The sequence below is a fragment of the Polypterus senegalus genome, chromosome 4 (assembly GCF_016835505.1).
Source record: "Polypterus senegalus isolate Bchr_013 chromosome 4, ASM1683550v1, whole genome shotgun sequence".
NCBI lineage: Eukaryota > Metazoa > Chordata > Cladistia > Polypteriformes > Polypteridae > Polypterus > Polypterus senegalus.
In genome coordinates, this window is record NC_053157.1 from 153,718,104 (window position 1) to 153,862,282 (window position 144,179).

The following is a 144,179-nucleotide window of genomic DNA, read 5'->3' on the forward strand; positions in this document are numbered from 1 at the left end:
CTAAATCATTGCTATTGCAAAGCTGTATTTTTCCCATAGCCAAAAAAGTAACAACACTTTTGTTTTGGCTGAAAGTGCATGGCTTCTTCACATAGTTGGTGCAATCACATGATGTACAAGGTTTGTTATGATTATTATTCCATCTCAAATTGGTATCATTGTTGCCCAGCATTCCCAAAACATTCCAACTTTCCTGGAATGTGTGTACCATTCTCTGCCTGAACTCCATCTTCTTGCAGCTTCTGGCAAGTTAGGACAGCTCACAAGCTCTCCTAAATCCCTGTGAAATTAGGAGTAGTTTCCTAAATCAGGAAAATTGATAATGTGTAATAACAAACAGACAAAGCATAAAGGTTTGGGGTTTCTAGCCTTGTATACTGTAGCAAAATATGGTCAATCATTTCCAAAAAACTGAAAGACTTAGAAGGATGGGAAGACGGACAATTTATGGGGTCGGAACGGAAATTAAACAGTGGGATGTTGGGAAAACCATGGTGCTGGATGGGTGGCAGACATCATCAAACGGGGACCAGAGGGAAGAAAGGAACCTGGAAGTGTTGCGACTCTTTGGATCATCCGGGCGGTATTACGACGGTGGCTCCTCGTTCTTTCTGAGAAAATAAGAAGAGAAAGGTTAGTGCGCTGCCGTTGTCCCCGTTGTTTGCGGTGCATGTTGGGTCCTTAAACTGCTCCCCAAGCGCTTGTGCGTGACACATGCTATAACTCCTACTCCTAAGATTAGGACCAAATTGGCATTACTCTGAGATCCAGCAAGTTAGACATTGAACTCTGAGGGTAATATCAACTACTGCTCCAGTCCTTCTCTGTTTTGGCCTATATGGCTCTAACTATAGTTTGATGGAGTGTCTGACCCTCACAGGATACACTTTTTTTCTGAGACATTTTTAAAATTTAGTTTTTTTGTTTCGGCTTGATGTGCCACTGTAACATCCATACTGACAACTTCATCTGTGAAGGTAAGGACCAAAACTAATCAGATTTATTTTAGGAAGGGATGCCAGACCTGATTACTAACCAAAGCATTTCATGTTTTCGACCCAAATTAATTCTTCAATTTAATTTCTAGGTTGTTGAGTTTGGGGCAGTAACTTCTTCACACCTGAAGATTAAATGTATAATTCCATTTCACACATTCCACTGTGAAGGCAATCATAGCGAAGTGGAAGACAACTGGAAGTATAGTGAACCAGCCTAGGTCAGGCTCTCCTGTTAAAATAACAAAGAAAATGTCAAGAAAACTAGTCAGAGAAGTAAGATCAATTCCTAAGGTGACTCTCAGTGACCTGCAAAGCTCAGTATCTGCAGCTGGAGTGGATGTGCTCAAGACTACAATATCAAAGGTTTTGCATAGAGAGGGGCTATATGACAGAGTTGCCAGAAAAAAAAGCACTACTAAAAAAAATGTCATCTGAAAGATCAATTAAAATTCGCTAACAGACATCTTGACAATAGTCTTGCATTCTGGAGTAATGTACTTTGGTCTGATGAGACCAGAATTGAACTTTTTGGCCACAACAAAGGCGTTTGTCTGGTGGATGGAAGGGACTGCAAATGATCTGCCAAATACCATACCTACCATTAAGCATTAGGGGGGGGGTATTTTGGGGTAACATCATGCTTTGGGGCTGCTTCTCTAGGGCAGGCACTGAGGCCTCATATTGAAGGAAGAATGGATAGTAAGAAGTATATCCACATTTTGGAACGTCATTCATGAAACTGGGACTCGGACAACGATACCACTTTCAACAGGACAATGACCCGAAACATTGTGCAAAGTAACAAAAGCATGGTTTGACAAAAAGAAGATCCAGGTTTTGCAGTGGCCTAGCCAGAGTCCGGATCTGAATCCGATTGAAAATTTGTGGCATGATCTCAAAATTGCACTTCACAAACGAAAGCCTTCAAACTTTGTCCAGTCGTAGAGGTTCTGCAAGGAAGAATGGGAAAAATTGCCTCTATCCAGAGGTGCTAAGCTTGTAGATGGCTATCCAAAGCAATTGCAAGCAGTTATTGCTGCAAAAGGTGCTGCTACCAAGTATTGACTGTGTGTCATGTGAAGGGGTCAATTACTTTAGTTTAGTTCACCAAGCTCTAAATGTTTCAAAATATGTACACAGGGAAATAAAAGTTCACTGTGATACTCTGCATTTGTGATTTTTATAGGTTGTAATGATGTAAGATGGAAATATGGTGGCTTTTCAGAGGGGGTCGAATACTTTTTCAATCCACTGTACAACATTAAAAACCAAACAAACAGATATAAATGCATTCCTGGTTATGAAGCCACTTGTTTATTTGCATTTTGTCTGGTTTAAGCTTTTTTTTTGTTTAAGATTGTGTTTTCTGCATGTGTCCTTTAGTTTTGGTTGTTGTAGTGTACTACAGTATTAGTTTGTTAGCATGTCCAAATTATCTTTGGGAATTTACCTCTCACCAATCATGTACAGATGAAACAAACAGCCAATCGCTGTACAATTGCTTCTCTAATGATGGTACAAAGTAGAACTTACATTCTTGATTTATTTTCCTTCTTAGAGTCTTTCTTTAATGTCTGTTTGTAATGTAATCTTTTTGTTCTTGGGTGAATTTAGGGAAAAAAAACCTGCGCATTCAATTATAAAAAGATGTAATTCTTGAGCTATAAGTATTTTTTAAGCTAGTGAATTCCCATACTGTAGCACAGTTCACGAAATTAGCTAACACAATTCAAGGGAGTATGATAAGCATTCATAAAAAGTATACTGCCTCTCAGTGGCTGTTTTACTTTTTCACTGAAAGACCATAATTTTCAATATTTCAATTCTCAATTGAATTCTTTACTTCAATATCATAATTGTACTATAGCAGCTATCTTTGAAGTTCTATCTCATATTTTCCTTGGGACATATTCAGTTTGAAGGATTTGCATGATAGATGGAATATTTTTTTTAATTTTATTGATTTTATTAAACTCAAATAACATTCCATACACATAACTCAAGTTTACAAAAAAACAAAAAGGTTTGAATCAAATCAACCCCCACCCCTGAGAAAGACACCTAGGCCAGCAGTATAAAACTTTATATTAGTAAAAATAAGTGAATAGATACATTAATAAATGAATAAAGATAAGTGGAGTAAAAGAGGGGAGAGAACCTGCTTCCTCAATTTAAATGCTTATTCTAAAATGTCATTGATTAGATCCTTCCAGGTTTTGAAAAAGTTTTGTACAGATCCTCTGTGTGAATTTGATTTTTTCCAGATTTCAAATAATATATAATATCAGTAACCCACTGACTTAAAAGAGGTGAGTTAGGATTCTTCCAATTGAGCAAGATAAGTCTACTTGACAGTAGTGTAGTAAAGGCAATTACAGTTTGATTGTCCTTTTCCACTTTAAGGCCATCTGGGGGTACACCAAACACCGCTGTTAGTGGATTAGGAGAGATTATGACACCAAGGCTGTCTAAAAGGTATTTAAAGATTTTGGTCCAAAATGATGTTAATTTGGTGCAGGTCCAGAACATGTGCCCCAGTGAGGCCGGATGTTGATTATAGCGTTCACAGGTTGGATTTTTGCCCTGGAAACATATTGGACAATTTTAAACAAGAGAGATGCGCTTGATATATAATTTTGAGTTGAATAATTCTATGCTTTGTGCATATGGAGCTTGACTGAATTCTGTGCATTGCTTATTTCCACTCTTTTTCTGAAATGTTGAGTAAAAGATCCTTTTCCCACTGTTCTTTCAGATGTTTAAAAGGGAGGGACTGTAAAATATTTTTATATATTGCATGGGATACTGTCTGAGTCCTCGAGACTGAGCAATATTTTTTCAAGCACAGATGTAGGTGGGAGGTAAGGAAAATTGGGCAGGTTCTGTTTAACAAACTTTTGAATTTAAAGGTAGTGAAAGAAATGTGTTGCTGGAAAGTTAAATTTGGAGTGTAATTGTTCGTAGGATGCAAAGACATTGTCTATGTACAGATCTCTAAGTGATTTAATCCCAAATGTTTTTCAGGCATTAAAAACGGCATGTTTGAGAGGGTGGAAAAAGGTGGTTCTTGTTCAGAGGTGCCACAAATAAAAGCTTCTCTATCTTAAAAGACTTCCTACATTGGTTCCATATTGTGATTGAGTGAGGCACAATTGGGTTGCTAGTATATTGGTGATAACTTGTATTTATTGGGGTGCAAAGCAAGGAATATAAAGAAATACTGCAGGATTTTATTTCTATAGCGGACCAAGCCTGTGTATGTTCATCTATGTGTGTCCATGTCCATGTTTTTATAGTTTGTATGTTTGCTGCCCAGTAATAAAATTGAAAGTTAGGTAGAGCCATGCCACCTTCCGCCTTAGGTCTTTGTAGGGTCACCCTTTGAATATGTGGATGTTTTGAATTCCAAATAAATTAGGTTATGGTTGAATCTAATTTCTTGAAAAAATAATCTATTGATGTATACTGAAATGTTTTGAAATAAAAAGAGAAGCTTAGGAAGGATATTCATCTTAACAACGTTAATTCTTCCAGCTAAAGTCAGATGAAGGGTTGACCATCTATGCAAGTCTTGCTTAATTTTTTCCATACATACGGCAAAATTTTGTTGGTACTTAAACTGATCTGCGATGATAAAAGGGAAGGTGTCCAATCTAATATTGTATGCTTGAGAATTCACTGGGAAGAGCACACTTTTATTTAAATTGATTATGAGACTAGAAATCTTTTGAAATACAGTTAGTGCTGTTAGGACTTCAGGCACAATATTTTGTGGGTCTGATATATACAGTACCATATCATCTGCATATAGAGAAATTTTCTGTTCCAGTCCTTCTCTGATAATCCCCTTTATCTCAATAGCATTTTGACAATGAATTGCCAGTGGCTCAATGGCGATTGCAAAAAGCAGTGGTGACAAGGGGTATCCTTGTCTGGTACCACACTCTAGTTTAAAGTAGTCTGAATTAATGTTGTTAATACAAACTTGAGTTTCTGAATTTGTATACAGTAGTTTGATCCATGCACAAATGTTCGGGCCAAACCCAAATTTCTGTAATTTAGTGAAAAGGTAGTTCCATTCTACCATGTCAAATGCTTTTTCTGCATTCAACAATAATGTGGGTGAATATATTACATTAAACAAGCGTTGAAGATTTGAACTAAGTGTCTGCCTTTAACAAATCTGGTTTGGTCTTGTGATATTACCGAAGGAAGCACTTTCTCCATCCTTCTAGCTAGGACTTTGGAGAGTATCTTAATATCATTATTCAGAAGTGAAATTCATCTGTACGATGCACATTTTAATAAGTCATTGTTTTGCTCAGGAAAGCTGGTAATTAATGCTTGGCGAAAAGTTTGAGGTAGAATTTTATTTTCTCTAGCTGCTGTGAATTTTGCTAAAAGATGGAGAGCTAGCTGAGTTGAGAATTTCTTATAAAATTCGGAAGAGTAGCCAACAGGGCCTGCTGCTTTCCTACTCTGCAGTGAATTTATAGCATCTAGTAATTCTGATAGTGCCAGAGGTTTATCCAATTCCTTTGCACTAAGAGTATCTATTTGTGGTATCTCTAATGCGTCCAGAAATGCATTAGATTGTGTCTTGTATTCTTTAATCTCAGTAGAATATGAGGATTTATAGTAGTCTCTAAATGTGTGCATTATATTTTTATGGTCAATGATTTTTGTCTTCATTTGTGTTGGTGATTTGTGGAGCTAAGATCTTATTAGCTTTCTCTCCATGTTCATAATAATGATGTCTTGATTTAAGTATGAGTTGTTCAGTTTCTTTATTTGTGAAGAGGTTGAGCTTTGAATGCAGAGCCTGCCTTTTCCTATGAAGCATCTCAGTTGGACACTTGGCATTGTTCTTGACCTATTCTATTATTCTAGTAATTTCATTGATTAGCTCTGATATGTTCTTGATTTCCAATTTATTTCTGTGGGAAAGATATGAGATAATCTGTCCTTTTATGAAAGCCTTCAGGGTTTCCCAGAGTGTTCCTGCAGAAACCTCTGAGGATGTATTTCTCTCTAAAAAAATTGATTTGCTTGGATATAAATTCTGTATAGTTCTCATCTGCTAATAAAAGTGGATTAAAACGCCATCTGCGAGATGAGTATGTGGGGTATATTGATTTTAGCTCCAGAATCAAAGGGGCATGGTCAGAAATAACAATAACATTGTACTTACAAGATTCAATTGTAGGCAAGAAGTTGTTATCTACAAAGAAATAATCAATTTTTGAGTAGCAATCACACACTGGTGAGTAGAAGGAATATGCTCTTGAGTTTGGGTTTAGAAATCTCCAGGGGTCTGATAAGTTGTGGTCAGTTACAAACTGTGTAATTATCTTTGCAGTGTTAGATGTCATCACCCCTGTGGCAGGAGTTATTGCAATGAATCCTATTGTTACGTTGGCATTTATAATTATAAGGATTAAAAAGATTTATTAGAAATAGCTTGCTCTCTTTCTCTCTCCCCCTAGTCTCCCCACACCCTCCCATTTTGCCTCCCCACTTGAGACTGGACCCCACTTCCCAAAGTCACAGTCCTCTAACATACCTAGTGGCAGAACACATACAAAACAAAACAAGCCCCCCCAGCAGCAGTGTATGAGGAATAAAGTTGAGATATCTATTACCAATACAGTCTCATTACCGTAAGCCTAAAATATAATCCTCAACAATCTTGAGATAGTAAAATAGTAAACCCAGGAAATGGTGTTGAAATGTGGCCCTGGATAAGCATAGTAAACCCTAATACAATAATAACAATAACAAAAAACCAAGGGTATGATGTTAAATAGTCTCCTTTAGAAGAGAAAAAAAAAAGAATTATTAATTTAATTTCATCTACACATACATACATATACGCATATAACTGTAATTAAGGCATGAACAAAAAGTGGCCGAGAAGGGAAAAGGATGCATAATTACAGTACCAGTATCACTTCAAGTGGATCAAACAGCCGGTAAGACAACTTTGCCATGACATGACAGGATGCAACTCACGATTGTATTTAAAAAAAGTGTCAGGATCAGTTTTCTTAACTCTTTTTCTGCTTCCTTCGTAGTGGTAAAGATGTAATGCTTGTCTTGAATATCCACTTTCAGTTTGGCAGGGTACAAGAGGCTGTATCTGATCTCGGCTTTCCATAAGCGCTGTTTAATAATGTAAAAAGGTACTAGTTTAGCAACTGTTGAGGGTGAGAAATCCGTGAAAATGAGAATGTGATTTATTCAAATATAATCTCTTGTTTCTGTCTGAGAAGTGACATCACATGTAGTTTAAATTGGAATTTTTCAAAGTGCACGATAAGACTCCTAGGTTTAGAAGTATTTGATCCCCATATGCGATAAGTTGCTGCTATTTCGGTGTCTGATTTACAGTCCTCTCCAATTATTTTGTAGAATAGCTCAGCTACGAATTTTACTGGGTTTGGACTCACACAATTCTCTGGGAGACCTTCGATTCTAATATTATTCTTTCTGCATCCATCTTCCAGTGCAGTCTGTCTCTGAGTTTTTTGCTTTCCCGTCAGCGGTAGATTCCAGATGTTCAGCTGTTTCAATTCGAGTTGTGAATGTTTGCTTAACGTCCTCTAACTAATCACCAAGTGCTTTCAGTTTTTTCTCAAACTTAGATGCATTTTCCTGAATTTATTCCTCATTTTTTTCTAGCATACCTTTAAAGGCTGCCTCAAAGTGATTATTTACACGTACCTCCAGGTCTTTAATATCCTGCCGCAGCTTCTTGTTTGTCTTGAGCATATAATTTATTTCTTTCTTTATATCTTCCTTGAGCAATGGCCATTGCACTGATCATTACCTTCAGTTTGGACAGATTGTTTTGGCCTTCGTGCTCCACAGGTGAAGTGACAAGCCCTGTTACAGCTGATGCTCCCGGCTCGCAAGGAATAGATGAAAATGCAGAAAGCAAGGCCATTTCCAGTTTCAATGGATCTTCTGGAATCGACGAGCCATCGTGACCTGCATCACTTGCATATTCGTTCCCACTTTTGCTCTCAACTGGAGATGATGCAGTGGCCCAGGGTGTCAGCAGATTAATGCTTTCATCTGTCTGTTCCAGGTCAGTCTCTGTAAGGCCATATCTTGAGGTTGGACTTGGACTTGATGCCTGTCTAGGCTTGAGTGTAGCTTTGGATTTCTTTTCCGTTTCTTTCAGAGTCCCTTTCTTCCTCATGTTTATATATGCTTGCATATACTATAATAGAACTTCCTCAAGTTGGGTAAATACGGGATACCTCAGGATGATAAAAATAAGAGAAAAATTAACACCGCTGCTAACGGAGTTCCGCTTCAGACGTCCATTTGGACGAGACCAAATTCAGATGGAATAATTTGAGTCTTTGCCCAAACAGGTACATATTATAGATAGGGCTTTAGCATGTGACAATAGGTTGTTTCTTGAGTTAAAGGTCTTACAAACACTTAGATTTGTAACTAAAGGGAAATTTTTTTTATGGTAAACTAAGCTTTAACTGTTTGACATATTTCGGTATATTACTCATATACATTTTCATATTAAATCACATATAGTATCTGTATAAACTTTTATTTGAGGATTCATCCTCAAAAATTATTCAGTATGATTGCTTGATACCATTATGCCTGGTGTCAGCACTAGCAAACACCCAAATATCTGTGCAACTCACACATCTAACTAATAATTAAAGATGTATAGGTTGTTTGATGTTAGGAATATTCTCTGTAAGTTTAGTGCATGTTTCTTTTGTTTGTTATTATTATCCTTTATTAGGTTAAAGTCAATGCATGTGTAATTATTATGAGTTGTATCATTTTGTACTTTGCAAAACCACTTGTTTGCAATCAAATGATTTGCGTTGCTATGTGTCATGTCATCATCTTTCCAGTTTATAAGACAGTGTTGAGGCAGCTATATATATTACTTTTGGTAAATTTCTCTTTAAATCAAATCTCATATACTAGTGATTTCTTGAAATTAAGCTGTTTTCATGGGTACTAAACTTCTGGCATTCTTTTTAACTTTGTTTTTAATTAGTAGTTTTTCAGGTTTTCATAGTTAGTTTCTCTGATTTCCACCTGGTTTTCTGATTTCTGTCTGCCCTTTGTGTCCCTTAACAAAGTCTTTTGCTCCTGTTTTTTTTCAACCTTTAAGTTCTCCCATAATATAGAGTATGCTAGATGAAAACTTTTAATATCATCTCTGAACATAGCATTCTGTTTGACAAAAGCCCAATGGACTTTTGATGTTATTAACAAATCTCTCCATTTCAAGCTACTTAATAATAATTCACATGAATAAATCACAGAAATAACCACAACTAGAAAAAACAACTGAAATATATTTTAAATGTTGTAAACCTCCTTGGATAAAGGCATCAGACAAATAATAAGTAATAATAAACCACATAATTAAACACAACTAGTCCAGTTTAATATTGTCAATTAACATAACCTGTATGTCCTTGAGATGAAGGTGAAAACTAAAGAACTGAGAGAAAAGTTTCAAAAAATTAAAAGGACAATGTGCAAATTAAACATTGACAGTTCACACTTACAGGTTTGAACTCAAGACTTTTAACCCTGAAGCTAATAGTAAGAAAGATAACACCATGTCTCACTCATTGAGTACATTCTGTTATCTAGTTTTGGTAACACCCAAGTCTCTCATTTCATATTAAGCTTTTTAAATAAAGAACCATGAAAAATGTACTTATCTCAGAATATCTGGTGCTATAAATTTTTAGAATGCAATTCATTTTAAATGAAATTGCCTAGTATCTATTTAAAAAGGAAAACAAAAAGCAATGTTTAGAGCTGAATGACTGAAATCTAACCATGTAGTATTTGGTTCAAAGCAGGAGCAAGCCCTGGATGAGGTGCCAGCCCATCAGTGGGTACGTTTACACACACCAACACAAGGCTAGAGTTCAATTTATGTTCATCAGTTCGACTGAAAAGCACATCTTTAATGAATGGGGGAGAAATCCACTAAAACAACAACAAGGCTGAAATCCAGGATCCATGTCCTGCACCTATGACTCACCAGCTTAACTTATTTCATCACTCATTTTGATTCTCTCTTTATTTCAAATAAAATGTAACACTTGGAATGTGGCACCCAAAAAAGCATAGAAAAAGCTTTAAAAGCAAACATAAAGACAATGTTATAGGAGTAATTGCCTCAAAGATGAATGAGCATTCATATTGATTAAGGCAAGTTCAATAACAGAAATATTGCAGTGGCAACATCCCGGAAAGCAAGTAATTCTGTGCCAGTACTGGCAGATATAGTTAAACCAAGATGATATAGTTTTGAGTCTACTACAACATTGCGTTGCCCTTGGCCAATGTTTATGTAACCTCAGAGAGCTGGTCTTTTTCTGATCTGAGAAGTCTGCATCAAAAATAATTTATTGGAAGATGAATTTATCTATAGAAATGTGTCTGCAGTACTGCTAGGTCTAAGAAGATAGATATATTTTACTAAAAACCCACTTTTCCATATTTGGTGTTTTTAATTTTGTTTATGCAATGCAGTTTAATGATAAAAATAAAACTTTGGAGAGAGCACACACCCAAAAACACTTCTGCAACTCCTTCCTTTAGGGTTCTGCTATCATCATCTACAGATCAATTGATTTTAACATTAGAACATTAGAACTTTAGAACATTAGAAGTTGTCTGAAGATGATAGTTTCAAACTGTCACAGAATGCAATATAAAATGTAGAACACACTGCACATGCCTTTAAAGGATTAGTTCTTTAGTGTTAATTCAGAGATCAAGACAAGTACAAAAGAACTAGTTCATTCTTTCATTGCACATCACTAGACAAGAGACTCACAGTACATACACTAAGCTAGTTCATTGAAATAATGAGTTTATGTACTAAACAACGCTACATTTATAAAGGTAAAATTATAATATGAACAATACAACTTTGTTAGCCGATGTTTTAACTGCAACATACGCTAACAGCATACTATGGGCACTTTGTCACACACAACTTATGCCATTGTATATATGTAGGCTAGCCTAATCCAAAACTGAAATCAATTTTACTTAGTCATAAAAGATATAAGCACTTATATGTTAAGTTTCTTTTGACATCTAGGCAATAAAAATATTTTCTTATTTGATTATTATTATGTGTGAATTGTTTATTTGGTTGCTTGCTTTTTATATTGTTTAGTGTTGTTGTTACACTGTTATGATACTATTATAAATTTGAAACTAGAATATAGCTGCTTGTTGTTTTTGAAGTGAATGAATCAGTGATTCAAAGATTTTAATCACTTTGGTGAACTGAACAAAATGAATCGAAACACTAAAAAGAATAATTTGCAAGTCACTAATTAGAATAATCTAGACGAGAACAGACATCACGTCTAGTTTACTGAAGTCCAACTGACTACCACACTACTTAGCAGCTAATTCTATGTGTCTATGGTTCCCCGTGTAAAGAAAAACTTCCTAATTATTGTGAGAAATTTACCCGAAACAAGTTTACAACTGTGTCCCCATGTTCTTGATGAACTCATTTTGTCGTACCAGTCATGATACACTGTACTAAGTCCCTTCATAAGAATGCATTTTTAAATTTGGCAGTACATAATTCAAGATAAGACCTAGGTAAAACATTATAGATCATCTAAAATGACTTAGGTGATTACAATCCAAACTGAAAGACTTGCTTTTACTAAAAATGTCAAGAAAAGGAATTTTTTGGCTTAGTAAAGTGGAACGCAAATGGGTGACCACAAAACACAATGGGGGAACACTGCCACGATTGCAGAAAGTGTGCTGGAAAGCACCAGTGACACCAAAAGGGGTATGTAGACTAGATCAGTGGATAAGGCTTGTCTTGTGTCACTCACAATTTGAGATACAGTATATTCTATGAATGAAATATACAAGAGTGAATGAATAATTGGGATGCATTGTGAAACCCAGTATATGTTTGCTTTAAAATAGGATAAATGATTAGTTCAGACTGAAGTAAGAAGAGTTTTATGAGAGGACTTACACACCAAACAAAGAAATGCCAGAGAAGGAGTTTGACTGTGAGGGGAAAGAAGTCAGAGGGAAATGTAAAGGATGCAAAGGAAATTTAGACTGTAAGTACACACCATTACTTTTAAGAGCAAACTGATCCTGGTGATAGAAGAAAAACAAGGTGGAAGAAAGACTGAAGTGTTCAAGCAATTCTTAAAACATGCATAACAAGAGTCATTAAAAATATTAATAAAAATTCAATGTTAGGACATTGGAGGGCACGTACTATGGTGTCACCCAGTCAAAATAAAATAATTATTTAATAAGAATGATTAATTGTGTCACCTCGTGATGAAATCAAATAATTTATCAGTTAAGCACCAGGGGCCTCATGCATAATGCTGTGCATAGAATTCGCACTATAACATGATGTAAGCACAAAAGCTGAAATGTACTTACGCACAAAAAAATCCAGATGCATAAATATATATGATATGTTGGCTATCTGTATAATTTTTTTTATTAAGAATCTTCTCAGTTCTTATGTGTTTATGTGTTTCTGTTTCATTTACCCTTTGGTTTTGTTTGTCTGATATGTTGGGTTTTTATTGTACAACACTTTGGTCAGCCTTGATGTTGTTTTTAAAGTGCTTTATAAATAAATAAATAAAATAAATAAATAAATTTGCCAACTTCCACGTTCTTCCACTACATAAATCCTGGTCAGCGTGAAAAGTAATGCACTTGCACGCACCTACTGTCCCGCCCCGTCTCCTCCCAGAATGCCTCTTTGAATATGCAAATAAATATAAATAGCTCTTAAGATCAGCCTTCTGTGAAAAGACAATGGCAAAAGTACGATGGAAAATAGAAGAATTTCAGCGACTACCAAGTGGAGGCAAGGAAAAACTTACTATTTGTTGGTTTAAACAGTGGTATAAACAACAAAAGGAAGTTGATAGAGTGACATAGTGTGTCGGAGAAACTCGAAAGCTCAAGTTCACAAAGTTGCACAGTGCCCAAAATAAAAAAGAGGTTGTCACATATCAAAATTGGAGTGAAAAGGTGAAGCATATCCCACCGTCTGAGTGTCATATGAAAGCTTATTAGGGTACAGAGAAAAAAAAAAAAGCACAAAGTGGGGAAAAGGCACGAAATGTCAACTTTAATCTCAAAATTTACACTTTAATATCGTAGTTTATTTTGTCATTAAAGTAGAACATCATAAAGTTCATCTTAAAATCATTTAATTTACTAGTTTCTCAAAATAAAGTAGCATGCTAAATGCTTTTTTTTGTATTTGATCTTCTATGTGTGTGAATCACTACGTGCTTCCGGGCTTTCTCTTCCTCCAACAGGACACAGAATCCATTACATTCATAATATTACAGCTCTCTGAATAATTAAAATACTGAGAAGTATACGTGATATCATTTTCATGATGATAGGAGTTGAAGCATGTTATTAAACATGGGAACACAGTGGCGCATTGATTCATGTCTCACGCAAGATGCTTGCTGCGCCATGCATGACCTTCAATGAAATACTTCATCACAGAAGTACTGTCTCTTTCAAATGTACTAACCCCCAATTCCTGTCCTTACTTTTCTTTCTTCAAATACCCAATCGCAACACAATCAGCTCTGTAATAGACGTTAAGCCATCTGTAAACATAGAACACCAATTCTTCAAAACATTTAAGGAACATTGAAATATCTCCATAATGTTTAATTATTCTGTCCATCTATCCTTCCAGTTTCGCGCCAGCCACAGCGAGAATACAACGCAAGGCAGGAACAATCCATGAACGAAAAGCTCCTGGCTAGCGCTGCGGCACCGTGTATTTAAAGTTAAAGTTTTATCTGTATAATATAATAAACATATTTTGCTGCATTTCATCATAAAAATGATATCGTCATCATATGTAAATACGCGCTTTATAAAGTGGTTGTTCAATATTATAATTGTATAACAAGTTTACAGTGAGGTGACTGTACTTATAAGTACAGACAGCTCTACAAGGAACACTTGACAGACTGATGGAGTGTATTTAGAGTTGTGATGAAACTGTTCCTGAACCGCGAGGTCAGTACAGGAAAGCGTTTGTCGGATGAGAGCAGTTCAAATAGCAAATTGCTGAGGCAGCGTATGCATGATGCTGTATACTGATAATTCTCTTTCCGATCAGCTGCTGTACAGCTGTGATTCACAATCAGATACAGTGATATAAATACTCTGAGTGGTGCAGTGAGAGTAACATGGAAAAAGATGATCCGATGTGGCAACCCATAACGTGAGCAGCTGAAAGAAGAAGAAGAAGATGCAGTGAGAGTAACAATGCTAAAGTAGTTATGGTATTTGGAATAGTTTGACCATTACATTGTTATAGGTTAATTACAATCAGATGCATTAAACTAATAAGCAATATGCGGTTAATTTCAGTGTATTTATAAAGCCGCGTCAGGGATGTGGACCTGAAAAAGAAAGATAAACCACACAGGAACAGTAGCACTGCTTTGACGCAGCATGCCGCCAGTCTGCTAAAACCGAGTGCAGAACTTGCATACGACAGAGTATGAGCTACCGTGGAAATGTGCGTGGCTTTACGCAAAGTTTAGGTATTATACATCGCAATTTGAACATGGAAACATTCTTACACAACATTTCTGTACGTACACACCGTTTATACATCAGGCCCCAGGTCTGAAATGCATGTACAGTAATCCCTCCTCGATCACGGGGGTTGCGTTCCAGAACCCCCCGCGATAGGTGAAAATCCGCGAAGTAGAAACCATATGTTTGTATGATTATTTTTATATATTTTAAGCCCTTAGAAACTCTCCCACACTGTTTATAAATATTCTCCGCACAGTTATACAGTAAACCCTTGTTTATCGCGGTTAATCCGCTCCAGACAGTGTCACACACGTGTGCATGGGAAGCAGCTGAAGGGCTTAGGAAATACTGTTTATACATCTGCCCGGGGGGGCGGGGTGCACTGACGCTCTTTCTGAGTTCTCTGCAGGTCTTACCGGGAAATCCCACCAGGAGCCGCCATTTCCAGGAAGGACACATCACTTCCGGTTCCGGCCCCAAGAATGAGGTCACTTCGGTTCCGGCCCCAAGGATGATGTCACTTCCAGTTCCGGCCCAGAGGACGACATCATTTCCGCCCTCTGTGCTATAAAGCTCACTGCCTTTGCTTAGGCAGGCAGTTCTGTTTTGGACTCTGTTGTGTAAACAACTGTTAACAATGCCTCAAAGACTTTTGCAGCCGGGAAACCGTAATAAACGGGTGGCTGCCCCAAACCTTTCCACGTCTCTGGTCTCCACTTATTACAGTGGCGTAGTCGGCAGGATGGTGTCCCGATGAACCGGGACACGAACTATCACGGAACCAGGTGGGTGAGTACCGGGCCGAGTTTCGGGCGGGAGTGCCAGAGGGTCAGGAAGGACGCTGTGCAGGCTCTGCTCCATGAGCATAACCGGTGGGGACCACCCATCTCGTGGAGAACGTAGGGGACCCACAGGCGTGGGCTGGCTTCTGGGGAACACACACGAGTGGCTCAGTATGCTCTCCTTGGCAGGAAAGCCGAGCTGCCCATCGGGACCAAGGTCCCAGTTAACGATGGGTTGTCCCCAGGCCGGCAGGTGAAGGAAATCATAAACTGGGAGTTTAACCCAAGCAAAGGGCTGTCAGAGCAGGCTATGGCTCTCTGGCAACAGGTGGGTGAGTGGCTACGCCATTCGAGTTAACCCCCTTACAAATAGTGCAGCAAGTGGCCTGTTTTCTGCTGCTAAAAAGACTACCCCAGGAATTTGCCCAGCCGGCCTGGGGCGAATTCCATTCTATGGACGAGCTGCTGCAGCTCTTGCAAACCCAGAGGCCGGCTGTGAAACCTGGGAGGGCAGAACAGCCGCTCTGTGGACTACCGGGAGCTATGTCCCACTAAAGCAGTCCCTTCCACGCATTCCAGAGCTTGTTCGAAGTCGCCGGGCCGTCTGGCTTGCGACCTGTCGGGAACAAGGCGGACCGTAGGGGACAATGGCGGGTTGTTTGTGTGCCCTTAGCAATCCCCTGGCGGATAAACATACGGGGGAGCTTCTTATTAATGGACATAAGATAACAGCGCTGTTCGATTCCGGCAGTAACGTGTCTGTCGTTGCTCGCCGGTTTATTCTACCGCAACAGTGGATTAAAAGAAGACCAGTCTAAAATGTATACACGGAGATATCCGCACATACAATACCGCCCGGTGTTACGTATGTCTCGGAGGAACCCTTCGACAGCTTACCGTGGCGGTGCATCCGGATCCTCCGTTTCCCGTAATCCTCGGGCGAGACTGGTCTGATAGTAACGGCGGTAGTTTAGAAAGCATTCCCGAAAAACTTATGGCCTCGTTATAGATGACAACGATTCATCTCAAGTTGCTTCCACACCGTGTAATCAGCCGACAGGGAGTGGGGCGGTAGGCCAAGAGAGTGACGAAGACACTCCCGGACCGTCGCGGGCTACTACGTCATCCACTAGCGCCCGCAGCGAGGAGGAATCTCCGCCCCTTGAGGTCAGACCGACCCTCTCTCTGAGTTGCACTTTCAGTTTAGAGCAACACCGGCTTCTTTCAAGAGAGAACAGTGGAATGACGACTCTCTGAAACACATAAAGAATGCAGTGGTTCTCGTTAACGCCAACGCACGCATTTGCCCATGCCACAGGGACCTCACTTTGTCATTGATAATGATTTGTTGTATCGGGTCGCTGAACATGAGGGGAAGGTCCGGAAGTTGTTGCTAATCCCGCGGACCTACCGGCGGCAGGTTTGCGAAGTTAGCACACTCCCACCTTCTTGGAGGCCATCTCGGCTCCGATAAAACATTAGAGCGAATTAAGCTCCGTTTTTTCTGGCCGGGGATTAATGAGGAGGTTCGCGCTTTTGCATTTCCTGTCCGGAATGTCAACTGCGGCAAATTCCTAGGAGGGACCGTGCTCCTCTGGTTCCCCTTCCCCTTATTGACGTTCCTTTGATAGGATTGGGGTTGACATAGTAGGACCCTAGAACCCTCAGCCGAGGATATAAATATATACTCGTCCTCGTGGATTATGCTACCCGATTCCCTGAAGCCGTTCCGTTGCTCGGCTACCACAAAAATATTGCACGGAACTAGTAGGAGTCTTTTCGCGGGTAGGCATTCCTAGAGAAGTCCTGACGGACCAAGGAACGCCTTTTACCTCGGAAACGTTCAAGGAGACTGCCAAGTTACTGAAAATAAAGCATTTAAAGACCTCGGTGTATCATCCTCAAACCGATGGCCTAGTGGAGAGATTTAATCAAACTCTCAAGCAAATGCTACGTAAGGTAGTCAGCAAGGATGGGAGGGATTGGGACCAACTCCTCCCCCTTGTCCTCTTTGCATATCGGAAGTTCCTCAAGCCTCTACGGGTTCTCTCCATTTGAATTACTATACGGAAGACAACCCGGGGTTTATTGGATATTTTAAAAGAGGGCTGGGAAGGGAGGCACAGCCCTCCACTAATATTTTGGAATATATCGCCCAATTGCGCGATAGATTTGATGCAATAAGACCGATTCTAAAAAGTCATATAGAGGAGGCGCAATCAGCCCAGGCCCCGCTTTATGACCGTGGCACGACTCTCCGGGAGTTCCAACCGGGGGATCGCGTCATGGTGTTGGTACCAACTTCTCACTCTAAACTGCTCGCCATTGGCTAGGCCCCTCTGAAATTAAGGAAAGGAAGGGATTGGTTGACTATTTGGTGAAACAGCCCAATCGCCGACCAGCTGAGCGAATATATCATGTAAACCTGCTGAAACCGTGGAAGGAGAGGGTCCCGATCCCTCCTCCGGACAGCCCTGCTCTCTCTTGCTGAAGTAAGTTCCCTTAATTTCGGAGCAGCTATCCCCAGGCAGAAACAAGAGCTCGAAGCAGCTATCCGCTCTGTCCCAGAGGTGGTAAGTGAAAAACCCGGTCGGACCTCTCTGATTGCGCACATATTGACTGACCGGGGTGATCGTCCGTGGCGACCCTACAGACTCCGGAGGCAAAGAAAGTAGAAGTGGAACTGGAAATCAAGCGAATGCTGGCACTAGGAGTAATCGAGGAAAGTAGTAGTCCCTGGTCCAGTCCCATCGTCTTGATTGCTAAGCCTGACGGCAGTTGGAGGTTTTGCAATGACTTCCGTCGGCTTAACCAAGTTTCCAGATTGATGCTTATCCCATGCCTCGCGTGGATGACCTCCTCGAGACTGGGACCAGCCAAATTCTTGACTACACTTGACATGACAAAGGGGTACTGGCAGGTTCCTTTAACGGAGTCCGAAGGAAAAACCGTTTAGCACTCCTAGCGGACACTGGCAGTATCGTGTCCTTCCATTCGGGTACACGGGCGCTGCGACTTTTCAGCGTCTGGTGGACAAAGTGCTCCGGCCCCATAACTCGTTCTGTGCTGCCTATCTGGATGGCGTTGTCATCTATTCCAGCACCTGGAAGGAACACATACAGCAGGTCACAGCAGTATTACGGACACTGGGAGAGGCGGGCTCGAATCAACCCCAAGAAATGTTTCTTTGGATTGAGGAAGCCAAATATTTGGGCTACCTAGTGGGCGGGGTACTGTGAGGCCACAGTGTTCCAAGTTGCAAGCCATAATGGCCTGGCCCGTCCATAAACCAAGCGGCAAGTCCAATCCTTTCTCGGTTTGGCGGGTACTACCGCCGGTTTGTGCCTCGCTTCTCCGAGAGCGCGCCTTGACCGATTTGACAAAGAAAAGAGCTCCTAATACGGTGGTATGGTCTGATAAAGCGGGGCTGCATTCAGTGACTTAAAAAGGGCTCTGACTTCAGCACCTATCTTGATCTCCCCTAACTTCTCTCTCCCTTTATCCTCCAGGCGGACGCCGGACACAGGCTTGGGTGCCGTGTTGAGCCAAAGCGTCGACGGTGTTGAACACCCGTTATGTACCTGAGCGGAAACTGTTGGACAGGGAGACCAGGTACGCGGCGGTGGAGAAAGAGGCTCTGGCGATCAAATGGGCGGTAACTCAGCTGCGGTACTACCTCTTGGGTCGCGTGTTCACTCTGGTGACGGATCATGCACCTCTGAAGTGGATGGCCCTTCACAGGGAGTCGAATCCACGGGTCACGAGGTGGTTTCTTGACCTGCAGCAGTACAAGTATACGCTCGTTCATCGACAGGGGTCTCTTCATGCCAACGCCGATGCCCTCTCCCGGGCCACGACCTCTCGGTGCAGGTCGCCCGACCCGGGGTCTGGGCTGAGGGGAGTCTTGTCACACACGCGTGTGCATGGGAAGCAGCTGAAGGGCTTAGGAAATACTGTTTATACATCTGCCCAGGGGGGGGCGGGTGCACTGACGCTCATTCTGAGTTCTCTGCAGGTCTTACCCGGGAAATCCCACCAGGAGCCGCCATTTCCAGGAAGGACACATCACTTCGGTTCCGCCCCAAGAATGAGGTCACTTCTTCGGCCCCAAGAATGAGGTCACTTCCGGTTCCGGCCCCAAGGATGATGTCACTTCCAGTTCCGGCCCAGAGGACGACATCATTTCCGCCCTCTGTGCTATAAAGCTCACTGCCTTTGCTTAGGCAGGCAGTTCTGTTTTGGACTCTGTTGTGTAAACAACTGTTAACAATGCCTCAAAGACTTTTGCAGCCGGGAAACCGTAATAAACGGGTGGCTGCCCCAAACCTTTCCACGTCTCTGGTCTCCACTTATTACAACAGATAAATGAATTTCCACGAAGTAGGATTCTTTATTTATAAATCTAATAGAAAACCTGTTTACGACCTTCTAAATACGTTTTTTAACATTATTAGAGCCCTCTAGACATGAAATAACACCCTTTAGTCAAAAGTTTAAACTGTGCTCCATGACAAGACAGAGATGACAGTTCTTTCTCACAATTAAAAGAATGCAAACATATCTTCCTCTTCAAAGTGCGCGTAATGTCAGAGAGAGTAAAGTAAACAATGAAAAATCAATAGGGCTGTTGCGCTTTTAAGTATGCAGGCACCGCGATAAAGCAGCGGCAATGAAGGGATCAATGCGAAGGTAGCCTTTCAGCATTTTTTACAGGAGCATCCGTATCTTCTAAGCAAACAGCCTCTGTTCAAAAAGCCCCTCTGCTCACATCTCCTCCGTCAAGCGCAGAGAACGTCAGAGAGAGAGAGAGAGAGCGCGAGATTAAAGCAAACAATCAAAAAATCAATAAGTGTGCTTTTGGACGCACCTCGATAAAGCGGCATTTCTTAGAGGAGCGTCCGTATCCACTAGACAAACAGCTTCTGTGCAAGCAGCCCCTCTGCTCACACCCCCTCCGTCAGGCGCAGAGAATGTCAGAGAGGGTGAGATAGAGGCAGAGACAAGCAAACAATCGAGCACCGCGCAGGAGGCATATCTTATAGCATTGAGGAGTTTTAGTTAATATGTAATACGTGCTCTGATTGGGTAGCTTCTAAGCCATCCGCCAATAGCGTCCCTTGTATGAAATCAACTGGGCAAACAAACTGAGGAAGCATGTACCATAAATTAAAAGACCCATTGTCCGCAGAAATCCGAATCAGCGAAAAATCCGCAATATACATTTACATATGCTTACATATAAAATCCGCGATAGAGCAAAACCGCGAAAGTCAAAGCGCGATACAGCAAGGGATCACTGTAATTGTTGTGCCAAGGTGGAGTCAACAAGATTTTTCAGGATGAGTATAGAAATGAATATTGTAGACTCAAGAGGCAAAAAAGATGGCTATGGGAATACGCCAGGATAACAGTGGATGAATAAGAATAGCCTAGTGATAACAGATGCTAGTGGTGTCTTTGAAACAAATAAGAGAGGTGTGCATACAAAATCTTTTTTTCTGACTCTTGGGTACATTAACATTGTCGGTCTGGTGCCCAGAACTTATTATTCAAGACTGTTGCTTTCTCTTAGCTACACGAAAGTCAAGAAGGCATTCAATTCAGGCAGACAGGGATGGTGTAGGATGTGGATGTAGGGTCTGACCCTTGTTTATATTATTTAATAGTTGTTTTTTTTGTAAAATTAAAGAAGTAGAGTAAAAACAGCACTTATGCATGCATGCAGGTTTTTCCCATTTTTTTCTGATAAAAATCTCCAATTTACATAACAAAGTTATGCTTCCAAATTGGCCACGAATCCCCTGTTCTTTGGAAAAGTTGCTATAAAAGCTTTTATAATCCATACAATTTATTGTTAATGTGTGAGATGTAATTAAATTACTGTCTAGACTCTATTAATGCATTAACTATATTCAGATACAAAGCGTGAGATTCATTAAAATTTTATGGAGATTGTTAAGAGCATAGAATCATTTGCATGTCTTGTCTTTTTCTATCATGTGTCAAACATATTAAATATTTTCAATCATTACTTTCAACTACACTACTTCATACAGTCGATCCTCAACCAACCCCCTGCAGATACCAAAATCCTTGGATGTTCAAGTCCCTTTTATAAATTGGCGGGGTACAGCATTTGCATATAACTTATGCAAACCTCCTATATACTTTAAATCTATTAATTTAAATTTAGGAGTTAGTAGATATACTGTCACCCTGCCCAGGATTGGTTCCTGCCTTGTGCCCTGAGTTGGCTGGGATTGGCTCCAGCAGACCCCCATGACCCTGTATTCGGATTCAGCGGGTTAGAAAATAGATGGATGGATAGATATACTGTACTGTTTAGGGACTAATGACTTTGACTATGACAAGCAACATGCCCATTTTCAAAAGATCTAGGATTTTTATTTTCTCTTAAAGAAATGGTACATTATGCTCCTTCTTAGCCATTGAGGGATTGCTTTGAACACTGAATTGCTTTTTAGGAGCCATTTTTTTTCACAAATGCAACATCAAGGTCATCATAGCAGCTTAGAGTTTGGATTGCAAACTGGACTGCTTTTGTGTGAAGTAATGTGGGGCATCACTTGCCGCTGTGTGTTTTCTTATCTATAATAATGACTTTTTCTATTGAAACTTTAGTACTTCATTTACAGTGTACTGCTACAGGCAGTCAGTGTGTGTGTCCAAGTCTTTCTTAGCCTGCACAGCTTTCTGTACACGTATGCATATGGATAGCCTTACCTAAGTTTAAAGCTGGTGCCCTGACCAGGTGTCTGTGGGCTAATGGATGAAATCACTATGACTGGCTTGGGGTGGAGCAACGGTTTAAGAAAGCCCCATTTAGATTAAAATTTTTGATTAGTGATTGCTTAGTCTTCTTTGTTTGGGTGTCTGTGTTTTTCAGAATATGTGTTTTGTTTATAAGCTGGAATACTGTGGGAAGTGTAAAAATGGAAACCATTTTCCACCTTGGATACTGGTATCGCTCAGAAGGAGAAGTAAGATAGGATTCTTTAGACTTTCCTTAGCATTCTTGTGATTATATAGAGTAAAAAACTACATATGCTATTCCTGTGTCCTCACTAAGTTTTAATCAGCAAAATTCGCTAAAGGGTTTTTTGCAGAGCATATGCTATGTTCAGTGGTGACCTTGTTTGCTGAACAATTTCCTGGAGATTCACCATATGGCTGGCTTAGACAAACTATTTTCCTCATCTCATAATGATTTGCAAGTCCAACGTGACCTCACAGAGCTGTAGCAGCTAGTGTTAGATGGGATTGTCCAATGTGAATCATGCTGATCCTGGTAGCGGGCTAAAAATTACTGAAAAGCTTGTGAGTATATTCAAACACAAAACACACATGCAGAAAGAAATTATATCTCTCTCTCTTAGGTCTCCTCCAAAATTCTCATTCCAAAAATGTCACTGGACATGATGTTACTTTGAGAACATGATTTCTTGTCAGAACATTTACTAATAAATAAAAAAAAGATTTAAAAGAATTAGAAGTTACATTTGGTTAGGAAGTTCCTTATTAAAACATTCTCTTGGCTACAATTCTTATTATGACCCACAAAAAACATTTGCTCAATTGAACAACCTCTGCTAGTTTTAAGTTTTCTCTTTCTTGTTGGCACATTCGACCATTGACATTCAAAAAGAAAAATGAACAATATGCTCTGTCTTTGACAGTTGTTCTCATTGCTGTCAGAAATATGTGGTTGAAATAGTTTTCTTGTCAAATTTTTAATAAAACAAGTTTTCTTTCCTTTGTTAGTTGAAGCAGCTTAAGTAGATTGACACAGGAAGAATTATAAGCTTATACTATTGGTTAAAATCTCTATTGGTAGTGGTGTTTTTCTGACTTTAGGCATGGTCTGATCTCAGTCTCTACCATTCAATTGATAATTAGCAATTTTAAAAAATTGTTTTTTTTTGGTCTGCTAAATCCTGAGAATTATAAGGACAAGACAGTGACTAGAGTACTAAATAAAATCCAGACAAAAGGTACAAGAGTTACTCTTAAGATTATGAGGTCATGCCTTTAAAAAAAGCCTTGAAGAAGTTGAATATTTTCTTCTTAAACAAAGACTAATGAGTGATATGACTAAAGTTTTTATAATTGTAAAATTGTAAAAGTAAGAAGTAAGGAAGTTCTTCAACAACAAAACAAGGGCACAGCTGAAAGAGGGTTAAAGTGAATTTCACACAAATAGCTGAAAGTATTTCTTCACAAAGAGTATAATTGCTGATGTACTATTAGGTTCCTGCCTTGCACCTAAAGCTGTCAGGATTGGCTCAGGCTCCATGTGATTCTGAATTTGAACAATTTGATTAGGAAGTCAATGGATGTCTAGTGAGGAATGAACTAGCATTCTTAAGGGCATAGAGCTTATGATTTCACCTGTTGGAAGTATTCAGGCCTGGCTTTGCCACTGCTTCCTGGGTACAGGCCCATTGATTGTTTTTTGTTTGTTTTCTTTATTTGTGATGGATTTTATTGTCCATGAAGTCTTTCGTATACTGTATTTCTCAGCAGAGCTTTCCATCCTAATGCAGCAGCAGATTTCATTTGCTGAACTCCTAGCTTATTATTATAATTGTCATTGGTCTGAAATTCTGCCATTGGAGTTCTTAAGTTAGTTATCAATTATCAGAAAAGTTCAACAATTGCATATGTTATCAAAATACTTCTGATATATGACATTAATCACAATTTAATATTCAAATTCCCTAATTTGCTCAGTTGCTAGTCATGTAGAAAATCACATTAGAGCTGTATTTTTCAATACTTGCTCTTTCACTTACAAAACTATTACAGTTAACTATTTAATTTCACAGTAGTTACTTGAACTTTTGCACTAAGATGAAAACGTGCAATATCTGAATTACCATATCAATCTGTTCCTCTTGGCTGACTCTTTTGTACAGTATACCTTGTTTTAAAATTCAAAAGTTAATTTTCCCCTTTATAGTTAAGCATCCATTGAAGCCATGTAACTTTTTTTAAACTCTCTTTGTTTGCTTTGTCGATTTTCTTATTAATGAATTGTGAGCCATACACTCAGTTATTTGCTTTAACCATTCATGTCTATGGACATGTATTGTCTGTTACTTAACTACTGATAACATAACACATTTATTTAATTGATTTAGAAATTTCTGATCACAAACTGATTTATTTTTTGTCTGTCCATTTAATTATTATTATGGAATGAATGACTTCTTTTCATACTATTAAGTAAAACAGTGCTAATATTTTACAACATGTTTCGTAAGCATTCTCAGACCGTCATTGTAAAATTATGTAGAGTTAACCATTCTCAAATGCCTGATTCAGAAAATGTATTTAATTATTAATTCTATTAATTTACCCATCATATATGTTAAACTTACTAAAGAGTCTATAATTATTAGGTTTAGCCAAATCAACTTTTTTATTGAATGGGACATTTAGTAGCTTTCACTCTTTATAAATGAATCCAATAAACATGGGTTTCTGAAAAATACACAATGATGTTTTCATATGTTGTAGGAAACCGGCCTCAGCATGCACAGATAGACAGACTCACAAGCTCCAAAACACACTTTTTAATTTCTTCTCTGCACAGTACAGTGCACCAATCACCACAACACATAGCTCAGTCCTTTACTTTGTTCCTTCACTCTTCTTATTCTTCTGCCACCTCCTCTCCTCTCCTCGCCAGCTCCGGCTCTCTGAATGGAGTGAGGTGGCCCCTTTTATAATGTACCCGGATGTGCTTCCTGCAGCATTTCCTGGTGCTCCGGGTGTACTTGTTTCCTAGTCCAGCAGCACTTCCTGTCCATGTCTGCGGGACTATCTGGGCACCACCTAACCTCCAATCCCGTGGCCCCCATGCAAACCAGGGCGGCTGTCCTCTCGTGTCCCGGGGGAGGTATTGTCCCTCTCCTGGTCCTTCCACTTTCCAGGCATCTCGGGTGCATAAACTCAGTTGAGGCTTGTAGGGTGAAGCGGCCCCTGCCATGAGGGCTGATTTTCTCCACAGTGGGGTGCCAGCATGCTGTCATGAAAGTTTTGTTCTGCAACCAAAAAAACAGGAAAAAGGCGCGGAGACATTGTGCCGACGCCACCTCCAGGCGTCCTCCATATTACCTTATGGACAACGTCTCCACCCATGACCAATACCGTGGCACTCGTAACACGGGCATCCCCCAGTCTGTGTCCATGCCCTTGGGGCGTGAAAACAGGACAGGTATTTCTGCCCTGCTATTTCCTCAGCTAAGTTTGGCGCTTCTCTCTGCTCCTGCAGAGAGTGGCCCTTTAACATACGTGAGCACACGGGTTTATGTTTCCCCAATGTTTGTAGACCCGGTCTTCCTCTTCCGGGTCTTCCTCTTTTTCTGGGGTGTCCCGATGGTCTGGGTCTCCTTATGGGAGAAAAAGAGACCCGCGCCATCTATGCCTCTGTAGAGCTGCTTGAGACTGCCGTCGGCTCTTGGGGTGGGGCACTCTGACAACCGGCATTTACCAGCCAGCGTCCTGTATGCGCCTCTGCTATTTCCAAACCCACTGCATGATCAGTCATCACCGCAGCATCCACTGTAGGAGTTAAAACTACTTGTCAACTGGAACCGGCTGATACTGGTGCCCCTTCACTCGACACTCCTCTTTCATTTACGGTACAGGTGTCACTTACCTGTACCGCCACATCAGTCTGGCTGGAGAATCCAGTGCTGCACTGCCGCAGCCACTCCTGTACATCCTTCAGGGGCATGTCCACCTTTTCCTCCAATCTCTCGATCATCTCTTGGAGGACAAATAATACCTGCAAAAGCGACTGCATGGGCTGAAGGACATCCTGTTTACCTAGAGGCGCAATCAAACTTAATGAATCAGCCAGCGGTGGACTCGTAATTCGTTTGTCCTTACCTGCCTGCTGTGAGCCGCAGAGCCCCTGCGCAAGCTCAGTTGGGTTGTCTTCTAGCTCGGAATGGACGTTTGTTGGCCCCGCCTGTGACCAATCATCGGTGGGGTTGCAACACACACCGTCCAATCCCTCTCCTGCTTTGGGGAGGGTTAACCAGTCCTCCAACCTCCCCTCCTCCTTCAGATCACCAGCATTGGGGAGATATTCTAGGCACCCATCCTCCTGTTGCTATCTTCCTCATCACCGGTCTCCTCCACCCCCATCTCATTGTTGCGCCACTAATTGGTGTGCATTGGCCAAAGATGTGAATCCGGGTAGTCCCCTTCTAAAAAGTACGAATAGGGGACAGCTAGGTAATCTCCCCAGGGCCGACTGCCACTGGGTGACAGACTTATCTCTGTGATCCCATCCCCCGGAGTGTACTCCCTCTGGGTGGCCTCTTTAGCAGCTATGCTGACCCGGGCATCCTTTATGACGGTGCAAACCTGTGAATCAGCTGCTTTCAGTACCTTTCTGGCCTTCTTCCTCCTCATCGGGTTGAATACGGTCTTGCTGTGAGCTAACGGCGGCATTTAAGGTGAGCCACTGACTGTTGCACGTGTGCATGTGCCGCGATGTAGTGGCGCGTGCGTGCCTGGTTCTGTCGCGTCGGGCCGTCGACAAAATTATTTATACTGGGTCCTCTGCCAATCAATGGCCAGGCAGGATGCCATTGTGGGAAACCGGTCTCGACGCGCACAGATACACAGACACACAGACTCACAAGTTCCAAAACACACGTTTAATTTCTTCTCTGCACAGTACAGTGCACCATTCATCACAATACTCAGCTCAGTCCTTTACTTTGTTTCTGCTCTCTTCTTATTCTTCAGCTGCCTCCTCTCCTCTCCTTGCAAGCTCCATGCTCTACCTCTTGCTCTCTGAATGGTGTGGTGGAAGTGCTGCATGGGCACATGGAAGCACTCAGAGTGTTCTTGTTTCCTTGTCTAGCATCTTTTCCTGTTATGGCGGAAGTGCTGCAGGACTATCCTGGCGCTGGCCACAGGCCTCAACAGGGTTCAGCTTCTGAGCTCCAATCCTGTGGCCCCCATGCAAACCAGGGTGGATGCCCTCTCGTGTCCTGGGGGAGGCATTGTCCCACTCCCAGTCCTTCCACTTTTCAGGCATCCTGGCTGCGTAGGCTCCCCCAGCCATCCGGCACAATGTTTAATTACTAATTTCCTTAACCACCATAGAATATTGGTTATGTTGTGGCAGTAATTTATTTACATTTGGAGTTTTTAATCTTAATACCATCCTCTCTAACTGCTATCTCCAAATCACTGAATACCTTCTTAATAGACCCTGTGTGTACATGGAGCTTATCATCTTCTTCACATATGATAACTTCAATAAAAACATTAATTTAAAGCATTTGTTATTTCATTTTCAATTTTCACTGTTGCTAATCAACATCACCTCCTTGACCAGTCTAATACTATTAAAATATTGAAAGAACAACTTCAGGTCAGCTTTTAAAAATATTCTTCTTTACCTGCATGTTAAAAATTCCTTGTGTTTTTTTGACCATTGCCCTCAAGACTTAATAAGCCTTGTAGTTAGTGCTGGAATTAATTGTCTTGTCTGTGTTATACAACTGGTTTTGTACTTTATTTCTTACCTCCATATTTATCCACACCAGGGTTCTATTTAATTTACTCATGTTTCTAAACTGAAGATTCTTGTCCTACTCCACTGCCGCCTGATCATGAGCACACTTAAAAGTTTGTCCCACTTTGTCTCTTCCAGACTTCCTGACATTGGCTTGGTGTTTACCTTGTATATGTGCTCCATTTAAGTGATCCTAAAGGTTTTACTTTTACGAGATTCTGTCCTGAACTGACATGTCCCCATTAAAATGTAAATGGTGGCTACCCTGATGTTTTCAGTTTTGCTTGTATTAATTTATACCACACTCATTCCAAGCACAAGAACTTAACCATTTTTTTTCTTCTGCTGTAATATCCTATTTATATGCATCTCTGTAACTCTAATTCATTTGCTTTATTTTAAATACTTCTTACATAAAAGGCAATCCATTGTTTTGCCAATTTTATTTTGGCTTATTCCTTGTATTGGAGTAATTTCTCAGTTACTGTTTATGAATATAACATTTTTTCTCCTTACATGATCTCATAAACCTGTGGTTCTCAAACTCAGTTGTGGGAACCCCCTGCAACTATAGGTTTTTTTATTAAGAACACTTCTGTTTTTAATTGGACTCCTGCCTATTTAATCAAGTTGTTATTTCCCAGTTTATATATTTTGGCTTCAATGTAAAAAATAGCAAAAATAAATTTGGTCAATTTTTATTAGAATGTATCAAGCATTTGTGCACTTTATATTGCATGAACATAATTTAGTTTTACTAATTTACTAATGAGCATATTAATGGGTCTGACACTAAACTACTTGCAACTGTTCAACATTCAGTGTTGTTTGCCTGGATGCTTGGTCTACACAAAAAAAATAGGAAACCAAAAAACAGAGTGAATTATTTTAAACTATAGACAAAATTCAAATATTTCTAAATGTCTTATAAAAGCAACAAAAAAAAAAAATGGCTGAGTTTTTCTGAATGCAGAAAACAAGAGAGATTTAAAACAGCAGCTAATTAAATAAAATCAGTTTCAAGTGAAATGTATTTTTAATTGTGAAAGAGGTTGAAACAAAAGCCTGCACCCACAGGGATTGAGTTTGAGAAGCACTGTTTAAAGCCTTTCCTCTCCTAAATGCCTACCCTCCCAGTTTAAATGGTCCTCCACAAACCTGTTCATAAACCTTAAAAAACACCAATGCCCCTCCACTTCAAATGTAATCCATCTGATCTCTTCTGTTCCAAAAGGCACCCCAATGTCCCAAACATCTATACTTCTAAATCCTAAGGCAACACCCAAGCCATACATTAAACCCTTTGATCTCCTGAAGCTTACATGGAATGACCACCCTTTTAATTTTGCATGTAGCTCTTTTAATCATGTCAATATTCCACAATATGCCATTGTGCAGTCTTTTCCCTTTAAATGCTTATATCCATTGGGACACATTTTCATTTTGTATGTCGCAAGCTTATCATCTTTATTTTCCTCTTCAACACTGTGTGTCTCTCTGACTTAACAGGCACAGTGTCATTGAGTGATCTCAGATTCTTCTCTTGTATACAGAGCTGCTTGATGAAGTAATCGTTTTGGAAAGGAACTGGTAAACAACTTCAAAGCTGCATCAGCTGAAATTTAGACAATTGTTACTTGCAGTGAGGCTATTTTTATCATTACCACCTTGTTATATACCATAACATGTTAACTAAAAAGGTCTCAACCATTTATAGTTTATTCTTTTAGAAACCAGTACACACCATTTTATTTTAAGCTTCAAGCTTGAACAATCTACAGTATTAACCCTGACACAGTATAAGCAGATGCTATTTTCATTTATCTCATTAGCCTTTCAGTCGTCTATTTGCATACATTCCATTAGCTCACAGAGTGCTTTTCCCACTAGAAAACACTTACTCATCCTGAATATGTATGTTAAGTTTTTAAATTTTTTCCTATAAGATCTGTAAGATTTTCCTTTAAGATCTATAAGATTTGTATTCTGTTCTGTTCACTTAAATGCTGCATTTTATCTAAGTAATCCTATATTCCAGTATTAATAGAAAGTAAATATTACAAATCTTATTTAACAAACTGTAAGAAGTGCTACTTTTCTCCCCAGTACAACTTCATATTTTTGTTTTTCTTTTCAATGTAGTTTAGGTTTACTTTTAGCTATTATTTACAGATTGTTTTGTTTTAAACACTAGTTATCTGTTCTAGGTTGATGTTTTACTTTTACTTTAACTTAATCATATGCTTATTAAATGATCATTTGTCAACTAGATATTCTGTATTTTTATTTTGCAGCTGTGTGGAGGCAGAAGCACTGTGCAATAAGGTGGAAAATGAGTGAGAAACAGAGAGAGCTCAGCTGGTGTTTCTAAGAAGCACTCCACTCACAGATTTCAGAAGCACTATCTGCTCAGCCAAAGACAAGAGCCTACTTTAGCACATGCTGCTAAGAAACTGCTTATGAGAATCACTGTGGGTTTATGGCTGGCCGCTGACAGTTACTACAGGGCAAATCAGTGAACTGTGATGGCTCATGGTTGGAGTCCACAGCAATACAATATGTTTGTTGTTTCAAAGGCACTATATCAATGAAATTTATTTTTATAATAAATCTATTTTCATCATTTAGCATCACTATTATTATTATTAATTTTGATATTTGTAAATAATATAGTGGCGGCACGGTGGTGCAGTGGTAGTGCTGCTGCCTCGCAGTTAGGAGACCTGGGTTCGCTTCCCATGTTCTCCCTGTGTCTGCGTGGGTTTGCTCCGGTTTCCTCCCACAATCCGAAGACATGCAGGTTAGGTGGATTGGCGATTCTAAATTGGCCCTAGTGTGTGCTTGGTGTGTGGGTGTGTTTGTGTGTGTCCTGTGGTGGGTTGGCACCCTGCCCAGGATTGGTTCCTGCCTTGTGCCCTTTGTTGGCTGGGATTGGCTCCAGCAGACCCCTGTGACCCTGTATTCGGATTCAGCGGGTTAGAAAATGGATGGATGGAAATAATATAGTATCATTTAGCCTTGCCTGTTTCCTACATTATAAAATACCAGTAACAGCACATTGCACGATAACATGCAGTGAATACACTTGACTTGAGCATTCATAGTTTTCTTTCTCTGTATGTTTTGCATTTGTTTGCTCAGAGGTTGATGTGCTTGCTGCTTCCTGAGCAGCTCTTCTTTTCTCCACCCTAGCGGTCTGCTTCTTCTCTTCTTTCGTGGGCACCTTTTTGTGATAAAACTGATTATGTTAATGTTTGTGTTGCAATTGCTTAGTACGTTTTCCTTAATTTTTCACTTAAGCTTGCACTTAAGTCTTCAATCTGCCTGAAGAATGATTTAAGATATGAAGAGGTAGGGGAAGTGACAGCGAAGGTGGTAGGGATGAAAACGATGCACGTATGCATGCGCCGCATGGCTGCCCTGCTGCGTGCTGCCGAGAGTTGATTCTACAATAAAATAAAATAAAAATAAAAAGATGAATAACCTTGAAGGGTCAATCATCACCCTGAAAGTGGATAGTAGACGTCACGTAGTATATGTGTACCAAATTTCAGGTCAACAGGTCAAACGGTTTGCGAGCTAAAGGTGATTTCAAATCCTGGACAGACAAACGAACAGCAAGTGTAGCATATTATATAAGAAGATAACACAATGTGGAAGAATCAGTACTAAAAAATCTTGTGATGATATTAATTCATTTCTATAAATATTTGCCAAAGTTACACAGTATTTATAGTGCAGAAGACTAAAGCAGTGATGAATGCAAACAAGTGACTTGTTTCACATGGAGTTCTGACTAAAAGAACTGTGGGGTCTTTCACTGAATGTAAAAGAGTTAATCTATTTAAAAAAATTTAGAGCACTATTTTCTCTCCCCTTTCATTTCAACCTCTATCTACTTTCTTAGGCATAAAGATGTTTTTATACAATGATTCTCAATATAGACTCCACTAATTAAGCTATATGATGTATAAATGTACTGACTTGTCGTCTTGCCAAACTTCAGCTTCCTGTTAGAAGTGCCTAATCTTTTTCCTTAAACTGTTAGTGAAATGGTAAAAAATGAGATTTAGCCTTGGTATAATTCTTTAGGACTGCCATTTTCTTTTGACCTTCAGGCAGCAGCTATAATACTATCATGTAAAAATAAAATGGCTTATCCAAATATGTGCAGCCCAATGGTACAAAGGTGCATAGTGCTGCCTCAAAGTTGTAGGGATCAGAGCTTATTCCTTCCCTCTTTTTCATATTTTTTTTCTTTCTGTTGTGACAGCAGGGGTCGCTGTTGCCCCGTGAAACCCACAGACAACACGTCCAGACACCAGGTAAAATAAAGAAATGAATTTAATATTTCTTCAATTGTGTACAAAGCACCTCCACAATACTCAATAATAAATCAATAATAATAATAATAATAATAAACACAATAATCAATAACAATAAATCCTCCTCTCCACCCAGCAGTTCCGTCACACTTCCTCCAAACTCCGGCTCAGTCTGCTGGGTTTCCCACAGTCCTTTTTATAGTCCTTGACCTGGAAGTGCTTCTGTCCCTCAGTCCATGTGATTTCATAGCACTTCCGGGTCAGATGAAAACTTCTTCTTTTCTTCAGCCCAGAAGTACTTTAGTTCTTCCATCCCCGTGACTTGTAAGTACTTCCGGGCTATAATAGAAACAATGTTCATGTCTCGCTGCAGCGTCCCCTGGCGGTCCCCACGGTATCCAGCAGGGTTGTGAAGCCGAACTCCATGGTCCATGATGCCCTGCTGGAATTTGGGGCACCTCCATGTTGCAGAGAGGACTCCATCTAGTGGCGTGGTGGTATTGGCCGGGATAAACTGCCGGTCATATATCACACTGTATATACTCTGATTTTCTCCACATCATAAAGATATACTGTATAACTTTGAGTGACTGGTAAGAGACCTGATATTGCATCCAGGGTGGGTTTCTACCTTGATTCTAATAGCCAAAATCGACCCCATCAAAGTGTGCCCCTTTATAGGAAAAGTGTGGTTCATAAAATGTTTGGATTGGTGTATAAAGAGGCAACCAACCCCTGACAGGGAGCAATAGCAAGAAAGATAAGAAATAAAGCTGATTTAATCACTATATTCGTATAATAATAATCCCCCTAAAAGGATGTGTTTGTGTGGCTGTGCGTTCACCTGGTTTCTATGTCTCTGTCATTCCAAAGGATGGTATATCACAAACATTTTTAGTAATAAAATGCATTATATTTGTCGTTTCAATAGGCAGTGCATCACAAACATTAACACTACCTTTACAAATGCCAAACTAAATGGCATATAATAGAGATATACACAATGCATGTGAATACTGAGGTCTACCTTGATTACTTAGATTTCAGCCCATCTTACACAGGTAGCACAGCTAGTTTTAAATAAAATTCAATACCTAAAAGTCAGATGAAAAGGAATACTGGCATCATTACTTCTTACTGGCATGTGTTCAATATTTTTCATTCTTCTGATACACTGACTCATCAGATTCCATCTGTCAATTTGTTAAATTTAATAAGATACTTCTGAATAGCAGAGCTTCTTCCAAATAACAACACATCAAAAGGAAAAAATAAAAAAATCTATATAGTGAACCCATCCTTTCATCCTTGCATTTATTTTCTAAATCTGCCTTTGTCCTTTTCGGAGTTTCAAAGTCGCTTCACAGTTTATTACACTTAGCTCTATTTCTAGTGGAGAAAGTGGCTTCAGGGTCACACAGCTAAATGTTAGCACGTATTGTAAATCAGATAAAAAAAATAAATATTCACCTCCTACATGCCAGGAGATGTTGGCCAGGATGCCAGATTTCATACCCTGTTTTTTGAGATAGTGCTACAGAAGTGGCTACCTCAAGGACACCAAAGAAGAAAATAAGTGTAGCAGGAGGCGAGTCAAACATTTAACTTGCATTTGACAGAAAAGGCAACCTAAGTGATAAAGATTGTACAATTCTATCCAATAAACAAGATGGCATGGGCAGATTAAAAAAGATAGGCCCGGCAGTGTGGACCCTCCTCTCCAGTCTATGGGGGAGAGGTGAATTGTAAAACTGCATACTGGAATGGAAGAGGAAAGGTCAAATGATAAATTAAGATATATAGGGACAAAAGCACAGAGAGACATAGACAGTCGGTGAATGAGAGTAATTTATGGCAATATAAGGAGCTAGAAACTGAAAGACAACAGAACAACCTAGAAAGGTAATCCAAATGGTGCTATAGATAGGATGGTGTAGGAGGACGGAGTAGAACTTTTCTGGTAAAAGCGTGACTTCAACTCTAACTTAAGGACTTTTACAAGGACGCTTTATTCCTTTTCTATATTAAAACAGTCCATTTTGTTACAAGAAAAGTGTAGTTTGTTTGTGAATGCTTTTGGAAATGGCTGATAATTCTGATGATTACTTTAAGTGAAACATGTCAACATTTTTGCGGCATTGTAAATCTAGAGTTTAAGGAATGTTGCTATTTAGGATGTTACTTGATAAGAAATAGAAACTGGTTTAAATCAAATATATAAGCAGAATCTGGTGCTAATTTATACACGCATGCTGCACTGTTTCGAAGTTATGCAAGCATGCTGCGCTCTAGCTTCCTTGCTTCTCATGTCAGAAGCTAATTTTAGAAACAGGATTTTAATTTTATGAGACCATATAAATGCAAATTTGCTTTAAAGTCATGACAATACCTAAGTACAGCTTTATATGATCAGACCAATAAGCTGATCAGAGAGAGGAGGGGGGAAGTCAAGTCAAAAATGCTTTAAGCAAGATAAATGCTACCTGGACATAGCACATATATTGAATAAATTGTTGCTCTTCTTTACCAACAGAACCACAGAAAGATCCAGGTTGTACAGTGTGAATTTTTCACCCTCTATATGCTTTCTTACAGAGTTCCTTCCTCATCTAAGAAAATAGGGTGATGGAGGAGGTCTCAAGAGTAGGCAACATCGACAGTCATACCTAGGTGAAGTCTAAAGGATCTACTGAACAGAAAGCAGTAGATCATTGTGAACTGTATATCCCTAAAGGCTTGTAAGTGTAAGAACAGGCAAACAAAAGTATGACAGCAATTAGAGATCCTAGTGTAGTTCCACATTAAAATGAATCTGTGCAGTTAGAAGAAGGTATAAGTTTTGAAGAGAGGTATCCTCAAAAGCCTTTTGACAATAAAACAGATGGCCATGGGATTGGTCATTGATGTGACTATGCCTTCCACATACTGTCCAGGCATAGGGATGTGGCTCTTGCAAATCATACTGTTAGTCCCCCAATATCTTCAGGACTGCATGCAGGTGTGGTAAAGATGCTGCATATCTACCTCACAGACATAAACTGTAAGGGAATGTCACAGCTAAAAACCATAACAAATACACAGACTTGAAAAATGAGCCAGTAAACTAGGAACAACTGGTAATTCTTAGTTTTCTTTGCTTTCTCTGTCGTTTATATATTTTGAATTATTCCAGAGTTCATCTCTGCCTTGTGTTTTGGAAGAAACCAACATTTCTATACAACTTGGACTCAATGCCAAACAGAATATAACATGAAAAGAATGTCTTGAAATTACTTACATTACTTTGAAATTCAGAATCTTCATAGCCTTACAATTCACCCTCTGCTGGCTTCAAATGGCACCCACCCAGCTTCACTGCTAATCTATAATAATTATACAGCAGTCATATGATGTTGAATTCTACAAGGTTGTCACAGATTAAAGTTTACAATGGATAGCCTGCATATCACAGCATTGTGAAGCCAACCTCGGTTGACCTACAGGAACTTTGAATAGTCAGCTGTAATACTTTAGCTTGACCAGTCAGGAAAGTCACTTCAAAAGGGTGGATTCAGTTAGTGTTAAAAGTGTGATTCACTAAAAATAGAAATACAGTAATTAATTACACCCTACAAATGTATAACAAACAGAAACAAAAGGAAGCAAGAAAGGAACTAAACTATTCCTATGGGAAAACATCAAGAAACTAAGTAACAGGCTAAAATAAGTTACCAGAATACCAAACCCAAAAGATCAAAATAACAAAGTTAGAGATCAGAATGAAGGACAAAATCCCAGCAGAAACAAATTGGTGTGTATGCCAGACAGGCTTGGTGTACAAATTTTTTATAATGAGACCAAAAAAAAAAAGGATCCCCAGAAAATAAAAAACAGTCAAAAGCATTAGATAACAGGCTGTGGTCCAAAACACAAAAAGAACTAACCAAAAATTTAAAAGAAAACAAACTGACAAAAATAAAGCCAGGGACAAGACCCCACCAAAATTCTGACAGTTTTGTTTATGAGGTTATTCCTAAAAGAGAGGCCATTATAAAGCAGTAATCAGAAACTAGATATATCCACAGATTAAAATAGTAAGCAAGAAACTAATAGTCAAAATGTAAAAAGGCAGTAAACAGGTAAAGATATCCAAATTGTCACCATGGTAATAATTTCAAAAAGAAAACAAGAAAAAAATCAAAACTGCAAAACTAATAAAAAACAGTTTACAGCTAAGGGTTTCACAAAAGCTATTTTGGAACACTGCAGAAGTACAGCAGAAAGACAGTGCTTTCTTTTTGGTACTTCACCCCTTTATGTGATTTCTGTCTAATTAGTGTTGCCTAGTCACATAACCTGGCAAGAATTGTCACATCAAGCAGCGCATAATGGAAGGAATCGCAGATTGGAGTCCATGCCTCTACTTTACTCCATATATTTGTGTGCTAATAGTAGGAAATTCATAGCAAACGTAAGTATGGCAGTGTCACCTGTCATTGACTAAAGTTCTGCCCAAAGATTGTACTTACTGCCTGGATAAGGTTTGGCTCTTATCACCTTGAAAATGTAGGTTCAGAAAAAGAATGACCTACGCATACAAAGGCAAATTTAGGGTTGCCAGTTAAACTAACATGAATGTGGGATATCAAAGTAAAGCATTGTAATTGAAGAACACCTATGCAGAAACAGGGGAAACGTGTAAACTCAACACATTTTTTGATTGAGCTAGGAACTGAGCCCATGTCTCTAAATGTATTTTATTAATTCTGTTCATTTAAAAATGTTCCTTTCAAATAATAATATATTGTTACTACTACTACTACTAAAAATCACTACTGCCTAGCTTAAAAAGTACCATGACAGCTTGTCCTTAAAGTTTTAAATTGCAGAAAACTAGAACATTAATAGTTTCATAATTAACCATAACAATTGCAGAGTTATAATAAATGTTACTTTTTCTTTTTTGTAATGCATTATTCAATGGCTTAAAGGATTTTAGATGAAACACCTGCTTGATATTGAATTGGAGACATTTATTTTTAATGCTAACAATTTGAAAGAAAAATTCATGGCAACAATATAAATGAAACATTTATTGCAAGGTTATTTAACACCCACTTCCATTCCAAGCAACATTTCTCAGGCAGCATTATATACCGCACAAAGAAAAATTATTCATTATTTTTCCATTACCGTGTGTAAAAATTACATTTATTTTGATAAGCCAGACAGAAGACAAAGTAATGTAGAGTACTATTTACATTTTTCACACTGTTGTGCATATTCAGAATAGTTAACTTTGTATGGATTAAAATCAGAAATGAGGGAAATATTTTCATATTAATCATAATGATAGCAAGATGAATAACAAAGAAGAAAAGTCATCATTACCAAACTAAAAAAAAATCCCTAATTAGTTTTTTCATCACCTTTAAACTGAGCACTTAACATGTTGCGTTTGTTTTTCAATTTATGTCCTGTGGCAGTTTTTCTTTGGTACCTCAAGAAAGGTGTTTGTGTGCATGCATGCATGTGTGTGTGTGTGTGTGTGTGTGTGTGTTTGGGAGACTTCAAACAGTACAATAATCTGTCTTCGACTCCAGATGTAAAGGCATCCCTTCATGATTTTATCTTTTCTCTGTCGATTCCCTTAAAATTCATGGTAACACTTTATAGTAACTTTCAGTTTTTTCATTAATAACCTTCTACAAAATGTTTACATCTGATAAATTTTGGAGTAGGTATTGCAAAAGATATGCAACTAATAAGTCCATGATTTGTAAACATATAAAAAATATTTTATGATGAATTACTAATGAAAGTGTTAACCACTACAGTATTATTCAATGGCATCTATAACTGTTTGAATATACATGAACTAATATTTTGTTAATGTTTTTAATGACTTACTAATGCAAGTCATTATACAGTTTTACAAAATGCCTTAATATATTTCCATTTAATTCCAATGCTGCTATTTAGAGTTTTGACCAGTGCCAGACAACATAACTATTAATTTTTTGCCTGGTTTGACTACCAAAATCAACACTTTGATTAATGCTAATTTTTACTGCAATACTCTCTGAAATGCCCATTTAGCTACTTCAGATTTAATCGGCTGTACATGCAATATTACTGAGAGCTATGAAGAAAGCAAAAGATTGCTTAGCAAAGCAAAGAAATAAGTTGTGTTGCATTAATGAATTTTGCATTTGCCCCAAAATGATGAATTGCATAATTTTACTGATGAAATTTCACTTTGTATGATGTCGTGCACATAATATCACAGCAGCATAAGGAGGCTAGAACACAAAAGGGCAGCATCCATAAGCAAAATGGCGCCTAGAAAATAATTGGTAAAATAAAGTACAAAGACAGAAATAAAAATAAAATCATGAAACACGCAGTCTGCAGATATTACTTAAAGAAGAGAACTTCAGCAGTTACACTCTTGTGCCAGAGACAGTAACACTTTACGTAGGAAGTTGCAGAGGGTACAGGAAAGAGCCTAACAATGAGATTAGAAAGGCAACATCACATACAGCAAACCATGGACAAGAGAGCATGAAGCAAAAACCAAGAGTGCATTCCAACACCAGAATAGTCCTCCACTAGATCCCTAAGCAACAACATGCAAATCCTCACAGTATTGGACAGAAAAATCATTTATCTGTGCCAAGATAAGTTAAAACTCTAAATAGCCAGTTAACAGCCAGACTCTTCTGTGTTATATGTTTGTCTGTCTCATCTGTCCTGCATCCTGTCTTCTATGTCAATGTATATGTAGTTATTTTTTTATAATTCTTGTGTTTATTAATAAATTGTATTTTTCTGTTTCTCACAATGAGTGTACTTCAGTCACCTTTATACAAGTCTAATGGCTGAACACCCCTCCTACAGAGAAATGTCAGGAAAATAAAGTGGGAGCCTTACTAAAATAATTACAGTGATCCCTCCTCGATCGTGGGGGTTGCGTTCCAGAACCCCCCGCAAAAGGTGAAAATCCGCAAAGTAAAAATCATATGTTTATATTGTTATTTTTATATAGTCACGCTTGGGTCACATATTTGCACAGAAACACAGGAGGTTGTAGAGACAGGGACTTTAAAACTCTGCAAACATTTGTCTCTTTTTCAAAATTTTAAACTGTGCTCCATGACAAGACAGAGATGACAGTTCCGTCTCACAATTAAAAGAATGCAAACATATCTTCCTCTTCAAAGGAGTGTGTGTCAGGAGCAGAGAATATCAGAGAGAGAGTGAGAGAGACAGCGAGAGAAAAGCAAAAAATCAAAAATCAATAGGTGCTGTTCGGACTTTTAAGTATGCGAAGCACCGCAACAAAGCAGCTGCAAGAAAAGGAGCAATGTAAAGGTAGTCTTTCAGCATTTTTCAGAGGAGCGTCCATATCCTCTAGGCCAGTGTGCGAACAGCCCCTCTGCTCACACCCCCTCTGTCAGGAGCAGAGAATGTCAGAGAGAGAAAAGCAAACAATCAAAAATCAATACGTGCTGTTTGGGCTTTTAAGTATGCGAAGCACCTCACGGAAAGCATATCGTATATCATTGAGGAGTTTTATTTTATACGTAATACGTGCTGTGATAGGGTAGCTTCTCAGCCATCCGTCAATAGAGTCCCTTGTATGAAATCAACTAGGCAAACCAACTGAGGAAGCATGTATCCTACATTAAAAGACCCATTGTCTGCAGACATTCACAAACCAGTGAAAAGTCCGTGATATATATTTAGATATGCTTACATATAAAATCCGTGATGGAGTGAAGCTGCGAAAGTCGAAGCACGATATAGTGGGGGATCATTGTATTTGAATTGCTGGAACTGCCAAAGGAAAAAAACGATAATTAAGTGATTGATTAACATCAGTCAATCAATTTTATTCTGACATCATACATAAATTCCTACATTTATCTATTGAAAGCGATTTTTCAAGGTAACTATAACAGTTCAAAAAGACCCAAAAACTAGAAAATAAAACAAGCAACTACATTTGCCTGGGTTTAAGAAAGAGATTTATTGCTAATGGAAGCTGGATTGCTGATAGCAGTTTTGCATAAAAGGGCTTTGGAATCTTTGTGTTGAAATGAGTGAAACAGGGAAAGTCAATATTATTGTTCTGTTTGCAAAGTGTTTTAAAAATGTGAAACATGCTGGTATAGCATGGGAGGAACAGAAAGGTTTGGAAAACTAGAGGCATGAATCTGCATGCATATTACTAAAAGTAGCTGCTTTCAAGTTCACCTATCAGAAACTCACAAAAATTTGAAGCTTCACGCAGCATAAATATACAAGCAAAAACCTTCTGTTTATTAGAAGAGATTATTAGAACAATCTAGACGAGAACAGGCCATTCAGCCCAACAAAGCTCGCCAGTCCTATCCACTTGTTTCCTCCAAGAAAACATCAAGTCGAGTTTTGAAAGTCCCTAACGTCTTACTGTCTACCACACTACTTGGTAGCTTATTCCAAGTGTCTATCGTTCCTTGTGTAAAGAAAAACTTCCTAATATTTGTGCGAAATTTACCCTTAACAAGTTTCCAACTCATTTTAAAATATAAGTCTCGATCCACTGTACTAATTCCCTTCATAATTTTAAACACTTCAATCATGTCACCTCTTAATCTTCTTTTGCTTAAACTGTAAAGGCTCAGCTCTTTTAATCTTTCCTCATAATTCAACCCCTGTAGACCTGGAATCAGCCTAGTCGCTCTTCTCTGGACCTTTTCTAGTGCTGCTATGTCCTTTTTGTAGCCTGGAGACCAAAACTGCACACAGTACTCAAGATGAGGCCTCACCAGTGCATTATAAAGGTTGAGCATAACCTCCTTGGACTTGTACTCCACAGATCGTGCTATATAACCTAACATTCTGTTAGCCTTCTTAATGGCTTCTGAACACTGTTTGGAAGTTGATAGCTTGGAGTCCACTATGACTCCTAAATCCTTCTCATAAGGTGTACTCTCGATTTTCCGACCGCCCATTGTGTATTCAAACCTAATATTTTTACTTCCTATGTGTAATACTTTACATTTACTGACATTAAATTTCATTTGCCACAAATCTGCCCAAGCCTGTATGCTATCCAAGTCCTTCTGTAATGATATAACGGATTCCAAATTATCTGCTAATCCACCTATCTTGGTATCATCTGCAAACTTAACCAGCTTGTTACTTATATTCCTATCTAAATCATTTATATATATTAAAAATAGCAGCGGCCCTAGCACTGACCCCTGTGGAACACCACTCTTAACATCGCCAGTTCTGATGAGGTTCCTCGCACCATCACCCTCTGCTTCCTGTGTTTCAGCCAATTCTGCACCCATCTAAAAACATCACCCTGAACTCCCACTTCTTTTAACTTGATGCCCAACCTCTCATGTGGCACCTTATCAAATGCTTTCTGAAAGTCCAGATAAATAATATCATAAGCTCCACTTTGATCGTATCCTTTTGTTGCCTCCTCATAGAATTCCAACATGTTAGTAAAACACGACCTCCCTCTTCTGAACCCATGCTGACTGTTCAGAATAACTCCTGTCCTTGCCATGTGTTGCTCAATCTTATCCTTAATAATTCCTTCCATTAATTTTCCTGTGATGCTTGTTAAGCTTACTGGCCTATAGTTGCTTGGATCTGCCCTGTCACCCTTTTTATATAATGGGATGATATTTGCCATTTTCCAGTCCTTTGGAATCTCTCCAGTGCACAGTGACTTCCTAAAAATATGTGTCAAGGGTTTATATATGTACTCACTAGCCTCCTTAAGAACACGAGGATAAATATTATCTGGTCCTGGTGATTTGTTTGATTTCATCTTATTTAATCTGAGCAGCACTTCTCCCTCTACAATTTCCAAATCCCTCAGTACCTCCTTAGTAGTTGCGTTTACCTCTGGGAGGTTATCCACTTGCTCACTTGTAAACACCTCAGAAAAATGTAAGTTTAGGGCATCTGCTATTTCATTGTCTGTATCTTTTAATTCCCTTTACTATTCCTGATGAACTTGACCTCCTCCTTAACTGTTCTTTTACTACTAAAATACTGAAAGAATCTCTTGGGGTCTTCTTTCACCTTATCTGCTATATTCCTCTCCAACTGTCTTTTAGCCTCTCTGATATCCTTCTTTATGGTTGCCCTCATGTTTTCATATGCGCAAAGATTCTCTTTGCAGTCATTAGTCTTATATGCCTTATACAGCAGTTTTTTTCCTTTGCAACTTCTTTTTAAATCTTTATTAATCCATCGTGGAGTTTTTTTAGTTTCCTATTACTTCCAAATTTAGGTATGTATCTGTCCTGCATTACATGTAAAACATTTTAAACCTGTTCCACTGCTCCTCGACTGTCTCCACATTTAAAAGCTTATCCCAGTCTATCCTACTTAGACTTTGTCGCATCTGCTCAAAATTAGCCCTACCAAAGTTCAACTTAACAATTTTAGTCTTTGCATCTGTACTCTTACAAAATACTGAGAATTGTATTACATTATGGTCACTTGACCCTAGTGGTTCAATCACCTCTACACCCTCAATTCTATCCTGATTATTACAGAATACTAAATCCAGACAGGCTTCACCCCTTGTTGGTGCTTTAACATGCTGTTTTAAAAACAGTCGCTGATTACTTCTAAAAACTCCTGCTCTTGTGCTCCTCCATCTGTAAGGTTATCCCAGTTAATATTTGGATAATTAAAGTCCCCATGACTATAATATCCCCTGTAAACTTGCCTTTTGATATTACTAAAAGATGTGTGTTGAAATTACTGTCTGAATTGGGTGGTCTATAACACACTCCTAAAATAAGACCTTTTCCCTAATATTTTCCAGGCGAAGCCACATGTCCTCACTAAGATGGGGCTCATCATCCAACTGAAGATGACTTACATTTAAACCCTGTTTGGCATAAACAGCAACCCCACCTCCTTTTCTGTTCTGTCTATCCTTCCTAAAAATGTGTATCCCTCTATGTTACACTCATCCCCATCTTTGTTATACTATGTTCTATAGATAGAACATTTTAAACACAAAACTGTAATCTGTCAGTCAGGAGCATGGTATAATTAAACATAATCTAGTCTACCTGCAAAACAAGTTAGCAGTTACGATTAACGAAAAGTCATAGTTAGAAAAAGAAAATAAAAAATTACAGGAAAATCTTAAAATGATAAGAGCTAAATTATCCACTGCGGAGGATGAAACATTAAGAATTTTCAGTGATGTTAGCCAAAGTAATCCAAAAGCAACTGAGTAAAATCTACATTTTAAAGGGCAGTCAGCCCTAAAGTCACCCAATTTTAAATCACACACGATAAAGAGACTTTGCTTGAAAGATGTGCTGAAAAAATTGAAAATGTATAAGATTGGGGAGTAATATCCTGTTTCTCCTTTGAAAGCTGTATTTTAAAAGCTTTATTTCCATTCTTTATTTGAAAAGAAAGCTTTCTTTCAAATCATAATGCTGCTCAACACCTTGTTACAGATAAAAATGGAGATAATGATTATGAATGTTATATTACAGCCCAGGGCCACGGACAAAGCGGAAATGTGCTTACGCACAACAAAATCCAGATGCATAAATCTGTGCGAACATCAACTTCCACGTTCTTCCGCTACATAAATCCTGGTCAGCGTGAAAAGTAACGCACGGCATGCACCTGCTGCCCCACCCCAACTCCTCCCAGAATTATGCCTCTTTGAATATGCAAATTAACATAAATACCCCTCAAGCTCAGCGTTCTGTGAAAAGGCAATGGCAAAAGCACGGGGAAATAGAAGAATTTCAGCGAATACCAAGTGGAGGAAAGGAAAACGTACTATTTCTTGGTTTAAACAGTGGTATAAATAAAAAAAGGAAGTTGATCAAGTGACATAGAGTGTCTGAGAAACTTGAAAGCCCAAGTTCACAAAGTCGCACAGTGCCCTAAATAAGTCGGCATGAAAAGGTGAGTTGTAGCCCACCATCTGAGTGTCATACGAAAGCTTATTAGGATACAGAGATAAAAAAAATAGGCACACAGTGGGAAAAAAGCATTAAATGTCAACTTTAATTTTGAAATTTTCAATTTAATCACGCAGTTTATTTTTTCATTAAAGTAGAACATCATAAAATTCATCTTTAAATCGTTTAAAATGTACTAGTTTCTCAAATCCCATAGTAACTAAAGTAGCATGTTAAATGCTTTGTTTTGTATTTGATCTTCTATGTGCTCTGTGTTTGAATCCGTACTTGCATCTTAAACGGACTTTCTCTTCCTCCGACAGGACACAGAATCCATTACATTTGTGATATTACAGCTCTCTGAATAATTAAAATACTGAGATGTATGCTTGATATCATTTTCATGATATTAGGAGTTAAAGCATGTTATTAAACATGGGAATATAGTGGCGCAGTGATTGTGCACGACCGTCGATGAAATAATTTATTACAGCAATACTGTCTCTTTCAAACATACTAACCCCTAATTCCTGTCCTTACTTTTCTTTCTCCAAATACCCAATCACCACACAATCAGCTCAGCAATAGACATTAAGCCATCTGTAAGCTTAGAACGCAGATTCTTCAAAACGTTTAAGGAACATTGAAATATCTTCGTAGTACATGTTTAATTATTCTATCCATCTGTCTCTCCAGTGTTGCACCAGTCCCAGTAAGAATACAGAGCGAGGCAGGAACAATCCATGAACGGAGAACCAGCTCCTCGCTAGCACTACAGCACTGTGTCCTCACATGTTTAATTATTAACAATATAGATTATTTAAATGAAGTTAAAGTTTTATCTGTATAATATAATAAACATATTTTGCTGCATTTCAACTTGAAAATGATATTGTCATCATATGTAAGAATGCACTTTATAAAGTGGCTCAGGTTGTGCAATGTTATAACTGTAGTGCAAGTTTACAGTGAGGTAATCGTACTTATAAGTACAAACAGTTCTACTAGGAGTACTTGATGGACTGATTGAGCGTGTTTATAGTTCTTGGGATGAAACTGTTTCTGAAAACGCAATGTTCATACAGGAAAGGCTCTGAATTTTTTGCCGTATGAGAGCAGTTCAAAAGACAGCATGGCTGAGGCAGCGCGTGCTTGATGCTGTATACCGATAATTCTCTTTCAGATGAGCTGCTGTACAGCTGTGATTCCCCAGTCAGATACAATGATATAAATACTCCGAGTGGTGCAGTGAGCGTAATATGGAAAAAGATGATCTGATGTGGCAACCCCTAATGGGAGCAGCTGAAAGAAGAAGAAGAAGGTGCAGTGAGTGTAACAATGCTAAAGCAGCTATTGTATTTAGAATAGTTTGACCATTCTGTGGATCATTATATTGTCACAGGTTAATTACAATCAGATGCATTAAACTAATAAACAATATGCGGTTAATTTCAGTGTATTTATAAAGCTGCATCAGGGATCTAAAAAAGAAAGAGAAACCACACTGGAACAGTATCACTGCTTTGACGTTGGGTGCCACCAGTCTGCAAAACCGAGCGCAGAACGTGTATGAGCTACCGTGGAAATGTGCGTGGCTTTACGCTAAGTTTAGGTTTTATACATCGCGATTTGAACGTGGAAATGTTTGTATGCAACTATTTTGTGCATACTTACCGTTTATACATCAGGCCCCTGGTCTTTTCCCTAAATTGTATTTTTGTTGTGTTTTTCTGTTTTTGTTTAATATGTATTATGTTATTCTTTTTAGTTTCATTTATAATTCTGCAATTATGTATTCTCCCTCTAAATGTTCATTTAGTCCTTGTTCATTGTGGGTGTTCAGGAGATGGGGCCTCCTTGACATCAATGCTACTGACTTCTTCCTCTGGCTATAAATGGCTGTGAACAGGAGTTATCCAATAATGATTCATTGAGTTTGGTTGGAGTTTTGTTTCATAAATGTTGTTTTCCTCTTGAATATTCCGTTTTTTTTAACTGTTTTGCTCTGTTTATTAGATACCTCTCCTAGATTGTGTATTGGAACTTATTTGGTGTCGACTGCATTTCAGGCATCTTCATTTTTTTACTTCTTTTGAGCACTTTCTTGTATGTTCCTATTTTGCTAAACAAAACTTTCATTTATAAAGATTCTTTATTGTTTTTCGTTCTACAAACTATGGGTTTGTGGTAATCTCCTCTCTTGTAAAAAATATTTGGGCCTTTCTCTATATTTTAAACTGATAAGACAGTTTTCCTCCATTTTGAGCCTAGCCAGACTAAAGGGTGCCAGTAGTTTCTGTGGTAAGCTAGTCTGTAGTGGGTCTGGTTTGGACTGGCCAGTGAAGGTCATGGCCTGCTTTATGGTCATTTTTAGAAGACTTAATAACACCTTTTTTTGAAATTTGTTTTTCGATGACTATTCAATCATTCAACCACTAATCATGGTTTTGTAACCTCTTAACTCTTAATTTTAAACTTTTTCTACACATAATAATAATTCATGATAATTCTTTACATTTATATAGCGCTTTTCTCACTACTCAAAGCGCTCTCCACACAGAGAGGACCTGGGAAGCCGTCCCACAGTCTCCTTACTGCAAAGCAGCAGCGCAATCACTGTGCCACCTGTGTACTTTGTTGTTGCTTTTTCTTTAAAATTATTTTATTATTATTCTGCCAACACTATTTTTTAACAGTGTCTGCATAAAAGATGGTACGGCACAGCTATTGACATCTATATATAATAACTCTTTCTTATAAATTCTGTATCTTATCTTATTAGTATTAGTGAAACCTAAAAAACACCCCTAAGACTTTAGTGCTGGGTCATTTAAAATTTTTGACCATTTTTGTGGTATGTTTTGGGGATCGACAAACATTTTTCTACCGTCTTTGTATTCTGATGTCTGCCTGTTTATTGACTATGCCTACTCCTTTTGTCTTTTCATTGTTTAGTTGTTACCTACCATTAGTTCTATCTTAACTATGACTGTTTCTTTGCTGTCATACTTCTTTTTCTTTAAATTTTAAAGGACTGATAGGCTATTTTTCAAAAATGTATTCATTTGTGCTTTGTTGGATGGTTAGTATTTAATCCTGTGTTTGAATTTGACCCGTTTGTTGACTGTGTGGGATTTGCGCATTCTTCCTGAATATGCCTTTGTTTCTCTCCAGGTATTTCAGTTTCCTCTTCACATCCTAAGTGGTGCACATCAGGTTAAATGAAGATTTTAAACTGATCCTGTCATGATGTGTGCATAAGGAGATCAAAATGAACAATTGACACAACATCTGGGGTTAGTTTCTTCTATGTGCTTGATGATTTTAGGATATGCTCTAGCTGTCCATGTCCCTCAATTGGTTTAATCTGGTCTGAGTATGTATGTATACATGCTGTCCTTTGTTAGGCCTCTTGTGAAGGTTCTTTTAGTGAACTGGCCTAACTAAGTGCAATTTGTTTTTGCTTATTTGTTTGTTTTTGGTCTACTTGACACTGAAAACCTAGACAAGCATCTGGCGCAGGTCAGGAAATATCCCTGGAGATTGTTCATCACAGGACAAGCACAGTCACACAGACAAGGGCAGTTTAGACTTGCTAATTCATTACTTGCCTTGAGCATGGGAAACATGCTATATAAGTAAAATGTACTGTATTATTACCTGCATTGCTTTGGACTGTGGGAGGAAACCAGAGCACATGAGTTCATCTTTAGGTAGGATGCAAACCTGTTAGGACATAAGGACTTTCAGAGTGCTGTAAAACTAAATAAAGAGTGATTCAAGAGATTATAAAATAAATATATTTAATCGGTTAAGCATGCATTATGCAATGTATTGTAGGCCGACAGTATATGCATTGTAATTATATGCAATTTTTACTCTGCCACTGAAACATAGGAAGCAGATTTATTTGAGAAGGGAAAGTTTTTTTCCCATTACAGGTCTCTTCATTTCAAAGAGGACAGTTTCAGGTTTAAAGCCAAGCTATTGGTTATTGTCCCCAATCAGCATCTTATTCCTTAGTTTAGTATAGATTCAGATTTTGCCACCATATTTCTAATGATAAATAATGATAAAGACTATACTTTCTTAGAAGGTTGGCGTCCTTCAACATCTGCAATAAGATGCTGCAGATGTTCTACCAGACGGTTGGGGCAAGTGCCCCCTTCTACGCGGTGGTGTGCTGGGGAGGCAGCATAAAGATGGAGAAGAAGAGGGCCGCCTCACGCCTGGACAAACTTGTTAAGAAGGCAGGCTCTATTGTAGGAGAAAAGTTGGACAGTTTAACATCTTTAGCAGAGCGACGGGCATTAAGCAAACTCCTGTCAATCATGAAGAATCCACTGCATCCACTGAACAGTGTCATCTCCAGGCAGAGGAGTAGCTTCAGCAACAGACTGCTGTCACTGTCCTGCTCCACTGACAGACTAAAGAGATCGTTCCTCTCCCACACTATGCGACTCTTCAATTCCACCTGGGGGAGTAAATGCTAACATTACTCAAAATTATTGTTCTGCTTTTAAATGCATTTTTATTACTATTTAATTTAATATTGTTTTTTGTTTCAGTATACTGCTGCTGAATTATGTGAATTTCCCCTTGGTATAATAAAGTATCTATCTATCTATCTATCTATGAAAATAAATGTTAAGGATAGAACCATTAAGGGAATTAAGTCTCTCACATATAGTTAAACAGGTTAAATAGCTGTAACTTCTAAACTTCACATTTAAAGCATTTCTTGCAAGTTGTAATTATGTTGTTAAACAATAAGTAGCTTGCAAAGCCCAAGGATGAGGGTAACAAATAACTAATGAAAGTTAGGACATAGCTGGAGCAATAAAGGATAAATACCGGTAAACAACTAGTTTTTAAAATATTTCTCTCTCTCTCTCATTTGTCTAAAATCATAAGTGATCAGACCACATTTTTGTTAATGTAACGTAATGATGTCCTAATTGTGAACTCCCTGTGTCCAGAGATTCAGTTCATCTTGTTGCACGATTTCTGCATAATTCAACTTGTTTATTTTTAATAAATTCTTTTCAAAGTTACAGCAACTCAGACTAAAATTTAAGCCCTCTTCATCTCCCATCCATCCATTATCCAACCCACTATATCCTAACTACAGGGTCACGGGGGTCTGCTGGAGCCAATCCCAGCCAACACAGGGCACAAGGCAAGAAACAAATCCCAGGCAGGGCACCAGCCCACCACAGCCTCTGAATGAGAAATTCAATTGTTCATATGCATAACATTTAAATAAAAAAATGTTGAGGAAATCAGAGAAGAAATGTTCAGTAATAGACATGAAACAATGTGCATACAAGCATGTGTATAACATATATTTTAGTTGTGAGAATCCTACATAACAAATTTCAACTCCAAACTAAATAAACCAGTGCCATGCTAGCTCTTTGCACATTTCAAACAGTCTTCCTATTTGTTTTCCCTCCACAGCTGACAGATCCAAAACTGATCTGCCAAACCCTTTTAAGATACTTTCTAATGACTACTATTTCCATAACCACCTGCTCAGTCATACAAAAATAATAAAATAATAAAGAAATCATTCATGTGCCCTAAAACCACACTGCACTACTGAGAAAAAGTAAACAGATGAGGAGAGTGTCTCTCCTCCTGTTTGGCAGCCATAGGCATCCTTAATAAACTTAAAAGTAGCCAGGAGGTTACTGTGAAAAATACTGTACAGTCAGCTAATTTTAATGAATACTGCTTATTATGTCTGAATTTCCTGGAAATAATTTTATTTTTGGCAAATATTTAAAATAAGGGTAAACCAAAGAAGGTGATATGTACAATGCTAAGTATTAAAATATATTAATTCTCTTGATTAATAATGTATGAATCAAATTAAAAAAGTTGTGTGTAATCTATTTTACCAGGTGATCAGGGCAGATCAGCAGTATTAACTAGGACAATAAAAAATAAGTACACATTAACAAAAAAAATAGCAATAGTGAACATACTGTACAACCAATCAAAGGATTTAGTATAACCCCACTGTTGCTTTCTCTTTATTGTACAGCACATTTACAAAACAATAGTGAAATAGGGCAGAAACAATATACAGTATAGTGTTAATTGTATGTGGATGGTAAAGCTAGTATTTACAGTACAGATAAGGATGAGACTATATTTACCATTAATTATAGAGAACCATCTAACCATTTATCTTCTAAACCCACTTTATCCTGAACAGGGTCTCAGTAAAACTGGAGCCCATTAAAGCAAGCAAAGATAAATACTGAAACATTTAATCCTATAGGAAAAATGCGGCTAGGTTTTGGTGGGACACTGGCTTGGTGGAAGGACCTACAGGTAAGACAGGATCTGATGAACATTCTGGCCCTCCACTCTTGCTCCTATAGACTCAGTAATGATCCTTCCACTGTTTCACCTACAGAAACCTTGTTACGACTTTTACTTCCTCTATAGTCAAGTTTGATCATCTTCTCGGCACTCAGCCTGTGGCTAAAAGCGACTGAATCGGGGCTGATTCAAGGATTTCAATAAACTGTCCAATCGGTAGTAGCAATAAGCAGTGTGTACAAAAGGCAGGGACTAAATCAGTGCAAGTTTATGACCCATATGTGGAAAACAATCTTATGTTTCAATCTTCATTATGAATGGGCTTCAACCGCTTACCCACACCTCTCGGCAGTGGGTAGATACAAGCTGATCAATTCAATGTAGTGTGTGCGCAGCCATGGACATTTTAGGTCATCACAAACCTGTTATTCCTCAATCTCACGTGCTGCATATGCGTAATAAGCCTCTTGGAATTTGTTTCTGCTACTCATGGCCACTAATACAACTCTCTGATGTCCACACCTGCACCATGCCATGAGTCACAAGCAAGGACCTTATCTGTGAATAGATGGGATTAGATAGCAATTGTCACAAAATGGGTTACACTAATAGCTGATATGTGAATCCATGAGGACATACTGTATAGCGAGGATTTAGGGAAATTGTAAAGAACCAAATATTTATGTAAATGTTACATATTGCAAAACAAGGAAAAAATGATGATTTTTTAATTTAAAAATAAGGCACCTCTGAGAGATAAAAAGCGGAGGATTTCTCTCTGATAGTTCTTAGCCCCAGTCATATGATTTAGCATTACATTTATATATGCGGGGGGCTGGTGCCCTGCTTGGGGTTTGTTTCCTGCCTTGCACCCTGTGTTGGCTGGGATTGGCTCCAGCAGACCTCCGTGACCTTGTAGTTAGGATATAGCGGTGTTGGATAATGGATGGATGGATTACATTTATATCACTGGTACATCTATGCATGGAAACATTTTTAAATCATACTTTGCAGATTCTTATTTTTATTTTCTTTAGCCATCCTTTTTCTAGTAATCATATGTAGTTGAAGAAAGAGTAATAATATTTTTGTACATGAAAATTAAGATTTATTAGTGAAGAGATAACATAGGAACAGTCAGAAGGTGGGTGGTGCTCAGGAAACTAAGAATACTAACAACAAAACTAATTGTCAAAAATCCAAAATTTGAGGCAGAGGTCAGTGACAAATTTCAAGATGCTGGTTCCTAACCAGAAGATGCCTCCATTCATTGGACAATGGCACACTGCCAATTTATATAACGTTATAAATAAAATATGGTCATAATCATAACATTAGTGGTAAAATGTTACACTAGAGGGTCAAAAACTAATTATGACAACAGTATTATTTTGCAACCAAATTAAGAAAAAATTATATTTAATATTTTAATTACAAGATTTCTTTATTTTTGCGTAGGTTAACGCTGCTTCTCGTGTTCAAGTTTTCTTCATTAAAATTCACATTTCTGCTTTTACGTTCTCTTGTACATCTATTGTCAGCTTTGACGAATGAATTCTCAAATCAAGAATAAGACTCAGTAACTTCTAGCATTCATATCTATCCATCCATCCATTATCCAACCCGCTATATCCTAACTACAGGGTCATGGGGATCTGCTGGAGCCAATCACAGCCAACACAGGGCGCAAGACAGGAAACAAACCCCTGGGCAGGGCCCCAGCCCACCACAGGGCACACACACACACCCACACACTAGGGACAATTTAGAATAGCCAATGCACCTAACCTGCATGTCTTTGGACTGTGGGAGTGCAGTATCCAACGGCAAAAGTAAAAAAACAAGCTAGAGTCACATGCGACATAGCAGTAAAGTAGTTATGTTACTTACATTGAGAGTTTGCCAACGGCTTATATTTATCTTCCTTTTTACTGTTATTTTTGTATTAACACTTTTCAATGTATTTTCTTTTTGTACATAATTTTTGTTTATATTGCTTTATTTAGCAAGTGCTTAATTTTTATGTATTATGCACATGGCCTTTTAAGATACATTCCTGTATTTCAGACTGGTAAGTGAATTACTCTGAAAATCATTGGGGTTTGCGGTCTAATGGTCTATAATGTGATTATTGTTTCGTTATTTCCTTTTTTTGCTTCATTTTATTGGATTTTGCCTTTGGTATACAGTTTGGAGGGGTTTTTTTTCTTTAGACTACCTATGTAGGCAATCCTTTTTATCCTTATTTTTCCTTTGATATTTTTGTTCTTCTTTTGATTAAAGAAATTCCTTATTACTTGGCCTTGTCCTTTAAGACAGTGATTTTTATAGTTTTCTCTGCCTTGAAATCGTTTTCGTAGATTTTTATAGAAACAGTCAAACAGTCTAAATGAAAAAATACACATGGACCAAAAAGCTAAATATCAAAAAATTCTAAAACAATTTTAAAAATAACCTCCAGAATGACTTCTGCAAAGGTAATTAAAAAAAAAAATTCTTAACTGAGGAATCAACCAAGATCCCCCAGTTTGTGTCCCGAGCCCTTCCATGGCGTGATGCTGCATAATATGAATAGCATAGCAAGAGGCACAGATAAGAGTGTTCAAGTGTAAATTATATACAAGGAGAAGGACTCAGGGAAGATCCACACCCAATCACATATATAACTGAAGGACTAGGGGCAGTGCCCCACCTCATACTTGATGATGATATTGCTTTAGCAGTCAACAGCTATAGAAGCTTCTCAACACAAAGGAATGTTTTTTTGCTGCCCAGACCTGTTGAACACATGCGTACATAACTTGTGCATCTGGGTATCAAAGAATTGGTCCATTAGAAAAATGATATGGCCACCTAGAGTCCAACCCATTTTTTTTTCTGTATGTTTTTTTAAAAGGGAAAAGATCCTAGGATACAGTGGGGAAAGGATCTTTCAGAAAAGGAGTAGAAGGCAGCCTTGCATAGAATGCACTCTAGCTCTACATCCACAAAACATTCACTCACCCAACTTAAAATCTTTAATTAATCACATTTATCTTGTTTAAAATTGTCTAAAATGTATCCTGGGAAATATTCAACATATCAATATTGTAATATAGCTCCAGCTTCACTGGGCTACATGTTTTGACAGGCACCAAATTAACGTAATACTGGATAAAAATCTTTGGATGTCTATCAGACAGCCTTGGTATTGCAACCACTCCTAACCCATTGACAGCCATGTTTGGTGTTCTCCCAGAAGCCTTAAAGTGGAGAAGGACAAATTGATTGTATTTGCCTTTACAACACTATTAGCACATAAGCGTAACTTGCTCAACTGGAAGAATCCCAGCCCAGCTGTTATAAGCCAGGGAGGAACTGATGTTCTCTATACTATTTGAAATTGGAAAACATCTTAATTCTCACTTAGAGGATCTGTTCAGAACTTTTGTAAAATATGGCAGGATCTAATCAACAATATTTAGAATAAGCATTTATATCAGGGAAGAGGACATTCTCTCCTCTTTGTTGTGCATTTTATTTTTTAATTTTTTGTCCATGCTCCTTTCTTTCTCTAAGGTAGGAGTCAAATTCAATTTGTTTAAGTTCAACTTGACTCTTCAAATAAAATTAAGAAAAAAAGAGAGTAAGTAACTATACGTGCAATAATGCTTTACCAGCATATCAAATGCACAGGTATGAATAACCACTTCACTGATGCATTGAAAGCATTATGAACATCAAAAGAAGCCTTTGTTAAGGTCTTGTTACATAACACTAAATAAGTAACAGATGCTTTTTGCAGTAGCTAAACTAAAGTGTTACCAACATTTCTAATCACTTACCTGAACAAAGAGACAGCTGAACACATTAACACAGTGCTAACTCATTCACTGTGTGGAACAACAAATGCTAGAATTGATTCCAGTATGCCCAAGAATATAATTGCACAGCAAGCGTACTTGTGTAATATACTGAAACCCATAATTTCCACGGTGCAAAAAAGAACAGTTGCAAGCAGTGATAAAAAAAAAAGAAACAGCACTTCAAAAAAGAGGAGTTAAATCAATTTACAGATATAAGAAATCAAGAAGCTTTGTTTTCAAGGGCTCATGCAAGCCCCCAAGGACCTGTGTAGGCAGCAGAATGACATCTTCCACATGCCCAGAACACACTCAGTTAACAACAGTGCATGTGGTTTGGTGTGTAGTGTTATACATCCCATCAGCCACAGTTTTATATGAGGAGTACACTACAAAGATAAACTGAATGCAAGACATCCGCACCTGCTGGAAACTGTATGCAGTTGCGTGCATGGCACAACAATAATCTGGTCACTGCCTGCATAGATTTGGACATCACAGCCATGCTGAAGCCTTGTGCATCAATAATGTTCAGTATGAATCCACCGATGGTGTAGAAAAATTCCACTGTGTTTCTCTTTCAAATTTGTCCTGCCACAGATCAACCAGGGTCATTATTTCACTCTTGGGCATCCTGGATTCCTCTATTAATTGTTGATTACTGAGACAGTCCAAGGTTTTCATGTCCACCCGCAAAACAGCATTTAGACCAGCAACTTGGCTTCTTAGACAGCATTGTGTCACTGTATCAATCCAAGATGCACAATTCTCTGGATAGCTGCAATTAATGTTGTTACTGATGCTAAGAGGCGATTCACCCGTTGACTTTAAGGGATGTGACTGATTACATAGCAAGTTTGATTGGTAAACTCATTATGGACTCAAATTGTCTACAGGTATAGTATTAAAGCAACAAAGAGCCCCTTTAATGCTAATTTATAGCATACATTATAATTTAATATTTATATCAGAACATCCATCCATTTTCCAACCTGCTGAATCCAAACACAGGGGTCTGCTGGAGCCAATCCCAGCCAACAAGGCAGGAACCAATCCCAGGCAGGGCACCAACCCACCGCAGGATACACACACCAAGCACAATTTAGAATCGCCAATCCAACTAACCTGCATGTCTTTGGACTGTGGGAGGAAACCAGAGTACCCAGAGGAATCCAACACAGACACAGGGAGAACATGCAAACTCCCCACAGGGAGGACCCAGGAAGTGAACCCAGGTCTCCTAACTGCGAGGCAGCAGCACTACCACTGTGCCACCCTATCAGAACATTGACCTATTATTATTATTATTATCATTATTATTATGTTGTTGTTCAAAAAAAAGAAGCACTTTGTTTTTGTAATCTACTGAGGTCGACCTCTGTCTCTCTGTGACAGAATCACAGGTGAAAGCCCAAATGAAGAACGATGTTGAAAATAATGAGTGAGTCGATTCACTAATTAATTTCTGAACGAGTACCTTAGTTAATAAGGGTTTTGGGAAATGATCTTAAATACAAGATAATGAAGTACTTAGCATATACAAGGCTTTTGGGAAACACCAACCCCCAGTTTGACCAAAGAATGTTGCATTTTCTGCATATATGTATAGATTCGGAAATTACTATACATTTACTGTAAACTATATACAATATTTAACAAATAGCTTCCAAAACATCTGAAAGGCTTCACCAAAGTGTATGATCAGGTAGTGGACCATATACTGTACATCATGTAATATGTGTGTGTTCAGGTTAAATTTGAAATGCTCAGTTTGAATGCGAAGTAAATCCTTTTTTTTGCTTTCTAGACGGAAAGGGTATTTTCATTAGTGACAAAGAGAAACAGACACTATTTAGGCACACAAATGATAAATTTGTGAGTAACTGTCTTAAGCAATTTTGTTTGCTGCACTGTGAGGAAGAAATATTGCAGTACTTCATTTTTGTAAGAAAGCAAAGCAAAAGCAACTGGGAAATCCTTGAGCTGATCATTTCATATGCTTTCAGTCTTCTTTTTCTTTTGTTTTTCTGACTAACGTTAGCTGTTATGGATTAATGTAACACATACTGTAGTGCTTCATCTGCAATATCAGCTTTCCTGTGTGATTTATGTTTATAATGCTTGAATGAATTATTCAAATAAAGCTGTAAAGCACAATACAAAATTACCTAGAGAGGAAGAATTAGATTACTAATTTATAACTAAATCGACTCCATGGCTACACTAAGAGTAATGATGAAATACAAGACTGATTAAATTAGGTACATTTAAAGCAAAAATTGAAACTGCAAATATTAACAGTGGAATTGTGTACAGAAATACCATGGAATCTCATGGTACATGTGAAAATGATATGCCTTTCACATCTAATATTTATTTACCTTCTTTATTTCCCAGGAATCATTTATGCAACTAACTCTCAGAAGTCTTGCTTAGTTGACCATAACTGACATGCATTTTCAGATTTTTTTTAACTCTGACAGCTGCTCACCAAATGTTCATTTAGAGTGATTGACCTTTACTATCATATTTGACGGTAAAGCATACTTGTGGTTTTAAATATCGGGACATTGCTAGCAAACAGAGAATGATAAGACAGTGAGATACTGTATTTTTATTCTCTGATGACATTCCTAGCCCATTAAAGGAACTTGTTTTGGCCATTGATGCCAAAACAAAGCAATAAAAAGGAAATTACTAAAAAGGAAATTACTGCAATAATATAAGCAAAGTTATAAAAAAGTTAATAAAAATGAATAAACTGAATCAATTAATAATAAGAAAATAATCACAGTTAAATGTCATGTTTTTTGAAAACAAAGGTTAAAGGGTATCAGAATAAATGAAAATATCAAAATCTAAGACAAAAAATTCAGTAAAACGCCCAAGGTTTAATCATTCTTAACATTCATGTTCACTAATATTATGGTATAGTATTTCCATGGGAAATGGGCAAGAAAAATGACCAGCCGGCTAGTCTCGAATTTAGCCCTTTAGTAGAACTGAGGCATTTGAGATGCTTGCAGTAAGATATCGCAAATGGAAGAATTAGAATAGAGCGTGTATTTATAGTTGATTTCGATTTCCAAGAGCTATCCTCTTGGAGCTGGGTGCTGGACTTGTGCCAGGTTTTTCAGACTTTTAGGAATTGTGCTCTACCTGCTCCATTGCAAGTTCTGTCCACCTTTGAGTTTTTAGCCACAGGAGCTTTTCCACATGAACTTGCTGACCAATTGGGTATTTCACAAACATCACTGAGAAGTATCATGCTAGCTGTATAGAATGGTGTTATACTCTTGTAATCCAGATATATATTTCCTTAAACTGTGGTTGAACTGGGAAACATCAAAGTGTAATTCACACCAACGTCTGGTTTTCCAGATGTGATTGAAGTGGTCAACTGCACACACATTGTTATTGCAATAACGCTGGACAAGTTACATCAGCCAGGGATGAATTACCAAAAGAATGAGCTGGCATTACTTCATCTACAGCTGGACAGCCTGAAAAAACAGCAGTTCTGCACTGTTGCAGATGCTTTTTCCAACTAGAGCGGCAAAAGGCAAGTAGTCCTTTTAAGGATAGTGAGTCACATCAAGGCGCCATGTAAAGAGCAGAGAATCTGTCTGTTGTGGCACTCACCGTCAACCCTGCGCTATAAAGGCACCTTCAGAGAATGAATTTGCTTATGAAAATAAAAAGCATTTCCATTCTATTAATGTGCTGCTCTATAGTCCACAGAAAGTGTGTCAAATTGTGTAAGCATGTAGCTTGCTGCATAATGTGGCACACAATCGTGGCTTGCCTGTACCAGAAGTATGATGAACCAGACCCTGACCCACCAAATGATCAGCCAAATCACACAGCATTACAACTTTGCTTGAATGTAATTAGCAGAATGCAAAAACAGGTAATCAGATGCAGCATTTATTTTTTAACTAATTCATTTAATTTGTAATCAATATCACATAGTACAGTGCTTATATTCCTTAGATCATTGACAACATCCCTTACAGTGTCCAATCTTACATTATGTGACTCCAGAGAGAACAACGTCCATCATCACATAGCTAGATGGTCACTCAGAGGTTTCCAAGGCAGAGGTGTGTGTGCAGGTGGCAAGTCCTCTGAACAGGGGTCAGTTTTTGTAATATTGTCTGAAATAGAATAAACAGACACTGGGCTGCGACTCCCCTTTTCATGTCGACTTTCATTTCTGACCACTTGCTTTTTTTATTTTGGGCACTGTATGATTTTCTGAACATGAACTTTCAAGTGTCTCTGCCATGCTGTATCTCTCCATCAACCCTTTTGTTGCTTATACCACTGGTTAGCTAGCTAATAGTCAGTTGGAGCACTAATAAGCTTGGCCTAGGGCATACAATAACCTAGCACCGGTACTGTCTGTGGGACTACACATGAAACAACAGCAGAAACAGAGAACTAATTTCCAATGTTGACAGAAATGGTTCTGTGTTTAATGTAGGAGACAAACCAGTCCAGTGCTGTACCCCGGATGCCAACCCAACTTTCGAGCCCGTCAAAGAGTAAATTATGATTTACCACATCAAAGCAAGAAGTTAAATCCAGTAGAATCAAAATGGCACAATCAGTAGAAATGCTACAGCTCTGTTATGTCATGTTGCCCTCGCATCTTTGGAAAACAATGTTCACCTAAGCTGACTACTGGCAAATTTCGAGGAAAATAATCGGTGAACACAGCATATTTGCTGTGTAAAATGCTTTGGTGAAATTCACTGATCAACACTACTATTTACATTACCAGAGTTAGCATTATACATTCCCAGTTGGATTTCTGTCAAATAGCTATTTTAGTGAAATTTTCCTAACCAACCTAATTTCCAAGAATGTAGTAGTAATGGAATTTTCAGCAGCTCCAGAATCTGCAAAGGCCACTTTATTCACAAAAATGTCACTAAGATCTGTGATGGTGCAGGTTGGCTCAATGTTCCCTGCTTTATTTGTGGGCCTATTGAACCCACAATCGACATGAGCCAGGCAAATGAGAAAACATATATCCAGCCAAGGGGTAGGTGAAAAGTGTTAACATGCTTTTATTTAAAACCACCAAAAACCCATGTTCAAATTAAAGAGCAGTTCTTTATCCATAATAAATAAATAATCCAATGAAAGTCACAGTGATAGTGGAGGTTAAAATTCCCAAATAAATATATCCATAAAAACGAGGTTAAAACATTTCTAAACATTTCAGTACTTGATGCATCCCTTTAAAACTGATGCCCCCTCATAAAACTTCATACTTCATAAAACTGCTCAGCTGGATTGGCCCTCTTCACCCCCTGAGCGTTGGCACTGCACTTCTCTAGGCGCTCTTCTCCCAGCTGCCGGCCTCCTCCCAGTCTCACTACCATTCCTGCCTTTCTTTTCCCTGGACTTAACCTCAATCTTTGCCTTTTTCCTCTCCATTTGTTTTCTCCCTTCTGCCATGCAGGCTCCTTTCATCTTACCCTGCCAAACTGGGTGCAGGTTTGGTGCATCTCTACCTTCATGGCACAATTGAGTCAACTGAATGATTGTTGCATTTGCATATGTGTGCAGGTGATTAGTCGGGCACCCCAACCATCTCCGGAGCAGAGAACTTGCACACACCTGCACCCGATTCCAAGCCTGCATGCTTATTTAAAATCCGCTCTACGCCATGGACCACCTATCACAAGATCATGTGACAATTGCCAAAAGAAGTAGGAAGGCTAATTCTAGCAATTCGTTTTTGTTTGCTCATTTGAGACAGGCTATAAGTCACTGGTCAACATTCACACAATAGAAGTATAACGCATCCTCTAAACATCTGTTATACTCAACAAAATTTAACTTCTTTTGAGGTGAAGACAAATTATTTGTCTTCCCCCCTTTTTAATTCTGAACCTCTCTGTGTAAAAGCAATAATATTATAAAAAATATACAATCTTTGGTATTTGGTACACTGTATTAATCCCCTGGGGAGCGCAGGGTCAGCTAGTTTACAGTGCCCCTGGAGAAATTTTCAGGTTAAAGGCATCCGAAATTAAGTGATTATATTATTTCTTTAGATTTATCTGTTCTGTCTGCATTTTGTCCAACAGAGTCTCATATCAGGACCTGATTTTAAAATGTTCAAGATTCTCTTAGGAAAAAGGCAATAGGTGTTTTTTTTAAGTAAAGGACCAGCAGATGGATGAAGCACAATCTTTGTCTGAGGAAAGCAGAGATCAAATTAAAGCCAAAAGCTGCTTAATTTCAATACACAAACAAAAACACAAAGCTGAAATTAAACACAAAATATTTAAACCTTATAGAAATACTAGCCCCACAATGCAATATGTTTTAGTCACAAATCTAGAATTCTTTCTGTACTGCACATTTTATTGTATTGACAGTATGATCATGTTGCACTTTTCATATAACCTTCCTAAATAAGAATTCCAGGATATTTGTTTCAAATGGAAGAAGGAGCTTTGAACTTGGATGCTGAACTCTTTTCTTGACCTCTATCTGTTGGGTGTTCAGCAATACTCCCACTAAGCTTGGCTAAGTCTAACAGCAGAGGTCACTCTGACTCTTTTCACAAACACAAGGGCATGCTGAATAAAATTTAATACATGTAGGTTGTTGATAGGAAATATATTTCTGTCTGTATTTTAAATCTGAGGGCAACTCTGTTAGGCACATTCTTTTTTTCAGAACAAACTAGCACTGTATGTAATATCTTTGCTATTAATTATAAAAGCAAACTTTTTACAAAATGTATTTGTCAATCCCGCTGAATGCTGTGTGGGTAGAGCATTTAGGGCATCTCCTATGCCTTTAATATGTCCAGAAAAAACTGTGCTTCATTTCCGTAGCTAAGCGCTGCTCAAATAAAAGCTTTGTACAAGGAGCAGTTATTGTTTTGGCTAATCGGTTGATCATCCTCTATAATATCCGCTTCACTGAGCATCAGCAAGAGAAATTTGTCTCTTCGTCTTTAGTTATTTTTATGCACAAAAGAAGCATTGTGCTTTTTATTTTTAGGCAATTCTCACCTTTTACGTAAATAGAGAGTTTTTTCTGACAATGCTGTTATGTTAAGCCTCAGTTGCATAGAAGCATCTTATGTTCGCAGTGTCTGCTAGGTTAGTTTTCTGCTTCTTTTCTGTTTTACTTGATGTAGACAAGCATCTACAAAATGGCATGTGTACGTTCTGAATCTTATAATATGTTTTGCAATATTTTTTGCCAGTGACTTGATATTCAAACTTATCATTTCAAACTTGCCCCATAGATCTTTATTATGAAGATAAACTTTTAAAAAGCTGCTTTACACTTGAATAGGACAAGTAAATCAAACAGTCTGCTGCCAGCCTATAACTTACACTACATTAACTTGCTGTATGTGTGTAATTATATATAGCTCAATGTTTTTGGACACTACTAGGGATGAGCTAAATTGATTAAACTCACAATAACATAAGGCAACTAGAATATGTTTCACAAAACAGTACTCTTCTACTAATTAAAAAATACAAAATGATTAAAATATTTATTAAAAAGGCAATATGGACATACTTTTATCCTGAAAAATTGTCAAAAAATGTCAATTTAAAAGATAAGTGGAAAAGAATACAATGCAATAAAAATGGAAACAAATCAGTGACAACCTGGCTTCACTGCTTAAGCAGTTTAAAGTCATCAGTGTCTAGAACTCAGCAAGATTCATGAGATTGAAAAACATAAGCACTGAAGCATTTTTTTGCCATAACAGACATAAACCCATTTTATTTTAACATCAGATTAAAGTGTTAGATGAGGTTACAGTGTGCCAAACAGGAAATCAGCTTCTGGGTATGAACCCCGAAAGGGTTATCCTATGATGCTGATTTTGTGGACTGTAATAAGTTTAGGCAGGGAGGAAATCAGTAGTATAATGTGACAAAAATTAAATAAAGAATTAATGCATAGTAAGAATAAATTAAAGTAATTATCTTGGACTGGATGTTTAGCACCAAAGGATGTGTCACTTGTAGACCCAAGAAAAATAGACAGTGGAAATTAAAACGTTGGAAGAGCAGGACCAAGACATATAAATTGTGAGAAAGTGATCTTCAGAAAACTTGGGGACACTCATGGGCATATCTGAAAATCCAGGACTGACATGCATTTATCAGGTTTGAGGCAGGACTCTAGCAACAGCATTTTGAACATGTTTGAATCTTTTAACATTTTATTTAGAAAAACAATTAAAAAGAGAATAACAGTAATGTCACAAGGAGGTAATGAAAGTATGATAATGAGAAAGTACTTAATAATTTCATACAAAGACAATGTTTCACAGTTAAAATTAAATCCTGATAACAGTTGAGATTTGACATTTGAATCTCGGGTCTATCTCATTTATGAATTTAAAGCTGATTGCAGTAGCTAAAGGATTATATTGACAGGGTTTATAAATCATGGAGAAGGTACCAAGCTGTTTTCTAACATTTCATGGAGGCCTTTGACAGGAATTACTACATGAAACTGAAACAAGTGTAGCACTTGCATAAGATTAGCCTGACTTGCTTTGTGGAGTAATCTTTACCTTCACAGGTGATAAGAGATAGTTTTTTCAGTTGTCAGACATCAAGTGATAAGCCTTTAGCCTGAGCTTCTTCAAGCTGAACAGGAGTGCAGTGTATGCTGGGTGAACTGGAATGTGGAGGAGTGTTTTGCATAGTAAGGCTATTTATGAGCTTTGAGTCCCAGTGAACTAATCTTAAATTGGGTGTGGAATGGGTTCCCTGCTTATGAGCTTGAGTGATAATGATACTTGGCAACATATTCTTCATTTTGTTTTTGAGCATACTTTCAATGTGTTTTGAGAAACTGTACAATGTCAGCTAGCAAATATGAGAACCTGTTAATAAATAGCCAGGGTGTCTTCTTGTACATGTTCATTGGGCAAGAAACTTGGGTTTCGAGGATTTGCTTTGTTTTTAAAAATGCTGCCGCTTTTAAGAGTCTCATCTCTTCCTTGGAAAGAAATCTTTCTCTTTGTTTCTGATGGTGAAGACATAATCTACAACTAAGAAGAGGAGCTACCTAGGATCATTTACCAGTGTCTTCCTGTTGCTCATGGGATTGCATGAAACTTTAACACGTCCAAGCTGTATTATTCTATTTATCACGTTCTTCTTGTTGTTATTGGTTTTGATGCTGATAAATATGTTTTGTGAGTGAAAGCTTAAAGATAGTCTCTCTGTCTGACTGCAACCAGCAGGCTGGGAAGTTTAGATTGTCCATTCCTTGTCTCACTGTTCTCCCTTAAGGGCCAAAATGTACACTTTTGTGAAGTGTTCAATTGGTGGTAAACTGGGACAAAGTAAAAGAGTGAAAGTAAAGACAGCCCCAGTCAGCGAGCAGCCTGGCATAGACATCCTGAGGGTGAAACACACAAGGTGCGGGCACGAACAGTGAGACAAGAAACAGGTAACAGTTATGTAATTTGCCTTGATGTTTTGTCTTTTCATCCATCTAGAAAAGTACTTAAGTGGTTACTTGATACCTTTCTTGTTAGGTGCATGTCATAGGTGATCTGATAACATGATAAAATATTAGGGGTATTATCAGCATGGATATTTAACCTATGGTCCTGATGGTGAATGAAGTAGCCCAATGATAGCTTGTTTAAATTGTAAGGGTGCTGTCTAATTTGAGGCTATGGATCTGCACTGGCAATTGGAAGGTTGCCGGTTCGAATCCTGTGAATGCCAATAGGGACTCTGCTCTGTTAGGCCCTTGAGCAAGGCCCTTAACCTGCAATTGCTGAGCGCTTTGAGTAGTGAGAAAAGTGTTATATAAATGCAAAGAATTATTATTATTAATAATTATTTAGGACCTTAAAGAAAAACTGCATTAGACAAAGAGGTATGGGCACATTCAGAAGAAGAATACTTCTTCATAATGTTTCAGGTAAATAAATAAATACATGGTTTAGAGTAAAAATCTAAAAAAGAAGCTAAGGATATATTGACTTGTTTTTTATCTTATCATTCATATTTCTGAAGTGGCTTGGATTACTTAAGTGGCTAATATTAAAACGGGGAGTGCTTTATGGAATGTTTTCCATCATATGCTAATGAATGTTATGATGTCTGTTTTTGCTATCATTTATGCTGTTTACTGAACATTGAATACTTTGGCTTAATTCCTGCTCTCATTTTACTATTTACAATATTGATGGATTGCTGGATAGCTCATTGCTAGTTAAAATACTGTAAGAGTGTGCTTCACATTCAAACTCAGTTTTGAAGTCTTTTCTAATTCTCACATAAGTAAAAAAAATTTTGTTCAATGATTTCCTGTGTTCCTGACCTTTCATCTAAATGTGTGTGTACCTAGTAAAGATTTCTAAACATTGGCTGTTACTTCACTTCCCATTTGCTTTGTTATTACATTGTTAGCATGCCTATTTTATACTTCTTCTTTGTCTGGTTCCTTTCCTCACCATATACCACAGATATCTGAGTGTTGACTAGGGTCTGATGAGCAACTAAAGTGTATGACAGATACATGTAACATAAGAACACTCTTTTTGGTGAATTTTGAAAGCCTAATTATAGGTTTTGAGGTTTATAATATCATTACTAGGCTCACCCGCCTTTTAAGGCGACCGACTTTAAAGTTGACCACTTCTTAAGGCAATTTAATATGTAGATCAATTTGATATTTTATACAAACTCATTAATTTGGTTATATTGCATTTGAGCTGTATTACTGTAATAGTTTTTAATAATTGTTATTTTTGTGATGAAATTTAAACTTTTTTCTATATTGAGGTCGCCTTTTGAACCCCTGATATTTACTACGCGGTGAGGCATTTGTACTCCATCAACATTAATTATTTCCAGAGACATAATTTTGTCTATTTTTCCAGTGCATCTTGCACAAAAGCAAGGGAATGATGGGAGCACCAGAACTCTGCTCACATCATGTCTCTTCGTACCGCAAGCTGCAAGTAGTAAGTCTGTGATAAGCGGATTACCGCTACGCTTTCCACTCACGGGACGGAAGGACAATCCCGACCGCTTTTATATAGTAAGAAAGAAGAAGAAGATATCGCACAGTCTGGAGTAGAAAATCATCTTTTACCTGGAAAAACGAAACTACAAATCCCATCGTGCATTGCAAAATGGACGGGCGTGTGAAACTCCGCGCCTGCGTAGCACTCACGGGACGGAAGGACAATCCTGACCTCTTTTATATAGAAGGATTGTCATGTGTACAGAGAACAGTGAAATCATTACTTGCATGTTCTAATAAAAAAGCAACATATAGCCAATCTTTAGCACCATGCTTAATTAGTAGAACTATCACACCTAAAAAATCCGTCTTCCTAATCTGAGAAATTTCAGAGCATAGTTTGCACCAATATCTACCAATAAGAGACATATTAAATTTCATTCACGTTATATTGCAGCTTTAAGGAAAAGAAATCTGATGTACAAGCATTGGGTTCTAGAAGGGAAAAGTAACAGTAATACTATTCCTTGTTTGGTCATGTGCAGTGCAATGAACAGATGACTACCGTCCCTTCTGCTATCTAATTTTTCAGACAAACAAAGATACTGAACATGTAAGTTTTTAAAACAAACATAATGGCAGTTATTAGATATGTGGGTATGAGTGCCTTACTCTGAACAAACAACTCTGCTGAACACGCACACAGAACAGAGTTGTGGGTTTATCAAGAAAGGACCACTAAGCAAAAAACATTCCTGAAGGAGAAAATAACCAATAATCAAAAAGGCCAAGAGAAGCTAGCACAGCTTGAGTGTAGTAATGGATTGGGTATATATCATATAAGAATAAAATACTGTACAACATTGGTGCTAAAAGAGATGCTAGAATTTCCTGTTAGGAAAGAAACAAGACATTTTAGTTGCATTAGGCTAAGTAACATACTGTAAATGTTGCACCCTTGAGGATTAAAAATACATTAGCCGATCTGATGAATACTAGTCATTGCTACTTGTTCCTGATGAGAGGTCCAGGGTATGGTGACAACCATGTCATGCAAAGAATCCATTCTAGTTGGAAGTGACAGAGTAATGTGATATCTTCTACTGTTGAATTCCTCTCTGTACTTGTAATATTTCTATTGCACTATTGTATTGAGGATTACTTGGTTTTCTGTTCTGTGTATTGTATTGTATTTGCCCCCATTTTTTGACACCCACTTTGTACCCAACCTACCTGGAAAGGAGCCTCTCTTTGAACTACCTTTCCCAAGGTTTCTTTCATTTTTTTCCCTACAAGGATTTTTTTGGGAGTTTTTCCTTGTCTTCTTAGAGAGTCAAGGCTAAGGTGCTCTCAAAAGGCAGGGCCTGTTAAAGCCCATTGCAGCACTCCTTTTGTGATTTTGGGCTATACAAAAATAAATTGCATTGTATTGTAATGGGGTGATCTTTGTTGCTCACTTGAGTTCTTTTTTGGTCATGATATGTATGACTGCCTCTTGGATTAAGGGCCAAACTGAAAATTGAAGGAGATTTTACAAAAGATTTCATGTTAGAACAAAATGATGGATTTTACGGTCTGGTGTTGATTTAGATTTTTTTTAATAACGTTGAGTTTAGTGTCACCATGTGAATTTTGTTTATGAGTCACTGTTTCCCCAGTCCAAGCCTCTTTTTCTGTCAATCCATCTGATAATCTCCTTAAAATTCATCCATTGAGGGTTTTATGCTAAGTTAATGGTGATCATCATTGTAACGACCAGGGCCGGATTAAGACGAAATTGGGCTTGATGCTGCAGCGCAAAAAAGGCCTATTTTTTCTCGGCATTGGTGCATGTGCATTTGACACTCACCGTACATGCGCACTAAGAACGATCAAGGAGCCTTAACTGCTTGCGATGCTGGGCCTTGGGCCGGCTTTTAGTTTTTGCCTTTACAGATAACCATTTAAATAGCCATCGATTTTTACTGTACAACTAACTTTCAAGGTGAAAAATTTACTATGTGACACTTACCAAACAATAATAAAGTGGCAAGAATCCCCGATATTGCAAAAAAGGAAGCTAAATTACTAAGTAAACTGTTTAACATAAAATTGGTAGCATTAACTTGAAATCTTTGGTTAACAATAAACACAACAACGTTATAGTTACATCACAGCGCAAAGAACAATAGTAACTGTATAATAGGTAACGCTGTGTCTAGGCGTCCGAAAGCCGGACTCCAAATTTCATTCTAAGAATTATTTTTTGGTTAATATAGCAAAGGAAAACTGTTCAGCCTCTGGAAAATTCTCGTCTGTTTTCATCTGGGCGTTTTTCAGGAATGGGCCTAATGCTGCAGCATAAATAGCACCCACCTTAATCCGGCCCTGGTAACGACCTGCACCTCACTGTACTTTAATAATAAACAGCTTTATGTCAAGAGAGCTTAGAAAAAGCAGTAATGATAAACTTCACTGGCATGGCTCAAAATAAAATGATGAACAGCACAAACTTATTTAAATCCTTTAACTGGGTTCAAGAATGGCTTGAGAGCACTGCTTTTCTATCTCGCTTGGTTATTCAGCCTTTAGCTGATTTGTTGTTATTGCAGCACAAAGTGTATCCTAAATTAATGGCAAAACTTTATGACAGTAGACACTTCAGCTGCACATTCTGCATAAAATGCATATACTGTACATACAGTATGTTATGGATATTTTACCAATCAAATCACAAACTTCTAATTATGGAAAATTCAACACAGTCAAAGCATTATTGGAATATTTAGAAAGTGGCATATAGGATGGAAATGACACCATCCGCAGATTATATTTTAGATTTCAACAAGAGAGAGGGCCTCAATAAGGACCCTTAAGATCCAAAACAATGTCACGTAGAGCAGAAGTAGTAATACATGATGTGTTCATTTTTAAAGCAAAAACACACCAGAAGGGATAAACAGATTGGCGCACCAAGCACAACAGGAATAAAAACACAGATTGCAGACTGCCATTATGAATCTTCCTATACAGATGTTGAATTCCACCCTAGTGTTATGGCACAACCACTGATCCTACTTCCAGGTGGTGAACTGGTACTTCCTTTCTCATCTCCCATCTCTCATTTTCATGGGCCTGGCCTCATCCTCCAATTAGTGAGACTTTATCCAACACTTTTTGTGGTACTCAACTGGCCCTCTGCTGTAAAGAAGCTTTAAAGTGCCTCTCTAGGACATTTTCCAGAGACAGGAACGACTTTAGTTTTCCTGTGACACCAGGCTAATACTTCCTGTAAAATTTTGTGTTGTCTCGGAACCCCTCAGCCATCAGTGATCTAGAAAGGACTTGTTCTGTTAGACAGATGTCGTGAAAAATTCTTTAAAGAAATAACATTATGCTCCTCTTGCAAATGGTTAGGTGAGTACTAGTGTGTTGTTAGCCAAATCTGAATTCGCCCTTGAGTAGACTACATCGACCCAGCTTCCCCGGGAAGTGACCATGTGCTTTTACCTATTGGACCGAAGGTCTAGCAACTTACTGACAAGTCTCTTTGGCCATTTTTGCTCTCTAAGAAGAATGTTTCCTCTCAGCCTGCTACTTTTTCAAACTCCATCCTGTTCATTTTCAATTGTGGTGTCTATCACTTGACACTGTGAATTTTGGGGGCTTTCTACACTGGAATGCTGAATTCACGTTTTCTTGCAAGTGGTGGTCTTTCTGCTTTCTAATGGTTTGAATCAAGACCCCCCTCGGTTTTTTGCCCCTTGGCCTAGTGCTCTTGCTGCTGGTAACCCAATGCTATTTGAGCAACTCTTTGTAACATATAGTTTTAATTACATCATTTAGCACCCACTTTAAGACCCAAACACCATATTTAAGACAATATTTGAACAGTCACATGTACATTTTAGTTAAAGCATTTATTTTTGATTTGTTTCATCTGTTAATTTTAAATCCCTAGTGAACAGTTAAAACTTTATGTTCACTGTAATAAAAATTTGAGAGCAGTACAGTGGCATATTAAAACTGCTTCTTCTCATTGTCACTAATTGTCACTTGCAGAGAAAGGCATTTACACAAGGGGTTTGCAATGCAATTAGTTTGAAAGTAATTGGTTACACATAAAGGTACATCACACTGAGGGCAATAATTAAAATTAGTCCCAGTGATCATAGTAAAATTGGCAAGAATGTACTAAACAAATATGTGCAAATAAGCTGTTAAAATATGTGACCAAAGTTATGTACTGTATCAAATTAAAGTCATGTAAAGGAAAAAGTCTAGTTTTACAGATTTGTTTAATTTAATCATGGCTAGGAAACATTGAATATTAAAACATGGATTAGACATTTTTATAAAGGGAATAAGAAATTATTATAATATTTTCCAATGTCCTTAACATTGTATAAGAAAAAGTGTTCATTTGTGGTTAATTCATATTTCATGTTTCGTATCATTTTGTGTTGAAGTTTATCTACTTGTTTCACATGTTTATTTACTGCTGAATCTTGGCATATTTTAACTCGCCATCACCTTTCATTTTCAGTTCTGTGTAGAAAGTGTGCTTAAATAGGATGAAACCGGAAAACTGTGGAAGACTGGAAAAAAGAAGCAATAAATGGTAGAAATTCAAACAGCTATATGTGACAAACAAATATTTTTTTATTATTTTTCTTAATGATATTCCAGAGTTTCTGGAATTACCACCAAATCTTTATTCTCCATTCTCCAAGATCTAATATCTTCAGCCTCCCTCTGGGTCTCATCCCCTCCACTTCCATGTTAGTACACCTGGTGCCTGTCTAAATTTAGTATATTTTTAAAAAGACAGAATTTGGGTTTGGAGGTGATTGAACCACTAAGGTCAAGTGACCATAATGTAATACAATTGTCAGTATTTTGGAAGAGCAGCAAAAGCAAAGACCAAAACTGTTAAGTTTAACTTTGGTAGAGAAAATTTTGACCATATGCAGCAAAGTCTAAAAAGGAGAATGGATCAGCAAAAGCTAGTTGTATAGACATTCAAAAGACAGTGATACAGGTTTAAAAACATTTTACATTTAATGCAGGACAGGTATATACCTAAATTTGGAATTAGTAGAAAATTACAAAAACTCTGCAGTCTGTTAATAAAGAGTTGAAAAAGAAGCTGCAAAGGCAAAAAAATCTGTATAAAGTGTATAAGACTAATGACTCCCATGATATGAGGCTAAAAAACGTTAGTGAGAAATATAGTAGATAAGACGAAAGGTGACCTTAACAGATTCTTTCAGTATGTTAGTAGTAAAAGAACAGTTAAGTGGGAGATGAAGTGCAGCAGAAAATAGAAAAGGGGAATTTTAAAAAAAGACAGTGAAATAACAGAAGCTATAAACGTGCAATTTTCTTAGGTCTTCTTGTGTGAATAAGCTGATAACCTCCCTGTGGTAACATGGGCTACTAAGGAGGTATCGAGTAATTTGGAAATTATAGAGCGAGAAGTACTGCTTAGATTAAATAGGCTCAAATCAAACAAATTACCAGGAGCAGATACTATTTACCCTTGAATGCTTAAGGAGGTTAGTGAGTACATATACAAACCCGTGACAAATATTTTTAGGAAGTCACAGCAAGAGTGTTGTATGTAGATGGGTGCAAAATTGGCTCCCAGGAAGCAATGGGTGATGTTTACAGTGGTGTATCACAGGGATCAGTACTAGGGCACCTGTTATCTTTTATGTATATAAATGATGTGGATACAAATATAAATAACAAGCTGGTTAAGTTTGCAAATGATATCAAGCTAGGCTTACTGGTAGATAATCTAGCATTTGTTGAATCGTTACAGAGGGACTTGAATAGCATAAAGGCTTGGGCAGATTTGCTGCTAATGAAATTTATTGTAAGTAAATGTAAAGTATTACACATAGGAAATAAAAATGTGAGGGTTGAATACACAATGGGAGGTCTGAAAATTGAATGTACACTTTATGAGAAGAATTTAGGATTCGTTATGGGCGTGTCACTTTCAACTTCAAGACAGTTTTCAGAAGCTATTAAGAAGGTTAACTGAATGTTATGTTATATAGCACAATGTGTAGAGTACAAGTCAAAGGTGTTTATGCTGAAGCTTTATAATGCATTTGTTAGACTTCATTTGGAGTACTGTGTACAGTTTTGCTTTCTAGGTTACAAAAAAGACACTAGTCCAGAGAAGAACAATTAAGCTGATTCCAGGACTGCAGGGGATGAATTATGAGGTTAGATTAAAACAGCTAAGCCTTCACAATTTAAGTGAAATGAGTTCGAGAGGAGATATGACTGAAGTGTTTAAAATTATGACGGGAATTAGCACATTGGCTCAAGACTGTTACTTTAATATGAGTTCAGCAAGAACACTGGGGCACAGTTCGAAACTTGTTAAGGGTAAATGTTGCACATAAATTAGGAAGTTTTTCTTCACACAGAGAACAATGAACATGTGGAATAAGTTACCAAGTACAGTAATCCCTCGCTATATTGCGCTTCGACTTTCGCGGCTTCACTCTATCGCGGATTTTAATTGTAAGCACATCTAAATATATATCACGGATTTTTCGCTGGTTCGCGGATTTCTGCGGACAATGGGTCTTTTAATTTTTGCTACACGCTTCCTCAGTTTGTTTGCCCAGTTGATTTCATACAAGGGACGCTATTGGCGGATGGCTTAGAAGCTACCCAATCAGAGCATGTATTACATATTAACTAAAACTCCTCAATGCTACAAGATATGCATCCCGCGCGGAGCTTGATTGTTTGCTTGTCTCTGCCTCTATCTCACCCTCTCTGACATTCTCTGCACCTGACGGAGGGGCTGTGAGCAGAGGGGCTGTTTGCACAGAAGCTGTTTGCCTAGTGGATACTGACGCACCTCTGAGAAATGCCGCTTTATCACGGTGCTTCCAAAAGCAAACTTATTGATTTTTTGATGGTTTGCTTTAATCTCGCTCTCTCTCTCTGACGTTCTCTGCGCCTGACGGAGGAGATGTGAGCAGAGGGGCTGTTTGCTTAGAAGATACTGACGCTCCTCTAAAAAATGCCGTGACAAACTTAAAAGCACACGTATTGATTTTTTGATTGTTTGCTTTTCTTTGCGAGCGCTCTCTCTCTCTCTCTCTGACATTCTCTGCTCCTGACGCGCTCCTTTATGACGGCGCTCCTTTGAAGATAAGATATGTTTGCTTTCTTTTAATTGTGAGAAAGAACTGTCATCTCTGTCTTGTCATGGAGCACAGTTTAAACATTTGACTAAAGGGTGTTATTTCATGTCTAGAGGGCTCTAATAATGTTAACAATGTGGGAGAGTTTATAAGGGCTTAAAATATCTAAAAATAACTACACAAACATATGGTTTCTACTTCGCGGATTTTCATCTATCGCGGGGGTTCTGGAACGCAACCCCCGCGATCGAGGAGGGATTACTGTAGTGTGGTAGACAGTAGAACCTTAGGGACCTTTAAAACTAGACCTAAAAACTACACTTTTCTTCTTACCACCTCCATCAGCATCACAGAAAACAACAGACTTAGAACAGAAACCTAGTGTGAGCCCTCTTGCACCTCAAAACTCTCACTAACCCCATCTACTCTCCTGACCATTGTACATGCTTCCTCAAACACTAACATCAACAACAACATTTATTTATATAGCATATGTTCATACAAATAATGTAGCTCACAGTGCTTTACATGATGAAGAAAGAGAAAAAAAGACAAAGTAAGAATTAAAATAAAAGAACACTAATTAACATAGAATAAAAGTAATGTCCGATGACTAGGGAGGACAGAGAAAACAAAAAAACTCCAGACTGGGGAGAAAAAATAAAATCTGCAGGGGTTCCAGGCTATGAGACCGCCTGCCTCCCTCTAGGCATTCTACCTAACATAAATAATCAGTCCTCATTGTATTCAGGGTTCTCATGGAAGGACTTGATGATGACAGTCATGTGGACTTCTGGCCCTTAATCCATCAATGTAGGGACATCACGGTGCTTTGATTAGGTGGCCTCACCACTACTTTTAAGTTTAGCTCTTGGAATTCTAAGCAGTCACACATTTGAAGATCTAAGGTTACGATTTGGAATGTAAGGTGTCAGACATTCCGAAATATAAGATGGAGTGAGATTATTTAAGGCTTTGTAAACCATAAGCAGTATTTTAAAGTCAATTCTGAATGACATAGGTAACCAGTGTAGTAACATCAAAACTGGAGAAATGTGCTCGGATTTTCTTTTCCTAGTTAGGATTCTAGCAGCTGCATTCTGAACTAATTGCAATCGATTGATGTCTTTTTTGGGTAGTACTGAGAGGAGTGCATTACAGTAATCTAGTCGACTGAAAAGAAAAGTGTGAACTAATTTCTCAGCATCTTTCAATGATATAAGAGGTTTAACTTTTGCTATATTTCTTAAGTAAAAAAATGCTGTCCTAGTGGTCTGATTAATATGCTATTTAAAATTCATGTCAGAGTCAATCGTTATCCCTAAATTCTTTACCTCCGTCTTGACATTTAATCTTAATGTATCAAGTTTATTTCTAATAACCTCATTATATACATTATTGCCAATCACTAAAATTTCAGTTTTCTCTTTATTTAGCTTGAGAAAATTACTACTCATCCATTGAGAAACAAAAGTAAGACATTGTGTTAGTGAATCAACAGAGTTGGGGTCATCAGGTGCTATTGATAAATACAGCTGTGTGTCATCAGCATAGCTGTGGTAGCTCACGTTATGCCCCAACATAATCTGACCTAATGGAAGCATGTAGATCAAAAAGAGCAGCGGGACCCAGGAGAGAGCCTTGTGGAACACCATGTAGAATATCATGTGTCTTTGAAGTGTAATTACCACAACTAACAAAGAATTTTCTACCTGCCAGGTAGGATTCCAGCCAATTTAAGACACTGCCAGAGAGCCCTCCCCACTGACTAAGGCGATTTCTAAGAATATTGTGATCAATGGTATCAAATGCGGCACTCAGATCTAAGAAGATGAGAACAGATAAACGGCCTGTGTCTGCATTTACCCGCAAGTCATTTACTACTTTAACAAGTTCAGTTTCTTTACTGTGATTTGTTCTGAAAATCGACTGAAACTTATCAAGAATTGCATGTTTATTGAGGTGGTCATTTAGCTGCAGAATGAATGCCTTCTCTAGGATTTTACTTAAGAATGGCAGGTTAGAAATAGGTCTAAAATGTTCAAAAGCAGGGGAGTCAAGATTATTTTTCTTGAGTAGGGGTTTAACTACAGCAGTCTTAAGAGAGTCTGGAAAGACCCCCGTATCTAATGATGAGTTTACTATGTCAAGAATACTATCAATTAGCACGCCCAATACTTCTTTGAAAAACCTTGTTGGTATTGGGTTAAGAACGCAGATGGAGTGTCTCAGTTGAGAAATTATTTTATATAAATCAGGTAAATCTATCCTGGTGAAAGAATTAAATTTGTTTATAATGGAGTACTGGGGCTTAAGAGGATCAGTGTTGGGGAGATATACTATATTATTTCTAATATCATTAATTTTTTGATTGAAAAATACAGCAATAGCCTCACAAGTTTCACTGGAAGTATTCTGGAGGCATTCATTTGCATTACCTGGGTATAGCAGACGATCAATCATAGAGAATAAGACTCTGGAATTACTAGCATTGTTATTTATAATTCTTGAGAAATAGCAGCACCTCTCAAGACGAACTATGTTATTGTATTCTGTTATTTTAACCTTCAATATCTCACAGTGGATAGTTAGTTTAGTTTTTCTCCATTTACGCTCAGCTCTACAGCATGTTCTCTTTAAATCAGACACTCTTTGGGTCTTACTTGGTATGATAGTGCTAGAAGGTTTTTTAACTGTCTTTTCAAGTGCGACTATGTCAGCAGCAGATCTCACTTTAATAGTAACATTTTCCACCTTAGTATTTACATTATCCTTGTTATTGTAGGCAGACACAAATCATTCCTGCACACCAACCTTTCTTAATGTTCACCTCACCATATTTCTACAGATACAGTGCAGCTTCTTTCTCTTGGTCTGGTGCTTTTTCTGCATTTTCCTGATAACAAAGATTGTATCTGTTGTTTCCTTCCCAGGTATGAATCTAAACTGTTTTTTGGTAACATTTACTTGATACTAATTTTTTTCTCTAGCAGTTTCTCACCTCTTTCATCACCTGCTACAAAAGCTTAATTGCTTGATATGACATAATCCGGTAGACCACCCTTTACATTGCATAGTGGAATAAGCACACTTCTTTTACAATCTTCATGAATCCTTCCTTCATGTTACACAGGTCTGTCAGCCATTCAACTCCTGGAGCTTCTGCTCCTTTCAGCATTTCTGACACCACTCCAGTTGAGCCCTCTGCTTTTAATGTCTTCACCTATTTCAGCATTTTTGTCGCCTCCTCTTTTGAAAACTTAAAAGTTTTCTTCTATTTCCTAACAATCAATATTATTATTCCATTCATTCTCCTCATTCAGCAACTTCTACATGTAGTTCATCCACTAATTCCTAATCCCATTGCTATCAATCATGTTTCCAGCAATTTCCATCTATTCCTCATTTTTGTTTTACCATCTGCTCCTATAGATCATCTTAATTCTCTGCCTTTGTTTCCTTTCACTCCTTATAGCATATCTTTACCCACAGTAATTTGTAAGGCTACCTCAAAGATTCAATATCATGGACTGGGCTTGTTCTGTCTGTTTCTTGATTGAATTTTATTCAGTGTAAAGAACTAGCAGAACCAGGTTAAAGTTTTAGGGCACGTTGCGGCCAGCCCCATATACTTGAAATGAATGAATATGAAAAGAAAAAAAACGTGTACAGCGCAAAAAGCTAGTCATCCTGATTTCTGTCTTGGGTAGACTGCCCAAGATGGGTACTCCTCTGGTTTTCAGGCATTATGGGAGGAAGAGGCGGGTCCAGGTGACAGACCCCAGAATTGATGTCAGGGATGGAATGGTGTTAATCTTACTTTCTGCAGAAGGGGGAGAAGAGAGCTCACCAGTACATAGCGGTATCTCCTGTCTTGGCAGAGAATTATCATCACTTAATCCTTTATACTGCTTCATACATGCACACACACGTGACAACAGGTAAAATAGTATTTCTCCCACAATCCTAGGTTAATTGCTAATCCTAAATTGTGCCCCAATTGTAAATGCAACAGAAGGCACTGTCATGGATTAGCACCCTATATAGGACTTGTCATTTCCTTGTACCCTCCCTTTAAAGGTAACCACAGTAATTGGAAGAAAAAAAACAGAAAACAAACCAGATAAACATCAGCAATTCATTAAACTCAAGACATTATGCTGATCAGAATGGGGATGAGCAGTACCTTGATGTTGATCTGCTGTTGAAGAGAACCACCAGACAGTGCTAAATTGAAAAAGCCACCAAGGAAGATTTACAGATGCTCCTTTTACTACATTGAAAAGCTCAGCTGAGGAGACAGGAGAAAGAATTGGTGGTTTATTGTATAATTTATTGTATTTCGTGGCTTATATCTGGAGAGAGGATCATTGGAAAGGCTCTGGAATTGAATAAAAAACCCTTTATTTTATTCATATTATGAGTGATGCTTTACTGTGTCTATGGTTTGGGACTCTGTGACACACCCTTGTGGTTACACACTTGTCCTGTTTAGTTAAAAACCTGAAATTTGGCAGGATGGTACATATGAGACACTAGGCATCCCCTAAGGAAGGACATTTTGATAGTATCAATATTTAGGGTAACCCCCACACAATATAAAAATTAAATAGCCCAAAATCTCGGAAATACCTTGAGAGATTTGACTGAAACTTAGTGATGTTATAGAATAACATAATATTTATATTATGCTAAATTACATGCTGTGTGCTGTGCGGAGCGCATGCTTTATGCAAATGAAGGGCTTGGCAGACATGATGGATTCTGTTCTCTGGCTGGGCTTCAGATTCATGTTTTGTTCATTTTTGATTCTTTTCATGTCGGTTATGTGCATCTTTCTTTTTTTGGGATTTTCTCTATCAATACAAGCTGCCTGTGTTATGTTCCATTTGTTTTGTGGGTGGTCCTACAAGAGGCAGGGACACCTGCTAATCACTGCTGGAAACCACCCTTTATTCTATAAATAAGGAAAGTCCCCCACAGTTCCTGGTAGTTCATCTTAAATGTGCTAAGGAGTTGATGAGTTATTCGTTTTTTTGCTGTGCTTATGATCTTATGTGAATTTTAAACACATGGATTTTTTTGATAATTGTATTGGGACTTTGTTTGCCCTGAATTGCCTTGGTGGCAGCTCCTTTATGCCTTTTGTGCTCTTTGGAGCTTCATAGTGAGACAGAGGATTTTTGTAGAAATAAACCTATTTTTATAAAGATTCTGTGTTGCTTTTATGTGTAGCTTCGGTTTGGCAGTATATTCCCTTTATTAGTTGGCATTTATGGAAGTGTTTTTGAAACCTTTTGGGATTTATTTGCTTTGGGACTCCTAGTCCTTGACATTGATGGACCATGCAAATAGCACAACCCACTAATAGGGTGGATGAACAAATTAACATTGGGATGTGTCCTGGATGAAAACGAGAGGTGATAACACTATGAAATGAAGAGAAAAATTTAACGAATCTCAAGGTAGATGCACAGATCAATGGTTAGTAAGTACACTTTTTTACTATTGACCACCGGCACTCTTAGATGCATGCTGGCTTTTATCTTGATTATCAGTTTCTCTCTGTTGACCTTCAAGAATAAAGTATTGAGCACCACAAAACACTCTCACACAAATGACAAGCATGGGGTAATTGAGTGCCATGGACTACAAACACATTAACAATAAGCTGGGGGTGGAGTATTTCGGGGCTGACCCATGGAGTTTCGGGACCTGCAGGTGCATTACAAAAGGGTGAAAGGCACGATAACAGGTGTGCAGCTCTTCCAAACCGTTTCATGGAAGGGGTTGTGAGCAGAGTGATAACAGCTGTATACCAGTTCAAAAGTGCTATGCAGCACACAGAAAAAAAAGTGAGCAACTGCAGCTAACGGGGAACATAGGTGATTAACTGTTTCAATAAAAAAATAACACACTTTCCTGTAAAATTGTGTTTTGCAATAGCCATCATCAAATGCCAAATCTCTAGGAAAAACAAAAAAAAGTAGGAATTGATCTAATGTAGGGACGTTTTACTCACGGACAATTGTGAAGGAGTAAGCCTTACTTGGCTGATTCCTTTTCCTTACATCATTTCAGATACAGTTGGTTACATTTCTTTTGTTTTTCCAGTTTGGGCACAGGCAGGTGAAAGGACTTGCTCATGGTTACACAGTGTCAGCATCAGGATTTGAATGTACAACCTCAGGATTTGAAGGCCAAAGCCTTAACCACTACATCACACTACCTGCCAATTCTATTAGCGCTTAGTAAAATAAATAAATAAACAAACTACAAACATTGTATAAAGAAAAGTAATGAGTTACTGGTAGTTACATAGTACTTCTGATACACCTGATCTACCAACACAACTATAAGTGATGCCCATTGCCTTAAGAAATTTCCCAGGCAAAGCCAGTAACATCGCTTGTAACTAAATACAAATTAACTGAATTGTTTAATTCAACATTACTGAGTCAAAAAATACCATTTAGTAAGATAAAACAAAAGGAAACTTCAAAGAACAAAACAAAACTGAACCTTACCTAACAATACTTATCCTATTGCCAAAATAGTAATACATATATTAACTCAATAGACTACTTTAAATACTAAGCCACGAAAATGTATTTTTAAACATGGAGATCCCAAAAAATACAAAAATACAAATTGTTAAATTTAGCAACAAACTGAAACTGACTGTACAAGAAAATAAATTGCTATAACTGCAAATAATTACTCAGAGGAACCCAATTAAGAGGAGGGGAGCCACCAACATAAATGTGTGAACACAATGCATCCTTCCCAATCACCACCACCTCACCAACACCACAATGCCTTAGCTGTGAGTCTCAGATTTAAAGACTCCTTTAAAACAGAATTCAATGTGGCCGCCCTAATATCAGCACACCTGTACTTTTGGGAATAGGGAATGGGGATAGTGAGGCCCCATCACTCAAGCATTAGAGCATAGAATAGTAAATGCAAAACTGGGTAATTAAACAATAAAGTAATACTAAATAATTATCCAATAAAACACCATTGTTGATTAATCTGAAAAAAGATCAAGAATAAAAATTACATGTTAAAATTATTAATGTAAGACAATGGCAAAATAATAAAAATACAAAAAAGGCAGGTATGGAGCACCGGCAAAGTCATAAGAGCAAATTTTGTTGTGCAGTTACTAGGTGTATATAAACTTTCTCTTTTTTGTGAACATCAGTGTTATGATTTATTTTTAATACATATAACAATTGATAATTTAATTTGGCTTGTACATTATTTTGGACGTGAAGAGATACCTTCTTATCCTTTCTAGTCTCTATATTTCAATCAGCACAAATTTGACAAATGACTTCCCTGTCCCTCAACAACAACTTGTGATAAAAAGTGATATCAGTATCATCCTACAAGATTATGATTAATTCTGCAAGCTTTTAAAGCCATTTCCATCTTTACAGGTGGTCACATAATCTTATGTTGGCCAGTTCCTGCTATTTCTGATAATTCTCTAACACCCTGCAGCTAAGCTGTTGTAATTTGTTACCAAGCATGTTTCTTGCCTTTTTTCTTTTGCCATGGAACAAGTCTACAATATGGATCTGAGAGCCAAAATTCAAAGTTTTAGAATGCTTTGATCAAAATGACTTTTCCTTTGCCTCTTTACAGAGTTTAATCAGTGCTCACATGTTTTGCAGACTGATGTAGTCAACTAATTATAAATTGATTTGGCCATTTGCCTACTTTTTTATCATCCCTGTGATGCATAAATTTGAGGAACTGATTAAATCCACTAATCCCATATCATTATGTATTAACAAGAGATATCATAACAGCTGCTCAATTGGAAATTAACCAAATACACAATCTGCTGATATTGAACATTCTAAATGAAAATAATAAAATATTATTGTTTATGATGTACTTTACAGCTTTAGTTCAGTATGAACACAAACACATGTATGTTCCGTCAACCTCTTGCCTCTTTCCTTTGTAGAGGAGGTTGACTTGTTTGTGGAGCTTCATCCACTGAGTGCAGCCGAGCTGTGGGGATTCCTAAACACAGCACTCAGCGGTCCGGTGCGCTCTTGGTGTTTGCTGAGCGGCACAAGTGTAACAACTGGGCAGAGTTTTGCGCTGCCTTTCTGTAAGCGTTCCTCTAAGATGAATGCCAGGCGCTGATGGTAGAAAAGCTCCGGACCTTTGTGCAAGCCACCTTGCCCCATCTTAGTGTTGCCCATACAAGTGCGAGGAGTCACTGGAGAGACAGTCGTAGATACAGGGAGCACTTATACCCTTATGAAATACAGATTGTGGGAAAAGCTTAAAGTGCCTCATGAGCAGTTAAGGGAAAGTGCAAAAGTAAAATTCTTTCTCGCAGATGGAAGAGCACAAGGGGCAAAGGGCAGGGTTCCTATGAGGCTCTGCTTACATGAGATGTACTGGGAGACAGAAGTTTCCATCCTGGAAGATGACCACCTGTCAATGCCCTTATTACTAGGAATGGACTCTCTTATCTTGGTAGGTCTTACCATCCATCTGTCGCGGCTGGAGTACAAGTTGTCGGGGGATGGTGAGGTCCATCAGTTTGGAACGAAGGCTCAGAGCAATCTGGTTTGGCCTAACTTGTATTATTACCTCATGCAGTTGGTGGACGAGCCCAGCCCAGTAAAGAAAGCAATTCTTGAACAGCCGGCGCTCGTTCAGCCACTGCTTAGGAGGTGGCACTCTGTGTGGACAGACAAATTGAGTTGGACTGAGGTGGTGTGTCACCACATCCACAAAGTTGACCCCCTCATTTAACGATCAGAGCTCCTCTCGAGGAGGAGTTGAGTCTGCTGGATACCCTGTGTGTCTCTAGTCCGGAGCAACTCAAGACCCCTTACCTTGGTCCGCTCCTTCTGCCATGCTGAACTGACTCCTGCACACATCAGTAATTGCATCCTCCTGGAAATGAACCTGTGGAATGACAACATATGATTCTTGAAACACATCTGGTACTGACCTCTACACCATCTCTCTCTTGGTGTGGAACACCCAACTAAATTTACGGTATTTGTCCTTAAAATACAGTTTATAGCCATTTCTCCGACTGCACACCATGCAATAATGGACACATCATATTTAACGTTTGTAAGGTACAATTTAAACATTCACATCTTTGTCAATTTCAAAGTGAAAAAAATTTTAATTAATTTACTTTATCTTATCTTTATCTATCTCTTTATATCCTTTTGCCTTCCTAAACAAGAATATATGATACCTGATCAATTATGTCACAACCCACATATAACATAGGAAATTATAAACATATAACAACAGAAGGAAATTCATGCCTCATGGGAAAGATTTGAACCCAAAACATTTTCATTCAATGGCAAACATGCTAACCACTACACCAATTTTTCAAGGCTTTTTTTTTAAAGTAAATCACAACCTTATTACTTACTGTCAGGGGTGGGTAGAATAGCCAAAAAATGTACTCAAGTAAGAGTAGCATTACTTCAAAATAATATTACTCAAGTAGAAGTAAAAAGTAGTCATCCAAAAATTACTCAAGTAAGAGTAAAAAAAGTATTTGGTGAAAAGACTACTCAAGAACTGAGTAACTGTTTGATCATAATAAATGATTTATTTTTTAGAAATGTAATAAGACAGACAAAAATATAAAATAATGTGCAAATTCTGCTATTTCCAAATAACAAAATAAAAAAATGAGTAAAAATAAATAACATCTTTACAAAATAAAGATGCACAAATAACACAAAATTCCAAATCTCAGTTTTTCAAAACAAAGCTTTTGAAGCCAATACCTACAGAAGGTAACATGTATGTTTGAACAGTGCAAACTATTTACAGTGACAAGATATACAGTACCGTACACTGACAGTATAATACTGCATATTCACTTGCCCTCCAAATAGCACAGCTGATCGAAAATAACATTAGAACAAGGCAGCTTGTGCACGTACAAGTCTCACTTTACCATGACTGTCTGTGTCTGTGCCTGTTTGGTTAAAACGTGCTTGTTCTTCATTCAGTGAAGTGATGTTTAAGCTTCAGTAGGAGTTGGCTCTCAAGGTTCCTGCAGTGAAGCTGTGACCGTTTAGCAGTGATTGGGAGCCCTGTGTGACTAAAAAGTCTCTCACAGGCTGCAGACGCAGGGATTTTCTTTGTGGTCATGTGACTGCATGACTACGTCTAATTAGTGAAACAGAGTCATGTGACTATTGTTGCTATGTCTGATTGGTAAAACAGTCATTCAGTAGATCCACTGACAACTTCTCTCTGACTAAAATAAAGCGTATAAAATGTGTAAATGGAAAAAAGTAACGAGTCGAGCGTTGCCCAATGTAGTGGAGTAAGAGTAGCATTTCTTCTTCACAAATGTACTCAAGTAAAAGTAAAAAGTATGGTGCAGTAAAACTACTCGTAGAAGTACAATTTTTTTTAAAAGTTACTCAAGTAAATGTAACGGAGTAAATGTAACTCGTTACTACCCACCTCTGCTTACTGTGCATTATATACTGACTTCCACCTGCCTCTCAAACACAGTTAAAGTTAGTTTAATAACTCACTGCACATATGACGTAGACTTACAATATACTTTTTACCGCAGCTCTTGATCTTTGTTCAAATCATACAGTATATGGTACAGTATCAACCAAAAAAAAAGGTCCTGACCTGTTTCAGTAGTAGTCTAGTGAATAGAATAAGGGCAAAAATGCTAACCACTACAACAAACGTTGCTGCTGTGACCCACACTTTTTGTTAATAATAAAAAAAAAAGAAAAATCACAACATTCGCTTAATTTGTCAAAACTAAATGCCACTTCTTGTCAGGTTTTTGATAGAACTCATTTAGTTGCATCTGCCTCATTTTCCAATCGAAGCACAATCAATTCCACAAGCAAAACATGTTTTTCATTACCTCACTAAAAGCTTACATTCATGATATTCACTATGAGAAGCCACAAAAATAAATCATCACTAGCATCTATCATAGTTCAAAAAGTAGATGTGAGTGCAAAATGTTCAGATTAAGCACCCATCACTATAACTGTGAAGCTGCTGGAAACCACGTTCCAATAAAAGACAACTTGGAATATTTTATAACTTTGTTATAAATCTGAAGACAATGTTTTAACAGTTCCTCATGCAATAATATTAAGCTAACCCAATTCCATCCTCCTGTGTATGATTTCAATGGTTACTGTAATTGCATAAAAATGACAACTAAAACAATTAAAATAGCATAGTAGTAAGGTAACATGGTTAGTAATTTGGGAGCTTGGGTTCAATTCTTGCATGCTACATGCATATTTGACCAACAAAATCGTTTTTAATTTTTATTAAAAAGATAGTAAGGAAATGAAATTTTTCCACCCAAATTCAACAGTAAATGCAATATCAATTTGTTGCTTTTTTCTAGACTTTGCTCTAATACACTCTCTCTCTCCAGTTACTTATAGAAATATATGGTCTGTCTCAAGTTGAATGACCTCCTGTTCTGTCCCCATCCATACCTTATGCTCGTAATCTTAGGATAAATCTTTCATTTACAAGGGTTGCCTGAAATAAATCATTCTTCTAACCTTGCTTATCCAGAACTGGGTTACAGAGAAGCTGCAGTCTATCCCCACAACAACAAGGAACAAGGAACAATCCCTTGGAAGGGCATCAGCCATTCCCAGGAAGAATACACATATCAAGGGACAATTTAACCTCAACAATCCAACTAATCTGCATGTCTGTGGACTGAGAGAGGAAACCTGAGACTGTGGAGAAAACACACACCAGAAAACATACAACCTCTTGAAAGGGTGCATGTAGCACATGACTTTTGACACTGAAAGGATTCTAAAATCCCATTGTTACCAAAATAGCATGCACCCTCTTTCATAATATTCATAGTCCCCAACCAGATCGGCACTCACTAAGTGCTTCCTAAACTTGACACCTCTTGCACCCATAGAAATTGCCAAACAGTGATTTGAATGAACCCTTCCTCTGGCTCTATCCTCTCTCTTCCTCTCCTACTCCCTCAGTTGCCTTCATGGTGCTCCATTGTGTAACAGGTAAGCACAGAAGCCTCTTCAGTTTCCTTTATATACATGTATATATATATGGGGGTCTAATTCATCCATTTTGAATCTAAAGGTACAGTTGATTGTGTAGAGCAGGGTAGTGGTACCGGTACCAGTAGCCTTGTGGGTACAATAAAACAAATGTCTAGACATGTTCATTGTAAGTCTGAAGGTCATGGGTTCAATTCAATCTGCCACCACCTTACTGTCAATTATTTTTTACTTTACTCTCATGCCTCTTACTGCAAATAAAATGTCATTTTTACTTTGAATGTCACTGGTAGAGAGGTGTAGAGAAAAGCTGCTTATTGTTTGTTCTGTGGAACTCTGGGTAACGCTGCTTTTTCTAACTTAGCATAAGAAAAAGATGCTATAAGAGTACATTAAGGAATTTGCGCTTACAGATTGAACACTGTGTAAAGTGTTGTACAAAAGGTAGTTTACGAATTTGTAATGACAGCAAAGTATAGAATATACAGTATGTTAAGGCTTTTGTACCACTGGCTTAGGAAACAGAGCACTGAGCTATGGGTTAGGAAAATTGGGTGCTAATATGTAGTACCAGTCTGTAGTCAACTGAGAAAAACAGCAACATCCAAACAAACAGTTGAACAAACAACTACACCAATGCAGACATAGACAGCAAATAAAGTAAAATACGTTTATAATTTTACATAAAAAGAAAATGCAGTTTAGTTAAAAGTCATGCAACCATTCGTGTTAATTTGGACACAGAATTTCCGCTACATCACAAAGTATATTTCCTCATGCGATTTCATAAAACCTCCTGCAATGCTTTATCCATCCCAGCAATCCTCAGCACTTATGTGTTCACAAGCGTCCTCCATTGCTTGAAGGAGGGCCACCTGCTGAAGTGGATTCAGATCACAGACCTTTCAATGCTATGAGGGAAGGAACTCCTTAATGAGGCTCAGAAAAGAAGAAAATGGTGGAAAGAGTAAAACAAAGAAGGCTGGGTGTTCCAGCAAGCAAACATGAATGTCTGCTGCCCAATGTAAACTTACATAGTTGCACATGTCTATGTTGTGTATCTCTTGTCTCTACTTGCTACTGCTCCTCCATGCCTCAGGAATTGACTGCTCCTGGATTTGAACCTGTGGAATGAGATTGTATGAATCATTTAGAAACAATGATCCTTTCCCTCTATACCTCCTGTCCTGGTGTGCCAAACCCATATGATTTTTCAGTATTTCTCCATTAAGTATAAGTATTTTAATAGCATTTGTACAGAAGCACACCACATATCAAAACATACATTCAGTTTTACAGTTTACATTTCACAGTTTGATAATAATCCAGGATCACACCCAATCTGTTTAAAATCAATGTGATGAAAATATACTGTTGAGTTACCTAGTGCCCAAAAGATTACAATAATATTTTCATACTGATATCACATACCTGCCCTACAAATAACAATAGGCAATACCTGATAGAATATGACCATATGAGCAATAACAAATATCTCATAAACATAATTTTTATTTTAAATTATGGCTGGGAATTGAACCCATTACCATTACATTAAGGGCAGGTATGCTAACCATTACAACAAACCTTTTTATCAATCACAGAATGGTCTCCACTTGCCCCCAAATAGACTACACTATACATTTATAGGCAACGACATATTGCACCTTTACCAACCAAAAACAATGTTGTAGTTTTTTGCCAGTAGAATATTTCCCCGGTGTCACTTCTGCTGAAGGGATCTGCCCTCATTACAATGGATGATTACACCATTTAAATGACCACAAATGACATCATCATTCAAAAAGACCCACCCATGCATTGCTTCTACATAAGGATTTGGTTTTTATATAGTCAGTCTTTGTTGAGCTTGGCAGTGACATAATTCCCACAAGTGCAGTCTACTGCATCCATGATGTTTAGGAAGCCTATATAACGTTTTATCATACCACTAATAGAAATTTGGAGGTATGCCTTTTACATAGAATCGCTTATAAGCTGACCTGGCAATGTATTGCTTCAAGTAATTACATTTAAAGTTAGTTACCAGACCATACTTGCCTATTCTTTATAATGAGAATTTCAAATTTACAAGCAGATCTTCAATTATAAAATAGTTCATATTTTCTATATCATACTACTGAAAAAGCAAAACCTATATATACTGTTATAAAATGAATAATGAGCTTGAATACAATTAATTACTGAGCTGTGCAATTGTATCTGTTTAACACTAGAAACACAACACATTTTTCCAGTATTATAACTGCCAAGCCCACGCCAAGTGGCATCAGAATCCTTTTGTTCTCACTAATGGCCCTTAATTTACTTAGTGCCCAGCAAATTAAAATGATATTTTCATGCTGATACCTTGTAGCTGCTCCCCAAATAACAATAGTCAATGACTGAGAAAATATGGCATCACCAACATATAATACAGACAATGACAAATGTTTCATTAAGAAAATATTTATGCCTATGGACATGATTTGAACCCATCATTTTTAATTTAAGGGCAGACATGCTAACCACTACACCACAAATTGGTGCTGATATTTTCAGAAATAGATTGTACCTTACTAGTTCTTGATAATCACAGACTGGCCTCCCCTACCTCCCAAACAGAGTAAAAGTGAGTTTAAGAACTCATTCTACATATCAGGTAAAGCTACATAATTACTTTCCACCTCAATCTACTGATCTCTGTTCAGAAAATGCAGTATGATGTACAATATCAACTGAGACAGAGCTGCTAATACATTTTGATGATAATGTAGTGGATAACATGTAAGTTTATCAACCTACTTGATGATAGTGTAGTGGATAGCATGTAAGTCTATCAACCTATAAGTCTGAGTTCAATTCCCACATATGATTAACATCTATTTCTTTAATAAAATTGCATAAAAAATAATTCTATATTTCTCATTACTCCATGACACTCCTTTTCAGGTTTTCTGTGTCTCATTTGAATTATCATTCTTTTCCAGTCACACAAAGTGTTTTTCATTACTTCAATAAAGGTTTAGGCAATCCACATATATGGGTACATTCAAAATATTCACAGTGAGAAGCCACAATAACATATCATCACTAGCATCTCTCAAAGTTCAAAAAGCAGAGGATAGTACAATATGTTCAGATTAAGCACCCATGACGGTAAGTGTCAAGCCGATGGAATCCATGTTGTATTACAATACAGCTTGGAAAAGTTTACAACTGTATTTAAATGTCATAAATTAGAAGACAATGTTTCAGAAGTTGATAAAGAAATAATATTATTATAATATATTCCATCCTCATGTGAATGAATTTAACTTCTTCAACAGTTAATTTCACAACGTGAAACTGACAACAAAACCATTTAAAACAGCATAGTGGAAAGGTAGCACAGTTATTAATTTGGAGGCTTAGTTAGCTTCAATTCTTGCATCCTACATGCATATTTGACCAACACAACAGTTTTTCATTTTTCTTAAAAAGATAGTAAGGAAATAAGATTTTTCCACCCAAATTCAGCAGTAAATGCAATATCACAATTTGTTGCTTTTTTAAAGCCTTTCCTCTCACGCACTCTAAATATAATGGTCTGTCTGCAGTTCAATAAACCCGTGCTCTGTCACCAAAAATCAATTTTTTCATGTTAACACATCACATTGAGCTACTGCCTCCCTGCAATCCAAAACACAATCTCATGGTCTCCGCAAGTTGGCAAATTAGGTGAACTCTACACACATCAGTCAAACAGCTTAAATTTCAATTTCACCCCACCTCAGTAATTTGCAGAAACACCTCATTCACTATTCAAAATTCAATGTGCCAATGGACCAAACACACCTCTGCAAACACAGTTAACCACAATTACTCATAACTTTTAAGTTGAAAAAATGTACATATAATGGTCATGATTTGAACATATAATTTTTAACTTAAGGGCAGATAGGCTAACCACTACACCACAACATGATGTGTTTTTTTTTTATGGTTTAGATCACACCATACTAATTCGTGACAGTCACATACAGGCCTCCCCTGTTTCACAACAGTAACAGTTACATAATTATCTTCACCTCAATTTCTTGATCTTTGTTAAAAATACAGCTTGATGTACAGCAGTGAAAGGCAACCTTTTTCGAGTTGCGGCGCACTAAGTCCAAAAATTTTCTTTCGCGGCGCACCTGAGGTGCTGCCCATAAATAAAGTCGTGACGACACAATCTATGGACAATCGCCAATAAAAACAGTTAATTTTACAAGTTTGAAAGACATTTTATTAATAAAGGAATCAAATGATGAATCTTAAATTTAATTAATGTGAACGTAGAGATTGTTTTTCAGACAGACGCGCTTTTCCTTATCGATCATTTGAAGTCTCTCGCGTTTCTTAGACTTCATTTCCGTAAGTGTTCCGTTATCTGTTTTTCCAACATAAAATATATTTTTTTAAACATTATCTTTTTAATTAATCAAAAGTTCAAAAACACTAGCAATTTTAATATTTTACAAAAGTTTTCGCGGCGCCCCTAGAAAACAGCGCGGCACACCGGTTGCCCGACAATGAATTGTACAGTATTAACTGAGAAATTGGGACATCCCTGTTTTAGTGGTAGTGTAGTGGATAGCATGCAAGTTTTTCAACCAACAAGTCTGAGTTCAATTCCTATCAGTGACCTTTAACTTTTTCTTTAAAAATACAAATAAAAAAAAAACAAAGAAAATTTCTATATATTTCTTATTACTCCATGTCACTTCTTGTCAGGATTTCAATAAACACATTTAGCTGCTAGGTCTCTCTTGAATCAGCCTTGTTTACCAGTCAACATTTAATCAGTTCCACACACAAAAAGTGTTATCCTTTCCCTCACAAATAGCTTAGGCAATCAACATCTATGGGTGCACAAGTCACAGTGAGAAGCTACAAGAACAAACCATCCCCAGCATCTCTCAAAGTACAAAAAGCAGAGTAGAGTGCGATATGTGCAGGTTAAGAATCTGTGACTTTAAGAGTCAAGCTAATAGGATCCATGTTGTATTAAAGTAAAACTTGGAAATTTTACAACATTCTTCTTCTTCTTTCTGCTGCTCCTGTTAGGGGTCGCCACAGCAGATCATTTTCTTCCATATCTTTCTGTTCTCTGAATCTTGTTCTGTTACACCCATCACCTGCATGTCCTCTCTAACCACATCTATAAACCTTCGCTTAGGCCTTCCTCTTTTCCTCTTCCCTGGCAGCTCTATCCTTAGCATCCTTCTCCCAATATACCCAGCATCTCTCCTCTGCACATGTCCAAACCAATGCAATCTCGCCTTTTCTGACTTTGTCTCCCAACCGTCTAACTTGAGCTGACCCTCTAATGTACTCATTTCTATTCCTGTTCATCCTCGTCACGCCCAATGCAAATCTTAGCATCTTTAACTCTGCCACCTCCAGCTCTCCCTCCTGCTTTCTGGTCAGTGCCACTGTCTCCAACCCATATAACATAGCTGGTCTCACTACCGTCCTGTAGACCTTCCCTTTCACTCTTGCTGATACCCGTCTGTGACAAATTACTCCCGACACTCTTTTCCACCCATTCCACCCTGCCTGCACTCTTTTTCACCTCTCTTCCACAATCCCTATTACTCTGTACTGTTGATTCCAAGTATTTAAACTCATCTACCTTCGCCAACTCTACTCCCTGCATCCTCACCATTCCACTGACCTCCCTCTCATTTATACACATGTATTCCATCTTGTTCCTACTGACCTTCATTCCTATCCTCTCTAGAGCATATCTCTACCCCTCCAGGGTCTCCTCAACCTGCTCCCTACTATCACTACAGATCACAATGTCATCAGCAAACATCATAGTCCACAGGGACTCCTGTCTAATCTCGTCTGTCAACCTGTCCATCACCATTGCAAATAAGAAAGGGCTCAGAGCCGACCTCTGATGTAATCCCACCTCCAACTTGAATGCATCCGTCACTCCTACCGCAGACCTCACTACTGTCACACTTCCCTCGTACATATCCTGTACAACTCTTACGTACTTCTCTGCTACTCACAACTTCCTCATACAATATCACAGCTCCTCTCGAGGCACCCCTTCATATGCTTTCTCCAGGTCCACAAAGTCACAATGCAACTCCTTCTGGCCTTCTCTAAACTTCTCCATCAACATCCTCAGAGCAAACATTGCATCTGTGGTGCTCTTTCTTGGCATGAAACCATACTGCTGCTCACTAATCATCACCTCACTTCTTAACCTAGCTTCCACTACTCTTTCCCATAACTTCATGCTGTGGCTCATCAATTTTATTTCCCTGTAGTTACTGCAGTCCTGCACATCCCCATTATTCTTAAATATCGGCACCAGTACACTTCTTCTCCACTCCTCAGTCATCCTCTCACTTTCCAAGATTTCATTAAACAATCTGGTTAAAAACGGCACTGCCATCTCTCCTAAACACCTCCATGCTTCCATAGGTATGTCATCTGGACCAACAGCCTTTCCATTTTTCATCCTTCATCTTCATTCATTAGCCTCTCAAAGTACTCTTTCCATCTGCTCAACACACTCTCCTCACTTGTGAGTACCATCTTTATCCTTTAACACCCTAACCTGCTACACATCTTTCCCAGCTCAGTCCCTCTGTCTAGCCAATCGGTACAGGTCCTTTTCTCCCTCCTTATTGTCCAACCTGTCATACAACTCATTATACGCCTTTTCTGTAGCCTTCGCCTTGTACCTTATCTTCTTGTACTCTTGTCTACTTTCTGTATTTCTCTGACTATCCCACTTGTTCTTTGCCATCCTCTTCCTCTGTATACTCTCCTGTATTTCCTCATTCCACCACCAGGTTTCCTTTTCCTCCTTCCTCTTTCCAGATGTCACGCCAAGCACCCTTCTTGCTGTCACCCTTACTATATCTGCTGTAGTTTCCCAGCTGTCTGGTAACTGTTCACTGCCACTCAGTGCCTGTCTCACCTCCTCCCTAAACTCAACATTGCATTCTTCCTTTTTCAACTTCCACCATTTGATCCTTGGCTCTGCCCTCACTCTCTTCCTCTTCTTGATCTCATCCTACAGACCACCATCCTATGCTGCTTAACTACAATTTCCCCTGCCACCACTTTGCAGTCTTCAATCTTCTTCAGATAAACTCTTCTGCATAGGATGTAATCTACCTGTGCGCATCTTCCTCCACTCTTGTACGTAACCCTATGTTCCTCCTTCTTCTTAAAATACACATTCACCACAACCATGTCCATCCTTTTGGCAAAATCCACTATCCTCTGACCTTCTTCATTCTTCTCCTTGACACCATACCTACCCATCACCTCCTCGTCTCCACTGTTCCATTCACCAACATGGCCATTGCAATCCACTCCAATCACCACTTTCTGTCCCTTGGGTACGCTGTTCATCACCATCCAAATCACTCCAAAAATCTTCTTTCTCACCCATTGCACACCCAACTTGCGGTGCATGTGCACTAACAACATTCATCATCACACCTCCAATTTCCAGCTTCATAATCATTACTCTGTCTGACACTCTTTTCACCTCCAAAACACTCTTGACATACTGTTCCTTCAGAATAACTCCTACCGCATTTCTCCTCCCATCCATACCATGATAGAACAATTTGAATCTACCTCCAATCCACCTGGCCTTACTCCCCTTCCATTTAGTCTATTGCACGCACAATATATCAACCTTCCTTCTCTCCATCATATCTGCTAACTCTCTCCCCTTACCAGTCATACTGCCAACATTCAAAGCTCCTACCCTCAGTTCCACTTTCCTCCTATTCTCCTGCCTCCGGACACGTCTCACCCTCTTCTTCTCCTTCTTCTTCTTTGGCCAACAGTAGCCCAATTTCCGCCAGCACCCTGTTGGCTAACAGTACTGGTGGCAGTCGTTGTTAACCCGGAGCTCGACCGATCCGGAATGGAAATTTGTAATTTTGTCCGCATATTGATTTGGCAAAATTTTACACCGGATGCTCTTCCTGACGTAACCCTTCCCATTTATCCAGGCTTGTAACTGGCACAAAGAAACACACTGGTTTGTGCATCCCCTGTGGCTGGGTTAGAAAAGTTTACAACATTATTTGTCATAAATTAGAAAACAATGTGTCACCAGTTCATCAAGAAATAATATTAATAGAACCTAATTTCATCCTCTTCTGCATGATTTTAACTTCTTCAATGGTTACACTCATAGCATAAACTGACAACTAAATCACTTAAAATAGTGTAGTGGAAAAGGAGTATAGTTTAATTTGGAGGCTCAGTTTCAATTCTTGCATGCTACATGCCTATTTGACTAACACATTGGCTTTTCATTTTTGTTAATAAGATTGTAAGCAAATACAATTTTCCCCCAAATTTAAGAGTAAATACAATATCACAATATGTTGCTTTATTCTAGCCTTCACTCTCATGCACTCTGTCTCTCTGGTCACATCTACAGGTTTACCATCTGCTCTGCCGCCATCCATACCTCATAAATATAATCTTAAGATACATCATTCATTTACAAGTGTTTCCTGAAATCAGTCCTTCTTCTAACCCTGCATATCCAGAACAGGGTTAAGGAGAAGCTGAAGGCTATCCACACAAGTACTGGGAACAAGGAACAATTCTTCAATGGGGCATCAACCATTCCCAGGGGGAACAATTTAGCATCAACAATCCAACTAACCTGCATGTCTGTGGACTATGAGAGTAAACCAGAGAACCTGGAGAAAACCCACACAGGGAAACCATGCAAACTGCACACCCGGCACTTGAATCTCACCACTGAAAAGATTCCAGAATCCCATTTTTACCAAAATAGCATGCTAACTCTTTTATATTTTCCATTGTCCCTAACCCAGTCGACAATCACTAAATGCTTCTTAAACTGCATACCTTTGGTGTTCATACAAGATGACAAACAGTGGTCAGCAGACAGACCATATTAAATTCATGTCATTACATTTTCTCCATATATAAAAAGCTAAGATTTCAATGAGTTCTTATTCTTACACTGCTTCTTCTGCATCTTACTTCTCCTCTTACTCTCCCACTCCCTCTATTGCCTTCATAGTACTCAATTGTGTAGCAGTTAGGCAACGATGACTCTTCAGTTTCCTGTATATCGGCTCAAGCTCAGTAACAATGTGGAAATGTGTTGACCACAGCCCGACAGGTCATCCTTTGCCTGGCTTTACATCATATTATTTATCTATACTAATAAACGGCAAAGCCCTCACTGACTCACTCACTGACTGACTGACTCATCACTAATTCTCCAACTTCCCGTGTAGGTAGAAGGCTGAAATTTGGTAGGGTTATTCCTTACAGCTTCCTTACAAAAGTTGGGCAGGTTTCATTTCGAAATTCTACGCGTAATGGTCATAACTGGAAGCTGTTTTTCTCCATTTACTGTAATGGAGATGAGCTTGAAACCCGTGGGGGCGGAGTTTCGTGTGACATCATCACGCCTTCCACATAATCACGCAGTGTGTAGAAAACAAGGATGAGGCCCAAAAAGCGCTGAAGAAAACATGCATTATATAATTGAGAAGGCAGTGAAACAATAAGAAGCGAGCGAGTGACATATACAACCATATTCATGAGTTCTGCTACTTCGGAAACAAAGCGATGTAAACCTAAACTTTAAATTAAGTTCATAGACAGGCTGCCGCTGGCGTTTGTAATTTAGTGCCTACCCATTTAAGGCCGTCCGTCAGCGGCAATCCAATAGCAAACTGCCATGGGTAAATATTCACGGGTGAAGGACTGTGATTATGCAGAGGAAGATGAGATGGTCAGGGTGGTGTTTGGCACAAACTCAGCGAAACTGCGAGAGAAAGTTTTAAGTGCCGGGACTTCGGTAACATTAGATACAGCCATGGACATAGCACGACATGGCACCAGCACAGCTGGGAAACTTCGATGCATGTACACCGAGCGGCTCACGTGAACTGACGCAGTGCACAGAGAAAAAGCAACAGTTCCAAAGAGCGCTGAACAAAAAACGAATTACACAATTGAAAAGGCAGCAAAAAAATATGAAGTGTCTGACAAGCATATTCATAAATGCAGCTACTGTGGAAACAAAGCACAAGGTGGAAAAAGTCAATGTCCCGCTAAAGGAAGACAGTGTAAAAAAAACCCGTGCATGCAGTGTGTCGGGTCTCAGATAAAGAAGAAGACGAGCTGTTTATTGATGCAGTAAGAAACAAATCGATGAATGAAACCTGTCATCTTTACAACGATTGACAAACACGGAATGTAACTTGAATACAACACATCCTACAAATACGAACCTGATTGAAAGAAATAATGATAATCAAATCCTTGATGACAGCAACACTCAGTAAAACTCACAAAACAATTACTGTATATTGACAGTCATGTTACGTTATTTTAAAATGTTCCCTTTTCTTTTTCATAGCTTCTTTAACACACTACGTCTCCGCTGCGATATGCGGGTATATATATATGTATATACAGTATATATTCCGATGTACATACTCGAATAATGGATACTTTATTCGCCATCAATGATTGTTTTGGTAAAGCCATACTCAGTGTATTCATTAAATGAACGGTAAAAAAGTAAGAGCGAGGGGAGGATGACTTATTGAGGCATGCAGGCAAAACCACAATAGCACGCGGGCTCGATGTACGAAAAAATATATCTTTTCAAGTTCTATTTACTCCATATGTGTCAAACTCAAGGCCCGCAGGCAACATCCGGCCCGGCGTGTAATTATATCCGCCCGCGAGATCATTTTATATACTGTATTATTGTTATTAATGGCCCGGGGATATGAAGCACTGGTAACACAATAAACTACAGATCCCATAATGCAGCGCTTCAGCTGCCTTGCCGAACACTTACCATGTCCCTGCCGTCTCTTCAGTTGTTTCCTTACTTTGCGAAGGAAGCAGCTTTCTCAGAGCTTCTGCACTGTTTTATAAACGAACGATATTTTTATTTAATCCACGGGTTCTCCGCTGTTTCATTGTTCATTTATTACGATTTTTATAGTTATTGTGTAGGTTTTATTTAATCCACAGGTTCTCTTCTGTGTTCACTGCGGTGTCTTCTTTCGTTTACGAGCTTCGCTAAGGAAGCAGCTTTCTCACAGCTTCTGCACTGTTTTAAAAACGAACGACATATAAGAAAGTCCTTTTTCCTTGCTTCACCAACGAAGCAACCTTTTTATTTAATTCACGGGTTCTCTTCTATTTTATTGTTCATTTGTTACGATTGTTACAGTTATTGTGTAGGTTTTATTTAATCCATGGGTTCTCTTCTGTGTTCACTGCGGTGTCTTCTTTCGTTTACGACCTTCGCCAAGGAAGCAGAAACTTACAACCACCGAAACTTTGTAACGGCACAAGACTTCGCGTTCAATTTCCAGTAATGCTCTGCTTCGCAATGACAATTAATAAGTCTCAGGGACAAACACTACAAAAGGTTGGCATTGATTTGAGGCAGGATTGCTTTTCACATGGCCAACTGTATGTTAATATGGTATTCAGAATTGTGTGCTAATATGCAGTACCAGTAGATAGATAGATAGATAGATAGATAGATAGATAGATAGATAGATAGATAGATAGATAGATAGATAGATAGATAGATAGATACTTTATTAATCCCAAGGGGAAATTCACAAATGTATTTAATTGAGAAAGACTACAACATTCATACAAACAGTTGAGGAAAAAACTACAGCAATGTAAACATACCCAACGAATAAAACAAAATATATTCACAATTTACAAAAAATGAAACATGCTTTAAGCTAAAAGTTATGCAAGAGTTTCTGTCTGTTTAGACACAGAATTTCCGCTACATCACAAAAAGATTTTTCTTTTAAATATGAATTTAAGGCATTGTCTAGTTTGAGTCTAAATTTAATGATTCAAACACAAATATTATTTATTTAATAGCAATGTGATGGACATTTGGAAGTAAGTAAAGATGATATGCAAAAACACACTTCAGAATTACTACTGTACACATTTGTATATATGCAAAGACTTGTTACACCTTTACCATCCAAAAGCAAAGCTGCAGCTTCTCCCACTGGAATATTGCACCAGTGTCACTTCTGCTGAAGGGATCTGACCTCATCACAATGGCTGATCAAACAATTCATACATGATTCTACATAATGATTTGATTTTTACGTAGTCAGTAAGATTGGCAGTGCCATTATTCCCACATGAGTGCAGTCTACAACACCTATAATATCTAGGAAACCTGAGTAACATATTCTAATATCACTGATAGAACATTGAAGGTATGATTTTTCACATAGAATCACTTATAAGCTGTCTTGGGAATGTATTGCTTCAGGTAATCATATTTAAAGTTACTTTTTGCTATTTTGTAGTCAACAGGATATGTCAAGGAATCTGTTCTGTCCTCTAAAAATATTTCTTAAGAGCAGTCCAAAGTTCTTCATGTGTCAGATTTTCAAGAAATTGATACACAATGGAAGATCCTACAGGGTTTTGAAAACCAGTGTGATTTGCTATGCATTTTATGTAAGTTCGGCCATGTGTATTGAAGTCATCTTTACCAGTACTAGACCATAGTTGCCTATTCTTTAAAATGAGTATTTCAATTTTATATCTTTTTATATCTTAATAGTAAAAAACAAAACATATATGATGTATAGTGAATATAATAATGAGCTTGAATGCAAATAATTCAGGTGTGCAATTTTATCCCTTTAACACTATAACCAACATACATTGTTCCTACACTATAACTGCCAAGCCTATGGCAAGTGGCATCTGAATCCTTTTGTTCACAGTAATGGTCCATCAGCTTGGCATCCTGATAACACATCCCTACTGCCCTGCACCCACAAGTCACAGATAGCCTAATACAGTTTGAGTGAAAGGTAAAAACAAGTTAATTGTTGGCACACTTCCTGTACTGTTTAAATATATTTTCACTTACATGGTAGCATATGGGCAGCATGGTGGCACTGCGGGTAGCGCTGCTGTCTTCCAGTTAGAAGATCCGGGTCCACTTCCAGGGTCCTCCCTGCGTGGAGTTTGCATGTTCTCCCCGTGTCTGCGTGGGCTTCCTCCGGGTTCTCCGGTTTCCTCCCATAGTCCAAAGACATGCAGGTTAGGTGCATGGGTGATTCTAAATTGTCCCTAGTGAGTGCTTGGTGTTTGTGTGTGCCCTGAGGTGGGCTGGTGCCCTGCCTGGGATTTGTTTCCTGCCTTGCACCCTGTGTTGGCTGGGATTGGCTCCAGCAGACCCCCGTGACCCCGTAGTTAGGATATAGCGGGTTGGATAATGGATGGATGGATGGTAGCATACAGCACATTTTAATCAAAAACAAATTAAAAAAAAACAGAAACTTCAGGGTTGTGCAGCAGTGGAGGAGAAAACTGATTCAGTATTTATTACTAAGAATTAGCCCAAAAGGAATCCTATGACACAAGCATTTTTCCAAGGTTCTTCTCCAAAACAGCATAAAGCTACTTCAGTTTTTAATCCTGAAGAGTGAAAATTACATTTTGCAATCAGCTGGTAGCATAAAATATTATATTAAGTCAAAATGATATTTGCCTGTATACAGGCTATAATTACTGTAGTTTATTAAATTAAATCATTACTTTCATATGTCACTAATTATGTAGGTAAATGAAAGACTCCATGATGGACTGAATATGAACTGTTTTTGTGTTCTGCACTGCCTCAGCACTTTATCAGTATCTATCTCCTTGACCACCTTTTGTTTCCTTTCACAGTGGGCTGTCACCACCTGTCTCATTTTGAAGTGCAGCTGCTTAGGGGAAGCCAAGCACAGACAGGAGCATGATATGCACATTAATAAAATAATTGAAGACTTAGACAACATCAATTGGTGTTAATTCTGCCAAAGACGGTCCCAAGCCCAGCTGAGAAGAAGGGTTGTGCATGGAGTTAGCACCCATACTCTGTAATATCCCTATTGCTACAGAAACCAAGCATGAAATACGACAACACTATACAAAAATAGAGAAAGCAGCATTGTTGCCTTGAAAATGGAAAATTACAAAATACAGATTCTGGGATTCAGTGAGGTGCGATGGGCGACGTCTGGACAAATCACATTAGCATCAAGACATACTCTGCTATATTCAGGTCCAAAGAATGAGGAAGACACACATATGAATGGCTTTTGATTGTTGCTGAAAAAGAAACCAAGCAAGAGTCTGTTGGAGTTTGATCCAATCAATGAAATAATCCTTAAAACTCATTTCTTCAAGTTCAAGAGAGTGACCATCGTGCAGAGTTATACCACAAAAATGATACGGACCTGGAATCTAAAACCAACCTCAATGAACAGCTGCAGAGTGTGCTGAATGGAATCCAGAAGACACATCACTATTCATTGGTCATCTCAATGCCAAGGTGGGGAACGACATTGGCAGAGAACTCATCAAGGAAATGGAAAGTCAACTTCTGCCACAAAAATGAGCTGTTTTTCATTGTGACAGTACAGTATTTATCAATACAAGATTTATAAGGTGACCTGAGACAAAAAGACAGAAAAGCAGATTGACAATCTGGTGATATCTTGGAAATGGTGAAGAACCCTCTCAGACATCAAATAATACTGAGGTGTAGATATAGGATCAGACCACATCTTGCTGACTGGAAAACTAACAAAACTCCATAACTCTTGTCAAATAGGTTTCAAGGCAAGCTGACAAAGAAGATAGCTCCTTGTATAAAAAAAAGAAAGAGTCAAAAACACATTCCTAGGAGTAGAAGTGAAACTGGGTTTCAGGAAGAGGGAATTTAAAAACTGCCTATCAGAAGACACCCTCAAGAAAAGTGAAGAATAAAGAGCCATCAAGCAATGAATCTGTGACACCAGACCCAGCGCACAGAAATCACCGGCCCAACAAGAGTATAACCTTAAGAATGTGGAAATAAAGTGATGTACAAGAAGAGACAAGTACATCCCAGTGGACAGACAGTGGTATGACACGAAGGCAGTGCATGAAATCACATATCAATTTTTAGACCGGAAGACCAACATCAACAAGTCCAATCAGGAGAAAAGATGGAAACATCATCAGTAAGCTAAACTGATAGATGAGAGGAACACTTTAGTGGCCTTCTGAACAGAACACTAGTGAAGAAGGAGAAGACCAGGATGTGAATAAATGTCTATTCACACCTGAAGAAGTGGTAAACACAATCCAAAAGATCGAGCTGGAAAGCAGCAGGAATTGATGGTATTTCACAAGAACCACTAAATGCAGACCCTGTAATGCCACCAGACATCATTTTCAACCTACTGCAGGAGGCATGGGAAAAGGAGCTCCCCAGAAACAGATCATAGAGACTACAGGAATGGGACAGGAATCCAGCTTCTCCTCTTAAACAAAGTCTTCCTCATTGGAGGAAATCAAATCACCATTGATGCCTGACATGAGACGAGCAAGCAGAACTCAGAGTGGAAAGATCATGCTTAGACTTGATAGCAATGCTCCGTATCAGTATTGAATAGTTGCCGGAATTGCAATCATCATTGCATGTCTTCTTTGTCAATTTCAAGAAGGCGTTCAGCAAGATGGATGGGACAATGATCTGGAGAATCCTTAAACATTGTGGCATTCTCCAAAAGATAGTCAAAGTGACCCAAAGCCTTTGAACAGAGTCATTCATAATTCACACTTGTCAGCACAGTTCACCATCAATGATGGAATCAGGCAGAGAAGTCTTCTATCTCTTACCATCTTGTCATGTGTTGTTGACTGGATGATGAGAATGACCATGGAAAAACCTAGAGGAATATACTGCACGCTCACCCTGAAGCTGAAAGATCTCAATTTTGCAGATGACATTGCCCTGTTGTCACACTGTTACAAATATACTTACACAAAGATGGACTAACTCAACAATGTTGTCAGGACCACAATGCTGGAGATCAGTTTCATCAAGAGCAAAAGTATGCACCTCAGCACCACTAAGCAAGTTCCCGTCACTATCATTAGAAAGGTCAAAGAACAGTGTTCCTCAGCCTTTTTAGTGTTACAACTCGGATTTTTCCCATATGAGTATCTTTGCAAACCCACAATTGTGCACAATCACCAGAGTGATGATAGAATTTAGAATATGTTTCTTGTAATAATATTTCAATTAAGATTATTATCTAGTATAGCTCCAAAGTATTTATATTCAGTCACTATTTCTACCTTCCCTCCCGGCATGATGATAAATAAATAGTGATGAGCAAACTCTGCTGAATTCACTTCACCTTGAATTTGGGGAAAGCACTGACATTTTGTGAACTTCACAAAACTCCTTGAAATGCATTTAACTGGATTATAATGGTCCAGTTGTCATTTAAATGTCCCTGAGGGCTAGGGAAAATGTTGGACAAATTATAGTGGCCAAATATGTCACCTGAGATTTGAGCAGCAGTGCTATCCACTGTACCTCAAATAACAAAAAAAGTGCAAGGAACAAATGCCACAAACAAAATTCAACAAAAAGTCACAAACTAGCAATATGTACATAAAATATTGATCATTGTGCTCACAGAGTTCCAATCCTGGGGCACACATTACATGAAGCAGAGGCGTGGGACTGGGTCATTCAGTTGTTTGAGGTCGCAACTCTGGTCACAGCAGGAATATAATTTTTGTTTCCCATCTTGTAAATACTAATACATTTTTTTTTATTATTTCACAGAGTGTCATGTGTTTTCTGATGATGGGAGGGAGAGGGAAGGGATTCTTTAAGGCATGTTTTGAGACCATTGCTAGGCATATGGCTAATTTGCATTAATAAGCCTGCACAAAGGTCAGTATTATATATCTGGTGGCAGTACTCGTAATACTGCAAGTTTATTTCTTTAAACATATGTGGGATGGAAATCTGGCAGGGTTTCTCAACCTTTGCAGCTTTGGGAGTTTTTCAGATTACCTAAATGCAGCAAACAAAGGTCTCAGGGGGATAAAATGATAGGCAAGTTCAAGAAACAAGTGAGGTAAGAGACAGGAAAAATATCACCCAGCACTGTCAAATGTTTTGGTGGATGGTTTCAATACATCTTAGTAGCTAAAACTGCATTCTTACAGTAGGCTTGTGTGAATGTTGTCACATAGCTACTACGGCTCTGATATGTTACTCTGGTCTTGCAAAGCAACTTGTGGTTCTTAGAAAAACATGTTCACCTAAACTGGTTGCACGACAGATTTAATTGATAAACAAGGTCTCAGCAAATGCACTGAGGAAAATGCTTCGTGCATGCAGATTTCTGCCTCTTAATGTCAAATCTATACTAATAAAAGGCAAAGCCCTCACTGACTCACTCACTCACTCATCACTAATTCTCCAACTTCCCGTGTAGGTAGAAGGCTGAAATTTGGCAGGCTCATTCCTTACAGCTTACTTACAAAAGTTGGGCAGGTTTCGAAATTCTACGCGTAATGGTCATAACTGGAACCTATTTTTGTCCATATAATGTAATAAAATGCAGCTCGATAGCCGTGGGAGGTGGAGTTTCGTATTAAAGCATTTAACCAATCACATTTCAGCCATCATTTGTTGCCAGGCAGAGAGGCTTTCACAATCTGTTGTGGAGGCACTCTAAGACAGAATAAATGTCGATTAACCTGTTGCTTCAACCAATCAGATTTTGAGTTGGTGTCAGTAGGGTTCTCTAGCAGGTGTACAGCAACGTCACCGTATTCAGACCCATTGATTGGATAGAAGCCGATATGAGGAACTCTCTGAGGCCACTGAACGCACCGCAAACGCTCTGAGCGCTCTGTCACGTGCACTACGGCCAACTCCATGGCAGGATTCTGGACAATATTATTTGCCAGACACAGACCAGATTTCAAGACCACGAAAACCTGATGTTTGTCACACTCCTCGAGCCCCAGAAGTTTCAGGAATACAAGAGAAATTTCATGCATGCAGCCTTCTCCACTTTAACACAAGAGCCATGGAGCGCTTTTTGCTCTGTCTCGGCTAAAAACAGAACTGACTGTAATGTATGCCATGGATGATTTTGCAGGAAAATCTCCCACTAATCTCCTTGACTTCCTTCATCAGAAAAATCTGAATGAGAGCATGGGGCAGCTGTTCACATTGGTATATTTGGCAGTGAGCATTCCTGTGTACACTGCTTCTGTCGAGCAGACATTTTAAGCCCTAAAGCGAATTGAAACTTATGCCAGAAATACCATAGGGCGGGTTAGCCTTTCAGCATTAGCTTCGATGGCGATAGAAAGTGAGGTTTTGATGGAACTGAAGCGCACGGATAATCCGTACGACAGAGTAATTAAATTGTTTTTGAGGAAAGAGAGGACGATGGATTTTGTTTACAAATAATCCGAATTTTTGGTGAGTAAAATGTTGCGATTTTCCTAAATAATATTGCAAGTTTATGAGTTATTATTGATGTTTTTTATGTGTGTCGCGGCTGTGGCTGCAGTAGAAAGGAACTTGCTCATCACTGGTTTGTCTATTCAATACAGGCATTTATTGTGGCTACAGGAGTTATCTTTTTTATATATATTGTGGTGTGAAACGGAAGGACAAAGATCAGCGAAGATCAAGGAAGATGCAAAGCTCAATGGTTAGCAGGAACATTATAAAGCTCCAATGAGGGTGCCAGGAGCTGTGGCTCTGAGTGTAGACATTGTCACTGGAAGTGGAGAAAGAAATAGAGATAGAAGTGGAGTCAATGGGCAAGGAAAAGCTGAACTTGAGCGGATTACAATGGTGCAATGGTCTTTTAAGTGTTCATGAGGTCTAAGAACGTGTTTGCCAAGTATTCTGGACATATTATTGTGGCCAACAATGTGAGTTGTGAGGCTACAGTGCCCAACACTGTGCCACCAGGCATCCTGTGATATAATTAACAGAATTAAACATCAGAACAGGATCATTTCTTACAGGCAGGAAGCATGAATTCACTAAGTTGTTCCCCCAAGAGATTTGATAGCAGGTACTCACCCATCTCGAAATGAAACATACAGTTTTCCCTGAAGGGCTTACTTGTTCAGTGCTGCTGCGACCAAATAATCACAACACTAAAGCATGTGGATTCTTCACTTCTTCCTGGTTAATTAACTGCACTGCACTCTGGGTAACACCATTAAAGGGTAGCCATACATATTCAACACATCTCACATACAAGTTCATACAAAAAAAATACACCAATATATTTCCATTTTTCTTCTAAATGCACGTTTTATGTTTAAACATTTTCGTAAGTCTTCCAGTCATTTTTAGTGTGCTATTATATCACACTGGCGTATTATGAGATAAAAGTAAGTCTAAGCATCCCACACAGCGAATCTCCAGGAAAATATTTTGTAAACAATATTGCAAGCAAACACAGCATAGTCACTGCAAGAAACACTTTGGTGAATTTTTTTCCATCAATAGTGCTCACAAACTGTAATATTTGTCACTCAAGCACTTTCACTCCATTTACATCCACATGGACAAAGGAAGCAATTGCAGGTTTTATAAAAAGGTGGAAAATTTTATTTCTGCAAAAAGTATATATATTTTTGTTTTTCCATGTTGTTGAGTTTAATTGCACAGCATATCTGGATCTAGTGATGTTGGAGAAGTGCATAAAATTATCCTTTTTATACTCTCACCAAGAAGTATCGATATGTATAGTAGCCTCAATTTACTGCTCCCTCAAACCTCAGGGACTGACTTCTCCTGGATTTTAACCTGTAGGATGACATCACATGAATTACTGAGACCAACCAACATTAACCACTACACTACCTGTCCAGGGGCCTCATGCATAACAGCGTGGGTAGAATTCACACTATAACATGGCGTAAGCACAAAAGCGAAAAATGTTGCCAACTTCCAGGTTCTTCCACTGCATGAAAAGTAACGCACATGCACTTGCCCATACTCCTCCCAGAATTACGCCTCTTTGAATTGCAAATCAATATAAATAGCCCTTAAGCTCAGCCTTCTGTGAAAAGACAATGGCAAAAGCACGGGGGAAAATAGAAGAATTTCAGCAAATTCCAAGTGGAGGCAAGGAAAAACGTACAATTTTTTGGTTTAAAAAGTGGTATAAACAACAAAAGGAAGTTGATCAAGTGACATAGAGTGTCAGAGAAACTCGAAAGCTCAAGTTCACAAAGTTGCACAGTGCCCAAAATAAAAAAGAAGTTGTCACATGTTAAAGTCGCCGTGAAAAGGCGAGTTGTAGCCCACCGTTTCAATGTCATATGAAAGCTTATTAGGGTTTAGAGAAAAAAAAAAGGCACACAGTGGGAAAAAAGCACAAAATTTCAACTTTAATCTCAAAATTTCCACTTTAATCACATAGTTTATTTTGTCATTAAAGTAGAATATCATAAACTTCATCTTTAAATCGTTTAATTTACTAGTTTCTCAAATTCCATCGTAACTAAAGTACTATGTTAAATGCTTTGTTTTGTATTTGATCTTCTATGTGCTCTATGTGTGTGATTCACTACGTGCTTCTGAGCTTTCTCTTCCTCCAACAGGACACAGAATACATTACATTCGTAATATTACAGTTCTCTGAATAATTAAAATACTTTGAGGTCAGAAGATCAGTCACTGGGGATGGAAGATCTCTTCTTTGACTCAACTGGCTAAGAAAGCTACTTTCCATACTCCATGTGGGGTGAGAAACTAAGTATTCATCTTGGCAAACCAGGGGGAATGGCTTGTGATAGGAGTATTGCCTGTGTGCAGAGAACCAAGATACACAAATATACTGTACTAGCCAACCCGCAATGTACCATACGCCGCATAATCAGGCCGGTTTTTTAATGATTTTTAAGCACAGGGAGAAAATTAACATTTGAAAAATCGGTAATGTAATAAATCAGCAAGAAAAGCAACATTGTAACAATGCACGGAACGAACCAACACACAATCATCCGTGACTGAAAACTGGCGGACCACCATCGCTCATGTGCCCACCTCCAACTCGTCACTTGAGTCGTTGTCGTCTTTGCACAGTCCAGATGCACCTGTGACTCACGTAGACTTTCCGTGTTCCTGCAGGAGCATCTAAGAAGACGCATGTTTGTCGCGGATGCGAATTGTTGTATGTAGCATGTTAAAACAGTTTGCTATGGTGCACACGGTCTTGCGTTGTAACCGAAAACTCGGTTTTTAAAGACTGCTTACTTCATTGTTTTTTAACCTCAGTTGTAAAGGATTGTTTTAAGGATTCCATGGGATATCCCTCGCAAACCGTTTTACACGTTGCATATTGCGATTCACCTCCGGCGTAGCTCCTTCCTGCGTGCGCCATAGGTGTCTTACTTGTCGGCGGCTTAGTCAATCCACGCCCCTTCCGGCGTGCTTTCCATGGGTGTCTTGCCTTAGTGAATTATATATATAGATGTTGGGATAATTTCAATGGTGTGCATTGTACAAGTCCCATCAATGTTTTTTTCTTTCATTTTTCCTTCAAGTGATGATGTGTATACTCTATTCTATTCTGTTACTAGGTGTTGTTGATAAAATGTATGCTACATTGTGTTGTCAAACACATGAGCATAGGGCATGTTTCATGGGTGTCGGGGTGTCTACTGATATGGAGAAAGATTTGAAAAATCTGCAAAACGTTATATCTTTATTTAATTGATATAAAACAGGAAATAATGTTTCTGCAGTTGATCAAAAATAATATTACTATAACTTAACTCCATTATCCTTTGCATAATTTTGACTTCTTCAATGGTTACTTTCACAACTTAACAAACCAGAATAAAAGCACAATGCAAAGGTAGCATGGTTGGTACTTTGGAGGATTAGCTTTACTTCTTGCATGCTACATGCATATTTGACCAATACAATAGCTTTTCATTTTTCTTAAAAAGATAGTAAACAAGTAACATTGTTCTGCCCAAATTCAGTAGTAAATACAATATCACAACATGTTATTTTTTTCTAGCCTCTGCTCTCATGCACTCTGTCTTTCTGGTCTCTCCTACAAATATACAGTCTGTTTGTGGTTCAATGACCCCACTGTTTGTCACCAAGAATCCTGGTTCTCATGCTAACACGCCACAGTGAAATACTGCCTCCCCGCAACTCCTGGTACCCGCACAGTTGGAAAATCTGGTGCTCTCATCTTACACAACTTTACACACTTCACAGCCAAACAGCATAGATTTCAATTACACCACATGCCTGTAATTTGCAGAAAAAACAATCAAACCAATCATTTTGCTAATGGACCAAGCATACATCACCTGTGCAAACACTGTTAACCACAATTACCTACTCTGTCCTCTATAAAAGCATGCAAACATCCGCACAATAACTTGGAGCACAATGAAGCAAGAAATAGAAGAGAGGAGAAAAGGATGAGGAAGATGACGTAGACAAGACAGAAACTGAAATATTTCAAATGAGATAAGAGCAGCTATAGTTGATAGTGTCATCAACCACGGCATGAGCATGTGAGAAGCTGGGCAGTAAGTCCAGTATAATTTGAGCCATTACACTGAAGCTGGAATCATTATGACTTTTTACTCATTGAACAGGTAAGTCTGAATATACTGTATAAACACACAATTATGGCTTTTCATGTCCAGCAGACTGTGTTGACTGCGTAATTGTACTCTACTTTACAGAATACACAGAAAGCCATCACACTGTGGAAGAAACCGTCTCCTCACTGAGGAGTAAGAAGCTGAAAACATCAACATGATGTGGGTAAAAAACAGCATCAGACTCAGAGAAATACAAACATAAATAACAGAAAACAATGGTATATTCCACAGCATAAGGACTGTTTCTGTATAAACTATTGATCACATAATGAGAAGGCATAGGATGAGTATGAAACAAATATATTAAGTTCTATTTGAGAATAATTCTGATTGTGTAAAAGAAATGTGACTTTTACTGTATATGCACAAGTACATATCACTTTACTGTATACCCCTCTGCCTTGTCACAAAATTTTTATACATATTCCTTGTTCCACAAGACTGTAACCTGGTTATTTCTTGTCTTCCAGAGAATACATGAGAATATTTCTACATTGACAAGTCTGGATTTAAGTTGGCCAAAAGGAGTTGCAGAGGTAAGAACATCATAAGATCAATCGATACAGTGGATGTCCCTGGCCAAAGAGGAGAAAAGTAACAATGTGTGCTGCCATCAGTCTACAAGGGGTGGTCCATCTCCATGTCAAAACTGGCCCATACAGTACAGCATTTCTTGTAGAATTCCCCAGGATGTTTTATTCCTACCCCTGCAGAGATATCACAGGACTGTAGATAAAATGTGTTGCACAGTGTAATAAGTTTATATGTTTAATATGTCACTGTGATCTGTAAAAAAATATTTTCTAAATCTAATCACATATATGGGCCAGATTTAGCACACGGGGGCTCATCAATTAGAACCTGCTAGGCAAGCATTAGAAGACAAGAAAGGGACAACTACAAAAATGGGCATTGTACTATTTCTGTGTGTTAGAGACAGCATGAAATTGAATCCTCTCTTTGCCTTGTTTGGAATGGCATGATTTACCTGAGTAAGGGCCTACACATGGAGAAAGAGTATAAAGCCTTCAATCATTGCCTGGTACTCCTTTGAAGCTATCAGACGGATGGGAGATAACGTCATCCGATCCTGAAAATCCTTCCAGCGCAGCAACGAAAACGGCAGACAGTATAAATCGAGATCCCACTTTGACAATAGTCTTGTTAAAGGCTTCCTTCAAATGTAATGCCGCATAAATCGTCATTAAAGAAATCTATTTCCTCTTATGTGATTTCTTACTTCCGTATCGCCTCTTTGATATTATATCTATATAGTTCCAGGTTAATTAAGACAGCGCAATTATAAATTATAGAAGCTTGCGCTCCCTAGAGGAAAACACACGGTCATATTGATGCTTTTCACCATTTAGGGGTCATCCAAGAATGGTTTGATTCCCACCCACATATTCTAATGATATTCTAAATAATATATTATTATAATATATTATATTGTTTCGTTATACCTTTTATAAAAGAGTTTATATATTTGGACTTCAGTCTTCACACATTATACACTTCATGCCAGCATTTTGTCATTAGTACTATAACATGAAAATATTTCTGTTTTAGTTATGTGTTTACTATTTCTTGCCTAACATTTCCTGTCATCCTACATTTATCCAGATCGTTGAAGACACAGAACGGATAATAATATATTACTTACCCTCTACAATTCCAGGCACCTCACACCCAGATAAAAAGACTTGAGCTCTGAGGATTTTGCATCTCACTTCAGCTGCGTTTGTTGGGGGGATGGGATAGTAGGCTGCTTGTGCTGATCAACACATTTGCAAAACAAAGACAGTGATGAAGAGGTGTGAAGGAATTCAAGGTGGCCCGGCATTGTGACTTTTTTTCGTAGGTTTCAGGGATTCTAGTGTTAAAATGACCTTTTATATATAAAATGCACTATAACAGTGAGGTTTAATTCCTTGCATACTTCTCAATGACTTACTTAGACACCATTAAATGATAAATCATGGTTTTGTTTGACGTTGCTCCAAATTTGCATTTTTTTTGATAAATTAATCTCATATTCTGCTCTTTATGGAGTTTTAGGAAAATGGTACTTATCTATTACAACAGCAGCTAATACAAGGCAGATGCCAATATCATCTGGGATGTTGTCCACCTCACATCCATTCTTACCAGGTCAATTTAACAAAACATTGTGGAATTGTTTATTGTTACTGCAAAAGTTTTAAGTGTGCAGGGTTACAGGGGTACTGATCTTAATCTTTTTATTACACACAAGCCTTAGGCAGGAAATGTAGTGTAGTGGCATTGAGATCTAAATCACAAAAAGCTTCTGCCTCTGGCCAAACTATAAAAAAAATGTAAGTAAGCAATACATGCAAGTTATTCCTTACAGAAAAAACTGTTTAAAATTTTGCATGGTTATACTGTATATTTGAGGTTATTCAGTAAATACTGTGTGAAACTCTTTTCATACCTCCCAGTGACTAATGTAGTACTTAGATGTTTTTATAGCAAGTGTCTTTAAGGAAAAAGTGAGGTATACAAGTGATATATGACAAATAAATGCTTGAGGAAATGAACAGATTAGCCGAAGTTGAGAATGGGAAACAAAGTGCTCCAGATGTAAAAAAAATAATAAATAGGTGTAAATCAGGGCTCAAGAAGACAATGTAATTCCTGTTTAAATGCAATTTTCAATCTTCTTCTTTCGGCTGCTCCCGTTAAGGGTTACCACAGTGGATCATCTTTTTCCATATCTTCCTGTCCTCTGCATCTTTGTCTGTTACCCATCACCTGCATGTTCTTTCTCATTACATCCATAATGCTAGGGAGAATTCAGAAACAAAAAATGGGTGGTTAATATATCTTTAGCCTGTCATTTTGTACTACAAAAACATGCAAAACATATAAAGAGAAATAAAATAAATGAGTATGACAACATTTAAATTATGTTTAATGTAGCTGCAGAATTTGTGCTAGTGGCAAAGAAGAATACAAAGAGGTCCCTGAACTTCATGCATTACTTTGCTTAAAAATGTAATATACATGCTATATGTATTAACTATAAAATAGATCCATACCTCATGCATTATTGTTAGCTTTAGTATGCATTGCACCAACGCATGAGTGTACTTCTGTATGTGCTTAATGTTTGTACACTCACAAGATTTTAACAAAAATAAATTACAATGATTGAACTCCTTTTAGTTAGATTAACAGGCTACTCAAACAAAAAACAGTAAAACGTTTTTATAATGATGCCATAAAGATTAAGTGATGTCCGATTAAATTAAAGTAGTTGTATGAATTACTGATTTTTTGTTTGTAGTTCTATACACCTGCTATATTGATGACAAAACATTTTAAATAAAAAATATTTTTTGTCCCTTTATGATATTGAAAATTTGCACTGATTACAATCCTGCATTTGTTACAGGGGAGTGATACATAAACCCCTGTATACAAATAAAACAGCGCTCAGGCTGAAAACTGGAGCTGGAAGCTGACATTACTCAAATATCTGCAAAGTCATTGAGATTAAATGTTCTCCAGGGAAACACTAGCAGAATAGAAACAGAATGTCAGTGTCACCTCTACTCCCAGTGAGGAACCACATGACATTTTTCAGGATCATTGATTACACAACTAAGAGCAGTGTCTAATTTTATATTTGCAGTGTTCCATTTCACAGATTACAAAGGACTTATTAATGTAGAAGAAATTAAAGGGTTATTAAAATTTATGGCAGTTTTCCAGAACTAGTATTATATTTCATGTATTAGGCATTATAGCTCAAGAGAAGTTTAGAAGCTAGATTATAGGGCTATTGGATTTTTTATGTTTAAATAGCCAAAAACATAATCACCACATGCAGCAGACATAGGTCACAGTATGATTATGGTTGGCACTGAAGAAAAATCAAGCTGTGCATTTCTGAACACTTTCATTCTATAGCCTAACTAATCTGGGGTCCTGAGGTGGTTTGTCATGTGGTGGGTGCAGAAACGTTCTGTATCACCACACGCTCCTATCCTCTTCCTCCTCCTAACTAAATTGCAGTTAAGATATGCTAGGTTACATTTTATTAAAAACCATATGAAGCAAACAAAACCAACATTTACAAAATAAGTGCAAATAAGTGTATTTTGGGTAGTTTTCCTAATATTCATAATATAAAAGTTGGAATAAGTCGAACACAACTAATGCATTGCAAATATAGATACATAGTTTACCAAACACAACTGGCAAATTCTCATGATCCTGCAAATATTTGTGCAAGAACAGACTGTACAGTTTCACAGACGGATTAATGCCTTATTGCCTTTCCTGGATTCAAGGTTTAGCAAGCGCTGGTATTGCAGCACCTCAGTACTGATTTTCACAATGTGTTTGAGGAGCAAGACTCTACAGCAGCTACAACACATTCTCTACCTTTCTTATAAAAAAATTTATCACAACAACATTTATTTATATAGCACATTTTCATACAAATAATGTAGCTCAAAATGCTTTATAATCTATACTAATAAAAGGCAAAGCCCTCACTGACTCACTCACTCACTCACTGACTCACTGAGTCACTGACTCATCACTAATTCTCTAACTTCCCGTGTAGGTAGAAGGGTGAAATTTCGCAGGCTCATTCCTTACAGCTTACTTAAAAAAGTTGGGCAGGTTTCATTTCGAAATTCTATGCATAATGGTCATAACTGGAACCTATTTTTTGCTCAATATACTATAATAGACATCTGCTCGATGGCTGTGGGAGGCGGAGTTACGCCTCCCCGTAATTTCGTGCCTGCCCATATAAGGCCGTCCGTCAGCGGCAATCCAATAGAAACACTGCCGCTAAATATTCATGGGTGAAGGACTGTGCTTATGCAGACGAAGATGAGATGGTCAGGGTGATGTTTGGCACAAACTCAGTGAAACTACGAGAGAAACTTTTAAGTGCCGGGTCTTAGCTAAAATTAAATACAGCCGTGCACATCGCACGAGATGGCACCAGCACAGCTGGGAACCTTTGATGCATGTACACCGAGCGGCTCACGTGAACTGACGCAGTGCACAGACAAAAAGCAACAGTTCCAAAGAGTGCTGAACAAAAACCGAATTACACAATTGAGAAGGCAGCAAAAAAAATATGAAGCGTGTGACACATACAAACATATTTATAAGTGCAGCTACTGCGGAAACAAAGCACACGGTGGAAAAAGTCAACGTCCCGCTAAAGGAAGACAGTGTAAAAAACCTGTGCATGCAGTGTGTCACGCCTCAGATAAAGAGGAAGACGAGCTGTTTATTGATGCAGTAAGAAATGAATCGATGAATGAAACCTGTTATCTTTACAACGATTGACAAACACGAAATGTGACTTGAACATAACACATCCTACAAATATGAACCTGATTGAAAGAAATAATGATAATCAAATCCTTGATGACAGCAACACTCAATAACACTCACAAAACAATTACTGTATATTGACAATCATGTTACGTTAATTTTAAAATGTTCCCTTTTCTTTTTCATAACTTCTTTAACACACTACTTCTCCGCTGCGAAGCGCAAGTATATATATATATATATACCTCGATCTACATACTTTCAAATAGTCAAAACACACACCGTGGCGCAATGGAAGAGGCTTCGCCTCTAGCGCCGAGGTTCGATTCCCGAGAGGGGGTGCACTGAGTATGTACGCCTGATGACCCCAAAATTAGGGCTTAAACACGTGTTATGCGTACTCTTTGCATTATTTCACAGTAAAACTATTTCAATATATATATTGTCACAAAGCTGAGACATACTCAAGAAAGGTTTGGGGCAGCCACCCGTATATTCTGGAAATATTTTTTGTCCCTTTATGATATTGAAAATTTGCACTGATTACAATCCTGCATTTGTTACAGGGGAGTGATACATAAACCCCTGTATACAAATAAAACAGCGCTCAGGCTGAAAACTGGAGCTGGAAGCTGACATTACTCAAATATCTGCAAAGTCATTGAGATTAAATGTTCTCCAGGGAAACACTAGCAGAATAGAAACAGAATGTCAGTGTCACCTCTACTCCCAGTGAGGAACCACATGACATTTTTCAGGATCATTGATTACACAACTAAGAGCAGTGTCTAATTTTATATTTGCAGTGTTCCATTTCACAGATTACAAAGGACTTATTAATGTAGAAGAAATTAAAGGGTTATTAAAATTTATGGCAGTTTTCCAGAACTAGTATTATATTTCATGTATTAGGCATTATAGCTCAAGAGAAGTTTAGAAGCTAGATTATAGGGCTATTGGATTTTTTATGTTTAAATAGCCAAAAACATAATCACCACATGCAGCAGACATAGGTCACAGTATGATTATGGTTGGCACTGAAGAAAAATCAAGCTGTGCATTTCTGAACACTTTCATTCTATAGCCTAACTAATCTGGGGTCCTGAGGTGGTTTGTCATGTGGTGGGTGCAGAAACGTTCTGTATCACCACACGCTCCTATCCTCTTCCTCCTCCTAACTAAATTGCAGTTAAGATATGCTAGGTTACATTTTATTAAAAACCATATGAAGCAAACAAAACCAACATTTACAAAATAAGTGCAAATAAGTGTATTTTGGGTAGTTTTCCTAATATTCATAATATAAAAGTTGGAATAAGTCGAACACAACTAATGCATTGCAAATATAGATACATAGTTTACCAAACACAACTGGCAAATTCTCATGATCCTGCAAATATTTGTGCAAGAACAGACTGTACAGTTTCACAGACGGGATTAATGCCTTATTGCCTTTCCTGGATTCAAGGTTTAGCAAGCGCTGGTATTGCAGCACCTCAGTACTGATTTTCACAATGTGTTTGAGGAGCAAGACTCTACAGCAGCTACAACACATTCTCTACCTTTCTTATAAAAAAATTTATCACAACAACATTTATTTATATAGCACATTTTCATACAAATAATGTAGCTCAAAATGCTTTATAATCTATACTAATAAAAGGCAAAGCCCTCACTGACTCACTCACTCACTCACTGACTCACTGAGTCACTGACTCATCACTAATTCTCTAACTTCCCGTAGGTAGAAGGGTGAAATTTCGCAGGCTCATTCCTTACAGCTTACTTAAAAAAGTTGGGCAGGTTTCATTTCGAAATTCTATGCATAATGGTCATAACTGGAACCTATTTTTTGCTCAATATACTATAATAGACATCTGCTCGATGGCTGTGGGAGGCGGAGTTACGCCCCACGTAATTCGCGCCTGCCCATATAAGGCCGTCCGTCAGCGGCAATCCAATAGAAACACTGCCGCTAAATATTCATGGGTGAAGGACTGTGCTTATGCAGACGAAGATGAGATGGTCAGGGTGATGTTTGGCACAAACTCAGTGAAACTACGAGAGAAACTTTTAAGTGCCGGGTCTTAGCTAAAATTAAATACAGCCGTGCACATCGCACGAGATGGCACCAGCACAGCTGGGAACCTTTGATGCATGTACACCGGCGCTCACGTGAACTGACGAGTGCACAGACAAAAAGCAACAGTTCCAAAGAGTGCTGAACAAAAACCGAATTACACAATTGAGAAGGCAGCAAAAAAATATGAAGCGTGTGACACATACAAACATATTCATAAGTGCAGCTACTGCGGAAACAAAGCACACGGTGGAAAAGTCAACGTCCCGCTAAAGGAAGACAGTGTAAAAAAAAACCTGTGCATGCAGTGTGTCACGTCTCAGATAAAGAGGAAGACGAGCTGTTTATTGATGCAGTAAGAAATGAATCGATGAATGAAACCTGTTATCTTTACAACGATTGACAAACACGAAATGTGACTTGAACATAACACATCCTACAAATATGAACCTGATTGAAAGAAATAATGATAATCAAATCCTTGATGACAGCAACACTCAATAACACTCACAAAACAATTACTGTATATTGACAATCATGTTACGTTATTTTTAAAATGTTCCCTTTTCTTTTTCATAACTTCTTTAACACACTACTTCTCCGCTGCGAAGCGCAAGTATATATATATATATATACCTCGATCTACATACTTTCAAATAGTCAAAACACACACCGTGGCGCAATGGAAGAGGCTTCGCCTCTAGCGCCGAGGTTCGATTCCCGAGAGGGGGTGCACTGAGTATGTACGCCTGATGACCCCAAAATTAGGGCGAAACACGTGTTGCGTACTCTTTGCATTATTTCACAGTAAAACTATTTCAATATATATATTGTCACAAAGCTGAGACATACTCAAGAAAGGTTTGGGGCAGCCACCCGTATATTCTGGTATCCTGGCTGCAAAGTCGTTTTTTTCACAATCAACAGCACTGATGTGCATACAAATGAGTCCAAAACAAGACTGAGGGAAAGGGGAAAATGGGCACGTGTTCGTCACTCATTGGATCAGGCCCGGACGTGACATTAGGGAGGCCGGCGCCGGTTAGTTCTGTCTCCATTGGTTCGGTCCCGGAAGTGATGTCACGAGAGCCAGGTGTAGTCTCCCAGGGATGGTCTACAGGGAAGTGAGAATAAGAGTCAGTGCACTCTGCCACAGCCCGGCCTGTCTCAGAACTGCCGTCACTCAAGCCCTTTAGCTGCCTCCCATGCGCACATGTGTGACAATATACATACATATATATACACACGCATACATATATATCAGCGCTTCCCGATTCATTTTACCCTTGCTTTTAGACGCATGAAAAAATATGCGGTTAACGCAGAAAGACAGATCACCAATTGAAGCTTTATGAATAATAGATACTTTATTCACCATCAATGATTGTTTTGGTAAAGCCATACTCAGTGTAATCATTAGATGAACGGTAAAAAAGTAAGAGCGAGGGGAGGATCACTTATTGAAGCACGCAGGCGAAACCACAATAGCACGCGAGCTTGATGTACTGCGCATCAACTCGATCTGAATTGTGTGATCACATTCGAAAAAATATATATTTTCAAGTTCTATTTAGTCGACACAAATATCTTTGGTTGGAATGTAAGGCGAATTTACTCTTTACATTTCTATGGTGAAGAAAAATGTATGCAATGATGCCTACATTTAACTTACATTCCATTTCTGTCGACTAAATAATAATTCCTTCTATTTAAAATTTAAATAGAACTTGAACAGATACGATAGTTCATAATATCCATGCAGACTTGCACGTAACAGCGGGAGTCATCCGTTTTAACAAGCAGCGTATTGCACTGACACGAAATACCCTACCCATTTAATTATTTAGGAATGGATAAATAAATTAAGATTTTGTACAAATAATGTTTTTCATTTTTCTTCCTTGATGGATTCTGGCACCCCCTGCAACAGTTGCTCGCACCCCAAAGTGTGTATATACAGTGGTGTGAAAAACTATTTGCTCCCTTCCTGATTTCTTATTCTTTTGCATGTTTGTCACACAAAATGGTCTGATCATCAAACACATTTAACCATTAGTCAAATATAACACAAGTAAACACAAAATGCAGTTTTTAAATGATGGTTTTTATTATTTAGGGAGAAAAAAAATCCAAACCTACATATATATATACACTCTCTCTCTCTCTCTCTCTCTATAAATATATATATATGTGTGTGTGTATATGTATATATGTAGATATGTATGTATATATATGTATTTGTCTGTATATATGTGTGTGTATGTATGTATGTGTGTATGTATATATGTGTGTGTGTATATATATATGTCTATATGTATATATGTATACTAGCAAAATACCCGCGCTTCGCAGCGGCGAAATACTGCGTTAAAATTTTTATTAAGAAGAAAATTAAACCTTTTTAAACTGAGGGAAAATATACCAATAATTATTTGTTAAGGATCTCTTTGTAAGCCACGTTGTCAGTTCGGCCCTCCAGTTGTAATATGACCAAGCTGTAGCTGTGCGCTGAGCTTACTCTTGAGCATGCAATGTACAGTTGGCCATGTGAATAGTAATCTTGTTTCAAATCTCACAGCTTGGATTGCTGCCGTCATAATTACAACAGTATTTGTAGGACTTGTGTTGAAGAGACATTCGGCATCTGTCAAGTGTTGTAAGTATACTACCAGTTTTATTGATAACTTCACATCCAGCTTTTGAGAGTTTAAACATGTGTAAACATTTCTAAACATCAAAGTGTCCACTACTGAAATCGTCAACTGTGAATCTAAGAGGCATTGGCGGTTGTCCAAAGGTATAAAATATTTGGCCATTTCAGTACACTTGAAAGCGACAACCGAACAATTCAGCGGCAGCCATCAACTCGCATGCAGATGCATAGGTGAAGGGCTTAAGCATTTCACTCTTCTAGTGCCCCTGTGTAGTATAATTATCTCCTGTACCGTCATCAGTCCACACCTTGAACCTGTCCCAGTCATTCAATACGTAAGACACAATGTTCCTCCGGATATCAAGAGTGAGCCTGATATGGCCGTGCAATATGTAACAAAGAGAATGGAAAAGGCAGGTGCCATCTCCGGGCATGGAAACCACTTGGTAAGTGACAGTTCTTTGATCGATGATGATCACCTCAATAGACATGTTAATGGGGGTACGGTTGCAATGATAAAGGAAATGGGTACCTGAACAATGTAAAGTAAGTCTAAAATACAACACAATACACAACACAATAACTATAATCGTAATAAATGAACAAGAAAACAGCGGTGAAGCCATGGATTAAATAAAAAGGCTGTAGTTATCAGCAGGGAGACGTGAATATCGTGGCGAAGCAAGGAAGGGAATGTAGAGACTGGAGCGACAGACGGCCTTATATAGACAGGCAGCCAACAACGTGGGAGGCGTTGGGATGGGGGACCCAACGCTGCCTCACACGGTGACCGAGCTGCAGGCTATGGACGTATATATGTACGTAAGTAGGATTCAGTTAGCGTTGGGAACCCACGTACCAAATTTCTTGAAGATGGGCCCATAAGTAACAAAGACCGTTGAAAAGTTCAATATGGTGGCCGACAGTGGCATCATACCACCGAAATAAGTACCAAATTTCAGCCTTCTACCTACACGGGAAGTTGGAGAATTAGTGACATTGGAAACTTCAATATGGCGGCCGACAGTGGCATCATACCACTGAAATAAGTATGTACATTGGTTTTGGTTAGCGCAGGGAAGCCACCTACCAAATTTCGTGAAGATGGGGCCATAAATAAGAAAGTTCAACATGGCTTACATTGTTGACCGTTATGACCGTTACGCGTAGAATTTTGAAATGAAATCTGCTTAACCTTTGTAAGTAAGCTGTAAGGAATTAGCCTGCCAAGTTTCAGCCTTCTACCTACACGGGAAGTTGGAGAATTAGTGATGTTTGGAAAATTCAATATGGCGGCCGACAGTGGCGTCATACCATCGAAATAAGTACATACATCGGTTTTGGTTAGCGCAGGGAAGCTGCCTACCAAATTTCATGAAGATGGGGCCATAAATAAGAAAGTTCAACATGGCGGACGTTGTCAACCGTTATCGACTGTTACGTGTAGAATTTCGAAATGAAACCTGCTTAACTTTTGTAAGTAAGCTGTAAAGAATGAGCCTGCCAAATTTCAGCCTTCTACCTACACAGGAAGTTGGAGAATTAGTGACGTTGGAAAGTTCAATATGGCGGCCGACAGTGGCGTCATACCACCGAAATAAGTATGTACATCGGTTTTGGTTAGCTCAGGGAAGCCGCCTACCAAATTTCATGAAGATGGGGCCATGAATAAGAAAGTTCAACATGGCGGACATTGTTGACCATTATGATCGTTATGCGTAGAATTTCGAAATGAAAGTGAGCTGTAAGGAATAAGCCTGCAAAATTTCAGCCTTCTACCTACATGGGAAATTGGAGAATTAGTGATGAGTCAGTGAGTCAGTCAGTCAGTGAGGGCTTTGCCTTTTATTAGTATAGATATCATCACTCACAACAGTGACAAAACAATTACATTGACAATCATGTTACGTTATTTTCAAAATGTTTCCTTTTCTTTTTCATTACTTCTTTAACACACTACTTCTCCGCTGCAAGCGGGGGTATTTTGCTAGTCTACAGTCATGTGAAAACATTAGGACACCCTTTGAAAGCATGTGTTTTTTGTAACATTTTTAATAAATGGTTATTTCATCTCCGTTTCAACAATACAGAGAGATTAAAGTAATCCAACTAAACAAAGAAAACTGAGGAAAAGTCTTTTCAAGATCTTCTGTAAATGTCATTCTACAAAAATGCCTATTCTAACTGAGGAAAAAGATAGGACACCCTTGCCCCTAATAGCGAGTGTTACCTCCTTTGGCTGAAATAACTGCAGTGAGACGGTTCTTGTAGCCATCTACCAGTCTTCGACATCGGTCTGAGGAAATTTTACCCCACTCCTCAATGCAGAACTTTTTCAGCTGTGAGATGTTTGAGGGTTTCTTGCACGCATACAGCCCTTTTCAAGTCACCCACAGCATCTCAATGGGATTCAAATCTGGACTTTGACTTGGCCATTCCAGGACTCTCCATTTCTTCTTTTTCAGCCAATCTTTGGTTGATTTACTAGTATGTTTTGGGTCATTGTCATGTTGCATGGTCCAGTTCCGCTTCAGCTTTAATTTTCTAACTGATGGTCTCACATGTTCTTCAAGCACCTTCTGATACACAGTAGAATTCATCGTGGATTCTATGATGGTGAGCTGACCAGGTCCTGCTGCAGCAAAGCAGCCCCAAACCATGACACTTCCACCTCCATGCTTCACAGTTGGTATGAGGTTCTTTTCTTGGAATGCTGTGTTTGGTTTACGCCAAACATGTCCTCTGCTGTTGTGTCCAAATAATTCAATTTTGGACTCATCTGTCCAAAGAACATTATTCCAGAAGTCCTGGTCTTTGTCAACTTTATCTCTGGCAAATGTCAGTCTGGCCTCGATGTTTCTCTTGGAAAGCAAAGGTTTCCTCCTTGCACACCTCCCATGCAAGTTAAACTTGTACAGTCTCTTTCTGATTGTAGAGGCATGTACTTCTACATCAACAGTAGCCAGAGCCTGCTGTAGTTCTCGAGATGACACTTTAGGGTTTTGGAGACCTCTTTTAGCATCTTGCGGTCTGCTCTTGGGGTGAACTTGCTGGGGCGACCAGTCCTGGGCATGTTGGCAGTTGTTTTGAAAGCCCTCCACTTGTAGACTATCTTCCGGACAGTGGAATGGCTGATTTCAAAATCTTTTGAGATCTTTTTAAATCCCTTCCCAGACTCATAGGCTGCTGCAATCTTTTTTCTGAAGTCCTCTGACAGCTCTTTTGTTCTCACCATGGTGCTCACTCTCACTTCAACAGTCAGGAGCACACCAAACTAAATGTCTGAGGTTTAAATAGGGCAAGCCTCATTCAACATGCAGAGTAACGATCTACTAATTATGTGCACCTGGTGTGATATACCTGTGTGAGATCTGAGCCAATTTAAGAGGGAATACATGTGAGGGTGTCCTATCTTTTTCCTCAGTTAGAATAGGCATTTTTGTAGAATGACATTTACAGAAGATCTTGAAAAGACTTTTCTTCAGTTTTCTTTGTTTAGTTGGATTACTTTAATCTCTGTATTGTTGAAACGGAGATGAAATAACCATTTATTAAAAATGTTACAAAAACCACATGCTTTCAAAGGGTGTCCTAATGTTTTCACATGACTGTATACTAATAAAAGGCAAAGCCCTCACTGACTCATCACTAATTCTCCAACTGAAGTTGGAGGCTGAAATTCTCCAGGCTGAAATTTGACAGGCTTATTCTTTACAGCTTACTTACAAAAGTTAAGCAGGTTTCATTTCGAAATTCTACACGTAACGGTCATAACGGTCGACACGCCTGCCATGTTGAACTTTCTTATTCATGGCCCCATCTTCATGAAATTTGGTAGGCAGCTTCCCTGCGCTAACCGAAACCGATGTACGTACTTATTTCGGTGGTATGACGCCACTTTCAGCCTCCATATTGAACTTTCCAACGTCGCTAATTCTCCAACTTCCCGTGTAGGTAGAAGGCTGAAATTTGGCAGGCTCACGTAACGGTCATAACGGTCGACACGCCTGCCATGTTGAACTTTCTTATTTATGGCCCCATCTTCACAAAATTTGGTATGCGGCTTCCCTGCGCTAACCGAAACCAATGTACGTACTTATTTCGGTGGTAAGATGCCACTGTCGGCCGCCATATTGAACTTTTCAACGGTCTTTGTTACTTATGGGCCCATCTTCATGAAATTTGGTACACGGGTTCCCAATGCTAACTGAATCCTACTTATGTACATATATACGTCCATAACCTGCAGCTCAGTCACCGTGTGAGGCGGCGTTGGGTCCCCCATCCCAACGGCTCCCACATTGTTGGCTGCCTGCCTATATAAGGCCGTCCGTCGCTCCTGTCTCTACATTCCCTTCCTTGCTTCGCCACGGGATTCACGTCTCCCTGCTGATAACTACAGCCTATTTATTTAATCCACGGCTTCTCCGCTGTTTTAGTGTTCATTTATTATGATTATAGTTATTGTGTAGGTATTTTAGACTTACTTTACATTGTTCAGGTACCCATTTCCTTTATCATTCCAACCATACCCCCATTAACATGTCTATCGAGGTGATCACCACCAATCAAAGAACTGTCACTTACCGAGTGGTTTCCATGCCCAGAGATGGCACCTGCCTTTTCCATTCTCTTTGTTACATATTGCAGGCTCACTCTTGATATCCGGAGGAACATTGTGTCTTATGTATTGAATGACTGGGACAGGTTCAAGGTGTGGACTGATGACGGTACAGGAGATAATTATACTAGACAGGAGCACTATAAGAGTGAAATGCTTAAGCCCTTCAACCTATAGTTCTGCATGTGAGTTGATGGCTGCCACTGAATTGTTTGGTTGTCGGTTTCAAGTGTAAATATTTTACACCTTTTGACAACCGTCAATGCCTCTTAAACATCTTAGATTCACAGGTGACGATTTCCGTAGTGGACACTTTGATGTTTATGAATGTTTAAACTCTCAAAAGCTGGATGTGACGTTATCAATGAAACCAGTTGTATGCTTACAACGCTTGACAGATGCCGAATGTCACTTCAACACAAGTCCTGCAAATACTGTCGTAATTGAAATAAACCATGAAACTCAATCTGATTATGACAGCAGCAATCCAAGCTGTGAGATTTGAGACAAGATTACTGTTCACATGGCCAACTGTACGTTGCATACTGAAGAGTAAGCTCAGCGCAAAGCTTGGTCATATTACAACCGGAGGGCCGAACTAACAATGTGGTATACAAAGAGATCCTTAACAAATAATTATTGGTATATTTTCCCTCAGTTTAAAAAGGTTTAATTTTCTTCTTAATAAAAATTTTAAGGCAGTACTTCGCCGCTGCAAAGCTGGGTATTTTGCTAGTATGAAATAAAAATGAAGTTAATATAAAATATAAAAAGACAAGATTAGGCAATAATATTATACAGTGTGTAATAAAGGAAAGGGTAAAGTTGGATGCCAGGAGAACAGAAAAAACAAAAAAAAAAGAATACTTGCTGGAGAAAAAAAAGCAAAATCTGCAGGGGGTCCAAGGCTAAAAGACCTCCCAGCCACCATAACCTTGTCAACTGGAAAACATAATTATGGTTTTTCTGCTACTTCCTTTATTTTATTTTATACTGAATAGCCAAGATGAAGTAACCAGAATCCAAAAGAAACAGTGGTCAGGAAAGGCCACATCACATCAGAGAACAACAATTTTCAGTTGCATAATCTCAGCTAGTATGAGGCAGTTGTGGCAAATTACTATAATTTTCAGTCACATAATTTGACAGGCCCAGTGAGTCACTCCAACTTGCCTGCAACTCGTCCCATGTTTGATTTTGTCTTATTTTGTAGGAACAGGCTCTGTGTGCAAGAGAGCTGACAACCAAAGAATGTTTACTCAGAAGCATAATGCATATAATACAGCAACAAGGAATAAGGAACACAGTTGCTCTGGACCTTGAAAACAAAAGAGAGGCTTGGCTGCCTGATGTACCATATTTTATGTACCATGACAGAATGGAAAAATAAATAAATAAATAAAAACAGGGCTGAGATTATGGCTGAACTCTGCATACTTGTAATGCGTGCTTGAAATATGGAACTGTGCTGGAAAGTCATCATGCCCAATTTGAGAAGACCAGTGATCATTAATTTGTAAATTGACAAGCTTCGATGACAAGATCAGTAACTGCAGTTACCTTCAATTAGAAATTGTGTACCGTATATACTCGCAGATAAGTTCTCCCGTGGATAAGTTAGGACTTGATTTTACTGTATAATTTTTGGTATTTTATAATGTCGGTCATATAAATTGAATACAGAAAACTCACACTATTGGTCCAAGAGACTATGATGTGCTAAACGCTCACCTGAGAGAGTATCCATGGAGCACACTGCCTTTTTTTCTATGTGGGTACGGCAATGCGCTGTATCAGCGAGTGCTCCTAACCTCTCTCTCTCTGTATTGTGCCTACGTAACCATACAGTAATACCTGAACTATTCCGGAGCAACGTTTGCACTGATTTGTGTCACACCCTCATAAACTTTTAACATAAGCGCATCCCTTATCTACAATGGAGCATTCGATCAGAAGAAAATATAAAGCTGTTTTTAAATTAAACGTCATTGAAGTGGCAAAAGTAATTGGTAACTGCACTGCTGCAACAAAGTTCAATGCGTCTGAGAAACTGATGCGAGAAAAAAAAAATTGTGTCACATTTTTGAACGGGCGTATAAGTTAGAGTCTGATTTTATGTTCGATTTTTTGGGTTTCAAGACCCGACTTATACGCAAGCATATACAGTAAATAAATTTGATCTCCCTAATGAGGGATTCATCTTTAAAACAATCATTTCATTTTTCTGTTTATTACACAGCAAAAACTCTTTCAAAACTAAATAAAGGTCATTAAAATAGATAGTAACGTCTAGTAGTTACAGGTAGTTAATGTCATTTAGTAAGACCTTACAAATATTTTGTGTTGGTGAGATTTACAATGCACAAATGTCAATGGTTTAATGTAAGGGCTACCTAATGTGTATCGATTAGATGGTAATTGCTATTTAACCTGAAGGGCTTTATTTTTGTTACATACTGCAGCAATAAGTGAGAAATACTGTACATATACCACAACTTGTTGTTAGAGTCCTTAAAGTGTGCATGGTGATAAAATCAAACCATAAAGAAAACTGCACATTGTCAAAACAAACCATAATTAACTAGCTGCAATCATGACAAGCTACCCTTATGCTTTTCAAATAAACATACTGAGATAAATTTTCAAGCAAGCTATACTAAAGAATGTTTGCTCAAACTCAAACAGACTGCAATTTTAGCTGATGAAATCTTTCATTGAAACTTTGCATCTTTAAACTGATAGTAGTGCACCCGACTAGTTACTGATTTAAATTCTGAATATTTATTGATTTGACTTTGTTTCTTTTACTTCATTCCAAAAACAGACGAGTAGACACATTGGGTTGATATTTCTGAAAAAAATGTAATACAAACATGGCAGTGGTTTTAAGATTATCAATTATTAATTTAATCACTATTAATCATCATTATTTAATTTAAATACAAGTGACCAGAGTTGGGATTCAGGTTGAACAAAACCACAGAAGATCTTCACCATCACCCAGACAAGAAACAAGCCTTTGCAGACTGAAGAAACTTTTAAGCAGCTACCTAGGCTTGAAGGGACTTATTATCACCTACTGTATCATTATGTGAGTATCTTTCAATAAGGGGTTTTCAAAATACATTACCTTTTTTGCTACCATTGACTCTTCTGTGTAATAACTTTGTTTTATTGTAATAGTGAGTAGATATTGTTTACTTGGGTCAAGGTATAGTGATGGTCTAGTGTGGATGACTGCCATTTTCCTACAGAGGTTAGTAGCTGAGAAAGGATGCCTTCAGCAGGTAGCACTGCAGTGAGTCGGCACCTGGCAAGTGGCACAGGTGCTGAGTGACACTCAGGTCTGAAGACAACTGTTTGGATGTCTCATGCCAAGCTAGTAAGTACTTATTGTATGGTAGCTATTGTAGATATCTGAAAATGCTATTGAGATATCTTGAAATAATTGAGTGTCCTTTTAAAGATATCTTAAAATGTATTTTAGATATCTTGAAATACAATTTGAGATATCTTGAAATACATTGTCAGATATCTGAAATGGAAAAGAGACCCATTTTAAGATATCATGACATTAATTTTAGATATCTAAAAATGTATGTCAGATATCTGAAATAACAATGAATTTCGAGATATCTTAAATGCTTTTTAAGATATCTTAATTATATTTTGAGAGATCTTAAAATAACTTCCTTCTCATTTTAAGATATCCCAAATTCATTTTAAGATATCTGAACTGCATTTTCAGATCTCAAAATAACTTCCTGCACATTTTAAGATATCTCAAATACATTTCATGATATCTCAAAATCAATTCCTGTGCATTTTGAGATATCTTAAAATAGACAGGAAGTTCCACTGAAAGAATAAGAGATATCTCAATGTATTTCAGATATCTCAAAATGCCTGCAGATGTATTTTAAGATATCTTGAAATGTATTTGAGATATCTCAAAATGCACAGGAACTTATTTCAAGATATCTCGAATTGCATTTAAGATATCTTGAAATGCATTTCAGATATCTGAAAATGTACTGCATATCATTTCAAGATATCTTGAAATCTATTTGAGATATCACAAAATGCTTTTTAGATATCTTAAAATAGATGTATTTTTAGATATCTATAATTCAATTTGAGATATCTAAAATGCATTTCCAGATATCATAAAATATATTTTAAGATATCTCTAAATGTTAATTTGGCTTGTCATAGGAGGAGGTATATGAAAAACTGCAGACAAAAGAGGGAGAGGGAATGATTTTTAGAATAACAAAGTCTAGGAACAAACCTGGGAAGTATTTTAGTCATATAAAGCAGATGGAAGATGAGCAAGGTGTAGTGTTAAATAAGCATGATAGGATCAAGAATAAATGTAAGAGCTTCTATGAAATGCTGTTGAATGAAGAAAATCCAAGGGTTCTGTTTAAGGCTGGAGTCCTAAATGAAGTGCTAGTTCCAACAAGAAGAAGGAAGGAAGTAAAGGAGGCACTGACAAGAATGAAAAATGGGAAGGCAACAGGACTGAATGAATTACCAAGCATAAGAGTGGAAGTGTATAGGAAAAGAGGGAGTAGATGTTTTATGCGATCTAATACAGAAAATCTATGAACAGGAGAGAATAGCAGAGGAGTGGAGGAACAGTATGATTGTACACATTTATAAGAAGAAGGGTAGTAGGGTGTTGTAAGGTGTTAGCCATTATGGATGTAGTGAGAAGCTAAGCAAAATGACACCTTTTATTGGCCTCCAAAAAAGATTACAATATGCAAGCTTTTCAGGCAACTCAGGCCCCTTCTTCAGGCAAGATGTAATCAGAGAAGGGTAAATTCTAGATTGTGGAAACTACACAGGAATAAAGCTGATAAAGTGCTCCACTGTATTAGCCTGGTGAATTCTTACTCGCAAGCTATTCCAGATTTTATTTTTTTTTTAAATTGTATTAATTTTATTGCAGTCATTCCATACAAATCAATCAACTTTTACAAAAAGTAGGATTGAGATCAAGTCGACCCCCACCCCTGAGAGAGAGAGCATGGCCAACGGAGTAAAACTTGTAAACATACCTAAATTGATGAGTTTGATAAGCCAATAGAGATGAATGGAGAAGAAAAAGAAATACAGAAATAATTGCTTCCTCTGTGCTTTAAGAGCTTATTCTAAAATATTACTGATTAGATCCTGTCATGTTTTGAAAAAAATCTGTACAGATCCTCTAACTGAGTATTTGATTTTTTTCCAATTTCAAATAGTATAAAACATCAGTTTCCCACTGACTTAAATGAGGAGAGTTAGGATTCTTCTAGTTTAGCAAAATAAGTCTGCTTGCCAAAAGTGTAGTGAATGCAATCACAGTTTGTTTGTCCTTCTCCACTTTAAACCCATCTGGAAGAACACCAAACACAGCTGTTAGTGGATTAGGAGCAATTGTGACACCAAGGCTGTCTGAAAGGTAATTAAAAAATTTGGTCCAGAATAACATTAATTTGGTGCAGGCCCAAAACATGTGACCTAGTGAGGCTGAGACTTGATTGCAGCGTTCGCAGGTTGGATCTTGCCCTGGAAACATTTTGGAGAGTTTTAGGCAAGACAGATGTGCTCGATATATAATTTTGAGTTGTATTATTGTATGCTTTGCGCATATGGAGCTCGAGTGAATTCTCTGCATTGCTACTTTCCACTCCTTTTCTGATATATTAATTGAGAGATCTTTTTTCCAGTGTCCACTTGGATCTTTGAAAGGGAGAGACTGAAAGAGAAAGATGGTGTCTGAGTCTTGAAATTAAGCAATATTATTTCCAGCATGGACGAGGGTGCAAAATGAGGAAACTCGGGCAGGTTCTGTTTAACAAAGTTCCTAATTTGAAGATAGTGAAAGAAATGTGTAGCTGGAATGTTAAATTTAGATTGTAATTGTTCATAGGATGCAAAGACATTGTCTATATAAAGATCTCTAAGCAATTTAATCCCAAATGTTTTCCAGATATTAAAAACTGCATATGTTTGTGAAGGTTGAAAGTGGTGGTTCTCTTGCAGACATGCCATCGATAAAAGGTTCTCCATTTTAAAATGCTTTCTACATTGGTTCCATATTCTGAGTGAGTGAAGCACAATTGGGTTATTAGTATATTGCCGATAACTTGCATTTATTGGGGCACAGAGCAGGGAATATCTAGAAGTACTGCAGGATTTTAGTTCTATTGTGGACCAGGGGCCTCTTGTATAACGCCATGGGTAGAACTTGCACTATAACATGGCGTAAGCACAAAAGCCGAAATGTGCTTACGCACAGAAAAATCCAGATGCAGGAATCTGTGCGTACTCCAACTGCCACGCGTTCTTCCGCTACATAAATCCCGATCGGCGTGAAAACTAGCGCTCGTGCACGCACTTTATGTAACGCCCCAACTCCTCCCAGAATTACGCCTTTTTGAATATGCAAATCAATATAAATCACCCTTAAGCTCAGCCTTCTGTGAAAAGACAATAGGAAAAGCACGGGGGAAAATATAAGAATTTCAGCAAATACCAAGTGGAGGCAAAGGAAAAACATACTATTTGTTCAAATAAACCGTGGTATAATCAACAAAAGGAAGTTGATCGAGTGACATAGCGTGTTGGAGAAACTTGAAAGCTCATGTTCACAAAATCCCACAGTGCCAGAAATAAAAAAGAAGTCACATATCAAAGTCGCCGTGAAAAGGCGAGTTGTAGCCCACTGTCTGAGTGTCATATGAAAGTTTATTAGGGTACAGAGAAAAAAGGCACACAGTGGGGAAAAAGCACGAAATGTCAACTTCAATCTCGACATTTCCACTTTAATCACGTAGTTTATTTTGTCATTAAAGTAGAACAACATAAACTTCATCTTAAAATCGTTTAATTAACCAGTTTCTCAAATCACATCGTAATTAAAGTAGCACATTGAATGCTTTGTTTTGTATTTGATCTGTGCTCTATGTGTGTGAATCACTACTTGCTTCTTAAACCGGCTCTCTTCCTCCTACTGGACACAGAATCCATTACATTCATGATATTACAGCTCTCTGAATAACTAAAATACTGAGATGTATATGTGATATCATTTTTATGATGATAGGAGTTAAAGCACGTTATTAAACATGGGTTTTACTTCGATGAAATAATTTATTGCAGCAATACTCAGGGGCGGCTCTAGACTTGTGGTGGCACTGGGCAGAGGAAGAATCGGTGGCTCCTTTGCCCGCCAATGTCAGTAAGGTATCTTATGCACGGTGGATGGCCACGTCCATTGCTGCCTTGTGCTCATGACACAAGCATTTAACTTTTGCCGAAATTTGTCGCTGCGTTTTTAGCTGTGTCGTTATTTTCTCTTTCTGTATTATATTCAATATATATTGGCTTAGCCGCCACTGCAGTCCTTGCATTTCTTTCCCCAAGTAACCGATCGCCACACAATCAGCTCTGTAAGCTTAGCGCCGACTCTTCAAAACGTTTAAGGAACATTGAAATATCTTCATAGTACATGTTTAATTATTCTATCCTTCACGACACTCCAGTGAAGAATATAGATTATTTAAATGAAGTTAAAGTTTTATCTGTGTAACTAGCAAAATACCCGCGCTTCGCAGCGGAGAAGTAGTGTGTTAAAGAAGCAATGAAAAAGAAAAGAAAACATTTTGAAAATAACGTAACATGATTGTCAATGTAATTGTTTTGTCACTGTTGTGAGTGATGAGTGTTGTTGTCATATATATATATATATATATATTTACACACACACACACACATAAACATATATATATATATACATATCTATACATATACACATATATACATATATATATATATATCTACATATATACACATACATATACACACACACATAAATACATACACACATACATATATACATACACACACATATATACACACAAATACATATATATATACATACATACACACACACATATATAAACATATATATACATATACATACATATCTACATATATACACACACAGCTATTTCAGATCAGTGCAATACGCTGCTTGTTAAAACGGATGACTCCCGCTCTTACGTGCAAGTCTGCGTGGATATTATGAACTATCGTATTTGTTCAAGTTCTATTTAAATTTTAAATAGAAGGAATTTTTATTTAGTCGACAGAAATATCTTTGGTAGGAATGGTAAAACAGACAGGAATATTATTCCTGAATAAATCAACTCAAACCTTAAACAACTTATAATATTTTGCTCTCCATAAAAATATATCCTGTCTAAATTATACAAGTTAGAAATAAAGTAAACGTTAAAAGAACAAACATTCAAATTTCTTTACTCTTATGTAATTTTATATAAAAATAAACTTAGATTTTAAATATCCCAAAAGATTTTGCTCTCCATAAAAATATATCCTGTCAAAATTATACAAATTCAAATATGAACATGCTGCATAACAAAACCTGGAAATATAAATAAAATGTGTTCCTTTCAGCAATAACAAATCAAATCATTCAGTTGTCTTTGCTCATATGTCATTTTAGAGCTGGACGCCTGGCATCTTTTTGTAACGCCCCAACTCCTCCCAGAATTACGCCTTTTTGAATATGCAAATCAATATAAATCACCCTTAAGCTCAGCCTTCTGTGAAAAGACAATAGGAAAAGCACGGGGGAAAATATAAGAATTTCAGCAAATACCAAGTGGAGGCAAAGGAAAAACATACTATTTGTTCAAATAAACCGTGGTATAATCAACAAAAGGAAGTTGATCGAGTGACATAGCGTGTTGGAGAAACTTGAAAGCTCATGTTCACAAAATCCCACAGTGCCAGAAATAAAAAAGAAGTCACATATCAAAGTCGCCGTGAAAAGGCGAGTTGTAGCCCACTGTCTGAGTGTCATATGAAAGTTTATTAGGGTACAGAGAAAAAAGGCACACAGTGGGAAAAAGCACGAAATGTCAACTTCAATCTCGACATTTCCACTTTAATCACGTAGTTTATTTTGTCATTAAAGTAGAACAACATAAACTTCATCTTAAAATCGTTTAATTAACCAGTTTCTCAAATCACATCGTAATTAAAGTAGCACATTGAATGCTTTGTTTTGTATTTGATCTGTGCTCTATGTGTGTGAATCACTACTTGCTTCTTAAACCGGCTCTCTTCCTCCTACTGGACACAGAATCCATTACATTCATGATATTACAGCTCTCTGAATAACTAAAATACTGAGATGTATATGTGATATCATTTTTATGATGATAGGAGTTAAAGCACGTTATTAAACATGGGTTTTACTTCGATGAAATAATTTATTGCAGCAATACTCAGGGGCGGCTCTAGACTTGTGGTGGCACTGGGCAGAGGAAGAATCGGTGGCTCCTTTGCCCGCCAATGTCAGTAAGGTATCTTATGCACGGTGGATGGCCACGTCCATTGCTGCCTTGTGCTCATGACACAAGCATTTAACTTTTGCGAAATTTGTCGCGCTTTTAGCTGTGTCGTTATTTTCTCTTTCTGTATTATATTCAATATATATTGGCTTAGCCGCCACTGCAGTCCTTGCATTTCTTTCCCCAAGTAACCGATCGCCACACAATCAGCTCTGTAAGCTTAGCGCCGACTCTTCAAAACGTTTAAGGAACATTGAAATATCTTCATAGTACATGTTTAATTATTCTATCCTTCACGACACTCCGAGTGAAGAATATAGATTATTTAAATGAAGTTAAAGTTTTATCTGTGTAACTAGCAAAATACCCGCGCTTCGCAGCGGAGAAGTAGTGTGTTAAAGAAGCAATGAAAAGAAAAGAAACATTTTGAAAATAACGTAACATGATTGTCAATGTAATTGTTTTGTCACTGTTGTGAGTGATGAGTGTTGTTGTCATATATATATATATATATATATTTACACACACACACACACACATAAACATATATATATATATACATATCTATACATATACACATATATACATACATATATATATATCTACATATATACACATACATATACACACACACATAAATACATACACACATACATATATACATACACACACATATATACACACAAATACATATATATATACATACATACACACACACATATATAAACATATATATACATATACATACATATCTACATATATACACACACAGCTATTTCAGATCAGTGCAATACGCTGCTTGTTAAAACGGATGACTCCGCTCTTACGTGCAAGTCTGCGTGGATATTATGAACTATCGTATTTGTTCAAGTTCTATTTAAATTTTAAATAGAAGGAATTTTTATTTAGTCGACAGAAATATCTTTGGTAGGAATGGTAAAAACAGACAGGAATATTATTCCTGAATAAATCAACTCAAACCTTAAACAACTTATAATATTTTGCTCTCCATAAAAATATATCCTGTCTAAATTATACAAGTTAGAAATAAAGTAAACGTTAAAAGAACAAACATTCAAATTTCTTTACTCTTATGTAATTTTATATAAAAATAAACTTAGATTTTAAATATCCCAAAAGATTTTGCTCTCCATAAAAATATATCCTGTCAAAATTATACAAATTCAAATATGAACATGCTGCATAACAAAACCTGGAAATATAAATAAAATGTGTTCCTTTCAGCAATAACAAATCAAATCATTCAGTTGTCTTTGCTCATATGTCATTTTAGAGCTGGACGCCTGGCATCTTTTTGGCCACAGGTTCGTTTCTGTTTGTGTGAGGTTCTGTGTTGTGGAGATTCTCAGGATGGATTGCAGGTGCTCATCAGTGAGGCGACTCCTGTGTGCTGTTTTGTTAGTCTTTATCACTGAGAAGAGCTTCTCACACAGATATGTGCTACCAAACATGCACAAGGTTCGAGCCGCATGTAGACGGACTTTTTGTTCTTCAAAGTCACCAAAGCGCCGTGCAAACTCAGTGCGCAGTGCGCCAGTTTATCAGCAAAGTGCGATTTGGGAACACCGTAGTGACGACTTGGTTTAACATTACTTGGCAACAGGGAAAGTGGGGCAAGGTGAACTGGTGCATTTGTGTCTCCCATAAAAGCAGCTTCACTTGAAATCACTTTGTGATTGTGCACGGTAAAACGTCCGCTGAAGTGTCAGATTCTTATTTAATTATTCTGCTTTCTGTATCTTCTGCATTGCATTCAGGTTACCCTGATGTTTTGTCTCATAGTGCCGTCTTAGATTAAATTCTGTAATTACAGCCACATTAGCTCCACAAATGAGACACACGGGTTCAGTAAACATATACTCAGCCTCCCATCGGTTTTAAAGGCTCTATTTTCAGAATCAACTTTTCTCTTCAGCATCGTGTGAGCTAGCTTCGCAATAACTTGCAGCATCATAAGGTAGACTTGATTAACGCGTAAGTGTTGGCAAGGCAGCTGAAGCGCTGCATTATGGGATCTGTAGTTTATTGTGTTACCAGCGCTTCATATACCCGGCTTTAATAACAATAATACAGTATATAAAATGATCTCGGGCGGATATAATTACACGCGGGCGGATGTGGCCCGCTGCCCTTGAGTTTGACACATATGGACTAAATAGAACTTGAAAAGATATATTTTTTCAAATGTGATCGCAATTCAGATAGAGTTGACGCAAGACTACAGCCTGCATGCCTCAATAAGTCATCCTCCCTCGCTCTTACTTTTTACCGCTCATCTAATGAATACACTGAGTATGGCTTTACCAAAACAATCATTGATGGCTAATAAAGTATCCATTATTCGAGTATGTAGATCGGGATATATATATATACATATATATATATACCCGTATCGCAGCGAGAAGTAGTGTGTTAAAAAGCTAGAAAAGAAAAGGGAACATTTTAAAAATAACGTAACATGACTGTCAATATACAGTATTTGTTTTGTGAGTGTTACTGAGTGTTGCTGTCATCAAGGATTTGATTATCATTATTTCTTTCAATCAGGTTCGTATTTGTAGGATGTGTTGTGTTCAAGTTACATTCCGTGTTTGTCAATCGCTGTAAAGATGACAGGTTTCATTCATCGATTCGTTTCTTACTGCATCAATAAACAGCTCGTCTTCTTCTTTATCTGAGACCTGACACACTGCATGCACGGTTTTTTACACTGTCTTCCTTTAGCGGACATTGACTTTTTCCAACGTGTGCTTTGTTTCCGCAGTAGTTGGATTTATGAATATGCTTATATGTATCAGACGCTTCATATTTTTGCTGCCTTTTCAATTGTGTAATTCGGTTTTGTTCAGCTCTTTGGAACTGTTGCTTTTATCTGTGCACTGCGCCAGTTCACGTGAGCGCCGTGTACATGCATCGAAGGTTCCCAGCTGTGCTGGTGCCATCTCGTGCTATGTCCATGGCTGTATTTAATGTTACCTTAGTCCTGGCACTTAAAACTTTCTCTCGCAGTTTCGCTGAGTTTGTGTCAAACACCACCCTGACCATCTCATCTTCCTCTCCATAAGCACAGTCCTTCACCCGTGAATATTTAGTGGCAGTTTGCTATTGGATTGCCGCTGACGGACGGCCTTATATGGGCAGGCACTAAATTACAAACGCCAGCGGCAGCCTGTCTATGAACTTAATTTAAAGTGTAGGTTTACATCGTGCTTTGTTTCAAGTAGCAGAACTCATGAATATGGTTGTATATGTCACTCGCTCGCTTCTTATTGTTTCGCTGCCTTCTCAATTATATAATGCATGTTTTCTTTAGCGCTTTTTGAGGTCTTCCTGGTTTTCTATGTACTGCGTGATTACGGGAGGCGTGATGATGTCACACGAAACTCCGCCCCCACGGCGTTGAAGCTCATCTCCATTACAGTAAATGGAGAAAAACTGCTTCCAGTTATGACCATTACGCGTAGAATTTCGATATAAAACCTGCCCAACTTTTGTAAGGAAGCTGTAAGGAATGAACCTGCCAAATTTCAGCCTTCCACCCACACGGGAAGTTGGAGAATTAGTGGTGAGTCAGTGAGTGAGTGAGTCAGTGAGTCAGTGAGTGAGTGAGTGAGGGCTTTGCCTTTTATTAGTATAGATTTAATAAACATATTTTGCTCCATATCATCTTAAAAATTATATTGTCATCATATGTAAATACGTGCTTTATAAAGTGGCGCAGGTTGTGCGATATTATAACTGTAGTTCAAGTTTACAGTGAGGTGATTGTACTTATAAGTACAAACAGTTCTACAAGGTGCAATTGATTGAGTGCATTTAAAGTTCTTGGGATAAAACTGTTTCTGAACCGCGAGGTCCGTACAGGAAAGGCTTTAAAATGTTTTGCAGTGGCTGAGACAGCGTGTCCTTGAAGCTGTATACCAATAATTCTCTTTCCGATCAGCTGCTGCTGTGATTCACACTCAGATACAGTGATATAAATACTCCGAGTGATGCAGTGAGAGTAATATGGAAAAAGATGATCCGCTGTGGCAACTCCTAACGGGAGGAGCTGAAAGAAGCAGAAGAAGGAGAAGTGAGAGTAACAACACTAAAGCAGTTATGGTATTTGGAATACTATGGCTATTCCCTGGACCATTATATTGTTACAAGTTAATTACAATCAGATGCGTTACAATAATAAACAATATGCAGTTAGTTTTAGTGTATTTATAAAGCCGCATCAGGAAAATAAAGAGTTACCACACAGGAACAGTAGCACTGCTTCGACGCCTGGTGCCACCAGTCTGCAAAACCGAGCGGAGAACTTGCATATGACAAGGTATGAGGTACCGTGGAAAAGTGCGTGGCTTTACGCCAAGTGTAGGTTTTATACATCGCGATTTGAACGTGGAAAAGTTCTTAAGCAACATTTCTGTGCATACGCACCGTTTATACATGAGGCCCCAGGCCTGTATATGTTCATCTATTTGTGTCCAGGTTTTTGTAGCTTGTATGTTTGCTGCCCAGTAAAAAAACTGGAAGTTAGGTAGAGCCGTGCCTCCTTCTGCCTTTTGTCTTTGTAGGGTCGCTCTTTGGATACGTGGAGGTTTTGAGTTCCAAATAAATGAGGTTAATGTTGAATCTAATTGTTTAAAAAATTATTTATTAATGTATATTGGAATGTTTTGAAATAAAAAAAAAGCTTAGGAAGAATATTCATCTTAACAGTGTTAATTCTTCCAGCTAGAGTGAAATAAAGGGTTGACCATCTATGCAGGTCTTGCTTAATTTTTTTCATGCAGACGGCGAAATTTTGTTGATAAAGAACTATTCCTGATTTTAGGATGCATAACAGCAGAAGGCTGCCTCACCACTTCTTTTAAGTTTAGCTTTCGGAATAATAAGAAGACACTCATTTGAAGATCTAAGGTTATAGTTTGGATTGTAAGATGAAAGACATTCTGAAATATAGGATGGAGCGAGATTATTTAAGGCTTTGTAAACCATAAGCAGTATTTTAAAGTCAATTCTAAATGACACAGGTAACCAATGTAGTGACATCAAAACTGGAGAGATGCACTAGTTGCAATCGATTGATGTCTTTTTTGGGCAGTCCTGAGAGGAGTGCATTACAGTAATCTAGCCGACTGAAAACAAAAGCGTGAACTAATTTCTCAGCATCTTGCAATGTTATGAGAGGTCTAAATTTTGCTATATTTCTTAAGTGAAAAAATGCTGTCCTAGTAATCTGTTTAATATGTGATTTAAAATTCAGGTCAGAGTCAATATTTACCCCTAAATTCTTTACCTCTGTCTTGACTTTTAATCCTAATGCATCAAGTTTATTTCTAATAACCTCATTACAGTATATCCATTTTTGCCAAACACTAAAATTTCTGTTTTCTCCTTATTTAGTTTGAGAAAATTACTACTCATCCACTCAGAAACACAGTAAGACATTGTGTCAGTGAATCAAGAGTGTCGGGGTCGTCAGGCGCTATTGATAAATACAGTTGTGTGTCATCAGCATAGCTGTGGTAGCTCACTTTATGCCTCGAGATAATTTGACCTAATGGAAGCATGTAAATCAAAAAGAGCAGCAGACCCAGGATAGAGCCTTGTGGAACACCATATAGAATATCATTTGTCTTTGAAGTATAACTACCACAACTAACAAAGAATTTTCTACCTGCCAGGTAGACACTGTCAGAGAGGCCCACCCATTGACTGAGGCAATTTCTAAGAATATTGTGATCAATGGTATCAAATAAGGATGATAACAGATACACGACCTCTGTCTGCATTTACCCACAAGTCATTTACTACTTTAACGAGTGCAGTTTCTGTACTGTGATTTGTTCTGAAACCCGACTGAAACTTATCAAGAATAGCATGTTTATTGAGGTGGTCATTTAACTACATAATGACTGCATTCTCTAGGAATTTACTTAAGAAAGGCAGGTTAGAAATAGGTCTAAAATTTTCAAAAGCAGAGAAGTCAAGATTATTTTTCTTGAGCAGGGGTTTAACTACAGCAGTCTTAAGACAGTCTGGGAAGACCCCTGTATCTAATGACGAGTTTACTATGTCAAGAATACTATCAATTAGAACTGACCTCTCTGTACTGTTCTTTCCTCTGCATGTCCTGGAGTACAAATGAAACAGCACCATGCACCAAAATGTGACTAGGCAAGATAAAAAAAACAAAAAAAAAACTGATTACAACCACAAGATGTTATGCAAATTAATATGAATAACATGAATAATGTTGCATCAGTGTCACAATGTTTTCGGAAATGTACTATTTAGGTCATAAAATGAATAATTCCAAATATCATATATACCTATGTCTCTGTCAACGTAAGCAGGAACAGTCAATAAAACTGAATAAAAAAAAAATCAAGTGACAATGAGATAGGAAGAAGGCATATTCACCAGTGTTTGTGTGTCTGCTTTTATCCATCCAGATCAGAGAATTTCTAGTCCCATTGTCTCAAAACACCACTCACATCTACAGTTATTCCCAAAACTAACAGCAACAGATCCCTAGGGGAGGTGGTAGTATGTATCATGATCGTGACGCTAACACTAACTTTTACAACTACTATACGTTTACACCGGCTGTTACAGACACAAACCAAATGTTTGTGTTTATTGTATAATATTAACAATAAGAGCAGCTCACTACTCAAAATGGTAAATATGTGAGGCAGTCAGGATCGAACCAGGAAACTTTTGACTACAAGTCAGCTACTCTTACCAATGTGCCACGGAAACTGTTGTTTCATCATTGAACCTTTTGTGAAAGTGTTTATTTGATCTTTGGACTTCAGAATTCAGACATTATATAGTTTATGTCTACATTTTGTCATTTATTACTAAAATATGAAAAACATTTCTGTTTTAACGATATGTTTACACAGATTATTGTAGAAACGGAACACACATGAAGTGCATGTGTTCCAAATAACAATCTATTATTTCCCTATACAACTCTAGGTACCTGACTCCCAAATAATCAAGGCTGGAACTGGAAGAACTTTGTGCCCATTCTGTGGTGGTTGGGGGTGGAATAATAGGCTGTTTGCTGCTTGTCTTGACCAGCACATTTACAAGACAAGACAAAAGACGCTGATGGAGAGGTGCTAAGGGATTTAAGGTGGGCCAGATTTACAAGTTTTTTCTAGGCTTTAGTAATTCTCATGTTAAGAAAGGATGGTCTAGATATCTGACTGTTTGGAGCTGTTTCTCAGGAACAAAAATACCTTGCAGTGAGGTTATTTGGTGGCAGAGGAACAACAGACATATATAGTATGTTGTCCAGCTATATTTGAAGTGAAAGACAAGAGAGACTCGTCTTCGGCAGAAATTAAAAGAGAAACTCCAATTAATAATAATATTTACAGGCTTTGCTTCGATGAGTCTAATAAACATGCACTACCCACTGACTTCCTGTAATTCTGCTTCCACTTCCTTACAACTAATATACTGAATATTCATGACTCATTATTAACATTTCTTTGAATAACACACAGCTTTTACACAATTGTGACCACAAGAGGGCAACACTGAGCCTGAAACCACAGACACAATGTCACCCAACAAAATTTGAGGTTCAAATAAAATGTTTTTATTTGTATCTAACACTTTTCCAAATATACACCAGTCAGAACACCCTACACAACTGTCTCCCAATTCTGACATCTTGAGGTGAGATGGAGTGGTTCCTTTCATCTCAGACTTGGAAGTACTTCTGGTGCTAGTACACGGTCAGTTGGAAGCATGTCAGGTGGAAGGTGGGACTGTATACCCCATATAGCAACCACTGGCAGCACCCAAGAGGGCTGTACTCTGGGACTCCAGTTCTCAAAATGCCCTGTAGAAATCCAAATGGGTACTAAGGGAAGCTGCCATCTAGAGTACCGAGGGGGAAAAACATTCACCGGGCAACATCTTTCCAAGTCTTTCTATTACACTGGCTTCCTGACTGGATAAGTGGTCCATGCTCAACACTGGCCAAAATACCAGCCAATGTCTGCCATCCAATACATAATGCTTAACAGTGAGTGAATTTGTGTTTAGTACAGCTGCTCATATTTTGTGCGGTGTTGTTTTTTTCAACTTGTTTTTCTTTTCTTGTAACCATTTCTTTGACATTGTGCTACATTCTGTTTATGAAAATGTACTACAGAAGTAAAGGTTGTTGTTTAAATAGAAAATGAATAGATAAAGAAGAATTTGCCCTTGCTGTTTGTAAACAATAGGCTTGTTAGCTTTTAGACTAAATTTGTCAATTTTAAGCATAAACTTACTAAAAATTCTCACGTTGTACTGTATCTTCTTGATATACATCTTATGAACATTTTATTAGAATTGTGACACTCAATGATTGCGTCTCTGAGATGGATGAGAGCAACACTGAAGCACAGCAAAGAACTGTCATATCTCCTTTTCTCCTCACTCTCCACATCTCAGACTTCAAATATAGCACCAGGTCTTGTCACTTTCAGAAATTCACAGATGATTCTACGTATTAATGAGACAGAGTATAGGACTCTGGTGGAGAACTTAGTTTCTTAGTGCAAAGAGAATTCTCTGTATGTTAATATCAGCAAAATCAAGGTACTTGTTATTGACTTTTACCACACCAAAGAGCATCTGTGTCCAGTTAGTATTCAAGGAATGGATGAAGAGGTGGTCCACAGCTACAAGTACTTGGGGGTCCACATTAATAAAAGGATGGACTGGTCTTGGAACTCAGAGGAACTGTATAAGAAAGGGCAGATCAAGCTGTTTTTCCTTAGGAGACTGTGTTCCTTTAATGTGGGAAGTGACATTCTTTATATCTTCTACAGCTCTGTGATGGTCAGTGCTATTTTCTACGCTGAGATGTTCATCACTTCAAGAGAGGCCCATTAATTCAACAAACAAATAAAAGGGCAAGCTCAGTTATGGGACACACTCTGGATGCCCTGGAAGTAGCAGCAAAGGAAAGAATTAAAACAAAACTGAGATGCTTCATGAACAATGATGCACATCCTCTCTGTGACATAATAGCACTGGCTACTTTCAGCCAATAAATTATTTACCAGGTATATTGTTTTGTTAAACCAAGTTTTCTTTGTCTGTAGTCATTCTGGTGTGTATATGTTGTTTGACATAATATAATATTTATTTATGTATTTATTTGACTTCTGTAGCAAGCCAAATTTCCCACTGGGGAGAAATAAATCTATCTATCTAACTATCTGTCCAATTATAACAACCATTTTAAGTGGAGCAATTTCTTTAGTGCCATATTTACTTGTCTCCTCATTGATAACAGTTGTTTTTGAATGAGCAGACAAATGAAAATAACAGTAAATGCATTTCCACCCTTTAGCATTCAATTTTGCTGCATTGTTCTTTGTACTTATTGCTAATTAGCATAATAGAGCAAATTCTACAAAGCAAGGTGAATTAAAACAGAAAACAGCCAAAGAAGTGTAAGTGATTAAACATGGCAAATATACATTTCTTAGAAATATTTATGCCACATGTATTATGGATAAAGATTTTGTATACATGTTTTATTGGATAAAAAAATATGTATTTTGAGTGGATTTTACTTATATTACTTGCTTATCTGCCAGCGACTGGAGTAGTTGGGCTTTACACCTCAGAAGCGTACCATCAACCACGTCCTGGCACTGAGGGTTTTCATTTCAGGCAGAGGTTCTTTGCAGCCTTTGCCAGTTTTCATAAAGCATTCAACTTAGTTGATTAAGCTGCCCTATGGGACTTTGTGCGATCCCCCTGAAATTGCTGGATGTCATGGATGTCCTGTACACTGGTACTGCGAGAGCTATGCAGAGTGGAGGCAGAACCTCTGCATTTTTCCCAGTTGATTCTGGGGTTCATCGGGGGTGTATTGTTACTCCTACCCTGTTCAATGGGTGTTGGGCAAGGTCTTATGGTCCAGCGGATTTGGGCCATCTGTTGGTGAAGAAAGATTGACAGATCTTGACTTTACCGACTATGTTATGATCTTTGTGGGGACAATGGAGGCTCTGATCGAGGCCTTTAAGACACTGAGTGAGGAGTCTGAGTGTTTGGACTTGCGAGTATCCTTCTGCCATGTGGCGTGATTCCTTGAAGATGATTTGGCTTGTAGTATCCTCATTGTTGCGGACCACAGAAATTAAAAGGTAACATCTGTGGTGTGTAGTTTAATTGTAGATATTCCACTTTAAAATTGAACATTGTCTATCTACATGTCTGATTATGCAGGATAAAGAAAAAGATGTCCATTTCTAATAACTTTGTTATCAGTATCGGCCCTAGAAAGATCAGATGGAGCTTCTTAATGTTGACAACAGTTGGTATGCCACTAGTAGACAACCAACATGTAACATCATTACAGCAATGGAATAAAGGTCGGCTTCATGCACTTCCTGATTGTCTATGTGCACCTTTTACTTTAGGTCACTTGGTTTAACAAAATAATTGTTTCTACATATTCAGGGCCATATTCATTGTTCTTGACTGAATTTGGCAACCTTTTATTTGATTTGGCTGTAAATTATGATCATGGTGTGGAAACTGACACTTTTAGCAAAAGTTTTAGTTATTTGGACCCATTTCAAATTTACCCTTTTTCTATAAAATACTTGAAAAAATAGTTGCCAATCAGCTTCAGTCACACTTTACGCATCACAATCTACTTGAGAAATTCCAGCCTGGTTTCCGCACTGGTCATAGTACAGAAACGGCACTAACATGTGTTGTAAATGACATTCTGATATCCTCTGATGAAGGAAACTCCACTGTAATTATGTTGTTAGACTTAAGCGCAGCGTTTGACACCACTGACCATTCGATTTTACTGCACAAGCTGAAAAATGACGTTGTGCTTACAGGCACCATCCTTGCCTGGTTTAGTTTTTATTTATCAAATCGATTCCAATACATGCAGAAATGTGCTGACAGTATTCCATCATTATACATAGAATTGGGATATGGTGTCCCACAAGGCTCAGTACTGGGACCTTTACTGTTTTCACTTTACATGCTTCCACTGGGATTTATCATTAGAAAGCATAATGTTAATTTTCCTCATATGCAGATGAAATTTACCCGATGATATCTTTAATTAGTTATGTTAGTGAATTAAAGGAGAGGATGGAAGAGAACTACTTATCTTTAAACACTGATAAAATAGAGATGTTAATTATTGGAGGGAATGATGCTGATCACAACAATATTTTGTCATCATTTAACTCACCATAATCACCATTAATTTTACTGAATCAGCCCACAATCTAGGAGTTATCTTTGATTCTAGTATGTCATTGAAAGGGGAATGGGAAATGTTTGTTCCCTCTTAAAAATGTTGGGAAATTAAGGTGTTTTCTAAATAAGCAGACCTCTGGGAAATTCATTCATACATTTACAGTATTTCTAGTAGGATTGACTACTGCAATGCATTGTTCACTTGATGTTCAAACTGTTCTTTATACAGCTTCGAGTTAATCCAAAATGCTACTGCAATTCTTATTACAAGAACAAGAAAATACAAACACATAACTACAGTTTTTAAATCCTTACACTGGCTCCCAGTTAAGTTTAGAGCAGATTTCAAAATCCTCCTTTTACCATATAAAGCTATAAATGGCCTTAAATTATCATGACTTATAAACCAGAACATACATATAAACATATAAAATCTCATGATGCCGGTCTGCTTATGATTCCAAGGATTAATAAAATAACAGTGGGAGGTCGAGCTTTTAGTTACAGGGCCCCTAAACTCTGGAATGGTCTGCCTGCTACTATAAGAGATACCCCTTCGGTATCAGCTTTCAAATCCCAGCTGAAGACTCACTACATCAGTTTAGCATATCCTGACTAGAGCTGCTGATTAACTGTACATACTACATCTCTGTTGTTAGTCATTAGCACTAAAAACATAAGTAATATGATAGTTATAATTTGCTGCTAACCATTCCGTATTCTGTTTCTCTCCTCAATACTCAAATTTGGCAGTTGGTGCCACTGCCCACCTGCCATGTTGTTTTGCCTGCCTAAGGTAAAGTCATCTCTGATGGAGGATCGCAGGAATCATCGGGTAGAGGGGTTCTTTCATCAGATTGGCTGGTCCAGCACTGACTCAGCTGTGGAATGGCCAATAGGGGGAGGCAGCTTGATAGCCAAGGTCTCCAGGACTCTGAACATTCTGCACTTTTATATTGTACTAGCTGAAATACCCAGCGTTGTTTTTTTTTTTAATTGTTTGAGAAAAACAACATATCATCCAGTTGATGCTTGGAACCGGCCAACTTTATTTAATTTCAAAAGCAACAGGGACGTGGTGGCACTCAAACATAAAGAATGCTGGCAGTCGCCTGCTATATAGTAACTGTGTAAGCCCGTGTTGTTAAAAGCACGGGACCAAAGTATTGAAATTGTCAGAACTACTCAGGGCATCTCTGTGCTATGAGGATTCATGTTGCCAACATGCTCGCATCATTTGTGCATTAGCAGCTAAGCGACTGTCTTTCCTAGGATGTTTCCTTCTGCCGGTGTGATGACCTTGCTTGCGTATCCTCGGAGCTGGAGCCCTCGACTCTACGTGTCACTTCTGGGCTAGACAGACACACACACTTGCACGTGTAGAACTCTATTTAATTTCAAAAGCAACAGGGTCGTGGTGGTGCTCAAACATAAAGAATGCTGGCAGTCACCTCCAGTCCGCCCTCTGGTGGTCATTCTGAGTGTCAACTGAATGATAATGTGGATACAAGACTGTAAGATCACACCCCACCCTACCAAGAAGGGGTTGGGTTAGGGCTGATTTCACCCTACAGCATTTTTAGTAGAGAAAAATTTGTACCAAGTTTCATGAAAATCGCTCCAGCCATTCAGTTGTGAGGCTGGAACATACATACATTCATACACATATTGACTTTT

General features: G+C 38.1%; 1 long non-coding RNA gene across 1 annotated transcript; it reads right to left on the reverse strand.

Moving 5' to 3' along the window:
* Positions 1-360: 360 nt before the first annotated feature.
* Positions 361-95,577, reverse strand: LOC120528624. Its single transcript, XR_005633566.1, has 4 exons — positions 95,501-95,577; positions 85,653-85,742; positions 81,427-81,499; positions 361-611 (listed from the first exon to the last, which is right to left on the reverse strand). It is a non-coding gene; the product is annotated as an uncharacterized LOC120528624 (long non-coding RNA).
* Positions 95,578-144,179: the final 48,602 nt, after the last annotated feature.